A 144,179-nucleotide genomic window follows, 5' to 3' on the forward strand; every position below is an offset into this window, starting at 1 on the left:
ATCGAAATTCGTCAATTGCGGACATTTTTCTCTGTCACTCTGATTACGTCTTACGAAGAGTAAAAGAGAAAGATCCCCGCAATTTGCGAATTTCGGTTTTCGCGGTAGGTCCCCAGTATCTATGTGTGCGCTGCTCGAGCGCACTTTGTATGTAGATTGATTTCTGTACCTATGTTTTGTGGAGGAGCGCCGAGCGAGCCAATCCTTTATTTCTTTTTTATGTCCTTTATGTGGCCATACCATACCATGTGAAAAACTATAGCCTGGGTAACAGAACCGTGTGTGCTAGGTTTAACCGCAATGAATGTATGTATACAACCTAATAACATCTACTTGTTTGGGAACGTAAACACTGATGACATGTGTCAATCGTTTCTGTCAGTCTAGTCAGCGTCAGCGAGGCACACCATACAATCACACATCATCTTATTGTGTACGAATAGTATATTGCGCTACCGCCTCATATTGAGTGAGAACTGTAGTTGTAGCTTCTCTGTTAAAAATGTTTAAAGTTAATAAATCAATATTAACATGTGTTCTATTAGCATTTGCCACAGTTGTAGTATTGGGCCATTCACACTCGCACGCACATTCTCATGATGAGCCGCCGTCATTCAAGTATTCGAAAGCTGCAAACGAACAACACGAAACAAAGTCAGAACAAAAAAAGATAACAGAACCAGACTACGACCTGTACGTGAACGCCCTGAGTTCTACTATTTTTATAAGCATAGTGCCATTCTTTATTCTCTTCTTCATACCTATAGATGGAACTGTTGAGAAACAACCACTGTTAAAGGTTTTGTTATCGTTCGCTTCGGGCGGACTTCTTGGAGATGCTTTTCTGCACTTGATACCGCACGCGCTGGCGGCGAGTGGCAGTGAAGGCGGCGGGCATAGCCACAGCCACTCGCACGGTGGCGAGCAGCACGCGCCGCACGACACCAGCGTCGGGCTCGGCGTGCTCGGCGGCATCATCGCCTTCCTTGTCGTCGAGAAATCCGTGCGGCTGTTTAGTGGAGAACATGGCCACTCCCATGGAGCTGACAAGAAAAAAAATGACGACAAATTGAAAAAGAAGGGAAAGGACAAAAAAGAGCCCGAGATCAAAATAGCCGGATACCTCAACCTTGCTGCAGACTTCACCCACAATTTCACTGACGGTTTAGCTATTGGAGCATCATTCATTGCTGGAAAAAATATTGGCTACATCACTACTGTCACTATTTTGCTCCATGAAATTCCTCATGAGATTGGAGACTTTGCTATTCTGGTGCAGTCCGGCTGCTCACGGAAAAAGGCCATGATGTTACAACTCCTGACTGCCTTTGGAGCAATCTCAGGGACTCTTATCTCAATTTATCTACAAGGGTATGAGGATAGTGTTGTATCTAAATTAGTACTTCCTTTTACAGCAGGTGGCTTTATTTATATTGCCACTGTTTCAGTTATTCCAGAACTATTGGAAGGTGCCAACAAATTGTCACAATCTATCAAAGAAATTATTGCACTACTAGCTGGAGTGTACATGATGGTACTTATAGCACAATATGAATAAATGTAAGTTCAGTGTAAATATTCCAATTTTATGTTGTACACTTATTAAACTATCAAAACATCACAATTATGATTTTTATTTTACAACAAATTTCCTTGAAAGCTACATATTTTGTAAGCTTCTATAAGGATAAATAATATTTAATTAAAGGGGCAGTAAAACGATTTTAAGAATACATCTAGTGATATATTCTTTTCTATATGATGATTAGTATGATTCCCACAGAATGGGCGGAGTTGGAGTACATTTTGCATTTGTATGGCCTCAAGCTGGATGGCTCTGAATTGCTTCTGCCATATATGATTTATTCAAAATGTGCTCTGGCATGGCCGACTCCAGCAGGTCAGTGGGAAGCATACAATAGAGTAATTCAAGTTTCAAAGTAACAAATAATTTGAATAACAACCAGTGAAAATGTATAAGCAGTAGTTTTTTTTTGGCCTTTTTATAGCTAGACAGGAATGCATAACTAATTGGTTGACAAACAATTGGAAAACTCAAATCAATTTATTAGACCTGTCCAATATATAGATTTACAAAAATCGGACAGACAGACGGACATGACGAATCTATAAGGGTTCCGTTTTTTGCCATTTGTCTACGGAACCCTAAAAATGAATGAGTAAGTACATCTTTACACACACAATACAATTCATCATATAACAAGAGGCTAAACTGTAGTCTGTACCATTTTTTGTATACTATAAACAGTATAAACTATAATGTATGCTAACTAGCATTTAGTAAATAAATAAAACACATATTGTGCATTTGTGCATATATAATTCTTTGTGTTATTGGGTGTGAATCATAGTTGCAGTTATTTCATGGACATGATAATAGTGCTACTACATGTAGTTGCAACGTCAATAAGATTGCTGCCAAGTAAGATTAGACATGTTTTGAACTTGGTACTCCTTATGAGTAAGGATGAAGAATCAGGAATACACTGTAAATGTTATTTGAAGTCATTAGCCGGGTCCACACTGAGCGAGCATACACGCGAGGCAATTTTTTCACGCACAATATTGCCAGTGAAGATGTGCCTCGGCCGAGGTGGCCCGCCCGGGTGAGGAAAACGGGCGCGTAGCCTCGGCCGAGGCACTCACTCAGCAGTTATTAGGCGGGTCTACACAGAGCGAGCATACACGCGACGCAATTTCGTCACGCACAAACCGGCCAGTGTAGACATGCCTCGATCGAGGCGGTGTGCTCAGGCGAGGAAAACGCACTCGGCTGAGGAACGTCTACACTGGCCGGTTTGTGCGTGAGGAAATTGCCTCGCGCGTATGATCGCTCTATGTGGACGCGCCTAATGATATATGGAAAATATGTATGTTTATTGCACAAAGAAAAATGTACAGATGGCGGACACAATGCCAAAACGCATTCTCTACCAGTCAACCATTGGGTCAGACTTACATGTTGGTGCAGAAGAGATTTACAAATTATTTAACCGAAAAACAAAATATTATATGTATATAAATAGCCGGGTCCGCACAGAGCGAGCATACGCACAAACCGGCCAGTGTAGACGTGCCTCGGCCGAGGCGGCGCGCTCGGGCGAGGAAAACGCGCACACGCTGCCTCGGCCGAGCCACGTCTACGCTGGCCGGTTTGTGCGTGAGGAAATTGCCTCGCACGCTGTGTGGACCCGCCTAATAAACCTACAAAACTATGATAATAGTTATGATTTTATACAAAGCTATTATTCAACTAGGGAACAAATCAATTTTTTCTTAGCCTCATAAGCTGATTTTAGTCGTGCCTTGGCCACAGTGGATTTGGTCACTTTTTCTTTGAATGATATTGATATCTACTTCTGTTTAGAATGCTAATCTAATATTATTTTATTTGCTACTATATCATATAGATAGGTCGCCTAGCTAACCCTGTCAAAAAACTATTGTGGGGGCATTTGACTTTTGCTAGCATGAATATGTTATGTTATGAGGATTATTTGGCATCTTTTTCTACACTCATACTGACATAGTTAACTGGATAAATTAATTCTTCAGTAAAAATGCAATGTTGGAGAAATATTATATTTATTTTACAGTTTACTTCTTCTTAGATACACCAACAGTACGTCCTCTCCTGCCAGTGGTCTTGGTGTGCTGACCGCGCACACGCAGGCCCCAGTAGTGGCGCATGCCCCTGTGGGCACGGATCTTCTTCAGCCTCTCCAAGTCTTCACGGAGCTTTGAGTCCAAGTTGGAGGAGGTTAGCTGGCTGTACTTGCCGTCAACAATGTCCTTTTGTCTGTTCAAGAACCAGTCGGGGATTTTGTACTGCCTTGGGTTGGACATGATAGTGATGATTTTTTCTACCTGAAAGTGAATTCGATTTTAGTCCAAGAAAACTTATGAAAAATTAAAGGTAAGTGGGGAGCTACTGGGGGCTGGGGGTACCGGGAGTTGCCGAGTGATAGTAGATCAAGAAGCCTGCACAAAAACGATGCAAGAATCGGTACCTCTTCCTCAGTGCATTCTCCAGCACGCTTGTCCAGGTCAATGTCAGCCTTCTTCAGGACGATGTTCGAATATCTGCGGCCAACTCCCTTGATAGCCGTCATGGCAAACATAACTTTACGTTTGCCATCGATGTTCGTATTCATAATACGAAGAATATGTTGAAACTTGTCCGGAATTACGAGCGACTGCAACAATAAATGTTTTTGAATAATCGGGAAAATATGCATACACACACATCATAACACTGTCTAAGAGTCTCTAAAAATTAAATGGAAAAATTTTCACTTCACGATTAATTAGTAATTGAAGGATTATATACCATTTCGGCGAATTTATTATGGCCAAACGTCCGTAAGCACTCTACAACAACATGAAAAGAACGTCAAAAACGTCAAAAATGGATTGTCAAAGTTGTCAAAAAATATTGCCAGTAAAAATCAGTGTCTATGGATGTACAACTTCTGCTCACTGTCCAACATTCCATTTTCTATTCGACCACATAACAGAAAACAATGAAATGGAGTTCTCCATTTTTTAATCCATGCAGGAAGCGACCAAATATTGTATTCTTTGGACCAAATCCACTGAGTTATGGTTACCTATATACTTACTTTACTCTTTGGTTATGGTGCACACTTCCCGATTTGGGACCCGCAATATCAGGCCTGATAAAGTGTGTCACTTTGACAAAAATAAATTTTCATGCTGTTCTAGCTGATAAGAAGTATCTTTACTTTGTTATCCAAATTACTTCAAACACTGACATATATCTAAGGAGGACCTTACGGGCAATAAGAATGGGACCAGCCCGCGTAGCCAACGTGCATATCGTTCACGCTCCGTGGCGAACGAAACGCAACAGTCACTGTCGAACTAATATGAAAGAGTGATAGAGAGACACAAAGCCTTTCGTTGTCGAAGCGATAGCGATTATCACCTTGGCTAGGCCGGAAGTGCAGCGGTGTCAGTGCTCCTCTACATGATGGCCCAGCGTAGGCCACTCCTACGGACGCATTTATGCGTTAGAGGGAGCAAGTGATATTTCTATCTCATTTCACCGCATAGCTGCGTCCCTTGGACTGGCCTACGCTGAGCCATCGTGTAGAGGAGCCCTCACGCACACGAATTCGAGCCAATCGTGCAGTATAACGCCACAACGCCATTGGTTGGTGAGTTCGCATCACGCGCGCGATTGGTCACAACTAGTTACGTTCATGGAGATATAAAGTGGAGCACACTCTAACTTTTTTGTTATTGAAAGTTGAAAGGTGTTTTTACCAGACTAGAGAAACGGTCGACTTGAGATAGCAAAAGTGGGGTGCGGTGTCTCACTCGCTCATGTTGCCAATGTTAAAAACATACCATTGTGGTAGTATTTTTATCAATATACCACTGAAATTAAATACTTTCTTATACTATTTTAATGCTATATACAGAGTGCGGTTCTCAAATCTTTTAAGTAATTTGGAAATAATTATGATGTCAATATTATTAACTGATTAAACCAAGCATGTGCACAACAAAAAAAAAACATTAATTTTAATATGGTAGACATTGTAGAAACTTTGAATATTAATTGGTATCCCCAACTTGATGACATATTTGCGAGATATTTCCAAAATACGCGAATGGTGGGACTCGGCAAAATATTTAAAAATGGGTAAAAAATGTTGTGTGACATGTAAGGATACTGTTTAGTTTATATAGATATTTTGTCATTATAATACATTTTTCTAGATTAAATAAGCTAACTATACTATTAAAAGTATTTGTAACGATCGATCACGTGAAGAGTCACGTGATCGATCCCTCCATCTTAAATATTGAACGAGCATTCGGGAGGTGACATTCGAACGATGACAGTCGAACGATGACAGTCGATGAAAATTACAAGTGGTTACGTTGATTGTATTATTAGCAGGTCAGTACGTTTTGTTTTGTTAGAACTCGATACAATATAATTGCTTGTCTAAGTGACAAGCGTACTACTGTCGTGTGGTTAGTTAGATTGGAAGAGGTTATATTCATTGTGCCAAATAAATGTATTTTGATCACACCTACCGTTCTTTTAATATTATGGTTAGACCCCTTATATCTCAGAAGTGAGGATAGGCGAGTATTTTAACAAATCACTCGTTTATCCCGCCTGCAAAAGTTAATTAATCGGCCCTGGCACAATGAATACAATTACTGACGCATAACGACTGATGATATTGTTTGTCTATGTTTGACCACTTATTTTGACTAATATTTTTTTTATGTGAGGTTAGTGCTCACACTTAAATAATGTTAGCTTATAAGACAACTAAATAAATAAAAATAGTAAACGAAATAATAAAATATTGTAATGTAATAACATCATAAAACTGAATTAGCTTACGTGAGTAATATTAAACGAGTACATACGTTAAAACGTATGCTTGTCAGGACAAGGTCAGGACAGGTCCTGAGTTGTTAGGACAAAAATAACAGTTACATATTTTACACTAGATAATTATAATTTCTTCCTCCTACTTGCATCGGTTTCCTCATCACTGAAGGTAGTTGCCACTTCGAGGGAACAGTTTCTCTTTGACAATTTACCGCCACCTCCATCTGTCGCCAAATGTAGGGCACCGTGGAGCCCGGATTGGTGGCGTGGAGCGTGGATTAATTTCCAATAAATCCAATAAGTAAAATATAAATCCTAAGGTTGATTGTTGCATTTTAATTAGAATATTTTCATTTTTACTTCATTATACAATTAATTTCAATTACAACGGTCTGATTTAATAATGTTTTGATTGGTTCGCAATCAGCGACGGAATATATATATATAGACAACGCTCTCCATAGAAAATACCAGCTATACTGACACTGACAGCTACCCCTTCACCGTGAATATATTCTTGCAGCTTCGAATTATATTCAATAAACTAATTCCTGCTATTAAACAAAAAGTTGTGATTGATCAATAAAAGTTTTGATTGCCTATAATAAAATTCTATGCGTCGAACCGTTGTTGCGTTACAATATTTTGGCGTTGTCAAATCTTACAATAATTATACTAAGATGGAACCAATTCATATAAATTATTGTTTGACGCGTATTTATTGTCAAGATTAGGCATGTTTATACTTTATAAGTGTATGTCGGTACATATGTATTATGTATTTTGGAACAATGAAAGTACATACAAAATTCTATAAAATGCCAGTGTTGAATGTTGCCCAAGTTTAATATACGTTTTTAGTTATGTATCAATAAAATGTAAATAATACAAAACAACAACGCAATATGGAAAGAAACCTGAAGTTAAAATATTATAAGTGAGACGACGTTTTATTTTAATATTTTGAAATTTAATAAAGTATTTATCATACGACCTTTTGTTGGAATGTTACTAGATTCAATTGAACTCTCCGAGATATTTTCAGTACGTGCCATCTGAAATATTATTCTTGACTGAATATATTGTTTTGTTTTAAATATAATACATATGAAATAACCAAAAATATAAGTAAGAGTAAGAACAACCTTATCTTCAAGTCCCACTTATCCATTTTCTCACTGATAGTAATAAATTTCTTTGAAATGTACGCTACAAATTCGCGTGTTTGGGCTAGGGAACCAAGTGAATCAACCTGGTGGCTGCCTGTTTAAAGTAACAGCATTTTTGTCCAAAGAATTTTCTGTTCCGGTCAGGGATTGTGCAACCGGTTTTACTTAATACCTGTAAATAAATTCTCAAACTAATACCGCTATAAAAAGAATAGCTATATTTCTATTAGAGGTATTGTTTTTGTTTTACCGCTATATATAGACTATTTACAATATTAAATACCTTTATTCAATACCGCTATTCATTGTACTTGAAAGGTAAGATGTCAATCAGACACTACTACTAAATCACAACAAATAGGTCTAATACTGTAACGTCACGTGATAATATTTTGCATAGCTGGCTGAAGTGTAGTAGTAGTACCTAGATTAATATTATTTGCTGCTGAAAGTAAATTATTTAAGTAACGATGTCCTTCATTTTTATTCGCAAAGGAAAAGCCTTGCCAAAGTACTAAGTCTGAAATATTCTGACAATTTAGCAATACGCAAAGCGCAACATCTTCGAAGTCACAAATAAAGGAGTGTATTGACATTGACATGTATAACCGGTAATGGTTTTTAAGGGTAAAATGTCAAATACAGATATTGTTGTCTAATGGCAAAATCACTAATAGACATGAGTACGGTTATTGATTATACCGGTAATCAAAGCTTTAGTGATAAAAATTGCGAAATACAACTATAACCGGTTATACCTAATTTAAAACCGGTAGTCAGAATACCGGTAACGATCCTTGGTTCCGGTCCTTTGTGAAACTTGAATAAATAAAACAGGAAGTTTATCGGCAAGAAATTTGCACCGTACTTGATATTTTACATAAGAACAAGTAATTGGAGTTCCTTTAAAGTAAAATATTGCATAACGCCATCTCATTCTGTCACCCCGTATCAAAGTATGCCCAAAAGGGCATGAGTTATTATGAAACTGATACATATAGTTACGACATTTGGTTTAGCGTATTAGTCTACAACAGTCTGTTAATTTAAATAATTATTTATCATGTTTAAGAATTAAACTTACACAAACCAATTAATCCCATTCTTCTTCTTGTGTTGTATTGAATTGTTGGTACCAATAAACGCACAATAAGGCATTTGATATAGGTTTCTGAATTAATAATTTTGTATGGGCTGACATGTTATGCCACAGAAGGCTGCTGTCGTACTAAAGCTGTCTAATTCCGCCTAGTACAGTCAATTCACTGATTTAAACCTTCACGATTTTTACACATCTTTAACTTATACAAATGGGACTTAATCGCTTAAGTTTTAAATTTACCTCCGACGTTTCAAGGACGGTGTTGTCGGAGAAGACTGGCTAAAGTTGACATCAACATTTACATTAGAAAATCGCGCGAGTTTTTCGAACTACCCGCACAGTCGATTCGTTTTCGGCACAGTAGCCGAGGGGTCATTTTTGAGCCCAAGTCAGTCTTTTATAGTTATTCTAGTTCGATGTTCGCAATAAAATGGTTTTTTTATTATTGTACTTTTATTGAAAATATATATTTTTACGTTATGCTTAAAGCTAGATGCGTGATGGTGTGGCAATGATGCAAACTTGCCTATTCTTTTTATTAGTTTTTATTGTTCGAATTCCCTAGGTGAGCTTGAGTTTGCTCGTCTTACATTTATATGAACAAATTGAATAGTTGTTTATTCAAATAGTGATCAAATTATTGGTATAAAGAAAATAAACGATATGATAAATAAATCAATAATTAATCTATATAATAGATTCATATACATAAATACCTTGTGATGCTAGGATAATTTTAATGTAACATGACGAGGGGAATTAAGATGATTTTTATAAGAAAAATAATGAAACCGTTTTGATGCGGCCTGAGACGTTATTTCAGGCTGCGAAAAACACTACTAATTGATGCAAATTTAGAGTTTTGATATAGTGTATCAAATATATCAAATATCAAATATTTATTCAGCAAATAGGCCACAGGGGCACTTTTACATGTCCATTTTTACAAACAATAAATTAAAAAAAAAACAATTACAAATATCGAATCTATGAAATAATAAATACTTTATTAGAGATGTATACTGTCTCTAAATGTCAAATTACACAAAAAAAAAACTATGATAAAAAAATAAAACCATAAAATACTAAAATTCTTTAGAGATGTATAAGTCTCTAAGTGTCAGAGATAAAATATAAAAATATATATTAAATTATCCTTAGAGATGTAGAGGGTCGCCAAGGCTTGAATTCTTATATAAATAATTAAAAGACAAAAAAATTAAAACAGACAAGAACCGAATGAAGTGGCTCACGTTAATGTCACTCAAAAGTAAAGTTACATACTTTAACATAACCTGTACCCCGTGTAAGCTTAAACAGACCGGTCTCCACAAACAGTAGTTATTTCATGCTGCTGAAAATAACTAAAACTTGTTAAAATTTTAAATCTCATATATTGTGTAGAGATTCATTCATAACGGCCTGAAACGATATTTAAGGCTGCTGATGGCGACTGAAACTCGTGATAATTTCCAATGTTTTGACATTGCGTAAGGTATCATTAGAAATGGCTTGAAACGATATTTCAGGCTACTAAAAACGACTAAAACTTGATTTAAAATTAATATATTTTTATATAGTGTAGAGTTTTATCAGAAAGGACCTGACATGTCGCTTCCTGAAAACTCTCAGGACTTGATGAAATTTAATAAATTGGCAGGGGTGATATTTCGGGCTGTTACAGCTTGTTGGAAATGCTAATATTATAGTTTTAATGGTATTAAAAATTAATAATAAAACTTAACTGAAATCAAGGTATCCTGTCGGCTGATAGAGCTCTTTTAAAAGAACAACGTGTTTTCTACCTAATCATATTTTAAGCATATGTTGCAAAATGCCGCAACGATACTCGTAATGTTTTTGTAAGGACGATTAATATTTTGAATGAACAATGATATTATCCGTACAAATCTAAGTTTCAGTGATGGACGCAAATGACGATAAGGTCAGCAATAATGGGCGCAGAGAGAAGCGCAGCTCCGATCATAATGTCGCGGAAGTGGACGTTAACGAATGTGAGATTCGAGAACGTCCAACGCCTAAAACATCTGCCATGCCAAGTGAGGGAGCGGAAGGGAGCCTGAAAGGTAGGCAAAGCCGCAAACACTTGCTGCATGATGAAGAGTATGATTGCGAGTTACGGTGTGAGAGAGTGCCACGTTCACGAACACCAAATTTGGGTCCAGACATGTTCCGTGCAGTTGAAGCATGTCGCCATAGACGCACGGGCGCGCAAGAAATTGCGGATGGTCGTGGAGTTCCTCTTATGAAGACATCTAGCATAATTATAAGCATCCGCGACATCATGTAAGTCCAATACGGTATGGACGCATGGAGAGAAAGAGGCACTATGTTTGTAGTAGTAGTTCTGATGACGACTATCAGATTAAGAGATTAAGATATTTATTAATAAAATTATAAATAATTTTACATGTCACACAGTAGTATATACATAAGTATCACAACATATTATTATTACTAGCTGTTATTATCGTGTAACCTCTAAACATAAAAGGTTGTACTCTCACTCTCCATGCGTCGATCGTGTCGTAGATAGTAAGTAGACTACCTGAATGAATCTGGTGAAAATACTATAAGTAAATTTCTAATCATCATAAAGATATTGAAGAGATGAAGATTCTCGAGTTCGATCCAATATCGAAAGATCAAACCATTCCTACATGGCTTACAAAAGTAGAGGAGTGGGCTGAGACTTACGGGTGGGCAGAGAAAGAGATTATACATTTCACGCTTCTGAAACTTACAGGTCTTGCTAAATGTTGGTACCAGGGTCTCAGCACTAACCTATACACGTGGTCAGAGTGGAAAAGGAAGCTTGTAGAATTATTTCAAAGTCGTGATGATTACACGGAAGTTTTAATAACTATGCTGTCCAAGAAAGCTCGATATGGAGATTCACTTGAGCACTATTACTATGATAAACTTAATTAATTATTATTTTATTATTATCTTTATTTGTCTTGGGTGTTAAGTTAGTAAAAGTAAAAAAAAAAAAAAAAAAACATACGGTGATATTGGGACGACGACATTGAAAGTCCAAATGGAATGGGTCTGAGTAATCATCATGGCTAGTTAGCATGGCTAATAGTCTAGGATATAGGTAATTTAGATTAATTGATATTTTTTGTGAATATTGCACTATTGTTATAAAATAAATGCTTTCGATTAGGCTTTGTAGACGTTAATAAATTAAATTATAATTCAAATTAAGTTATGTGTGCTGTATACTTTATGAAACTGCTAGCTTAACAGTCTAGGCGTGATTTATTTATTTAGTATAGATTTCATGTTGACACTTGGAGAGACTGTACATCTCCAAATCTTATTAGTATTAGTACTCTGATATTGGGGACCTTTTACATCTCCAGATTTAATGTATTATTTACCATAGAGACAATATGTCTCTGTTTTACTGTAGTCATTATTTATTTTAAGATAATTATAATGTAATGTTTACCTAGGTATTGGCCGTTGTATTTGTAAATGTTGTTATATTTTTTTCATGTCACTACATGATGTTACTATAAATGTTGTATTGACTTGTAAAAGAGTCCTTGAGGTCTACTTGCAGATTTACTTTTAGAATTTTGAAATTCGTATTGCTTAGTTAAAATACTTTATTTTGTAATATACTGATATGAAACGAGTAAATCTAAAATGTAACCTAATGGTAAATGTAGGTGAGCAAAGGGACTTGCTCTAGCAGGATGGCCGAGCTGTAAGGATACTGTTTAGTTTATATAGATATTTTGTCATTATAATACATTTTTCTAGATTAAATAAGCTAACTATACTATTAAAAGTATTTGTAACGATCGATCACGTGAAGAGTCACGTGATCGATCCCTCCATCTTAAATATTGAACGAGCATTCGGGAGGTGACATTCGAACGATGACAGTCGAACGATGACAGTCGATGCAAATTACAAGTGGTTACGTTGATTGTATTATTAGCAGGTCAGTACGTTTTGTTTTGTTAGAACTCGATACAATATAATTGCTTGTCTAAGTGACAAGCGTACTACTGTCGTGTGGTTAGTTAGATTGGAAGAGGTTATATTCATTGTGCCAAATAAATGTATTTTGATCACACCTACCGTTCTTTTAATATTATGGTTAGACCCCTTATAGACAGGTTGTAGAAGTGAAAGTTTTGCTGATTGTGGTATATATTTTCACAGGTGATCACAGGTCAGGTCACAATCATTCAGTTTTACAATAAAAATACAAGACGATCAAATTCATTAGGGTGACCATTATGTCCGCACGATGTGAATTAGTTTTACACAATTCTTATAAAGTACTTAAGTAAGTTTATCTAATTCGGTATATCTATATTTCGGCATGGTTAAATTGGTGGAGTGATAGCTATTACAGAATAATTAAGTAATTGCCAAAATTGAAATCCAAAGTCCTTAAACATTCCAGACTTACGTTTTTACATAATATTTTAATACTGAAACGGTTTTATTAACTATTTATATATGCGTAATCGATTCGATATAGGTTGGACACACATTTCCGTCAGTAGAAAAAGGCGGCAAATTTGAAAACTAGTTGCAATCACAGATCTACGATGAGTAGATGACCCTTAAAGAATTAAAGATAGTTAACGTGTGCAAAAGTAAGCCATCACGCATATGCTATACGTTTATACGTTTATTTCATTACTGTTTACATCAGTTCATAGGTACAAATATTAGGTAGGTAAGTAGTCCATCTTAGGTACAAAGTGTGGGTAAGTATTTATCTCAACAATGTGCAACAATTTGATTGTGTAAGTAATGAAAAAGGTGCGGGTACAGCTTGCTGGATTTAATTAAACCCGCCCTTGGTCAGCCAGCTTGGTTAGCTTGGTTGGGTTGGTTGGTTGGTTGGTTTAAGACGACTAAATAAAGTAAGATTTTGTCAAGCATTTTACAGAAAAGAATAAATTATATCCATCCCTTTTCAAGGGCCATAATACTAGCACAACAAAATGACAGTAAGATTCTCTCTGACTATGCACGAATGAGAAAAGATCTTAGCCAAACTATATATTCCACGTTATCCTTATATCCCTTGAATATTTTGACCATATTCCGCATAATTCTTAAATTTAGTATAATGTAGTATACATTAGATTAATTTTATTTATGAATATAAGATTTGTATGCCCGTTAGCTGGCTGAATACACTGTTCTTTGAAATGTATTTGATAACATCCACTTGACTGTATTCTAACTATTGCACTCTGGGTGCCAAAGAGGATGCCGTGGATTCTTACCAACTGGCAGGGATGCGTTATGTAGGCGGAGAAATGAAAAAGTCGAGTCCTCGTGATTTACGTAGCTTTATATATCATATATAAAGTACATACAAATCTCTCGTCGTAAGATTAAAATACACTTATGATTACAAAGATAAACTTCGATAATTATTGTATACGAGGACAACACAAAACTTAAGATTAAGATTAAGAATGGCTTCTGTTTGAGAGCAAAGCAAAGGTCGGAATGAACCAGTACAAATATGTGACAGCTAGGCATAGACAGAACTAGGTACAGACAACTAAGCCAATATAGAGTGTAAAGCTGTGCATACAAGTTACAGTTTTTATAACTTTTATAAGGCATAATCTCTAATACTAACAAATAAATGATTTGATTGATTGATTGATCCCAGATACATGTAACTCATGGTCACCCTAATTAGAAAGAGATGCAACGGCCCACCTTGACTTCTCATGTGGACACACTTTTTGGCCAATCCGGATAATCTTATAAGTCCGTGGTTACTGGTTACGTTAGACTGCACGATTGGCTAGAACCGTGAGTGACACCGCTGAACTAGCACCATTCTTAGTGCCCGTAAGGCCCGTCCTGAGATATATGTCAATGGTTATAACTGTGTCCTTAACGTACATACGGCCGACCCCCTTACTCACGATCAAGCAGGCCTTGAACCGGACCAAAGACAGCCATTTTACAAATAAACAAATAAAATAAATATTTTTGCTATAGCGAAAATTTTAGCCTATGGAAAGCTTAATCAAGTTTGACAATGAACAGAGAATTTATTATCGCATAAAGTTTCTTTAGTTACAGTTACATGTTGCAATTTTGAATTTTATTTTAGTGTAGCAACATTAAAAAGTGAGTGTTCTTTCGTCGTGTGCCGGTTTCCTCAGATTTTCGGCTCCCATATTTATCTTTACCTCGAATTTAAGTTAGAACACTAATACAAGATGACTACCGAACCGATGTTACAACTTATACAAATATTGGAAAAGACAATATCTCCCGGTAAGTAATAATATTTCTTACAATGAGCATGGCGTTTCATAGTATAAATGTCAACCGACTGTTATCGCCTAATTTTGTCTTGCACATAATGAACACTATCTTTTCAATTATCCTGTTCGATATTGTTCAAAATGCCGACTTACGATGACGGATGCACGTTACATTTCTTTCAAAATGTAAACATTATTATCTCTAGGATAGAATCTTCTAGTTTGTAAAAATGTTTCGTTGCAAACGAAACATGCTGTTAGTTTCCAACTGTTGGAAAGTTGATGCTTTGTGCGCGTTAGCACGTTGAACTCGAATCATAAACTTCCTTAGGAATACGGACATAGATTATCACGTAATTGATAACCTCACTTGATAAGGCTGATGTTTTACTACCAAGAAAATCAGACATTAACCTTTCTTAATTCTCATTTCAAAATAATTACATCAGAAATATTGTGAATTCCAGATCGAAATGAGTTGGAAGCAGCAGAAAAATACCTTGACCATGCAGCTGCCACAAACTTCACAGCATTCATCAAGATGCTGTCAGATGTACTGGCACAGGGTGGCAACAGTCAGGTGGCGCGCATGGCAGCGGGGCTGCAGCTCAAGAACCACCTCACATCTAAAGATGCCTCACTCAAGCAACAATACCAGCAGAGGTGGCTTGCCCTACCAGAAGAAACTAGGCAATATATTAAGAAAAATGTAAGACGGCATAAGGGAGTAGACATATTATTCTTAGTCTATTTATGCTTTGTTAGAGATGTTGACACAAATGTGAGGCAAATCAGCTTCTTTTGAATTGTCAAAACAAAATCCATTATGGAGTTTTATATGAAATACTAAGTAACTCATATGTAAACTCAAGTGACCTACAGATTTGTTACAATGTATTGTTTACTGCAATTATGCCGAAAAATGACTTCGTCTATAGTTTTCCAATAATTTACTAGATTATGTCATGCTTGGTGGCAGTTAAGGTACAAAAAAAATGGCAATTGAATTTAAAATGAATGCTGTAGGAAATATGGTTAAATTAATTTTGTTTTCTTATCAAAAGAATCAATAGAAATGCATTTCAATAGATAATTGAAAATACATTGTTTAAATTACTTTGCTATCGGGCCATTCCATCTAATGGGAAAGGAGAGATAAGCAACCACCATTTTTTTTTTTATCTTTTAATTTCAGAACAGTGTCCATTCGAAGGGATAAGTTGGGTCAAATCCCTGCTTGTACATATTGTGCTCTAACTTTTGATTTAGAATAGGTAACCAAATAAATCTTTCTTTATTTACTATATATTGAACTGAACTGAACTAATAAATAAATATTATAGGACATTATTACATAAACTAACTAAGTCCCACAGTAAGCTCAATAAGGCTTGTGTTGAGGGTACTTGGACAACAATATATATAATATATAAATATTTTTAAATACATATTAAACACCCATCACTCAGGAACAAATATCCATGCTCATCACACAAATAAATGCCCTTACCAGGATTTGAACCCAGGACCATCAGCTTTGTAGGCAGGATCACTACCCACTAGGCCAAACCGGTCGGTTGGCAGTCGGTCAGGTTTATTTGCCACAGAAAATAGTTGAAAAACCAAAAGTGTGAACATTTTAGATGGCCACCATTTTGTTTGTAGTTGATTTAGCTAACATTTGTAATACAATATAAAATACTCATTTCATACCTAATCATATAAAGTAAGATTTATTTGATTAACTATTCCAAATCAAAAGTTTAGAGCACATTATGTACAAGCAAGAATTTGACCCGATTTTTTCCTTTGAATGGGCATTGCTCGGAAATAAAAAGAAGAAAAAAATAAACAGTGGTGGTCTACACTTACACTTCTGGTATCATAAAGGTTGTCCTCATTATTTTTCAATTAAATCAAAATTCATGGCACTCTTTTTATTTCAAATTTGTTGAAATCAGATGGAATGGCCCTATCCAGCGACCAGATGGCATACCAACAGTTGTGCTCAAGCAGTGTGCGCCTGAGCTGTGTCCTGTGTTAGTGTGTCTTTTGACACTTTCTAGCAACGTACGGCAAGTTCCATCTTGGAAGATGGCCCTTGTGCACCCTGTGCCTAAGAAGGGTGATAGATTGGACCCATCAAAATACAGGCTTATCGCTATTACCTCCCTTCTCTCTAAGGTCATGGAGCATATAATTAACTCAAAGCTCCTGAGATACCTAGAACACAATCTGATCAGACCACAAGTATGGCTTCCTCCACAGGGAACAACTGGTGATCTCCTAGTGTATTTCACACACTGCTGGGTTTTAGCCATTGAGAGTCGAGGTGATACATCGGCAGTTAGCCTGGATATAGGGAAGGTGTTCAATCGGGTCTGGAATGTCAAAGTTGCTTGTGCAAATGGATTGCTAGCTTTTTGTCCAGCAGCCGCATACATGCCGTAGTAGACAGTAGCTGCTCTGATAGCATGGACATAAATGCTATTGTTCCACAAGGCTCTGTGCTATCCCCAATGCTGTTTTAGCTGCACATCAATGTCATGGTGTCTATCGACGATTGTTATGCGACGACAGTACTGGGGATGCCTATTACACAGACTGTGCCAACATCCCTCGTCCTGAGGTGCTGGAGAGCCGTGACTAGCTTGTGTCCGATATTCAGAGCACTATTCAGAGTTTCGGTTTTGGGTTGGGACAATTTAGTCGGATTCAACCCCACCAAGAGACAAGTTAAGCTAAGAAAACCCCATTTACTGTTGTTCCACAGTTCCAAGGCACAGCCTTATCATGTCAGGGAGTATTGGGATCCTTGGTGTCGATATTTCCAGTGACGTACAATTCCGTAACCACCTGGAAGGGAACGCTACGCTGCACCCTTCGACTCAGTTCAAAGACACTGTACGAATGGTTGACGATCTCACAAGCGGTATTGAGCCTTAGGCTATTAGAGACTGCCTTCTTCTGTGTGTTCTACCGCAGTGAAGAACTGTGGTCTGAAGAATTGTGTGACATGATTAGGGAATGCAAAAACCGGAGGTTTTTCAAAACCGGTTTTTTCTTCGGTTTTACAAAAAAAAATTCATCGCCATGAAATAAAGAAAAGATTGCTTCACGTGTAAAAACGAATGCTAGTATATAGTATATACACGATTTTATCACGAAATTAAAGACAGAAAATCTGACTATTTTATTGTATTGTATGGGAATTGTCAAATAACTTAATGTTATTTGTAACTAGGAATAGGAACAAACCAATTTTAATAAATTATTTTTTTGGTTTATTGGTTAGACACCGATGGGATAGGTCATTTTTTCTTAAATATATGACAATATCAATTTATAATTTAATGTTATTTGTCTTAAATCAAATGGCCCAATCCGAAATCTTGCTCTAAGTTTTTCGCTGTGTTCTAGTATATATTCAAGTAGTTAATTCGTTTACTGTTACTACCTTCCTTTATAAAATATTTGATAAGTTATTATGGATTTGTAGTCATCATCATCATCATCATCGTCTCCTAGCCGTTTTCGGCCACAGCAACTGCTTTCTACCGCTGAGAGTGTCGCTTGTGCGCTCTCAGGTGACTGACGTAGCCAATCTTAGCAGCGAATGTGCGGCCACATTCGCTGCAGGTCAGCACCCCTCCGACGTAATTATATGTTATGGCCATAGGTGGTCTGGCCTTTAGCTCGTCACGCTTATCGTCAAGTTCTGTGCGTCGCCTGGCTTCGAATTCACGCACCTGCGTCTGCACAATATGCCTCCACTGTGGACGGTCACCAGCTAGACTCTCCCATGTCGTTGGCTCTATATGAGCTCTCTTCATATGCCGCTTCAACACATCTTTGAACCGCAGAAACTGGCCGCCTCGCTATCGCTTACCATTTTGCATTTGTAAAGTAGGAAATAAATGAAACAAGCGAATACTAGGGTTATTTCCAATTTTATGAAACGCTTGTATTACGTTCTAAATTAACTAAAAGTTGCCCTAAAATTCAACTTTTATACTAAAAACGGATTTAAATATGTCAAATTAACAAAATATATTTTGACAGATGCTTTCGCGCCCATAACGCTCTTTGAAATTTGTGTGACGTTACAGTTTACGGTTTGACACATAACTTCATACACACGTAGAAGATACGAACTGTCAACTGACATTTGTCATTTGTTGTTTATCGCCTAACTGTCAACAGTGTCAATCCGAGATTTGTGACGTCATCAGAATCTTCAAAGACGTTTCGAGTTTGGTCACGTGACGTGTGCCAAAAGATATTTTAAATTCAATATTCACAAAAATATGGTCATTACTGGTCCCCTAATAGTAGTTTAACATGTTCTTATAATCCAAAATAATTTATTGGGATACAATTCTGCTCTAAGATTTGTAGATGGAAACAACCCTATTCACGTCACGTGTTTCTTCTCGAAATGTCAATTAGAAACTGATGGTGTTAGCTTAAACTGGGCAAACACAGGTAGTCAAGTAATTCCATTCTTTAGGGTTTGAACTACCCTTTCCTATTAGTGCGAAAGAGACAAAAAAGGTTGTCGGTAAGTCGTTATCACCGAACCAACAAAAGACTCTAAAGCTGCCATTGATATAATTGATTACGTGGAATTTTTCTACAGCGCATCGCATAATAAAATTATAAGTAAGACCTTTTATACCTATTTTTATTAAAAAGTACTACTATACAATTCGTACACCAGCACGGATGTCCTGCCACTGCCAGTGCTTTATATTATTTAAATCCGTATTTTTGTATTTTGTACTGTAAAAATTCATTTAGCGTTACAAATGATCAAACTAACACAACACCCCATTATTTGATTTGATGTCGATTCAACCGGTCTAGGACCGATTTATACCCTTATAATGAATAAAACATGCAACTTAGGTAAATAAATAAAAAACCGAATAAAACCGAAACCGGTTTTTTTCAAATTCTAAAAAGCCGGTTTTGGGTTTCCGTCAAAAAACCGGTTTTAACCGGTTTTTTCTGTTTCGGTTAAAACCGGTTTGCATTCCCTAGACATGATGCCAATGCACTTCTATCACCGCACCACTCGCTGTTGGCAGGGTGTTCATCCTCATACTCTTTAAGAGGAATTTGCTCCGGCGGACGCTCCGGCTGTGGAATGAGCTCCCTGCCGAGGTTTTTCCGACGGTCTACAGGATGGGGTTCTTCAAAAAATACAGTTTTATAAAAGATTGGCAACGCGTTTGTAACACCTCTAGAGTTGCAGGCGTAGGCTACAGCAACTGCATACCATCAGGCGGCCGTATTTGTTTTGCCACCGACCACCTCGAGTGCCACCAACGTGGTATTAAAAAAAAAAGTGGGTTGGTCTGTGGGCCTTAAGAGGATAAATTTTATTTAATTTTTTTCTTTCTAGATCTTATTAGCAACTGGCACTGAAGACACGCGGCCCAGTTCAGCGGCGCAGTGTCTTGCATATGTAGCGGTGGCTGAACTCCCAGTGGGCCAGTGGAATGACCTCATTCCCAACTTGGTGGAAAATGTTGTTAATGTTCAATCTACTGAACTGAAGAAGGAAGCCACATTAGAAGCCATTGGTAAGTAAATTTGTTATATATCAATAAATCAGGATATTCGTGTGACGTAATTTATGGCACCAAACCATTAAAAAAAACCTTATACCTGTATAGGAGAAAGAGATGTATGTTTGATCTAGTAGTGGTTCTTTACTAGTAATCCACAAACCACGGGTTCCTGAGAGCACCTGAAATGATCAGCAAATTTTATAAAAACTTAAAAAAAATTAAACCGACTTCAAAAAGGATAAAATAAAATATTATCCTTTTTTAAGTAAATGCTTTACCAACTGATATGTTTGAAGTCACTAAATTCCGTTAACTTTAATAAATAATCAGGATTTTCCTCAAGTCCGTCTAGGAAGTCATCCCGACTCCGCTCCGCCACTGACACAATCCCTCAACCCTCCGATCACTCAACCTCACAGCATATCAACCCCTGATCACTGAAACCCTTGACCCTGAACCACCAAACCTTCAACCACCATTTCCCGACTCCTCCATCCATCCCCAGACCATTTAACTCTTTTCCTAACCCCTAATTCCTCAACTTCCAACCCCCGACCACTCATCTCCTCCCCTCGATTCCTCAACTCCCAACCCCTCAGTCCCCGACCCAACAACTCACCGCCCCCTTAACCTTTTTTTTTTTTTTTTTTTTTTTTTTTTTTTTTTTTTTTTTTTTTTTTTTTTTTTCTAGGGGGGGAAATGCATTCCGCATACCACCCGGGTGCGGGGGGTGACCCGAGTGGTTATGTGGGACTCCCGTCTAGGCTAATGAGGCCCACGGTATACCCACTAAAAACCCCCCATATGCCGCCTCGCCGCCTTATTGGTGGGGTTACAGGAACGCTTTCGTACTCATCCGCGACCCCACCGGCGGCAGCCGCCCGCGAGCGGCTCCTTCGCGAATGCCCGAAGGCCCTTCACGCTAGGCGCGCCAGATGTTATCGACGCGCCTTCCTCCTCGGCCTCCGTCCTGCAGTGTAGCGGACCCCCCCCCGAGCCCGCCACAAGGAGGCCACGGGCGCCAGAAAACTCCCCAGCGCCCGGCGGCAGATGAGGTCCATGGTTCTGCCGCAAACCACAACTCGGCTGCAGAGGACAGGGAGAACGGCACACCGTAACACCGACACTCCTCTTCCTCTGCAGCCCCACCAACGCCGCTACAGCGGAACGGCCCCGCCAAGGTCGCAGGGGATAGGGAGAGTGGCGCATCGTGATACCATCACGCCTCTTCCCCTGCGATCCCACCTCGGCCGTCGAGGATAGGGAGAACGGCTCACCGCAATACCGACACTCCTCTTCCTCGACGGTCCACCTCCAACGCGTCACAAGCGGGCTTACCAAGCCCACTTGGAGCGTCCTCCTCGGGCCAGCCCGCATCTCAAACAGGCCGGCCCTGGTTGCCTCTTCGCTTCACCGTGGGTGACCAAGCCACGGTTACTAAGCCCCTCCACCACGACAAGGTGGGCAACCCGCGGGGGGACCGCCCCCTCAACCCTGACTCAAGCCCCAACCCCTCAACCACCAACCTCGGACCCCCGTCTACCTTCACCACCACCGTCTATCTCACAAAACTCTCACACCGACCCCTCACCTCAATATTTCCATACTACCTACATCAAAAATCACAATACACCCAATTATAAGAGGGAAGTTCCACATTTCGCCCATGGTCTTCATAATCAGTAAGTAGCCTTACCACGAGTTTTCATCTCGTCTCGGTCGTACTGGCATCCTATTAGTGCGAGCGAGACGTAGAGTAACTTAGAAAGTAAGTTATGATCACGTCAGCTAATATGTAGAGTCAAACTCGGTTACAGTTGCACCACATCAAACTGGTAGTTTTCGAGACTCTCCTATGAAATTGAAGTCGATCAAAAACAGAACAACCCTTTGTTCATAGTTTTGTTATAGATATTTACTTCCACTTATCCCATGATCACCAATCAGGGATCGGAAACCGGTATTTTTTCTATGGGAACGAAAACGGTATTTTTTCGTTCTTTGTTAATTATTTCGTTTCTAATTGGGCAATCTAATAATACGAAGTCGTTATCTAAAAACACAACCGAGTCCTATATTTGGAGTATAAAATAAACCGAAATATATGTTTATTTCAAAGTTTTTCCATAAAACCGGTTCCGATCCCTGTCACCAATTATAGTTAGTGCTGGGCAAAAATAAATTTCCCTTGTCACCAAAAAGTTAACAACAAATATGCCCGAAAAATTCGAATAGAGTGAGAGCAAGATAAATTGGCAGCGATTTTGATAGCCCAGCCTGTGCAAGTGGTAAGGCGCTCTTATAGACGGATTTTTGTATTTTAAGGGGGTGAAGCAGACGAAGTGCGCCGCGCCCGCAGCACGCCTACGTCTTTTTCTGACACCATCCGTATTCTGGTTTGATAGTTCTGGGATCTTCTCCGAAAATTTATATTGATTATGATTTATACTCAATGAAATAAAATAAAAAATAATTTTATACAATACTAGAGTATACCGCGGCAAACTGAGAACCCAATAAAATGATCAGTGCCGGATTAACCATTAAGCAAAATAAGCACTTGCTTAGGGCACCACGTCTAGGGGGGCACCAAAATCGTAGGAAAAAAAAACGCACAGGCTGCATCAGCATCGCAGTCGTAGTGTAGTATTTATGTACACGAAACTTTTTGGTATGTGTCTACCCATCTAATAACGAAGAGTCGTAAGAGAGTGAGGACACGTAAGCACATCTCCAACCTTACGCGGAGGCCCTCAAAGCTCATGGTCAAAAAATCTTACCGTCGGGCTTGTGGCCAACTGATTTTCTCGACGTTGATCACCGATTTTGTAGCGAATTTTGCTCTCTTGCACACCAGATGTGTCGGCCAGACCGAGTTTCTGCAGAGCCGCGATCCTGCGACCTAATTGTCAAAGTGTTATAAAGGGCCCCGCGAAGGCCGAAAACCAAAAGTATCTTATCAAGTTGCGCTTTCGAGGTAAGCCAAAGGCTGAGCAGTAGGAGAACCGTGATTAGGTACATAGGTTCGATTTCAAGCCACTCTTTTGCAGTTCGGCGTTAAGTCTTATGCGACGCTATGCCTTCTACTTTATGCAAACTGCCTCACTTTCACTTGGCTATGGATCCAAATCCAAGTCCTCTCTCGCAGCTGGGCCTTCTGCTTTGCTCACACCTCGCCGTTGGTTGTATTGTATGATAACGCGCCGCGATCGGACGCTCCGGACGTCCAGCCATTCTTACCTCGTCATTGGTCAAATTCAAGCCTGGCTTTCTTCCAGCTCGACCTTTGGCCTATCCGTAAGCGCCGATCGAACGCTCCGCGCGTTTAGCCTTATGTAAAGCTCAGCCTTTGCTTTTAAAAACACTGATTTAAAGTTTCATGATTCAGGCCAATCAAATTAGATCGAAAAATAATAATAAATACTAATTAATTCCCAGCAAGCTGGAAATTGTTTTAATACTTTCATTTGGTCTTAAATGCGTGTAATCCGAGTTTGCTCCAGCCCAAGAGGTGTGCAGCATACCTTTTGGGATCCTTAGGAGATATTTTTTCCTTTGCATTGACAAACCATAGCACTTGGTGGATCAGACACTGGTAAAGCGTTTTCGGATTATTACATGATTTTACCAAAAATAAAAAATGTCGATCTTTTTTTTTACAATTGACTACGAATACATATCAAGGTATCTTCAATCAATCAATAAATTTTATTGCAAGAAGAAGAACATAGTTAAATTATAACAAGAACATAGTTATTTCGGATCCTCAGATATCAATTTTAGTCATAATTAGAACAATTTTTCCAACGGAAGTACCGTTTTCGATTTACAAGAAAAAAAACTGAAAAAGAGGAAACATTTACCAGCACACCTCCTGGGATGGAGCAAGCTCGGATTACACGCATTTTTAGGACCAAATTTGAAAAAATCTAATTTTTTGGTCTAGGTAATTGTGACACATTATTATTTAAGAAAACGGGACTTAATCGCGTTTGATTAAGTTCCAAAATTACCTCCAACGTCAAGATAATGATGTCGACTTTACCCAGTCTTCTCCGAGACCATGGGGATAACGCCGTTCTTGAAACGTCAGGTCAGGTCAATAATTGGCCCAGGCCCCTACTGAAGGCCTTTGCCCTCACATGAATGAGCTTCGCAGGAAAGCTCTAGAGGTTGCAAAACCCTGTGCGGAGTACGGCCTGTCCTACGTCTTCGCATACACTTTGATATTGGTTGGCTCGGCCTCCTGCCTTATGCGAAACACGGTCTTCGAATTTGCTTACACTTGACCTTACCTACTGTTACATTACTGCTGCAGTACTGTCAATTTCCGTGATAAAATGATGTGACGGATTGAAAGTCTATTCTCAGCAGTAATGCGGCAATAAACGTCACTCAATTTACTAAGAAAATTCAATGTAATCTTGATGAGGGGGCACCATGGTCTAGAAATGCTTAGGGCATCAAAATATCTTAATCCGGCACTGAAAATGATACCAAATAATTTTGTGACGAAAAGATAGTACTTAGTAATTCACACAAAAGCTTCAACTGTCTGCTTTAAATCATATATTAGATCCCTATTAAAAACTTAGTTGACCTTAAAAATGCAATAGAAGTCAATTTCGGGCAAGTAGTGAAAGAAAAGGAAGAATACTAGTAAAGCTAAAGTAATTTGTGGGAGTGAACGTGGAAAGGTAGCATTTTTTTTTGCAGTTATTGAGATAACTCAAAACAAGCATAAGGTATGCATAAGCACATGTAGCTCCAAAAAGTAGATAAAATTTACTATCTTCACAAAAAAGAATCATGACTCTAACTGTAACGACTATTTTTATATTATTTTTTGAATTGACGACGATTATAAACTTTAAATGCAAAAGTCGAGAAAATTGCTATTATTATATATTATTTAAAATTTATAATGGCAAAAAGTACACTTCTAATTCGAAGGTATATAGTGAAGAGTATAATTGACTGACTTTAATTAATGTCTAATACAGAAGCAGTCTGTTGTCTATCTTCTCTGTCTCTAATCAAATCTTGCAAGTATATTTGACTCACTGAGGTTTCCGATGAAGTTGAAAATCTGCATACATATGTAAGTAGGGTGACAATGGAATATTATGGTACCATCGAGCTGATCTGATGATTGAAACAGGAGGTGGCCATAGGAACTCTGTGTAAAAAAAAAAGCGGCCAAGTGTGAGTCGGACTCGCGCATGAAGGGTTCCGTACCATTTAAGACGTATTAAAAAAAATGTACTCTAGATCTTGTTCAACATTTTACCACTTTGGACACACATTTTACCACTTTGGAAGTGTCTCTCGCGCAAACTATTCAGTTTAATAAAAAATGGTATTTGAAACCTAAATATCATTTTTGAAGACCTATCCATAGATACCCCACACGTATGGGTTTGATGAAAAAAAATTTTTTTTTTTTAATTTTATTACGTATTAAAAAAAAACTACTTACTAGATCTCGTTCAAACCAATTTTCGGTGGAAGTTTGCATGACACTGTATATCATATATTTTTTTTAGTTTTTTCATTCTGTTATTTTAGAAGTTAGGGGGGGGGGGGGGGGGACACACATTTTACCACTTTGGAAGTGTCTCTCGCGCAAACTATTCATTTTAGAAAAAAATGATATTAGAAACCTCAATATCATTTTTGAAGACCTATCCATAGATACACCCACCCACACGTATGGGTTTGATGAAAAAAGATTTTTTGAGTTTCAGTTCTAAGTATGGGGAACCCCCAAAATTTATTGTTTTTTTTTTTTTTGTGAACATCTTAATGCGGTTCATAGAATACATCCACTTACTAAGTTTGAACAATATAGCTCTTATAGTTTCGGAAAAAAGTGGCTGTGACAGAATCGGACAGACAGACGGACATGACGAATCTATAAGGGTTCCGTTTTTTGCCATTTGGCTACGGAACCCTAACAATGCAACTTAATTGCGTTTGAAGTTGTTAGAATTGTCTCGATGAGTATTATTTGCATGTGGAAAGAAGTACAGTCAGTGATAAAAGCTTGTACCAAAAATGTTTTTTTTTTTTGCCAAATTTCATTTCTAAGGCTCGTTTGACGTTTAAAATAACCCTTGCACTGTCGGGGCTGTCAAAATCGCTGCCGCGTTAGCTTGGTCTGATTGTATGCATAGCTATCTTAGGTTCAAAATTGGAAAAATTACGTCACACAAAAGAAGACGATCGGCGTATCGTGATTTCGTGACAGGAAATATCAGATGGTACCCGGCCGTAAAACTATAAACCAAAACAACTGCTCCTAATTATGAAAGTCGGAGAAAGAAATCCACGTGTTAAGGCGTCCCCCTTACCCTTTAGTGGCGAGACGAGAGAGAGACGTCCCTTACAAGACGTATACTACGATAGAAGATACAAGGGGACCTCATTAGTAGTAGACCGCAAGAGGTCTGGTCGTCGACGTTCAGCAAGAACGCATAGGGTCGTGAAAATCGCGACAGAGCGTGTCAGCCGAAATAAAGCACCGTTCGATCCGAAACTTAGCTGCAGACTTAAAGATTTTAAGAGGATTACACGTACACAACATCTTGAGAGCAGACCTCAGATGTCACACTTACAAGAAAAGTACACTGTATTTCCGAAGCGACAAAGAAAAAAATACTATAGACCGCGGGCCAGGAGCATATATAGTCAGTCATCGCCTTCCGCAAAGTTTCATGATTTTGTTATACTATGATAAAAAGGTAAAGCGCTTATTACTTTATTATTTCCTTTATTTATCTTTTTTCTTAGGTTAGGCTTTTTACTATTTCTATTTGTATATACAAGTATAATATAAAAACACAAAACAATACAATAGTTCATTATGATACAAGTGTGCTAAGTTGGTCATTACACACGAGGCGATATTGTAAGCGAGCGCGCAATAAGAAAGCCGATGTGGGTAATGACCAATGCACACGCGTTTCATACGACGTTTTTCAACACACTTGCAAGGGAAAACAAAGCATATAAATTAGATTTTTTTTTCGTCAAAACAGTAAAAGTACAATTTTCAAATGGTGGCTTACAGTTTTAACATCGAATAATTGCACCAAAGCGTGCTGGGCTTGTAGGCAGTTATTCGCCAGTTCATTGAAGTACTACCTACCCGATTTTGATGGTAAAAGGCTATCGTTCTAGGCTCTTGCCTCTATTAGTATTCTGGCAGCGTCAATTTTATGTGTTCTTCATTTTCATTGCTTGAAAAAGACATTTACAGTACATATGGGGCTACTTTATAGCACTAGTGCGAGAAGTAGCATATTACGTTACTGTGTCGAACATTTAAAGGGCCATATGTACTGTAAAACGTTGTACGATACATGTGCGAATAGGTAATTCGCAACTCGTGTCGATTTAAAACACTCCCTTCGGTCGTGTTTTAATTTATCGCCACTCGTTTCGAATTTCCTATTTTTCGCACTTGTATCGTAATGTACTATTTCGTCAATATATAAATTAAAAACATACAAAACTATTACAATTTTATGACAAATACTGAAAATGGCTAACGCGTTATTTTTTTTAAGCACGATTCCAATGCACGCGCAGGGCAAAGGCGCGAACGAAATCGACAAACAGACAATAAAAAAAATGTAAAAAGCTAATATTTTCGTATTTCTATTCGACGGATGGAGATCAAATCGATAAAATGTTATGTTTATTCATTAATGTAATTTACGAGATAATTACATCTATAAATTATTATTTATTAATTATGATAAAACCTCTTTGCACTAACATTTCAAACCTAATAGTTGGTTTAAAAAACAAATATTACTCGACCAAATTAAGAAGGCTCCGTTTCCATGCATATTATTAGCAATCAGTTAGGAAAGGAGGAAATGATGCAGCGGATGAACTGGCCAGAAAAGGTTCAGAAACACCGGCACATGGACCCGAACCCATCATACCCCTACCAGTATCCTACATACAAAACCAGCTAAACCACCATCACAAACAACTGCACAATAAGTGCTGAAATGAACACGTGTAAGCAGACCAAAGAAATTCTACCAGAACAAAACCAGAAGCTCACCAAAACACTACTGAAAACACCCAGACACAAACTACTGTAAATAGTAGGATTAATTACAGGACATAACACATTAAACAAACACCTACATAATATGGGTAAAACGGACAGCCCCATGTGCAGAGCGTGCATGGAAGCAGAGGAAACAGCGAAACATATTCTCCTAGACTAGTAAACAGGTAGAAGTATACAGGAACAAATACCTAGGGACTCCGTACACACTAAAGGAGGCAGTTAGCAACCTGAAGACACTGCTAGGTTTGGTGGAATTGCTGGGGTGGCTAGAGTAGTGCTACCTTGTTTTCACGCAAAATAGGCACAATGGTTGTCGATTTGTAGCCCAGCATAACTAACTAGCAATCAGTTACCTTCTTAACTCAGTCGGATAATATAATGAAAAAGCACGAGTGTTATATTATAATATACTGAAAAAGCACGCGTGTTTAATATCTAGGATTATGAGCCATAAATCGGTGGAATAAAAACATCGTTTTGAACAAGTGTGTTGAAAAGATATAAGCACATTATAAAAAACCTAACCTATGGTGCCGCCAGCAGCGGGAGCTGCCGGTGGTCAGGGCCGCAGAGAGAGGAACCGCTGAACTATCCGCGCCGTTTCCAAATCACCGCCTTCGGCATCTGTCCCTTGATCCAACCACCTATCGAGAGTCTCTCAAGGTGTTGATCGAGACTCTTCGCTATGAGACCGTTCGCTGAAACGACTATCGGGTCAATGATCGTCGAATCAACATCCCACATGGCGGTTATCTCGTGAGCCAAGTCTAGGTACTTACTAAACTTGTCCTTCTCGGCTTTCACGAGATTCTCGGTGATGTCGACGAGCGCGGCCCGGCGTTGCGATCGATCTATTATCACGATGTCAGGCTTATTGGCTACAATAGTCCTGTCAGTGATAATAGAGCGATCCCAATAGAGCGTGGCACGGCCATTTATTATTATTATTATTTTTTTTTACATATTCATGCGACCATCGACGTCCTTACCACCATGATACAACCGGCTGACTATTTTTTAAACTAATAATAGCATCTGAACTATCATCTGTCAACGTATCAAACGGGACGCGATGACTAAATTTTTTAACGTGTTTCGGTGGCTGCCATTCCTCAACCCACCAACGAAGCAGCAGCTGACGTCCACGAAGGTTCATCATACATAGCCGTTAACCACTATACGAGTTTTCACCCGGGAGGCGATTGGTCATTGAAATCTGTTCCTGGTTCGCGGTGTACTAGAACACACACTATACTTTCTTAGCATGCGGGTAGGGGTCACAAAACCGCTAGTATTTTTGAAAACCGGTTTTTCGGTTTTTGTACATTACAAAACCGGGTTTTTCGGTTTTACATATAAAAAGTGAAAAAAACTGCATTTTATGAATTTATACTTTAATATTCAGTCATTTAACAATGGATATAAAACCTTTTTTATATCTTAAAATTATTAGGAACAAAAATTAAAAACAAAATAACTAAAATAATAACCTCCATGCACTTCTGGAACGCAAAATTAACTACAAATTGTTATCATTATAACACAAAACATCGTATATTCCTTTTACGAAAGTAAATACTTATTAAATACACTTAACATTTGAGATCAATATTAATTTCTTTCATAGGTTAAGTTACTAAATTGGAGATCAGTGAAAAAAATAATGTAATTATAATCCCTCTTCTCGTCTTCTTTCAGCCAGGCAATTAAGAATAAATCATTATAATAACCCACATATAGAGATATTCGTTGCAGGGATAAGTTCACATTTGTTTGCACACATATAATTTTCAATTTTTCATAGTTTGCATTTACCTTGTGGTTCGTACAAAAAAAAGTTCGACTGCTAGTATTAGACTATTGCTTTACTAATTGGTAGGCTAAATCAACTATCAAGGCAAGCGATTATTTTTGGTTTTTCTTTACGAATTGATAATGGGATCTTAGGATAGAGAGAATGTCTAATGTATCATCACTATACGTAGGGTAGGGCAATTAGCTAATTTTTATTAATTCAATTAGATGTTCTATATTTACTGATAAACTAAAAAGTAGAAATTACAAATAGAAGAAGAAGTTATAAGTAGTAATAAACTGATAATCAAAGTAATACTTACAACTATCAAGTATTTAAGTGTAAAACCGAAAAACTCGAAAAACCGGTTTTTTTTTTCAAATTTGAAAGCCGGTTTTCTCAATCGACGAAAAACCCGGTTTTTCCGGTTTTTTCGGTTTCGGTGAAACCGGTTTTGTGACCCCTACATGCGGGGGATGAATTGGTTTTTCGGACGAAAACCTGTTCGTATTAGGGCAACTTCACAATGCCCAAAATTATCGTTTGTGGGCAGCAAACATAATAACATAAACATTCCAGATAATCAGAGGAATGTACCTACCTAGATTCCAAAGTGCATCAGTGATGAATGATGATTTGGGGAGCAGTTTGTAAACGGGGTAAACATCCTTTGGTATTTATTGAAAAAGGGATAAAATTCAATACCTTGGAAAAAAAATGTTGCTCCAAATTTAAGAATGATGTTTGGGAATGACTACTATTGACAAGATGGAGACAAGATCCATCCCGAACGGCCAACTAAGTTCAAGCGTCGCGTTGTCAGAAGAATTATCCGGATTTAAATGTACTGGACTCTTTATATGGTCATACATTCTTTCAAAACTTAATAGCTCTTAAGATCACGAATTTGCAACTTGTACAAAAGTTATCATGTACATTTGAGACGAAATGCCCATGAAGGCAGTACGTTTCAAGCTGGTGATGAAGGTTAAGGGTGGTGTCATCGTCATCCTATATCTTTCATAATTTTTTTTTTTTCATTTGTTTTAGTACTTTGTTTTTGAGTACTTTTATGAGAATTTGAAACTGTGTGCGAACTCATTGGACACGGTATAGGTACTTTCATAATGAATAAGTGCCTTCATATCTTGTTACAATATTCCAGTGATAATAATGTAATGTCTCGAATTTTTTTAATTAATAAAAATATATCCATCATTCTACAGTCAGGCAAAAAGAAGAGGAGAGGCCATGTATCAACTTTCATTCAACAGTGGTTCATATTCATAACCACTAACTGTATGGAAGTTAATACTTATGTACCTGTCAAATAAACTCAGCAAAGCATCGTTCTGTCACTAAGAGCCACTGCTATACAAGAAAAATATGAGAATGTGTAGTCAACTCAGATATAATGAAGTACTGATTATCTGACTAGAGTAGGATAATATATATATGTATATATTTTTATATTTCAGGTTACATTTGCCAAGACATCGATGCTGAAGTGTTGACAGAGCAGAGTAACCACATCCTTACAGCCATTATCCATGGCATGCGGTCCACCGAGCCCAGCAACCATGTGCGCCTGGCAGCCACACAGGCTCTGCTCAACTCACTCGAGTTCACTAAAGCTAACTTTGATAAGGAAAATGAAAGGAACTTCATTATGGAGGTTGTATGTGAGGCTACACAGTCACCTGATATGAGGATAAGTGTAGCAGCACTACAGTGCTTAGTAAGTATAGCTTTCTATACATACACATGTATCATGTCTGTCTAAATGTTTAAAACAAGAAGAGCGTAGTAAACTTACAATTTTAGGATATCCTTAGAACCATGCATGGTGTATATATTTTCTTATCAGGGAATTTATATTACTGTACAGTCACGCCTGAAAATATCGATACGAACAAAGTCCCAAAAATATGTATACGCGACCTTATTGCCGAAATATTAAAGTGTATAAATATTTTTGGCACTTTATCGTCCGTATGTATATTATCAGACGTGACCGTACGTTATGTATGGGAATTTGAAATAGTATCATATGGGCCACTAGAGTAAACTTTTCGCATGCTCCTGTCAAAATCATGATAAATTCATGTTTAAGTTGAATATATATGGAGCATATTTGCTACTAAGCATACCAAAGGCTAAATTTAACCCTTTGAACGCCATACCTGTTATATATTAACTAATTTATACGGGTTAAACAGTATTGTAGTAAGTGATATATATAATTTCCAAAACCGTTATATTATTTCGTTCATTAAAAAGTGGTTAATTATTGAAGGCGAACTAAAAAAAATCGTTTTCACTCCTTACCGGCAAGAAGAGGGAACGAAATTTTATGGTTCGCGGAGAACGATATATTATCATTTACTCTCGGCTCTCAGAGAAGCTCGGGTCGGGTAAACTCGTCTTCATACGTGAAATTCTCATTCTATTTTGCTTCAATATTTTCAATATAAACAGTTTTTCTGTTATATAACCAGTAACCGCAAACGGAAACGAAATCCTTTTCGTTAAGCTCTAGGTTTATAAATTTATCCTGAATATGTATAACCGTGTATTGTAATCTCAACAAAAGAAAAATATTTTAATTCATACCTAGCAAGCAAAAATAATTTTAATTTTTTTTAGGTCAAAATTCTATCATTATACTACCAATACATGGAGCCATACATGGGCCAAGCATTGTTCCCCATCACCCTGGAGGCGATGAAGTCGGAAGTCGACGATATATCACTGCAAGGCATTGAGTTCTGGTCCAACGTCAGTGACGAAGAAATTGACCTCGCTATTGAAGAGGCTGAGGCTGCGGATGCTGGTAAATATCTGATGTAACTCGAAGAAAACAATACGCGTTTGTATAAATGCCGATAGGCAATACAATTTTTTCATTCATAACGGTTAATTTTCTTATAACTTCAAAACTAACTTTATTCTTTCATTATACAAAAATATTTTTACATGCCTTGGCCCTTTCGCTTGTTACTTGAATTGATATAGTTAGCAAAATTTCATGTTTTAAATACTTTTATTTACCTTACACATAACAAGCCTATGTTTAACACAATTGATCCAGCCGTTTTAGAGAAAATTGACTATGACAGACGGACAAACAGACACATTAGTGATATAAAGGTTCCGTTTTTTTTCTCCACAGTAATGGAAAAGAAACCGTTGTTTATACATGTTAAGAAAAGGGGTTTGGACTTTATTGATCCTTATATTATTTATCAGGTCGCCCTCCAGTACGAACGTCGAGGTTTTACGCGAGAGGTGCTCTGCAATACTTGGCGCCAGTCCTAATGCAAAAGCTCACCAAACAAGATGACACTGATGATGAATTAGATTGGAATCCTTCAAAGGCTGCCTCGGTCTGCCTAATGCTCCTTTCCAACTGCTGCGAAGACGAGATCGTTCCACACGTCCTCCCTTTCATAAATCTAAATATCAAACATGAAGATTGGCGGTTCAGGGAAGCCGCGCTAATGGCCTTCGGTTCAATATTAGGCGGCCTTGAGCCGAATACTCTCAAACCCCTCGTCGAGAAGGCCATGCCGACCCTCATCGAGGCCATGTACGACTCCAGCGTCGCCGTGCGGGACACGGCAGCGTGGACCTTCGGAAGGATTTGCGAAATCGTTCCAGAGGCAGCCATCAATGAAACTTATCTCAAACCCCTGCTAGAGAGTCTCGTCAACGGGCTAAAGGCGGAACCTCGTGTCGCGGCAAACGTTTGCTGGGCATTCACCGGATTGGCTGAAGCCGCGTACGAAGCCGCGGATTGTGGCGACTCCAACCAGCCTAAAACTTACTGTATGTCAAAATACTTTGACTTCATCATTGAACGTCTGTTGGAGACCACTGACCGCCAAGACGCCGCCCAACACAACTTGAGATCGGCCGCCTACGAGGCGCTCATGGAGATGGTCAAGAACTCTCCCTCGGATTGCTATATCACCGTACAAAAGACGACTATGGTTATTTTGGAGCGACTGCAACAAGTCTTACAGATGGAGAATCATATTTCCAGCCAAGCGGATCGCTCCCAATTCAACGACCTGCAAAGCCTCCTATGCGCGACTCTTCAATCTGTTTTACGTAAAGTTACCCCTGAAGATGCGCCACAAATATCTGACGCCATCATGACGGCGCTTCTCACTATGTTTGCGAGTAACGCTGGCAAGGCTGGAGGTGTTCAAGAGGATGCTCTGATGGCCGTCTCCACCCTAGTCGAGGTGCTAGGAGAAGGTTTCCTAAAATACATGGACGCCTTCAAAAGATATCTTTATGTTGGACTTAAGAATCATCAGGAATATCAAGTATGCATAGCTGCTGTTGGATTAACTGGAGATATTTGCAGAGTACTGAAAAATAAGGTGAGTTGAAGATTAGAAGTTAACATCTGATATATCTAAACTAAGCAAGAAGGATTAATAAAAATATAAATTTAATTATGCCTGATTCGGAGGTAGAGTTCTTGACATTGACATGCTGAAAAGCCAGAGAGATCATTTCTACCAGGAACTCAATTTTGTATTTGTGTTGATCTTAACTGCTTGTCTGTGTTGCAGGCACTTCCCTACTGTGACGAGATTATCCTGCTGCTGCTGGAGAACCTCGGCGACCCGACCATCCACCGCTCGGTGAAGCCGCAGATCCTGTCTGTGTTTGGAGACATTGCTTTGAGCATTGGACCTGATTTCGCCAAATACTTCGATGTCGTGATGCAAATGTTGCTGCAGGTAATTAATACAATATTATGTCACACTATAAGTACTGCACGTCGATTTTAATCTACTTAAAGACGCATAATTGTGATCGTTACGTACACCTTTATTCACGGAATCCATTTTTGGTGGGTATTCGGGCGAGGAGACCAGGTTCGTCGAAATAAATGTTGTTCCGAATAGCTTTTCAACGTATAATCAACTTCAGTATTAAATTACACTTGTAACACAGTATTTGATTAGATTAATTACTATTAGAATTAATATGGCGTTCCACCGTAGCACGTGAGGCGCGAGCGCAACATGGCGACGTTCAAATCACACCTGTCAGTCTCAATCAGCATGGCCGCCACCCCAGCGCTCGGTGTTACGTCACTTTGACAGTTCTAACGTTTCGTTCAGAAATCGAACAGACGACACTAGCGTCATCAAGCCAATTCTCTTGATGCGCCGTCATACTTGTAAAGTAGAACAACAAATGTTTATGTGTATGTTTGGTTACAGGCCAGCAACGCCCAAGTGGACCGTAACGACTTCGCCATGGTGGAGTACCTGGGCGAGCTGCGCGAGAGCGTGCTGGAAGCGTACACCGGCATCATTCAGGGCCTGAAAGGAACAGGCGGAGAGGTATGTCAACTGTCTACTTTTGTTCTCATAGGTTGTAGTGTTTTCTTTTTTTTTTTTGTTATCTAGTAATCAATAGGTATGTACGCAAACGATAGAAAGTATAAACGTGTTTGACTTTTAGTTTTAATACATAACCCTAATACAGGCTGTTTGACGGGTACCGGGTAACGATTCGCCGAACAACGTTTCGCAGAGTGATTCATTTGTAGATGTAACTTTTGGTCGACTAACGTTACGCAGACTTTTGATTCACATTAAGTTCAGTACCCCTAGTGTAACTAAATTCGATTTTGAAACGTGACGAACGCGTTTGCGTTAAGTCTCATTTTGTATAGGATTTTGAGTTTCCAAAACGTCCCGCTTGGCGCGCTCTTTCTAAATCCAATACAAAATGAGACTAAACGCAAACGCGTACGTCACGTTTCAAAATCGAATTTAGTTACACTAGGGGTACTGTTCGCTTCTGTGTAAATTAGCAGAACTATTATTGGACGATTTTCATTTGGCAGAGTAGTCTTTTCGTTTAAGGAATGTTAGTCGAATAACGTTTCACATTTTATACATCGTTATTTTCGAAATAAAAGTCTTTTTACAAAAAAACTGACTTCAGAAAGAAAGAAATAAAATATTATCGTTTTTTAAGTATATGCACTAAGCATAGTTTAGGTTTGAATTAATTTTTAACTTAAATATGAACAAAAGCATAGGTATTGTATAAACAGCAACACTCTTAACTGCCCACCGGTGGACCTTATGCTTTTTGTAATAAGGTCCACCGATGGACAGTTAACAGTGTGGGCCATCGTACCAATGCAATATAGGTTTTTAATATCTGGACGACCGAACCTTGCTCGGAAAATGTATAAAACTCAAAAATGCGTGTTTTCCCAGAGATACGACCTAGCTAGGTCGATTTTTCGCCCCCCGAAAACCCCCATATAGCAAATTTTATCGAAATCGTTAGAGCCGCTCCGAGATCCCCGAAATGTATAAATATATATATATATACAAGAAGTGCTCCTTTCAAAATTTTATGGTCATTTGTGTTAATGAAAATAAGTATATAATTAAATGTATCAACCATGTTTATCAGACTCAAACTAAAAGTTGTTGTGTAGGTTAGGAATGTCCTAGTCTAGCTATAAATAAGAGCGAAGTTTTGTTAATCAATATTAATGCCAAATGATTATTCGACCTATTTTGTTTCGACCAATAGTTTATCGGGTAATTGTGAGAGTTACTAAATGATTATTCTACGAAAAGTAAATATGCGTATCAATGCTCTGCGTATTGACTACTCGTGCAAACGACTATTATGCGTAATAACATTATTTATATTTATTTATTTATATTTATTTATTCCTTAAATTAACACTTACAGTCAAGCTACACATGTTAAAAGGAGTGACATTATATACGCATTGATACTAACAATTTACTTACTGCTAACTATACATTGATTGAGCTGGTCGTCGTTATTGACTCTAGATATCGGCTACTAACTGCCAAAAAACTAGCTTCAGTGCATTGGAATATATCTAGTTTGCTGTCGCTGTCCAATATATCATTCAAGAGAGACAATGCGCGGTGCAGCGGTGAGTGAGATAATGCCCGGGTCCGCGCCGCCGGGACTGCGAACAGTGCGCGGCGACGAGGGCGCAGTTGAATACTGCTGTGGACAGGTACTCGAAGCGGAACATCGAATTCTGCCAATCGTTACTCGGCCAAAGAATCCGTCTGCGAATAGTGCGAATCGTTGTCGGCGAATCGAAAATCGGCGTATTGTTTGTCGGAAAATCAATAGGGCACCCTGTTTGACACATGACCCGTATAAATTCTTTGGGGTGTTGCTGGTGTCATTTCCTTCCTTTCCGTGCTTGGAACCTTAGTCTTTGGAGCCATGATAAGAAATCATTCTTAAATGTTTTTCCTAAATTACCCAAAATTGGATATTCGAAGCCCCATAACTTCTTTTAGTGTATGGTTTTAACTAGTATTTGGAAGAAGACGTAGGGCAAACGCAGGGATTTTTTGATTATTGTAAAAATTAGGAGCGAAAACCAGTTTACATGCATTTTTTTATTTCTCCTAACTCTTATAATAATTAAAAATTCGAAAAAAAAACAAACGTAGGAGCATGGCCGTGGTCGATATAGAACAGATTGTGTCAAAATATTTATTTATAGTTATAGTTTTTTTTTTCACAATGTCTCAAAACTCCCGCGGGAACAATATAGGCCTTTTGCCTTTCAGTACACCTGCATGAAATAAGTTCTTTTTCGAGCAAGTGTGATGAAAAGTATTTTTTTGATGCCACCGGTATAAAATAAGGCATTTAGTATAGTTTTATGAGCTTTAGTTAATTAAAATAATTAGTAGGTGAACGCAAAGGTGTAATTTAGTATGGTATGTGACAGGTGCGCGCGGACGTGGCGCTGGTGGAGCCGCACGTGAACGCCATCGTGAACTTCATGATGGCGGTGGCGGTGGAGCCGGAGCGCACGGACGCGCACATGTCGGCCGTGGCGGGGCTGGCGGGCGACCTGTGCGCGGCGTTCGGCGCGCGCGTGCTGCCCGTGCTGGAGCAGCGCCCGCTGCTGGACCTGCTGGCGGCCGCGCGCCGCTCGCGCACGCCGCGCACCAAGACGCTCGCCAACTGGGCCACCAAGGAGATCCGCAAGCTCAAGCAGCAGGCGCCGCCCGCCAGCTGGTCAGTACCCGCCTCCGCCTTCGCGCCCTCCTAGCTGAGGCCGCTTCCTCCACTGGCGGCTCGGGGCCATTGCAGAACTTGTACATTATCCAAAAGTTTCATGGAATCATTTCAGAAATTTCTCAACATAATTTTATATGGAAAATGAAACTTTCTATTATAAAAATATCCACTTTTGTTTATTACTTGCTATTTTTTAAATAAAATACGAGAACTTTTCTAACGTTTTGGAAACTTTCCGCAACTTGCACATCTGTGTGTTGGCTTGATTGCGAAGCGCCCGGGGATAAGGAAGCGGTCTTGAGAAACACAAATATTTTACATGTATGTATATTGATTGAAATCTAACATAAGTAACATAACTTGTTCCGACAAGTTTGATAGTTTTTGACTAGATTTATTTCGTATAAAAAATATTTCTGATAATCTCTACTGCCAAGTTGTGCACCATATGCCATAAAAATACAATACGACTGACTGCAATTTGATTGAGCTTTACATTCAATTTAACACGTTCCCAGTTTGTCGACGTCGTATGCCTACGGTGAAGTCTCCGCGAGTCCAGTGCGCGTATAGTCGGTTAGTTGCTTCTTGTTTCATATTAAAATGGACTCGTATATATATTCTGATTCTTACGATTTGTCCTTAATTTGTTCCTTAATTAAATTTTGACTTCAACAAAAGGTCTAAAAACTATAGGTATATAATAAATAGCCCCCGGATAAATATCATTACAACAAACTTTACAGGCACAATATTACAGAAATCTATGCAATATAATGTTTTGTATAGCTTATGAAAAATGTATTAATGAAAACTTTCTGCTTGCAGATTTGAAAAAATGCTATGTAAAAGCGACGTAATGCAGTTTCAAACCACCTGCTGCTGGTAAACAACTCAAATGTATGTCAGGTTATGTATAGCGTCTTTGGTGTAATTATTCATAAGTCGTTAGGTGCATTCGATTCCGGGCTTTTTTCTTCCGGTATAATTTCACTAGACTGCATACTATTTTGTTTGGGGAATTAAGTGATTATGTGCGCTCTAATACCTAATAGTAAAGCAGTGCACTTTAATGGAGTTAAAAAGGCCAATTTCACAGTTTAGCGATCGCCTTCTAAGGTCCTCAAACCTAAACTACTGGTTCCTATGCTGTTTAATATGGTTGCCCTTGTAACAGCATATATTCGGAAAAATTACTTTACCGCCAATTTAATTTTATTTCAAGCAATTAATACAAGGAGATAAAAATAAATTGTGTGGGCGGTCCAAACAAGTGATTGATATTATGTTTAAGCACTGCACTCCTTTTTAACTCCATTGCTTAATATTAACATTTTAGTATTAATACAGAAGTTATTTCAGCGTCGATTGTTTTAATAACGTAGATTATATCACTAACTATTGTAATGAAAGAAACATGAGAAAAGTAGTTTATATTTGTTTATAAGCAATCATTTATTTATAAATGGTTACTGGTAGTGAATTTTTTTTAAACAGCATTGATAGTGTTTTAATGCGTAGTATTTTTTTTTGCGTTTATTAACACTGCTTTCTCTGTTTCTTATCTTGATTAGTTTTTCGGCTATGTACATAGTTAACGAGTAAACATAGGGAAGAGGCAATGGCAAGCCGGTTCACGTGAAATGCCGATTGGTATGGGTGAAGGATCATTCCTATGTTTATTTTTTCCTAGGTAGTGTATTTTCTATCATTATACTTAAGTAGCTCTATCAAGTTGTATACCCCTACAAAGTATGCAGATGAAATTATATTTGGATTTGAGTTTAAGTTGTAAATGATATCAAGTCGGTAAATGATCGACAAAATGCCTGCGAACAGTGCACCTGGCGCGGTCTACTATTCGGAGTAATTTAAGTACGCCTGGCTATAGTAATCTTTCCATGTTAATCTTTAAAGTAAAAGCATTTTTTCCTATTTGGTATTTTAAATACAGACAGTGGCTGTGGTATGTTTACTTATGTGAGAAAAAAGTGATAGTGAATTTAATTTGAAAGCGCGACAGTGTGAAAGATGACGAATGTTATTTTAGGCATGCACATGTGCAAGGGATTATGAACTTTATGAATTTATTACTAATTGTGTTTTGTAACAGTGCGAAAAGTCGTATGAATGATTGAGAATGCATGATAAAGAAGACGAGTGGATGATTATCACAGATCTTTTGTAAACTAAGGCATGTGTCGATCTTAATGGAGAGATGGATTATTGTATAAGGTTCCATCAACTTTAATTGAGACAGGAGGCCGCCATATTGGTGATAGCTGCTTGTTCATCACAGTACTTTGCTACCCAACAACAAAACCATATTTTGCTTTAAATAAAACTTTTATTTAAACAAAAAGCATATTATTTGTAATAAAACAAAACCATTTAAACTTACGGTTCTCTTCAATCCCTAACCAAGTATTTGTGATGAGTAAGTAGACGCTGCCTTCGGATCTCGAGCTTACATTATTTGTACATATGTAATTAATATCGTTTCCTTACGACATTGAGTGGCAATCTATTGTTGGCCATGCGACTGAAAACTACTGAACCGAAAATTTAAGAATAGGAATATCAAATACAATGAGTTTAATAAAATTATAAAATAAATTAAACCATGGATTTGAAGTCTGTGAAATCAGCTCAATTTGGTACTAAGCTAAATTATTTTGTTACATCAGCGACGTAACAAAATCACATATTTTAATTAAATATAAGATATTAAACTAGTTTGCCATCGGTGCGTGTCTATTTTTAAACAATTCTAATAACGCTGGTTTGGAATCGCTATTTCAATAATAATTTTTCATCAAATTTTTCATTTGTTATTAAGAAAAACATAGCAAAGTCATCATGTTCGTTTCCTTAATGCGTTGCTGGTTTTTAACCCTGCCTACTACCTGGCTACTACAGAACCGGATAATTTGAAAATCAGGAACTAACCTATCAATTGTCCGTGAATTTTGGTGCTACTTGTAAAGAGAGGAAATGATGAACAAAACTTTTTGAATTATACGTTCAAATACGCGTTTTTTTTTCAACAAATGTATGTCTCCAATTATAATGTGTGTTGCGGCAATTCCAGTCATCTCATTACTCAAAAGTACAGTCATGTGTTCGTCAGCTCATTTTACAGGCTAGTTACATCTAAGGATCTATCTCGCTCGTTACCTACATGATTGTCCATAAACTAGGTAGTTTACAAACTTCGTGTTACCTGTTTCTTAACATAGTCGATTCTTGGTTACCTAGTTTTATGAGTAACGTAGACTAATTAAGCGATGCTCATTTTTATTTTTATGTAGTTCATCGGTGCAGGTCGCTGTAAATCCAGGTGACTTTCAAAAACACATCGCAGTTTAATATTGTTGCCATAAACGTCGATTGACTTAAGTGCCTTTTACTCGTACGTACTCGTGACGCTTCCTGAAACAAAATATATACTCTTATCGGTCGTTGGTAAGGTCCGACCGAGATCTCGGTCTCGGCATTCTCGGCCAAAAATCGAGCCGAGCTCGGTCTCGGCTCTCGGCTAAAATGGGCCGAGATTCTAGCCGAGACCGAGACTAGGCAATGAGTTATCATTGGTGAATTTAATTTTTTCCGCGCACGAGCGCCGAGGTTTAAGCCTCCCGTTGGTTGCATCGCTCGGTTGATGTGACGTTTTTTGTGGTTTTGATTGGTTTCGTACCCACATTTTAAGCCAATTACTTATCAAATACTAAGTGTTGGAATCGGATAGGCGCGGTTGCAAGTAATGACTTGTTCATTTGGGTCTTTTCGTTTTGTAGTTGTGGTTATTGATGAATAGATGAGTGTATATTGTTATCGGGATGTAACTTAGATTAACTTGTTGTGAGTGAAAGATGACACTGGATATTTTGATACTAAATATATCTGTGTTAACGGGAAAAAGCAAAGCAGTAGGTAAGTACAAAACGACACCTGTGGCGGATTTTTTGGGTTACAATATATAACTCCTTATTTTGATTATTGTTATTGTACCTCTTTTTGTGCACTGTACTGAAAAAAAAACCGGCCAAGTGCGTGTCGGACCACGCATAATGGAAGGTTCCGTACCTTCACACAATACAAAAAAGCCGTACAAGCAAAAGAGCGTATGTTAGTAGCACTTTCGTCGTTTTAATAAGAAGATCAGTTTTTTTTATAACTCTTTAATGGCTTAACCGACCATATTCAAAATAATTTCCCTGAAAGCTTTATTATTTAAATGGTTTTGATCTCCCGGTTCAAAAGTTAAAGGGGATTACACTATTTTTTTGGACCGATTATTTTCAAAAGTATTAGCTTAATCAAAAAACTTTTTTAGCAACCTTTATGTATTTTTAAAGACATATCTAATGATGAGCCACATGTTTTTTTTACTATTAGTTACATTTATATGGAGTATATATTTAAAAAAAAAATCTAAACTAAGAAGCGACTTACATAATACGTATACACCTACGTTCCAAATTTGGTTATAAAATATATCGTATAGTTTATGAGTAAAATGGCTGTGACACGCACAGACCGACATAAAGACATGACGAACCTATAAGGGCCTGCGCTAGCTGACGCGAGTGCACGGAGCGGACGAGCGGGTTAACGAAAAATAGTATGAGCGACGCTAACTGAACCGGACGCGTGCGGCGGATTTCACCTACAAATAGCACCCGCGTGCGTGCGCACGCGGCGGGCATCCGCGTCAGCTAGCGTAGGCCCTAAAGGTTCCATTTTTGCTATTTTGGCTACGGAACACTTAAAATACTATTTAATAGCGTTACAAATTAATTATGATAACTTTTTCTGATTAATCGTCGAATTTCGATTATAAAAACATTTTTAGTGCAAAATTCGACTTTTTTTTTCTATTTTATAAATTCTCGGTCTCGGCCGAGAATCCCATTGAATCTCGGTCTCGGCCGAGACAAAAATAGCGTTCTCGGTCGGACCTTAGTCGTTGGTGTTAGATTTAATACCATCACAAATGTGTACTGCTTATCAATTTGTATCTATAATTACCGCACCGTACAACTGTACCTATGAAACGTGTACCGAGCTGGATTTCGCGTTACTTTACAATAGGTAGCGGAAATGGTCAAGTTTTTGCGGGGCGGGCAGCGCGAGCTATGGCCGCTCGCCGGAGCCGCACGGACCGCCCTCAGTGTGGACCGAGCAGGTCGCCAAGTGAATGCCGATTGAGTTGGGAGTGTCTGCTAGTCTGTGAGCATCACTGACAGGGATGATGTTTGCGCGAATTATGCAAGATTTTTTTAGTGTGTCTTATTATTGATCTTCAGATTCAATTTGTATGGATCAAATGATGCGCCGTATTTAAAGTTTTAATTGAGTATGATAGGAGAATGTGTGAGGACTAGTGCCATGCCATGAAAGGTTCTGAATTAGAATCGAAGGCGTCGAGTCGACGAATACCACCCACTTTTCCTGCGCGAAAATCGATTAAAATTATTTTGTTACATCATTTATTTAATTACTTTATTTTGACTCTGAATACTATTCTGTAAACTGTTCTATAGTAAATAAAACATTTAGATGTTAACAATGTTTGTTTTAATATACTTTATATACTATTCAATTACTGATTCAATTCCGCAATAAAGTCAACTTTTCTTCATCTACAAGACGTTATCCACAACGTCCCCGTCAGTGATATGAATCTGCATCCGCTGCCTATGTTACCTGAGGGCCTACCGCCAACATCGAGAAATCGAAATCCAGCGATAGAGAGGCAGATAATACTTTCGATTTTTCAATTTTGGTGGCGGTAATCCCACAGGCACACCCACCGATATAATTATGTCGGCAACCGATCGTAAGATCAGGTAGATTGTCCTAGGCATATTGTGAAACATGAAAATTTTGTCTCGTATCCCGAGTCGACGGAGCCCCGACACGGGGCTGCTATTTTCCCAATTTTTCCTTCGAACATCTAAAGCAACCTATTCTACCTATCTGTGTTCGTTTCTGGCAAACCATGCCACCTGGTCGATATGGAGTTATTGGTACCCAGGTCCTAAAACTACATATTAATAAGCTATCTTTTAGTAAAAGAATGAAGTCTCTATGTCTAACTCTATAGTTATTTTTCATGTTTAAAGTTGCATGAGTAAAAAAGCGACAACTGAGAAAACGATAGTTGAAGTTTAGGACGAAAAAAACACATACTTGTACTTTGAACTCTTTGAAGTTATGGAGATATAAAGTAGAGCACACTCTTAATTTTTCTTGTCATAGTAAATTGAACCTTATCACTGAGTTAGGTGTTCTTACCAGAGTAGAGAAAACGGTCCACTTGAGATAGCAAAGGTGGGTCGCGGTGTTTCACTCGCACATGTTGCCAATGTTAAAAACATACCATTGTGGTATTATTTATATCAACATTAGTATATTAAATACCTTCTTATACAATTATACCCACACTTTATCAGGCCTGATATCAGACCCGATTATGGGCCCGAGAAAGACTATTTTTCCGTTTCACCAAACATCTGCACACCGTTTACAATATTTGAAATGTAAAAAAATATAAAACATTGAACATTTTTGGCAATGGGGAAGGCGGCTGCCAAACTTTGCTTTACTAGGTGGCGCCACTAAAGTTTGTGACATGTCATTAGTTTGGCCCCACCTTTTTTCTTTGAATAAATAAACTAGTAGCTTCCGTACTAGTAGCTCTGTGAGCTGTAGATCTCGCGACCATAACCTAAAAGTGAATAAATGTATGACTACTTTTTTTTATACTACGTCGGTGGCAAACAAGCATACGGCCCGCCTGATAGTAAGCAGTCTCCGTAGCCTATGTACGCCTGCAACTCCAGAGGAGTTACATGCGCGTTGCCGACCCAGACCCCCCCTCGCCCTCGTTGAGCTTTGGCAACCTTACTCACCGACAGGAACACAACACTATGAGTAGGGTCTAGTGTTATTTGGCTGCGGTCTTCTGTAAGGTGGAGGTACTTCCCCAGTTGGGCTCTGCTCTAGATCTGGAATGACATCCACTGGCTGTGCCCTACCACACAGCGAGATGATATTCACAATGCCCATACCTCTCTTTTGGACGTAGTTTAAGGACGTACCCGGGTACTGTTTAGAAGAATTTATAAAAACTAAATTGACAATAATACATAATTATCGAATAGGGTAGTCCAACTTTGTGAACTTTGTATATAGCAAATAACCGGCCAAGAGCATGTCGGGCCACGCTCAGTGTAGGGTTCCGTAGTTACTCTTCCGTCACAATAAGCTAAACTGGAGCTTAAAGTATAGTAAATTGTTAACCAAGGGATGAAACGGTACCTTTCACCTGAGTTAAACAAATAGGCAAATTTGCATAATCAGTACCTAATTAAAATAAGTCTTTTTACTATGAAGGGAAAACTTTTTGCGATAACTCAAAAACAGCTAAACTGATCATGTCCGCTATAGTTTTCATTTAATGTCTTTCTTAAGCTCTACTTCCACGATTTTTTTCATATTTTTTGGACCTATGGTTCAAAAGTTAGAGGGGGGGGGACACATTTTTTTTTCTTTCGGAGCGATTATCTCGGAATATATTCACTTTATCAAAAAATGTTTCTTGAAAACCCCTATTAGTTTTGAAAGACCTTTCCAACGATACCCCACACTCTAGGGTTGAAGCGAAAAAAAATTTCACCCCCACTTTACGTGTAGGGGAGGTACCCTAAAAAAAATGAAATTTTTAGATTTTATTGTACGACTTTGTCGGCTTTATTGATTTATATATCCATGCCAAATTTCAGCTTTCTAGCATTAACGACCACGGAGCAAAGCCTCGGACAGACAGACAGACAGACAGACAGACGGACATGGCGAAACTATAAGGGTTCCGTTTTATGCCATTTGGCTACGGAACCCTAAAAAGTGGAATAGATTTTATCTTCACAAGACTCCCTTTATTATATTATGGAATAGTGATCTATGTGCCAAATTTGAACTCATTTGCAAATAATTTAGTGATTTGCAATATTCTCATACAATAAAAAAATGCAAAGTAACCTAAAAGTAAAAAAAAAAAACGTATAAAGAGTCCTTAAAGACATTTCCAAATCAGAATTATTGATGGGTCAATTTATTTTCATACAATTTTGTATGGCAGAATCGTTTCATTTATAGCGACGACCTGCTCTAATTGCTCAAAATTTTGCTAGGGATACTTTTTACGTATATAAGAATAACCCGCTTGGAAAAGGAATTTTCATTACTTTATATTTTTGGACCACCTTATTATCAAACCTACCCAAATTTCACAGAAATCGGTTTAGTAATGCGACCTGTAGAGTGGACATACGGAACAATGTTTGCCTAACAGGCCAAGATGTCATTCGGTTATCGTGTATTTCGCTCCTACTCCGTACATGTATTGGCGCAAGCGAGACGCATGATAACTAAATAAATTGGTTCATACATATATCATTCATATATCATAGCGGTGGTGGCCGAGTGGATATGACGTTCGACTTTCAATCCGAAGGTCGCGGGTTCAAATCCTGGCTCGTACCAATGAGTTTTTCGGAACTTATGTACGAAATGTCATTTGATATTTACCACCAGCTTTTCGGTGAAGGAAAACATCGTGAGGAAACCTGCATACATCTGCGAAGAAATTCAAAGGTGTATGTGAAGTCCCCAATCCGCATTGGGCTAGCGTGGGGACTATAGCCCGAGCCCTCTCGCGCATGAGAGGAGGCCTGTGCCCAGCAGTGGAACGTATATAGGCTGAATTATTATTTATTATTATTATATCATTCGTGCATTCTGATGTCAGTGTACGTTCGAAATTGGACTGTAAGCTGTAACCGAGATTCTTTGTGCTCGTCGGTTTGTTTGGTTTGCCAGTCTTCTCAGTATTTTTTCCTCCTCGAAGTCCTCGAGTCGCAATAGAAGGAGATTCATAATCTTAATTTTAGCCAGGCGATCCAAATTAGAAGGCTCTAGGATAATGCTATTAAGACATTGAATCCGAGAAATAGCAACGTATAAACAACCTACAGCAAGATACCCAAGGTCGACCACTACTCTAAGCACTGTAAAGTAACGTTCGGATTCCCGACCGCAGCTGCACTACAGCCGCAGTATTTGTAGCGCGACATTACTGCCGACTGCATTACTGCCGCTGACTGCATAACAGTCAACTACTGTAGTAGTATTGCGACAATACTGCCAGCTGCGATAAATTTATAATGAAATATGGACGTTTTCTGCAGCCATGTAGAGCTGAAATACTGTGCAATCATCCGCAGCAGTATTGCAGTGCGACAATATTACCGACTGAATTACTGCCGCAAATCTCAAAATTGGTGCTGCTGCCTGCAATTTTGACATTTGCGTCAGCAGTAATGTCACTCTGCAATGCTGCGGCAGAAGTGCAGTGCAGATGGTGACCGCCTATACTAACGTAAGTGAAAACTGACTCCTAGAACATGTAAGTTCTTTAGGACGCCATGTTCATGTGACAGTGCAATTATCAAATCTGAATATTACAACCGAAAGGCGAGGAACGGGTAAAGCATGATCAGAAAGATACACCAAACAGTGCCAACGGACCTATTTTCAGTAAATGACCTCAAAATGCCGTCTTAACATGCAACAAAAACAAACATACAAAAACTCTGAGCATTTTAACTTTTTAAGCCAATCAGGACCTATATTGGTGCTCTAAATACCGCAGAGCAAAGTAGCAAACTGTTCAACTGATGTGGGTTTCTACACTTTCTACAAATTTTAGACTGGTAATCTACCTGCTGGTGACTAACAGCAAAGGGATGTGCAAAAAAGCCAAGTTGATAAATTCATCTAGGTGCAAAAACTGCTCCGAAAAATTCTGAATATCGCACCCGTTTTCACGACCTTCACAACTGTCAGTCTCCTTGAACTTTAACGGCTGAAAAAGAGTTCAGACAAAAAAGTGAATTGAATGCACTTAGCTAGCGCTTTGCACTCGCTTGATCAATCAACAATACGAGATTTAAGTGCAAAAAAGAAATACAAAATGTTACAATTCAGGGGATAGATCCAGGGACCTCTCTCTCCCTGCTACAAAGCTTAGTCAATCAGGAAATTAAAGAGCAAAAAAAAAAAAACAAAAAAGAATTCTATGTCCGGAATTGGCACCCAGGAGGCCTACCGCGAAAATCGAAGTTCGTCAATTGCGGGCATTTTTCTTTGTCACTCTAATTTGGTCCTAGTGAGAGTAAAAGGGAAAGATCCCCGCAATTTGCGAATTTTGGTTTTCGCAGTAGGCCCCCAGAACCTCGTCATTGCAAAGCGAGCGTATCCCAACTGAGCCACGAATGGATATACAGGACATGTTGGAATTAGGCTACTTATTCTCGGGTAAAATCTAAATATCTAAATACCCCCTAAACCAGCGTTCTAAAATATCTGAATTATTCGTAAATCACTCTGTAAACATATATGTCTCACAAGGAAGAAACTCTTACGATATTGATAAGGCTATTTGTTTAGTTAGGCCCGACGTACCATGAACCCGCCAATTTTGAAAAAATTTAAAAAACTGGATCGACAAAAAAAATCTATTTCATCATAGAATATGGTTCGATGGAAATCGGTTGAGAATTGCGACCTGTACGAGTAGAGGAGAACATCCGGACATACGAAAGCAAATTGCCCAAGTCAAAACGTAGACCTCGGTCAATTATCATAATAGTTAAGTTAATGGAAATGTGAGTTACCACAATCAAATAAGTTTTGTATTAATTTAATGAGATATTTATGTACCGGTCTAAATAGTTTTTAATATTAGACATCAGAGGTGGGAGCTTTGAATCTGCATTGATATCTCTGTAAGAATTTACATCACAGGCGAATTCTGTTGGTGCCTCATAATCGACATTTAATGCTGGATTCAATTGAAAATTATTATTTTGGTTGTAAAATATTAACTTGTTGATAATGTACATTTTCCTTGATATTTTAAGCATAATATTTTTGAGTGAAAACAGTACATAGCCTAATATACTTAACCTTTCTATGAGGCCTTTTTTCCCCCTTTTACGGATGCCTTGCGTTCCCGTAAGTGCTTTTAACTGTGTTACAGTCAGACGTCCATATTTTTCATGAGGATCCATTTTATTGCGTTAAACACGATTATTACGAACATGAAAATTTCCTACATGCTCCTGTCAAAACAAAACTTTTTATTTGAATGGCGTTGAAACTTTATCCGACAGTTTCTCGGCCTCAGATACAAAAGTTTAATACTTATACAGAGAGTTTAATTATGAAGTTTTATTAAACATTGGTTTATTAAAGTTATAAATTTCATCCAACGAGTTGGTAGAGTTGTCTCAAACTCTAGTGGCGCCATCTACAATTAGCTTTCAGCCGCCTTCCCCATTAGAGACAAATTATTTTTTACATTTCAAATATTTGTTAACGATGTGCTGATATTCCGTGAAACGAAAATAATTATCAGGCCCGAAATCGGGACTGACTGGGCCCGAAATCGGGAAGTGCGGATGTAATTGGCGCTTATTACAGAATAAATAATTGGCAAAATTGAAATCCAAAGAAATCAGATTATTTTCCAAGTCCGTGGTTAAATGTTGCCAAGACGAAACTATAAGATTCGTACGATCAAAAAGTTATCAGGGGGCCTACCACGAAATTCGCAAATTGCGGAGATCTTTCTCTTTTACTTTCACTAAAACGTTATTAGAATGACATGGAAAAATGCCCGCAATCGACGAACTTAGATTATCGCGGTTATAGCCTAATCTAATGTAGATCGAAGCTTCTAACTCTACAAACCCTAACTTCACAAAGTGTGTACCTGGGCGACCGAGCTTTGCTCGGTTATAACTATTAATTGTAATATGGTGGTGTATAGGTGATAATCTACATAAACTTAAAAAGTAAAATGTGAACTGACAATTATTATTTACAATCGATTTTAACCTTACAGCACTCGTCACAGAGTAACGCCATCTATTGTCAATTTCTCTTATTACATAGGTCATTTTTTTACTAAATTAAACTTGTCTAAAACAATAAAAATTAAAAAATTACATATAAACTTGAACATATAAAAAAAAAACACAAGTTAGTCACCGGGCGAGATTCGAACCCGTAACACTCGTTTAGCAGTCCGCGTCTTAACCCGCTGGACCAGACGGACAGTGGTTGGCAACATGAAATTAGCGACCATATTCTGCGTCGTAAGAAAAACGCATGAAAACTCGAAAACACGCGTTTTCCCAAACATAAGACTAATCTAGATCGATTGTTTACCCCCAAAAACCCCCATATACCAAATTTCAGCAAAATCGTTAGAGCCGTTTCCGAGATCCCGGAAATATATCTTATACCTTTAAACGAGCAATTCTTGTATATATATATATATATCGCCCAGGTACTATATATATATATATATATACAAGAATTGCTCGTTTAAAGGTATAAGATATGTGGCTTGGCCGTTTCGTTACATAAACTATTAGAACCTATAACAAACAAGTAATGAATAGTGAATACATTTTTCACCATACGCCCACGTACTCGATTGAAGAGCTCTCCATTGTATCACGATTTTTTAAAATACTATTGTATGAGACGTTTCAATTATGGTGTTCAAAGTGCGGTAGCGATCTCTTAAACGTAACTTCTTAAAATTCTGAAAAATCTACATGACTACATTAAGGGAGTGTGACGTAGAAAATCTTAACATTGACAAAATAAGCAACACCCTGATGCATGTGAAGAAATTAAAGGCTGATTAAATATTTAAAACAGGCTCGAACTAAGTCTAAAATGTAGAAACTTCAATTAATAATTTGATTGTTATTTAGGTTTATTAATTAGAGTGACGGAGAAAAATGCCCGCAATTGACAAACTTCGATTTTCGCGGTTACAGCCAAGGAGTAAAGTAAGTTATATGTACAATCAGTACAATGTCAGTGTATGTACAGGAAGGTATAGCTCAGGCCTGGGCTATAACCGCGAAAATCGAAGTTCGTCCATTGCGGGCAATTTTCTCTGTCACTCTAATTACGTCTTTATAAGACTAAAAGAGAAAGATACCCGTAATTTGCGAATTTCGGTTTTCGCGGTAAGCTCCCTGATAAAGTGTAGATGTAATTGGCACTGAAAAACAACCGTCACTGAACTCAATGAGTTAAACCGTGATCGTAAACACTCTGATCGTACATAAGTAATCTAGCGCAAGTGTATTCGCAGCTTTATTCTTTCTATGTGCTAAGTTGGCTATTGGATGCTGAGAAGGGTGAGGGGAAAGCGGGAAGCAGATCTGTCAAGCGAAGTGATCCATGCTTGTCGGTTTCGCAGCGATTCCACATTTAGCGTTTCTTTTATAATCGCATTTTACGCGCGCAGCACGTATTTCATCAGATTTTTTTAATAAATTTAAAACGGTCGAAAGCCGCAAATTTGTTTAAAAGTTTGTTATTAAGACAACTACAATGAAACCCCCGTACAAAATTGGTAAGTACAGTGTATTTAAAAGGTTTATTTCGTACAAATAATTTACATTTGAAGACTATAAATATCCGTAGGTGCTTGATATCTACAAGACATTTCGAATTAATTTGTTCCAGTATTTGAAATGCACCATATGCAACCTAAACTTTATTATGCTTGTTATGCATATAGGTTATGTTAATAACATGCTTCTATTTTGGTATAATAGTATTTTAACATCAGTAGCCACACAAGCTGCGGTAAAACACATCTTCATTTTGAGATGGCTTCTTATCTACTTGTACTGGACACTAATCCCCAATGTAATAATGTGATAATGATAACATAGTAATATTAGTAATCCTTAAGATTTAATTGTGAATGTTGATCCTTATCTTGATAAATAGATAATTTCTTAGATTTTTATTACTGTATCTTCACAATTCCCATAGTATTTAATTATAAACCAGAGAATGCCGTAATTCAATAAAAGCTAAGACTACACTTGCACTATATAACACATTTCGGTTTTAGGGTTCCATAATGCTCAGGCATGTATATTGAAATGAATGAAATACAATATTAAAAATAGCAGACTAGAATCCGTAGAAATCTGGAACATTTTAGATTTGATATTTATTAACATTACATAGTTTTCTGCAAATCGACAACCATTGTGCCTATTTTGCGTGAAAACGAGGTAGCACTACTTTAGCCACCCCAGCCCTATTTTATTTACATTAAAAATTAATGTTATTCACATGTTTAAGCTGATGAGAAGCTTGCTGAGCTGGGCCGCAATGAAATCATGCTGGCGGAGAAAGAGATGCCGGGTCTAATGGCTTGCCGTCGCAAGTATGCGCCTGCACAGATCCTGAAGGGCGCCAGGATCGCTGGCAGCCTTCACATGACTGTCCAGACTGCAGTACTCATTGAAACTCTTATTGAACTTGGTGCTGAGGTGAGTCTATTATTATCAATTACAATCTTTAAGGTATATTTATAACCAGTCTATTATTGCATACTTAACATAAAAAAGCAGAAATTGAAAGTTTCAGTTGAGTCATGTTGAACTTGGTGTGTAAATTCAACATGAGATATATATATTATCTTCTTCTTTTCATCCTGTTACCCCCTGCTGGGGTGTAGGGCTCGAACCATTTTCTTTCACTGACTCCGGTCCTGGGCAGCTTGGGTAATCCCCAATACACCCAACTCTTGCTCCACGGAACGGCGCCAAGTAGATTTCGGGTGACCATGTTTCCTTTTTCCGGGCATCTTCCAGGTCAGGGCCATCTTAGGCCCCATACGCACTATGCGGCCAGCCGCGTGCGGTTGCGGCGGACCGCTTAGTGCGTAGGCTACGTACGCACTAAGCGGCTAGCCGCGTGCGGACAGCCGCATGACGGTTAAGAATGTATGAAACCGCAACCATAAATACTGAACGCACTAAGCGGTCCGCCGCAACCGCACGCGGCTGGCCGCATAGTGCGTATGGGGCCTGAGTTTCATACATTCTTAACCGTCATGCGGCTGTCCGCACGCGGCTAGCCGCTTAGTGCGTACGTAGCCTTAGATAGGTGGGTGTCATTCTTCCTGAGGATATGCCCAATCCAATGCAATTTGCGCGTTTGGATCTCCTTATGTACGGGTGCTTGTCCGGTTATTCTCCATAAGTGAGCATTTGTGATCCAGTTAGGCCAAAAGATGTGCAGAATTTGCCTTAAGCATTTATATATATATAAATATAAATAAAACTTTCCAAAACAAGTATATACAATACATTGTAAAAACCTCATCTTAAATAGTAGTTCAGTATTGTAATAAATAAATAATAGATTTTGAGCAGAAATAAGTTTTATATCTAATCAGTTATCCTATCTTGAGTGTGAGTTTGACTGACAATTGCTTATCATTTTCCATCACAACATATCAATGCTATCTGTTATCTTTCACCATACTTAAAAGTCATTAATGACAAAGAGCTCAAAAATAATGTCTCCTCATATCACATAGACTATAATTTTGCCATTCTGGAGAACATTCTCAATTTACTATGGGGAAAATTCTGGAGGGAGAAAATTTCCCATACAAACAGGAGAACATTCTCGAGAATGGCACAACTCTACTGATATCACACCTAAAATCTATAATTAAAAACATATAGGTACCCTGAAAATATTACATTCATTTTGTGATTACATGTATGTTATCCTCATCCATAATTCATTAAACAGCAAGTCATGTTCGAAAATCATATCTATACATAATATAGATAGAATAGAAAGATAATACCTACCTTCCTACAGTTCCTATCTATGTTACGGTTTACATATTTATGTACGGTGGTTTTACAAGTTGGATAGAGAGCTGCACACCACACTGGTGTGCGAGTTGGACATTGCTGTATAATATGTCAACAGCACTGCCTGACACAGAACTGCACTCCAACACAGAAGCAGCATATGAGTCCGTAACCTCGTATCTCATATATTTTTTTAGTTATTGTGTTATTTCATTATCAATTTATCATAGCAATGAATTAAATAACAGTGTGTATCATTAATATCATCATCATATTTTGTCATCTTTATCTTCCACCTTTGATCTGTGTAGTTCATGTTTATGTAAACATAACAATATCTTATTATTACTGTCTTTGCTGAAGTAACATGTTATTAATTTTACACAATATATTTTTTTATACTTAACAGTAAAGTTTTGAATGATTCACGGTTAGTTTCACTAGACTTAATCCAGGGACTGATTTCGGTTACGGTATAACGGTATGGTAGCGGTATAAAATTACGATACCGATACATTATACCGGTAGGCCGCGCGGTTCCGATATAAAGGTATTGCTACCGTTTTAAAATAACGGTACCGGTATTTTTTCCGGTATATACCTTTACCGTTATTATAGCCAAACTGATAGTATTAAATAAAATCAAAAGGGCTTACGGGCTTACACTTACATAGACAGCTTCATCCAATAGGAACCAAGTTGGCGCAAGGCGCGAGGGGCTTGGCAACGATGCCTAAGGTGAAAGGGTACCTTTATGAAACCGGTTAAGGTACCAGAAAAAATAACGGTACCGTTATTTTTTCCGTTTTTAGGGTTCCGTAGCCAAATGGCAAAAAACGGAACCCTTATAGATTCGTCATGTCCGTCTGTCTGTCCGATTCTGTCACAGCCACTTTTTTCCGAAACTATAAGAGCTGTTTTATGCTTCGCAAAACTACTAACTTCAGTACAGCACTAACCGCCTACTATGCCTTTGCTAATTCATGGTTGCGGTATGGTATTTTAATGTGGGGCAACAGTACCGATGCGCATGACATGTTTGTCATGCAAAAAAAAATGTATTCGTGTGTTAGTCGGAATACAAAATCGAGATACCTGCAAACCCCATTTCATTAAACACGGCATACTCACTCTACCAAGTCTTTACATTTTAGAATTAGGCATGTATATCAGGAAAAATATTCATTTGTTCAGAGAGCTGCCAAATAAAAGACAAAAATACAAACTTGAACTACCCGCGCCAAAATTAGAAATATACCGTAAAAGCCCTCATTATGCAGCCGTAAAATTTTATAATCATTTTCCGAATTATATAAAAGCAGAGGAAAGGGACACAACATACGCGAATAAGTTGAAATCGTTCCTTGCAGAAAAAGCTTATTATTCAGTTACAGATTTTCTCAATGATAAATTTGTTAATTAACTTATTATTGATCTGATAGAATTATAGCTAATAAGTATATTCCATACTGTGTTTAATAATACTTAGTTTAAGAAAATATCTGCTATGCCCTTCTGGGGTCCATGAGAGACTGAATTATTTTGTAACAACGTTTGTATTTTTACCATGGTGCAATAAACGATGATTGATTGATTGATTGATTACTGTTGAAACTTAGTAAGTGGATGTATTCTATGAACCGCATTAAGATTTTCATACAAAAATAGAAAAAAAAAAACAATAAATTTTGGGGGTTCCCCATACTTAGAACTGAAACTCAAAAAAAACTTGTTTCATCACACCCATACGTGTGGGGTATCTATAGATAGGTCTTCAAAAACTATAGTGAGGTTTCTAATATCATTTTTTTCTAAAATGAATAGTTTGCGCGAGCCCTTAACTTCTAAAATAACAGAATGAAAAATCTAAAACAATTATATGATATACATTGCCATGTAAACTTCCACCGAAAATTGGTTTGAACGAGATCTAGTAAGTAGTTTTTTTTTAATACGTCATAAAATTTAAAAAAAAAAATTTTTTTCAGCAAACCCATACGTGTGGGGTATCTATGGATAGGTCTTCAAAAATGATATTTAGGTTTCTAATATCATTTTTTTCTAAACTGAATAGTTTGCGCGAGAGACACTACCAAAGTGGTAAAATGTGTGTCCAAAGTGGTAAAATGTTGAACGAGATCTAGTAAGTAGTTTTTTTTAATACGTCATAAATGGTGCGGAACCCTTCATGGGCGAGTCCGACTCGCACTTGGCCGCTTTTTATTAGATTAAACCGGTATGACGTCATACCGTTATATAAAGGTATCGTTATTTTTCGGTTATGCAGTCCCTGCTTAAATCGACCAGGATATAAACCGTGATTACCTTTTATACACCGTGTCCAATAAGTTCGAATACAGTTATGATCCTTAATAAAATAAATTTACGCGTAGTTTATGTTATGAAAATTATATTAAATGAAAGCCACATTTATATACAATATTTACAACAAATGTTTTGGAATAACTCCACCTTTAACTTTTTTTACAAGTTTCAAACGTTTCTCAAAAGAGTCACAAGCGGCACGCACCGCATCCATCGGCATATCGTCCCATATTTGCATGATAACCTTTTTAAAATGGCTCAGGTTTGCGACTTTATAATTATTTAGTTTCGAGAGCATGTATGACTATACGAAATAATCTAGTACGTTTAAATCTGGAGAACTTGGTGGCCATTCAGTTTTCGGCAAAAAATCGGTCAAATTAGCCTTGCACCAAGCTTGAACAGCGTTTGCCGTATGCGACGGAGCTCCGTCTTGTTGGAAAACATAATAATCGTCTGCAAACATATTTTTTAAATTTGGGGCAACATTTTTCTCCAAAACCTCCGATTTATAGTATGCCGCATTGATTTTGACGCCTTTATCAATAAAAACTAGAGGCAGTTTGCCCCTCTTACAAAGAGCACCCCAAACCATCACTGATGGTGAGCTCTGGAACCTAGGCACATTCTTTTCATACTCTGGAATGTCTTCTATCCGTGCTGCCCACAACCGGTCGTTCTGGGCGTTATGAGGCTGCTCTAACACAAAGAGTTTCTCGTCTGAGAAAACAAATTCGTCACCTGCGTGCCAAGAAAGTATGGTGCTACATCTTTCTACTCTCTTTTTCTTGGTTGCATCTGAAATGCCATGTACTTTTCGTTTTTTATAAGCATGACATCCAAGATCTTTTTTCAATATATTATGTACAGATCCCCTGGAAATTTTCAGATCAGCAGCTAATTTTCTAATAGATCGGTGTTTTTTCCGCCGAATTCGCTCTCTTATAGCCTTTACCACTTTTTCAGTTCTAGCTGAGCGGGGCCGACCGGATCTTTTCCTGTCCTCTGTAGAAGAGATCTCTTTATACCTTTTTATAGTAGTATAAACCAGATTCCGTTTAATTCCATGCGGTTGTAACGCCTTGAATATAGCACATGGCCTGTCGCCTTTAAGGAATTTTCTAATAATTTCTTCACGAACGTACTTCATCGTGTATTCAAGCCAAACTAAAAATACGTGACTCATGAAATTATAGTACTATGTTTATGTCAATATACTTTTTAAATTAAAATAAGAATTTTATATCCAGCGATCCGTATGTCTATACAGCAAGTGCTAAAAGTTTGTATTCGAACTTATTGGACACGGTGTATATTTCGACGCAACGCAATTACCTCGGGGGTTTATATCCCGGTCGATTTAAGTTTTTGAATATCTTCGTCACGAACAAATAACACAGCTTGTAGTGTGTTTGGATACAAAAACAACAAAACTAATAAAAAATATCGTTTTTGCTCTTCCGATAGATAGGAAAAGTAAGTAGAAATTCTCAATATAAGTTCATCTATTGTTATTATTTTTAATTACGATATACGATGACATGAATGTCTATCAAGTTTTAAACTTTAAACGAACGAAGTTTTACAATTAATTTTTGTTGGGTTCATTGTGCGGTTTATAAAACGGCGTAAACACTGCGGTTACTTCACGGAGATATCGCATTTTAGCTATAAGACCGCCTGTTTTTAGGTAAGATTATGTAGTCTTAAGCTTGTTTTTCACTTTCGGTGTATTTTTTAACTGTATAGTGCACAATAAAGAATATTTACTTACCTACTTACTTACTTATCTTGCTCATAGTTATTTTACGCTACCCTTTCATACAGCTAATGGCAAGTTCTAATGCTACTTTGACCATTAAAACTCTTATTTGTACCTACTTAAGTAGGTACATATCTTAAATAAGGCTATAGTTAAATAAGGTACTTATTTGTAAAATTATTTCTAAGCGTCGGCAACCCTAGCGTTGCGCCGGTGCGCGCGGTGTGGGGAGCGGCGCATTGAAGGTCACTCCATTGTATTTTTGTGTAGAGGTATTAAAACGGTGCGTTTTATTTGAAAGATAAGTATCTGTTCGTAAGAACCATTATATAATCTGTGCCTCTGCTCAGGAGTAATCATAAAGTTCCATTTCGAGCCATTTAACTTGTATGAAATGTTAAAGACGTTAGTGTCTATTTTTACCACCTTATGCGCTGCGATCGCTTTACTTAGCCCCACCATGGACTTCGCACAATGCCAATAGGATCCTACCATCTATGAAATGGATTGCTTTGAAAAGCAAAATATAAGATACAAGGCCACGGCAGTGAATATGTGCAGTATCATTTTGAACAGTTAACTGCGGGTCGCCAATGTCGCCATCTTGCCGAGCAAATTGGCTTAGGCGAGGCAAAGGTACTCACTAAAAATTTATACGAGCTCGCTGCCGCGCGAGGACGGGCGTTTGCTTCGCGAGAATATCTCCTTGCGAGGCGGCTTGCTATGTGTGAACCCGCCTATAACGCTAATTAAAAATGCCTACTACAGAGCACACAGCCGCTGTGGCCGAAATCGATCAGGACTATACATATCTACCTGCCACTAAACATTGGCACAATTTTTTGTACGAAAGTCGCCAGATGCCATCAATATTGTGAGGGTACCACCAATAAGGTAGTTTATCCAAATTCAATTTAAAAAGTAGCATTTGTGACTGAGAATTATTGAACATTAGTCAAATGCCATGCATGCCAAGATTTTTTTATTGTGTCTAGTAGTATACATTTTGGCATATTCGCGCGGCGACGCGGCGTGCGTACGTGAGCACGTGTGCCAAGTGCCAACCAACTGGCTTGCTTTTGTACTGTGAACGGGACGAGATTCGTAGGTATAAATCCGAGCTCGCGCGGAGAGTTCCATAGGCCTGGCAGAGGCCGGAATTCTCGTTGCATTTTTGAACTGTCATATCCACTCACATGATTCCGATTTTAACGAAAGGTGCCCTGAATTGCTCTGCCATTTCGCAGATACGACGGCACAGTGTCGTGATATCTTCAAAAATCGATAACTTTGCTTCTGCTTAAGCATTTGGAATAATTCTTTCGGTTTTATAATGGTAAAGAAACAAAGAAATTTATTTTCTTACTTTAGCTATTTGCTGTTATAATAAAAATAATTATTAAAAATTCACGAAGTTTACCCAAAGGAATAATTTCCGAGTTATAGTAGAAAACTATTTTTAATAAAAAATCTAAATCGATAACATATCTTTTTTTTGTATTCAATTTAAAGAAGGCTTAATAAGCTTTTAATTGATACTAAATACCTTGATAGCTCACCTATAAAATTGCAGAGTAAAACTGATTCAAATTCTGATAAGGAACTTTCGAATTGCTCCACCTGGCGTGTAGCTATGTGCTATGTTCGTGATTTTTTTGTGGCCAATTTAGACACTGAAGTACAAAAATATAGTAAAAAACCGTTTAAGACACTAATTACCTTGAAATAAAATACATAATTTATGTAATTATCACAATGATAGTGGCTTTATAACTTAAAATAACAAAAGAGTATTTACATACCTACTAAACTTTGGTGTTTTTAAAACGGCCGATCACCAACAACCGAACTAACTTATAACTACACTAACACGTATAATATATACACCATAACATACACTTTACAACAAATTAAGCACAATAAGCAAATAGTAACTATTAACACATGAAATTATACTGATTACAAACGTAAATAAACAAACAAACTGACCTGCGCCATGTCAAAACAAAGATGGCTACCTATTTAGGTCGGAGACACAACAGTCGCGCGGTGCAGATGTTCAACAGAAATAGGAACTTTTAACACATTCACTGCCAGACGAAAAATGGCAAGCTACCCCAGGATCCGGGCAATATAGCAAAGAAATATTAGTAAATAGAAATTATAAGTAAGTAGTAACAAACACCCCAAAACGCGTATGCAACGTCTAGTGTACCACATGCCTTACGATGTACAGAAATGATTTAAGCAACCACAGTTGCTGTGTTTTTACTTACAATTTTCCGTCACATGGTTTGTTCGCTAATCCTGGATAATACACAGTGATTTAATGCATTTTATTGTTTATTAATGTAATTTAATAATCGAACTATTTAATGACTATAGGTTGCTCAAGATATATTTGGTAATCATAGAAATCTAGGGCATTAAAATAGGAAACACGCCAAAAATCTACAGAGTTATTGGTTTGAAGTGAGATTTTATGGTCATCAATATTAAGTAGGTCTAAAATATAGTTTTAATCTAATAGACCAATAAACGCGGAGTAATTTAATATATAATACTAACAGAAATATGTAAATTTGAATACTTACGGCATTTTAAAACACGCAGCAACTTTTAACACACGCACTTTTCCGAACAACTTGCAAGGTGACATAGATAAAAAATACTGTGGTTATGTCTATGTGGTTGAAACATTTTTTAAATATTGTCACGTTGGTATTCTGTGTTTTAATAATTGTTTACACCATATCTGTGCAGCCCTTCACAGATAAGAAATAAAAAACCGCATACACTCCGTTCGCAACTCGAGTTGCAACGATCATTTTAGAGGTGCGAAATGTTGAAACCTTAGTTGCTGGAATCATGTGAGTGGATAGGGACTTCTCATTTATCGACTTCTGATATACATATGTCGATACAATTTACGAACACAAAATTTTAAAAAGTTAAGAGTTAATGGATATTTGACCGTAAAAGAAATCATTTAACACGATATTATGGAAAAAATATGACTATTTCTTTTATAAAGAAACTAATGGAACCACTTGTTAGCACGAAAACAAGATTTTGAATATGCAGTTGAAAAACAAACACAGAACTGAAGTAATGAAATGAGAAATAATGAATTATTCAGTTTTCATTGTTTTTATTGCATATCTCTACGTATATATCACATTTTCAACTAATTACTCAAAAGTTTTCTGGAAGAAATCGCTCTTTATTGATAACAACAACAACAACATAATTTAGTTGCTTGAGATACGCAGTTACAGCAATTTTACAGCCTCTGATGGTATACTTCTGCAGATTAATATGTTTTGCTAAATGGTTGTACAGGAAGGGCCCTAAGAAGAATTCAAAGTTATGAGCGAATTTTGTTTTACAGAGTGGTATGCTAAAGACTCGATCTCGTGGTCTTTGTAAAGGTCTTACACCAGAAGTATCCTTGTGTTGTCTGGAAACCAGGGCCACAATGAATAGCTGTCTAACAGTCAGGGCATCAAACTCCTTATAGATGAGAGCAGTGGGAATATTGGGATAGCTTATCTTTTAGAAGTGGCGACCTTGATTATCGCACGCTGGTGCATAAGACCGCCTGTTGTTTACCTCTAATCTAAATCTTCTTTAATATAATATCGGTAGTCGATAAAAAAACGGGGGATCGCTCTGCTGACATCTGCGTACAAAATCTGGTCTAATGTGCTGTTAAAAAGACTGGAGCCGCATGCTGAAAAAATCCTTGGCGATTACCAATGTGGGTTTCGCAAAAACCGCAGCACAGTGGACCAGATTTTTCTGCTTAAGCAGATAATGGAGAAGAAATGGGAGTACGCGCAGAGCGTCCACTGTTTGTTTGTGGACTTCGCGAAAGCCTACGACAGTGTGGATCGGGGGGCCCTATATTCCATCCTCATTAATTTTGGCATCCCAAAAAAACTAGTTTCCTTAATCGCCACGGCAACCAAGAAGAGCAGGATGAGAGTCAGAGTTGGGGGAGAACTGACGGACGAATTCGCGGTAATAACCGGCCTAAAGCAGGGTGATGCCCTGTCGCCTGTATTCTTCAACCTGGCTCGAGAGCATGTCGTCCGTAAGGTGATAACCCTTGACATAGGAGTAGAACTGGGTGGGAGGCACAAGGTGATTGGGTATGCGGATGACCTTGCTTTGTTAGGGGAACGCCGTGAAGAGGTGGTTGAGGCGGTAAAGGTCCTCGAGCAGGAAGCAACCAAGATAGGTCTCAGGATCAATGAAGCAAAAACCGTATACCTTCACATGAAACGGTACAAAAACACACCGTCTATCAGGGTGTTGACAAGTTCCGCTACCTCGGATGTACAGTCACCGATACAAAAACCCGGGAGGAGGAGATTGCACTGCGCATTCAAAACGCACTATGATGTAGTGTTGGTGTCCAGGAGCCCTCCATAAAGTGTTGGTGTCCAGGCTTCTCAGTAAGAGTACAAAACTAAGAATCTATAAAACCGTCATCCGGCCTATTCTCATGTTCGACTGTGAGGCCTGGACACTAACTCAAAAAGAGGAAAGTCAGCTCCTGATAGCGGAAAGAAAAGTGCTCAGGAAGATCCTGGGACCTATCCGAAGTGACGACCGCTCCTGGAGGATCCGGAAGCCGAGATCGAAGAGTTGCGTGGTGGCTGAGCCCAATATCATCGGCGTAACTAAATCCCACAGACTCAGAATGGGGTAGGATCGCGTAGTCAAGGAAGCGTACTTGGGGCGACCAACCGGCCGTCGACCGATCGGCCGCCCCAGGTACCGCTGGTGTGATGTCGTGGAGGCGGACCTGCGTCGGCTGAATGCCAATTCATGGCAGGAAACCGCGCTGGATCGGGACAGGTGGCGTTCTCTCGTTTCGGAGAACAAAATTCTTTTTGGATCGCTGAGCCAAAGCAGTCAGGTAGTCGATAAATGAGAAGCCCCTAAGAAAATTCCGGCCTCTGCTCCTGAGATATTCATTTTAAGTGTATGGTGGGACCATTATACTCTGTATGAAAGGTTTAATATAACTAACGTATTTAGTTCCGTTTCCGTTTAGTGACTACACCAGCCAGCAGTTACTGGTGCAAGGACGCAGAGGCGTTGGTCACAAAGGGGAGGGAGGAACGGAGAGGCTTATCGAGCTTGCTCAAATGCACGTACTGGTACGATACAGGCCGTCAGTCAGAGGCGTATGCTACGGGACGCTAACAACCTCCGTCCAGACAAACCCGTTCCGAGCTAGGACGTTTATCTGGGCCTACTCGTGTACCTTCCATCATCTGCCGCCCCGGCATGCTCAACTGGTCCTCCTGCCCGAGACACCGGTGAGCCAATAATACAGGTGGGGAGTGTGGGGCTCGTGCAGTCGAGGATAGAAGTTGACGGGAGTAGAAGAACCAGACCGAATACTAGCATCGTGCCCAGTGTAAGGAAGATAGATAAATACTAGTGTAAATAGATACGAAGGGATGTTGACTGCGAGTTGAGTTGCGTTCATTGCTCTGAGGTTTATAGAATAGTTGGTTGTAATTCTTCTTCTGATTGTTCAATCACTAGTCCCTCGTTCTCGTCCGACTTGGAGTTAGCGTTAATCGGTGCCCTTTCATAGTTTTCGTACGTGCCTGTTCGGATTAAACAAGTCCAGTTGTTTATAAATACTTAATAGAGCGCTATCACGCCGCTATAAAGAGTCATTTGAGGGTAGATTTAGTTTACATTTATTTAAATACCTAAAGATGCAGAGTATATGTAAGTGCCTGTTTTGTTACCGATAGTTTGAGGGTTCTTACATTTAGGTAATAGGTATTAAGATACTATAATAGGTAGTAAGGTAGATACTTAAACCATTTTTAAAGTGAGCGCCTACACACCCGCATCTAGAGTAATCTTATGTACCTACATAACGCACAAAGACTTCAGAAGCACTGACCTTCGTTTTGTTTGTTTACGATGCGTCATAATTGTCATAAAATTATCTTGAATGCAAGTGAGTCAAAATTCTTTTTATTGTCTTGTCTCTGGCCACTCTATCACGCTTCTATTTTTGTCTTGATCAAATATGTAAATAAATAAAGTTGAGTGCTATTGCACGTCTTTCTAGCTGTAGATAATAATTTTATAATTCACTTGAGAAAAATAACTAAATTTCACCCCATACAAAAAGCTCCAGTCTGTCACATTTTTTGGGGACAAAAAATAAGACAACGAAAAGAATTTTGACCCAAATATTGCAGGTACCAAGATTGACCTAGACACGAACTATTTTTAAAATTACGTAGGTACTACACTACACCATTCCAAGCTCCACTATCCTTAAGTTTTAGGTACTTGTTTTTTTTTTCATATCTGTCAATCAAACCCATCTATAATGTATTTTGCTCACCCACAGGTCCAGTGGTCCAGCAGCAACATCTACAGCACACAGGACGAGGCGGCGGCGGCTCTGGTTGCCCGCGGCATTCCTATCTACGCGTGGAAGGGTGAAACAGAAGAAGAATACATCTGGTGCATAGAACAAACACTTGTATTTGCGGATGGAAAGGTGAACATACCATTATCAGTGGCGTGCCTAGAGTTTTGGAGTAGGGCAAGCCGAAAGATATGTTTTCGTAATAACATGTCCAATCTTCACTTTTCGCACTCAAATGCATTTGCTAGCCAGTCGAAGCGACCTAATCAGAGCGCAGCGCACTGAGTTACCTACTATACTACTAAATAGAATTTTATAAACATACCGGCAATTATAAACTTATCTTTATCGCGCCAGATAAATTATATAAGTCGTCATAGCCAGAAGCATTCCAAACCTTAATGTCGTTCGAAAAAATGGGCAACACCAGCAATACCTACGAGGGTGGATTGAAAAATTCGCGGCCTGAATATTAAAAACAAAACAGAGGTTTTTTAATTTATTTTTATTTTTCTACATAGTCCCCGCCGAGTTGAATGCACTTGTTCCATCTGGATTCCAGAGCCATTACACCACTTTTGAAGAAGCTTTCCTCGAGACCTTCAAAATAGGCATCCACCTCAGCTTGGACCTCGGCGTTGCTTGAAAATTTCATACCACCCATATGTTTTTTTTTAAATTGGGGAACAGATGAAAGTCCGATGGTGCTAAATCGGGTGAATAGGGTGGGTGGGGCAATCATTCAAACCCACATTTGGCAATCTCCGCCATCGATTTTAGTGACGTGTGAACACGTGCATTGTCCTGGTGGAACATAACTTTCTTTGTCAACATTCCAGGTCTTTTTATCTTCAGAGCCTTGCGTAATCTGCGTAATAACTCGCAATAATAGTCGGAATTTATAGTTTTACCTCTCTGGAGATAGTCAACCATTATTATTCCCTTTGCGTCCCAGAAAACAGATGCCATGACTTTATTGGCCGACAAAATTGCTTTGGCTTTTTTGGGAGGCGGAGATCCAGGACGAACCCACTGCTTCGATTGCTGTTTGGTCTCTGGTGTATAGTGGTGACCCACGTCTCGTCCATAGTTACAAATCTGTCCAAAAAGTCTTGAGTATCGGCTTCATACAGGTCTAGACATTCACGTGAATTAGTACGGCGAGCGATTTTTTGTTCCACTGAAAGAAGCTTCGGGACCCATCTCGCCGACACCTTGGAAAAACCTAATTCGTTGACTATAATATTTTGAGTTCTTTCATAAGAGATGCCTACGATGTCAGCTATTTCCCGGACCTTTAATCGCCGGTCTTTCATTATCATTTCGCAAATAATTACCACGTTGTCCGTGTTAGTCACCGTTGTTGGCCTCCCGGGACGAGGGTCATCTGCGATACTATCTCGTCCACGCTTGAATTCAGCTGCCCATTTTTTCACCATCGTATATGATGTACAGGATTGCCCTAATGTACTTTGCATATCATCATAAATTTGCTTCGGTGTCAATTTTTTTTTATGCCGGTATTTAATCACAGCACGCTTCTCTAATTTCTCCATTTTCACGATATCTACCGACACGTTACTTTAAATATGCCGTAAAATTGCTTTTAAACATAGACGCCAATTGAAATTTCGCGGAACAGTTGAATAATGACAGTTCAAAATGGCGGCAGAAAAAAGAAAAAAGTTTTTTTTTTAATTGGCCAGGCCGCGAATTTTTCAACCAACCTTCGTACATCTTATTTGTATGGGATCAACTAACAATCCAATGTGTTTTGTTTTGTAACCGGCCGTTGCTCTACATAATTTTTCTTGTCTGAAAAATACACAAGTCAGGTGTTGGTTTTGGCGCGGAAATGATATCCCGTTTTTCTACGAAGTTTAACAACTTGCCTTCATTGAGTAATACGTGGACGCATCTCATCACACAAGGAACAACTTCACATATTGTTATTAAATTAGACACTTAAACAACAAACAAACAAGTCCACACTCACTGATTCACTTAAAATAAATTAAACTTTCGACACAGAATAATAATATTTCTTCGATTAGTCAAATAATCATACACCTGAAGTTGGTTAGTAAACGCGTGCTCGTGCACTATTATGCAGCTAACTTCATACTAAAAGCCCAGCTTATTTCGCCGTATAAGATTGCTATACATACCAACAAATAGTTACATTCGTTATATGGCAGTTTCTAGGCTAGATTGCCTAGAGCGCAGTGCCGGATTAACCATTAAGCAAAATAAGCACTTGCTTATGGCACCACGTCTGGGGGGGCACCAAAATCGCTGGCAAAAAAAACGGGTAGTTTGTACATGAACCTTTGTGCATCGTGTACAGGGCACGTAAGCACGTCTCCAACGCAGGCCTTTGCCCCTACGAGGAGACCCATTCCATCAGGCTTGCAATATCCTGATTTTTTCCTCATACTTTACCCATTTGTTCGTGGTTGATTTTTGATTGCCAGCATTCTGCAAGTCTGTCAGCCTTTGGGTCAAAGGGCCTTACACCCAACGTAGAGCTCAGTTTTAGAAAGCTATTTGTCTTCAACCCTACGTGGAGCTTGTTCTTCAGCCTTCTCGGGGTGTCGAATTTAATAGTAGATCTACACTTTTGTCTTAATTTATAATTGTGTCGTGTCCGAATTTCTGCAACTCGGCCTTCGGCTTCCCACCGAAGTTTTAACAGGTTTTCGAGGATCGGAATTTGTCACTCATGCTGCCCGATCTCTTGCACCCAGGTTGGTTTGCGACGTATTGCACACGGCCAAGCTGCAGAGCCGCGATCGTGCGAACTAATTATCAATGTTTTATGATAAAAAAACTGATGACGGAATCAAAGGCTAAAGTGCAGGTTCGGGGCCCCACGAAAGTCGAAAACCAAAAGCTTTTATTTTGAGGTTTTATTTGAACCAAAGGTTTTTAGCAGAATTAATCTTTGTTTTCCTAAGATGTAATTAAGAAGTGATGCCACCCAGATTTTTGATTCTGGTTTATTTCAGCTTCGGCGAAGTCGGTCAGTCTGAGGTCAATAATTGTTCAAGTTTAGGTTCTAAGTTACGTTTGGTATCATTTTCGACAAAATCTAAAATGTAGATCATACCAAATTTCATTCAAATAGGTGCAGCGGTTATTGATTCCCCACATAAACTTCCACCCTCCTTTACACATCCTAAGCGATGATTTTTTAGATTAAAACTATCCTATGTCCTTTCTCGGGACTAAACTAATTATCTCTATACCAAATTTCAACTAAATTGGTTCAGCGGTTGAAGCGTGAAGAGGAATATTAAAAAAAAATTAAAAATTTACATGTTTCCACTTCGGAATGGTGTCAATGTGATACCATACTCGTAAATGAGTTCGGCATTCCCCATTTTTACGAAAACGATACCAAACATAGCCTACTAGCTTAACTGATGTAGATATCAAGATAAAGTTGAAAGCCCACACCCTCCTCTAAAAATATACACTACAAAACTTGGTGGCTCCACTTCTTAACTAAATCAACCCTTGGGCTTGGGTCCTAACTCCTAGGGGCCAATCCTGCCAAAGGAAATCTTCGGTTCGAAACGCCTATTTCATCGGCTGCAACTAACTCTAATCACGTGCCCTTTTGAGCGAGGCCAAATGCCGAGCAGCAGGAGAGCCCTGATCACATTGGTTCGATTTCGTTAGGTCTTACTCATACTCGGCTTTTTACGTTATGCAAAAGTTGACCTTAAGCCTCACATAAACTTGGCCATGTGTCCAAATCCAGGCTTTCGTCTCTCGCGGCTGGGCATTATGCTTTGTTTACAATTCGCCATTGTTTTTTTTTTATAGCGCGCCGCCATCAGACTCTCCGGGCGTCTAACCTAACCTTATGAGGACCTCAGCCTTCGGCCTCATTCACACAATTTGTCAATTCCAAGTTCTACTTTCTTGCAGCGTGGGCTTTGGCCTCATACGTAAAAGCGCCGATCTGACCGCGCTTTCAGCCTAATGAAGAGCTCAGCTTTCGACTTAGTTTTTTAAGACACTTGGCCATAGATTCTTGCCTGAGCTCAGCCCTGCTGAAGCTCGACCTTTGGCCTCACTCATGTGCGCTTCATATCATTCATATGCGCTTCTCAGAAAAGCTCTCTTTTCAACCCTGCGTGGAGCTCCGCCTTAGTCCTCGCTTACACTGGGTATTTTTTTCAGTCAGTTATAAAACCCAGCCCTCTCGCAACTTCGCCTTTAGGTCTTGCTCGGAAGCGCCAAGTGGGCACTTCGGATCTTCAACCTTATGAAGAGCATGGCCGTTGGATTTGTTTTTTGACTATTGCCACCATTGGTTCAATTCCAAGCACTGCTGTCCTGCAATTTGGCCTTCGGCCTCGCACGATTTCCCGCCACGGTTGAAAAAACTGAGGGTCAACCGCGAACCACGTTCGACGTGTTGTCTCCCTGTCGCACGTACGAATTACAATTGCCTCTGGGCCTCAGTCCTTAATGTAACTTTCGGGTTACTTTTGGTCATGTTACTTCTAGGGTTTATTTGTGAAGTGAACCAAAGCGGGTTTTAATCACATAGTTAGCGGAAAGGCAAGTACACAATCATAGATATAGGTAATTTCAGTCATTTAGTTCACGCATGCTTTGATAAAGGTGACATTAGGATGGCGACTGCACCAGCATTACTGTTGCAACGTTTCTGCTGCAGCAGATTGAAAATACAAATTGCAGCAGTAATGCGACCATGAACGTAACTTAGTTTACCAAAAAAAAACAATGTTGTCAACGTAATCTGGATGGGCCTAGGCAGAGGGGGCACCAAGATCTAGAAATGCTTAGGGCATCAAAATTTCTTAATCCGGCACTGCTAGAGCGGGACGAAAAAGCAAGCCCGGTTGCAAGCCGACGAGTGCGAGCAGGATAGATCAAGATAGATCCTACGACTGATTTCTTTCGCGCGGACGAGGCGCCACGGCAAAAATTTGCAATACGCTCGCGCTGCGATGCTTGAATTTAATAATACGAGCTCTTTTGGCGCGCGGTTTAAAAATAATCTATATTAATCTTATCACTACGTAATTTCGGTAAGGCAACTAAGGCAAGCCCGGCTTTTGGGCTTGTATGGAAGTACCGACACTGACCATTATTAAAATAGTTCTCTACTTTCTTCACTCACTCGTCACTTGCAATAATATCTTTATACATAATGAAGTCACAGTATCACAGGAACTGCACGATATGATCCCACCTTCCCCTTTCCATCATCGGACATCCAGGCGTGGGGAGTGAATGCATCGTGGTAAACATTCCATTTGTTCGCACTAAACGGTTTGCCTCCTCTTTTTTGTTACGGACGGCTAAAGAATGGAATGCGCTCCCGCCATCTGTATTCCCTGATAAATATGACCTCGGTCTCTTTAAAGCAAGAGTGAATAGGCTACTACTGAACCGGTGAGCTCCATCTTAGGCCCTGTCTTCACTTTCCATCAGGTGTGACTAGAGCCAATCGCCGATCAGTTTTTAATAAAAATAAAAAAGTGTGCAAAAATAAAGGAAAACTCGAGAATAGAGACAATAGCCCTAATCAGGCGGGTCCACACAAAGCGAGTATACGCACAAAGCGACCAGTGTAGACGTACCTCGGCCGAGGCGGCGCGCGCGTTTTCGTTCGGTCTGTGTGGACCTGCCTATTGACTAATTATATGTTTTAATGGATTAACTAAATCTAACGCTTACATTTTTTTTGTTCCAGCCTTTAAACATGATTTTGGATGATGGTGGTGACTTGACCAACTTGGTGCACAAGAAATATCCCCAGTACTTGGAAGGTATTAAAGGCATTTCAGAAGAAACTACCACAGGAGTTCACAATCTGTACAAGATGTTCAGAGAAGGAACACTAAAGGTACCTGCTATCAATGTAAATGACTCTGTCACAAAGAGCAAGTTTGACAACTTATATGGATGCAGGGAGTCTCTGCTGGATGGAATCAAAAGGGCGACCGACATCATGGTTGCAGGGAAAGTCTGTGTTGTAGCTGGATATGGAGATGTCGGCAAAGGTTGCGCCCAAGCCTTCAAAGGATTTGGAGGCAGGGTTATTGTTACCGAGATTGACCCTATCAATGCCCTTCAAGCTGCAATGGAAGGCTTCCAAGTCACAACAATGGAAGAAGCATCAGAGGTTGGACAAATCTTTGTCACCACCACTGGCAACCTTGACATCATCACCAAAGATCACTTCTTAAGAATGAAAGATGATGCAATTGTTTGCAACATTGGTCACTTTGATTGCGAGGTAGATGTTGCTTGGCTAGAAAACAATGCCAAGAAAGTGAACATCAAGCCTCAGGTTGACCGTTACGAACTTGAGAATGGCAATCACATTATTGTGTTGGCAGCTGGGCGTCTGGTTAACTTGGGCTGTGCTACTGGCCATTCTTCATTTGTCATGTCTAATTCTTTCACTAATCAAGTATTGGCCCAAATTGAATTGTGGACGGCTCATCAGAAATATCCTATTGGTGTCCACACTCTACCCAAGAAGCTTGATGAGGAAGTAGCTGCTCTACATCTGGACCACCTGGGAGTCAAACTCACCAAGTTGACGCCCAAGCAAGCCAAATATATTGGTGTTCCTGTTGAAGGTCCATACAAGCCAGATCACTACCGATACTAAATTTAAGATCTTAGGACTGGTAATAATAATTAAACTTGAGTATGGCTATTTACTTAATACTTTACAAAAAAAAACAGTGTATGTTACCAACATTTAATTGGCGATAACACATTATGAATTGAAATATGTAGGTATACATATAAGTGCAAGTGTTATATTATATAAATCTTTTATAAAATGCAATACACTAATAAATGAATTTGTTTTCTAACATTATACATTGTTTTATAATACCTTACTTATATTATATTGTATGTGTTATAATTATAAATGTTATAATCCATATACTACAATGTGAAAGGCATACAGGGGAACTTTTTTTAATTTCATCACTAGTTGTTCGTATATGTACGTGAAGATGTATATGTTATTGATTAATACTGTTAATCCGTTAACGCGTAACTAAAATTGCATTTTTATATTGTTGCTATAGAATACACTGACTACTTATATGAATTGTTAGTTTGGGTTCTGGAAGTTAACAGTTTATAAAAAAACCCGACCCAGAGCTTGTCGGGCCACGCTCAGTGTAGGGGTAGGGGGCGGTTAGGGTTTTGCCCGTCCGTCACAGTATATAGGAGGAGATTTATTGACAGATCTAACGCCATGAGGTTCACATGATGGGATATTATAACGGACGGGCAAATACGGAACCTTAAACTTCACTAACACATACGAATATAAGATGTGTGACTCCGGGACAATACGGAGAGTCTCCTCTCTCAAATACGTCGCCCTAGATGAGGGGCTGACATTTTGTGACCACACACACACTACACTGCAAAGAGAGTTAGGAAGCTTCACTGACATAAATGTACTGGAAGCTTATAATGGTCATGATAAAACTGAGGGAGGTGGCTGATCTTAAACACTACGGTCCATCTACACTTCTATATGCCAATCTATCACCTATTCCTATTGTATAACCGCCTGAGGAGCTGCCGGTACCACAGTTCTCATCACGCTTGAAAGAACGCAACACTCATTACTAAGTTATGCTTAAGAAGCCTGGGCAGTTCTCAATCAATCTGTTGTACAAAGAGGCCGAAGTTTTCAGTGTCAGTGTCAAGCTTTACATCTTGGAAACCACTGTCTTCTTCCTCGCGTATTTCCCGGCATTTTTCCACGGCTCATGGGAACCTGGGGTCCACTTGACACCTAATCCCAAGATTAGGCGATTTCACCGAAAAGCGACTGGTAAATATCAAATGATATTTCGAAAGTTCCGAAGAACTCATCGGAGCCGGGGTTTGAACCCGCGACCTCCGGATTGCAAGTCGCACGCTCTTACCGCTAAGGCCACTAGCGCTTCCTTGGAAACCACTTGTAAAGTACTTAAGAAAATGGCTAAGGCTAGGTACTTGACATTGAACAAAAAGAAGCTGAAAGTATCGTGCACATAATTTCGTAGCTCAAAACAACTCGCTGATCCCAATTATTTATAGCGAATCAAATTAATAATAATAATATATGAGATGACTAATAAATAATGAAACTTTGTATAATGCATGACCGATTCCTAAAATAATAATAATAATAATGATTACTCTGTTAATAAAAAAATTATACCTCTAATTTTGAACCTACGAAAGTCTGACATCTTATTTTCATATTTATAAGCGATTTTTGTTAACTAATTGTACTCTATATTAAGTTTGTGTTAAATGTATTAATACATTGTATTACTATATATAAAGTTGACGTTGAGTTGATGTAAAAGTCGCTTCTAACAGATTGCGCAAACGTGGAGTCACGGGAAAGTATCGCATTAATACAAAAAATGCATATTTAGTTGCGAGTTATAGGATTAATGGTGCCCAGCTATGGTTATTAATACATAGCAAATATTTGTATATAATAATATATATACACCGTGTTTTTATTGAATTCCGTTAACTTCGGGGTATCGGCCAGTACGCTTAAGGAAACTAAATGGCATAGTTAATTTAAAAAAAAATGTTATTTTTTTAACTATTTTTATAAAAAGTAATTAAATGTTGCATATAGCGTTGTTGTAACACGGGCATTACATTTAACACAACCAAACAATTGTGACATATCAATGTCATTTCGAACATCGATCGTCCGAGATAGTACTTACGTTTAGTAGAAAATGTATGAACTCGCACTAAACACTAATCAGTCTAATCACTATGTAAACAGGCCTTAAGGCAAGAGCACACGCTCGTAAGGGCCTAATAAGATAAAAATGAATGATTGATTATCTCCGAAATGGAGTTAATTAGAATACCGGTGTCTTTGAGAAAGATATTTAAGCTCAGGGATGCATCCTCGAAATTAAAGGAAATCAAAAAAGCGGCCAAGTGCGAGTCGGACTCGCCCATAAAGGGTTCCGTACCATTTGTGACGTATTAAAAAAAGCGGCCAAGTGCGAGTCGGACTCTCCCATGAAGGGTTCCGTACCATTTATGACGTATTAAAAAAAACTACTTACTAGATCTCGTTCAAACCAATTTTCGGTGGAAGTTTGCATGGTAATGTATATCATATATTTGTTTTAGTTTCATTCTGTTATTTTAGAAGTTACAGGGGGGGGGGGGGACACATTTTTTCACTTTGGAAGTGTCTCTCGCGCAAACTATCCAGTTTAGAAAAAAATGATATTAGAAACCTAAATATCATTTTTGAAGACCCATCCATAGATACCCCACACGTATGGGTTTGATGAAAAGATTTTTTTTTTCAAAATTTTATGACGTATTAAAAAAAACTACTTACTAGATCTCGTTATTCTCGTTCAAACAAATTTTCGGTGGAAGTTTGCATGGCATGGGACAAACAATTCTAATAGGTATGCAGAATGAGTTGAATGTCTATACTTAATTTTAGCATTAGCATAAGAAAAAGGGTCTTCTTGTGTATCTTATTGTGTATTATTATTGAAAAACACTTGAAAAAATAAGTCATAGCAAAAATGGAACATATGTGGTCATTTACATTCTTTTGGTTTCATAAGTAGTAGCAAAGAGCATATAATCACTATGTTAGTAGTAGTAACAATTTCTTCAAGTGTTTTCAATAAAAAGTAACGACAATATTGTTTACCCTTTTTCTAATGCTAAAAAAAACGTAATATAGACCCTTACTAAATGGGCTACAAGGACAAAATTTGTGAAACCCTCTTTAGTTCTGTTTCTATTTATTAGCCTTTGTATATCTTACAATATACTAATTCTTATAATAAATTATATTAAGAAGCATAAAACTGAAGTAACTCTTCAACTTTGGGCTTAAGAATACACTTGTCCTTCAAATTGATGACCCATCCAGGTTCTAGACCATAGAAAATTTGTCTGGGGTCTTTCCTAATACTTAACATTGTATATTTAGGGTCCTTTTCCAATTGAGGTAATTGATATCCATATTTTTGAGCTAGTTTCAATCTTTCTTGTGAAATCTTTTCTGGATCAGCTAAATATCCTCTTGATTCTGCACTTGTATAATACTCAATAGCGTCAGATGGAGGAATCATACGCCGAGGGATGGCCTGACCTGATTCAAAGAACTTCTTAGGATTCTTAAGAAGCAAAAGGCTGTGTGGGTCATAATATGCAGTAGTAATCACTCCACCATTTTTCTCAATGGCTGCAATAACTTGCTCACTGGCCCATTGTACCTCTATGTTTATTTTGGCAGAAAATATATCTGCTCCTTCATCAGTCAAATTTATACCAAAATGCTTTTGATCTGGGTGAAAAGTGTACAAGCCTGATTTTATAACAGTTGCAATATCAATCGGCTTTGATATGTCCACTCTATCTCTATCTATTAAGCTTTGTAACTTTTGTAGAGACAATGGAGGATATTGTCGTCTGAAGCTGCAACAATAAAAGTAAAATTAGAAAAAAAAACACTAAAAATTATTTCACAAATTAGGATACTTAACTCATACTTTATTTATAACAAGACTTCACAGTAGCAAAAAGATAAGCATATTAAATTAACAATATTAATTATTATTATATAGGTCTAACATTTAAATGGGGCAGTTGGTAAGAAGTTATTAAGGTCAGCAATAGACTGATTGAAGGCTAGACTGCATGAAGCTCATTTAAGTATTATATTAATTAAATAAAAGTGTAATATATATAAAATACAATACAATACAAATATACTTTATTGCACACCTCAATACAGAAACAGTACAAATAATACAACACATAAAGAAGAGGTAAACAACAGGCGGTCTTATCGCTAAAAAGCGATCTCTTCCAGACAACCACACAACTACTACTACTACACTACTTTTAGTCTCAAAACTCAGCTACCTTCCAATAGAAAATCACCACGCAACTTTGCCAACCTTAGAGCATTTAACAACAGGAGTTGCTTTTAAGAACTTACCCCTCTGTTAAAACCTAGCCCAATGGCCATACTCCTTATATGGACTGGCATTTATCTGAGACGGCTTTTTGTATGTTACACACAAATAGCCATACATTTGACGTGCCTCTTTCCCGCAAAAATCGGAAGACTGTTTGTACAGAAAATTACAGACGAGGTGTCTCCAGTTGTTAAATGCTCTAAGTTACTAAAAGCCAGAGGTAATTGATACGACTACAAATAAATGTGAAAATGTATCGCATCTAAAACCTGCAACTCCAGAAACAACAGAAACTGACTTATACATTGTTAGTCACTTACTGGTGTCCTTTATAGTAATGTTCCTGGGGGACTCTTAGGTAAAAAGGATTGTTGCCAGTTTCATAGCCCAGCCGCATGTAGTTTTGTCTCTGCCCTGATCCCTTGTTTCCAGCGCCATGTTTATCGCCACCATGCTGCCCACGACCTCTTTTTTGCTGAAAACAACAAACGAAAATAATCATGTAAAGTGCAACATAAGTACCTTATGTGTGTTGTTGTAGTTCTCAAACTATTAAGTGTCTTTTATTTGAGTAATCCAAACTGATCATATAAGAAAACAATAAATTATAGAATTGAATGGTGCGGTTTTATAATATATCATAATATATATATAATCTTACTGTAACTTTGGCGCCTGGGTTATCACGTATATTTCCAAGTGATATTCGGGGTAGCGATCTAATCATAGACAGGGATTTCTCCGTTATTTGGCGAGACCCCATGATTTTTCTAACAACTTATTTGTAAGCGTGTTTAATTCACTACTCATTAAATATTTCCCAGTGTTCAATTTAGTCAATTTACGTTAGATAATTTTTAGGTTATATGTAAACGTCAAAATAAACGTAGTTGCAGGAGGCTGATTCGAAGTTATTTGTCCGCAATTTGCGAACTTCGGTATTATAGTGTTATACTTTGAGCAACACCGGCTTCCGACACGTCGTTTATATGTTTGCGGTAAGCCCTTTGGTACGCCCGTCTATTATCGCTTCGTACTTTAAGCTATAACAGATGGGCGTACTGGAAAAACACAGGAAAAGCTTACAGTTAGGTCTCATCGTAGCCGATTCACTTTTATGTAAGTATATATCGTAAGATTAAAAGTGCCCAATGATGCTTATGAGTGTGTATGCCGCCTAAAATCCAGTTCATAGAGGTAAAATAAGTATAGAGATGAAATGGTAGAGCTAGTAGATGTCCGAATGAGATGATCTTATAGAACTTTCAGTAGTAGCAGAGAAAGCGCTATGATTGTCTGTCATTGTCACAGTTTACTACTTACTTACTTACTTACTCCGTTGGCTCAGCGACCCAAAATGAGACTTGGCCTCCGACACAAGACAGCGCCACTTTTCTCGGTCCTGTGCGACCTCTCGCCAATTGTCGACTCGCAGCTCGCGCAGATCCGCCTCCACCATGTCGCTCCATTGTCACAGTTTAATTTTTTTAATTCCCTACTTTAAATTTTAGTATGGCTTATGGTGGGCAACAAGTAACCCGACCAAATCACGTAGGTTACTTTTGGTATGTTGTCAGGAATGTCAAAATGCATTCCTAATTTGGCGCATTGCGTATGTTCTGGGCTATAACCGTGAAAATCGAAGTTCGTCAATTGCGGGCATTTTTCTCTGTCACTCTAATTTCGTCTTAGTGAGAGTAAAAGAGAAAGATGCCCGCAATTTGCGAATTTCGGTTTTCGCGGTAGGCCCCCTGTAATCAAGTAAATACCATAGATGATAGCTTCACATAGATGTGCTATACGCATGCTGCGTGCGCCTGTGAGGGACAGACCATACGCAATGCGCAAAATTAAAAACATGTTTTAACATTCCTGACAACATACCAAAACCAACCTACGTAATTTATTCGGTTTATTTGTTGCCCACTATAAAGCATACTATAATTTACGGTGGGGAATAAAAAAAATGAGACTGTGACGAGGATAAACAATCATAGCGTTTTTTCTGCTACTCCTACTGAAAGTCTATAAGAAACATCTCAACAATCTTGTTTTTGAACACTGCCCCAAAATACACGTCAACTGTCACTGTCAATTCGCAAAATAAACTCGATTTTGATTCTCTGTGAGTAGCTACGTGTATCCGTGATAATTTATAAATTATTTAATCACTGCTGGATAAATTCAAACAAAACTAGCCACCGGTAACATGGAGCCAATTTATATGAATCCTGTAAGGAAAAGAATCAATAAAATTTTTGATAGTCACATACTGACTGATAACAGTGAGGCTCTTAATACAATATCTGGACTGTGTACAACGAATTCCTCCAACACTAGACGGATGCTTGTAAATGAAATAGAAAAACGGGACATGTTAGTAAATAAAACTATTTCCATCGAGTACAATAAAGTAAGTGAAAAGTTGCAGGTACTACTAAATTCTTTAAGCGCTTTGGATTCATCAGTTAGAGATATGTCGAAAAAGTTAAATGATTCAAAAACCAAAACACACCATTTGATTTCACAAACTACCAAATTAAGAGATGAAAGAAAGAAGACTGAAAAGAAACTAGTATGGGTAAATGCATTTGTCAAAAACTTTAATATCTCTTCAGAACAAAATGAGTATATTTATAATGTATCAGTAAAAACACCACTTACTTCAGATTTTTTTGGAACTTTGGCACAAATCGAAAAGCTTCATGATAATTGCAAAACATTGGTCAAATGTTGGTATCAAACTTCAGCTTTTGATATCATGGAAATAACAGGGATCCAACAAGAGGTGGCTATTGAAAAACTTTATCATTGGACCATTGGAGCTTGCCGCAGTATTGACACGCCCAACAATGCTCTAGTGCCAAGAGCCTTGGCCAAGCTCCAAAACCGACAGGTCCTTTTCTCTAATATCATAGATGAATATTGCACAGCCAGGAAAGCCACCATTGTGCAATTGTTTATAGATGCTCTCACCAAGGGTGCAAACAGTGGTTCCAAGCCTATAGAATTTTATGCTAATGATGCAAAGAGATATATTGGAGACATATTAACTTGGGTCTATCAAATTATACCCATAGAAAAAGAAAATCTTGCAATATTGCTTAAAGATTGTGATCTGCCAGATAAAAATGATCAAATAACCCAGGCATTAACAACCATCACAGAAGCATTATGTCCCTTATTGAAAGTAAGAGCAGAGCTGATACTGAAACCTGATAAGGATCCGTTGGTGCTGTGGTCTATATCTAACTTAATTAACTACTACAAAGATGTCATTCAGGCAGTGATGCCTAAAGGCCACTTAATTGATACCTTTACAGAATTGCTGCACAAGAGTGAGGAGGTATTTGTAATAACCCTTGACAGCAAGATTCAGAGAGAATTAAGCCATGGTGTTAAAGCTCCACCATCAGACCTGAATCCTTCTGTAGTTGTCACAAACTTAGTGGGTTTCTTAAGGGATTTACTGGCTATAATGAATTCCACTCATAATATTAATAATTTAGATAAAAAAATTATAACAACTCATATCCTGGATCCCTTGCTGCATGCTATCAATGAAACTGCCTGTCATCTCAGCTCTACTGACATGTCTGTGTACACCTTGAATTGCATTTACCACATACAGTGTACCTTATCACTTCATACCATCATGGATAATTACAATGAAAGGCTTCAAGCCCAGTCAGAAGCTCAAATAGACACATTAACTTCGGAACAGGCAAGCTTCCTTGTGGCAAACTTAAATTTGGGCCCTATTTATACTATTCTACAGGAAAAAACAAGTGGGCCTATTTCTGCTATTCCAGGAATGGACACAGCAACTCTGAAAATGTTCTTGAGTAAATTTGATATGTTTATTGTATCTCCAGAAGTGTACACTCTGCCACAACTTAATTTACTCCTGAGTCACAATCATAAGTTGTTTGTTAAGAAGCGATCCTTTGAAGTAATATTGGCTATTTATGGGCAGTTGTATCAAGCCGTTTTCGACCCTATGAATGGTTATGTGAACCCACAAGATATTGTTAAAAGAACACCAGAGGAGGTCAATAAACTTCTTATGTAGATGATATGAATTCATATAAAATATAACTTGCAAATATCTTATATATAAAGATGACATAGTAAACATCTAAGTATTTAATTTGGAAAAGTTTATTAATATATAATGTATAAATATCCTCATAAATAAAGATAATTTTAAAACTATATATATTTCCTGTTTTAGGATACCTAGTAGACTACATATTATTGTATTGTATTATATACGGGCGATTTTCCGCAACTCGACGACTTGCGTCTATTTTGCGTGACATGTTGTGGGTGGGCTAGTCCTGCCAGCCCAGCTCCTCGAGGAATCCTATCAAACCTTTAATGTTGAGTAGGACCTCGGGGAGGTCTCTCGGGGATCCGAGATGTTTAGCCCTGTATGGAGTCACTCCGCTGCATTCCAGCACCACGTGAAAGGCTGTTTCTTCTGTCTCCATGCATCCTCGGCATAGGGGACTGTCTGTGACACCTGTTGTGAAAATATGTTTGTTAAATAGTCCTGTTACCTACCTACACCTGTACCTGTTATGACACTGGTTACCATACTCAGTCGGACCTTCCCTAGTTGCAGAAGCGACCTTGTGAGCTTTCCCTTGATGCCAGGCATGGCTTCTTTTGCCTGTCTGCATCCAGTCTGGTTCAGCTAGTGTTCTGTGTGTAGTTTCCCTGTACGTGCCAGCAGCATTGAGCGTACCTTGCTAAACGGTATCGGAAGAATCGATTCCGGACCAATCGCCCCCGCACTCGATCCTTGCCTGTCAAGCTTATCCGCAGCATCGTTACCCTGGGATCCACTGTGTCCCTTGATCCATTGTAGGGTGCTCTTGTTATTGTTTATGATGCCCATGCACTCAGCTTGGAATACCGAGTTATGGGCTCCTAGCGGAGTGGTGATTGACATGTTCAGGTCTTCTGAGAAGGTTCCAGAGCCCGATCCGCTGTCTGTTTTGGACCCATTAGTGAAGATTCTCAGCTCCCGGTGATTGAGTCCTTCATAATTGTCGTCCTCATATAACAGTATTTTGTACCTTTTGTCGAAGATAGCTTATTTGTGAATCCGATCCGTGCCTGACTTAAGCACTGGAAATTCGTCATACACCTTTTCCAGGCATTTTGTGTGAAGAGCTCCTGTGATGTTAGACCATATCTTAAGGGTTCGTAACCTTACCGCTGAGAGACTGGCCTCTTGCTGTAAGTGTAGTTGCAGCGGTGGAAGGTTTAGCATGACCTCCATGGCTGCAGTCGGAGTAGACCTCGTGCAGCCAGTGGTGGCCGCGCATGCGAGCCTTTGAAGTCTTTGTAGCTTGTCTCGTACGTTGCCTAGGTTTGTTCTTGGCCACCAAACCAGAGCACCGTAACAGACTACATTTTTTTTTTAATACTACGTCGGTGGCAAACAAGCATACGGCCTGCCTGATGGTAAGCAGTCTCCGTAGCCTATGTACACCTGCAACTCCAGAGGAGTTACATGCGCGTTGCCGACCCTAACCCCACCCCCCTCGTTGAGCTCTGGCAACCTTACTCACCGGCACATATTATGTAAAACGACTTAAAAAAAACATTCTGGTTAAAGTTTTCCTATCATTTAGCTTTTTGGCCTATAATCTTGTTGTTGTTGTTGCCTAAGCTTGTAATCGCCTTTATAATTATAATTTAAAACGTAAATTTTAAAACTCACGGCAAAAAAGTTACTAAGAGGAGGTGTAATGTCTAAAAATAATATGCATTCAAGTTTGACAGCCGAACTAGATGGCGCATATGATTTGTAATTAACAAAGACATACTCTATGTATATCTATGAGAGGCTTTACCGTTAACCACGTCGTTCTTTTCGTTAAGTATCTACCTCTCCATTGCATTTGCATATTCGAGCGATAAAGAGCAGTGGCGTAGCGTGAACTAATCTAGCCTTGGGCGAAATCACATCTGCCAGGCCCTTTTCAATATGTATTCGGTCCCACCTAGATGTAGTGTGATAAAGATAGGAAATGGTGGGTAGAAAACGAAATCTATGTGCTTAGCGTCCTTTCTGGGCTATAGCCGCGAAAATCGAAGTTCGTCAATTGCGGGCATTTTTCTCTATCACTCTTATTATGTCTAAGTGAGAGTAAAAGAGAAAAATGGGCTTTAACAACGTACGTGTACAAATAAGGCAGTATGGCTTAGAGCTTTAGCCTGTCAAGGTGGACGAAAAAAAAGTACGCGTTCAAAAAGCTTTCCATTCCACATTACTTTTTAGAAAAAAGTGGATGTACAAAATATAACGATTAGGATCCAGAATACATTGCGATGCAGTGCAGCCCTTCACAAGGTGTTAGTGTCCAAGCTTCTAAGCAGACGCACCAAGATCCGAATCTATAAGACCGTGATTCGCCCAATCCTAACCTACGGATGCGAAGCATGGACACTAACACTCAAGGAAGAAAACATGCTGCTAGTTGCCGAGATGAAAATCCTCCGTAAAATACTGGGCCCCAAACGAAGACCGGATGGAAGTTGGACAGTCCTTAAGAACCGTGAGATTGAAGACCTAGTGGCTGAACCTAACACCATGGGAGAAAGTAAAGTATCTCTTGCGACTATAGTGGCGAAAGTTCTTGACAGTGTTCTTAATGCGCAGTTGAATAGGTATGTGTGTATTCATCATAACCAGTTTGGTTTTAGACCCGGTTTATCCACTGAAAGCGCTATACTGTGCCTTAAGCACACTGTCAAGTACTATGTAGATAGAGGAACCCCGGTTTGCGCTTGCTTCTTAGATTTATCTAAGGCTTTTGACCTGGTTTCCTACAATATCTTGTGGGAAAAATTAGGAGCCACTAACATACCACCGGAAACAGTGCGTATTCTAAGGTATTGGTATGTATGGAAACCAGGTCAACTGCGTAAGGTGGTCAGGTACTCTCTCGAGTCCATACAGGTTGGAGTGTGGTGTGAGGCAGGGAGGGTTATCCTCGCCCACACTCTTTAACATGTATATAAATGGGTTTCTCGAGGCGCTGTGCGGAATGCATGTGGCTGCCATATTGACTCAGTGTGTATTAATAATATAAGCTATGCAGACGACATGGTTCTGCTCAGCGCGTCGGCCTGTGGACTACGCAAATTACTTCTCGTATGTGAGAAGTATGCGACTGAGCATGGCCTGAGGTATAATATCACAAAAACTCAATACATGGTGTTTGAGCCGAGAGGATACAGGATAGGGGAGGTACCTCCAATACAATTAAATGGCTCATCACTGGAGAGGGTGAATAGTTTTAAATACTTAGGCCATATTGTGACATCTGATATGAAGGATAATATGGATATAGAGCGGGAACGGAGGGCCCTATCTGTGAGGGCTAACATGATCGCCCGTAAGTTCGCTAGATGTACAAAAGAAGTAAAAGTCACATTGTTTAGAGCCTTTTGTACATCTTTATACTCATGCAGCTTATGGAGGTATTATACGCAGAGAGCCTATGGAGCCCTCCGAATACAATATAATAATGCGTTTCGGGTGTTGGTGGGGCTGCCCCGCTTCTGTAGCGCATCTGGGATGTTTGCGGAGGCGCGTATGGATTGCTTTCATGCGACCATACGCAAGCGATGCTCATCCCTGGTGCGCCGGGTGCGGGACAGCCCCAACCCCATCCTGCGCTCAATTGCGGACAGGTTCGACTGTCCATACTTGAGGCGTTGCTGTGAGATGCATGTGTCTTGCAGCCCTTATTATGTTTAATTTATTAATTATATACTAACATTAGATATAAGAATTAATATTGTATTGTATACTAACAAATTGTATGAGTCATGTTACTTGATAAATAAAAATGAATTGAAAAAAAAAATGAATTGAATTGAAAAAGCCCACAGACTCCGTTGGTTGGGCCACCTTGAGAGAATGGACGACGATCGGAACGTAAAAAGAGCGTACCTGGGTCGCCTAGCAGGAGGACGTCCTATCGGACGTCTTAGGTATCGCTGGAGCGACATGGTGGAGGCGGATCTGCGAGAGGTCGCACAGGACCGAGAAAAGTGGCGCTGTCTTGTGTCGGAGGCCAAGTCTCATTTTGGGTCGCTGAGCCAACGGAGTAAGTAAGTAAGTACAAAATATATCTATTGTATGTTAGGAATAAGTTCTTATATTCACTTAATTTTATTAGATATTAAAAAACTTGTAATGTAGGAATTTTGATATTTCATTATGAAAAGGTTTTTTTTTATAAAGGTAATGGGTTTTATAACTACGAACGGTACAAGTCGAAGTTTACGAACGTGTATTTGAATGAGCTGTGTTAATCTCAACCAGGAGGGCGACACTTAGAAATGTAGTTAACATTAGTAAAGATGGCGGCGGTTTCTATTAATGGGATCCGATTCCGATAACCTACTTTTGCGTAAAGTTGACTACCGATTGTGCAAACACTACATCACCAGATGTTACTATAAAATCGGTACAATTTAAAGGCATGAATACAACATTAAGAAGGTTTATTATAAAGGAAGATTGATATGAACTTATTATTTCTCTATAAATTTTATAATTTTTAAACTGCAGAGCAAAGCAGAGTAAAATCGGAGCAAGCATTACACGAGTCAAATTCAAATAGGAAAATTAGAATCCCAATAGTTCCAATGTTACAAAACCTGGAGGCTTAAAATTTTAACAGTGTTCAAGGCAATGCGAAGTTCAGATATTATCGAAGGTAAGAAGAAAATACCATCCTCCTTAGCGCTCAAGCAGCGATGAAAACAGCCGATGATTATTTTAATTTTGCTTACGACAAACATTTCCGCGGACACTCTGCCTAGATTTGTGCAATTTGATTCCGGCCGCTAAGTTAGACGAGATAGAGTGCATCTATGGAGGTATGTGCGTAGACATTAGACAAGACATACGTCCTATGCCTGAAGTTCATTAGTACAAGAAGGACCCGAACCATGACATCATTACTCATATGTTTATTTTAAAGAATATCTGGAGCGAATTGTTTACGGAACTAGAGAGCGAGACGAAATTACTAATGTGCACTTTACCTCCGGAATATCTTGAATTCAAGTCCAGTTGGATGTAAAGGTCAAAGAAGAAATGCTCAGTTGAGAACTAGGCAAGTCAGTAATCTGTTATGCGCATCACATGAAAGAGTTCTAAGTCAGACTGAGAAACAAGTCACAGAAGACGAAGCTAATGCAACTTTGTACACAAAGATGAATAATTCAAGTACTTACAACACCTAGTCTATTACTCTACCTTGTATACCAAATTGAAAACAATAAACATATACTTGCTTTACTATAAAGTATGTCTTTATTTTGGTTTCCATTCTTTTGAAACTTTTCTACATAGGTAATATTAGGTCTACTTGGGTGGCTCACAAGTTAATATTTTGTTTGATATCTTGTAAACAAAAAAACTATCAAAGTTACAAGAAATCAAACAAAAAATTAACTTGTAAACCGCCCAAGTATACCTAATATTATGTAGTACGAAAGTACCTACACATACGGATGCATATGTAGATGTGCACGCACACATACATAGCTAGTTTCGGATGCAAATTAGAGATAGCGCTTCGAAATTAGTTTCCTTAAAATGCTTCAAGAGGGCTCTCTTTTCCTTTATGCTTACTTTACTCTTTGATCTCAATTCTTTCATTCACTGTCACTTCACTGTCAACTGTCATTGGTGTGGTGCAAAAACTGTAGCGAGACCTACGTGTTGGCACATCGTGAGATGCTTTTTATATTAGAAAGGTTGACAAAATCATTACTTAAACCCAGGCGTAATTTTATTATTAAAACAATGGCTAAAAGTTCTTTTGAATATGTTAAAAAGTTCGAACTAGATGACACATTACTACCAAATTGCTGGATTGTCGTGAGGCTAGACGGCAAGTGTTTTCACAAGTTTTCAGATGATCACAAGTTTGAAAAACCTAATGATCTAAGAGCACTTAAGCTTATGAATTATGTGGCATTTCGAGTAATGAAAGACTTTAACGAGATATTGATGGCATTTGGCCAAAGTGATGAATACTCGTTTGTTTTTAAAAAACAAGCAAACCTTTACAAACGTCGTGCGGCTAAACTTTTGACTGTGGTAAACAGCAAGTTTTCTTCTTCATACGTTTATTACTGGAACAAGTTTTTTGGAAACGAACAGTTGCAATATCCGCCGACTTTCGATGGCCGTGTGGTTTTATATCCATCTGATCAAAATTTAATAGACTACATGAAGTGGAGACAAGCAGATGTGCACATAAACAACCTTTACAACACAACATTCTGGAATTTAGTTTTAAAAGCAAATTTGACTCCAAGTGAGGTAATAAATTGAATTACAGCACTTCTAGTAATATTTCACCTTTTGACTACCTATTTTATTTTAAGGTGTTTTGAGGTGGTTCCAAATGTCGAAAACTGTCAAATAATTTCGAAAACGGAATCTTATTATGATAAAATGTTGGGTAATTTTCATCTTATTTTCAGAATTCTCTGATATATATAATATAGTTAAAAAGTGTGTACCTACTAACATTAGTTGTAAGATTAAATTTATCACTAACACTCCTTAGTTGGTCTTAAATAAATGCAATTTAATTTAATTTATAATGATCCCAATACATCCTACTTGCAATATTAAATCTAATTAATTAAAATGTATTTAGGTTCATTTTATACTGTAATATTTGCCGCCTATGGCTGACTGGCAGTCAAAGGGTTAATTAGGGATTATATTTGGTACATTTGTCCTTTATTGTTTCAGGCTGAGAAGCGTTTGTGTGGCACAGTCTCAGCTGATAAAAATGAAATACTGTTTAAAGAATTCAATATAAACTATAACAATGAACCAGAGATATCTAAGAGAGGCACTGTATTGCTAAGGAAAACTGTGAAAATGAATGATGAAGAGAGCTTACAAAAGTTGGTGATTGTTGATGTCCATGATGATATGCTTAAAGACAACTTCTGGAAAGCACATGCCAGTTTATTATTAGAGAGGCCAAAAGAAACTTTAGTACACAAAGGGCCTGCAACAGATATAATTAATGAACAAATAAATATAGTTAATAAAGATCTATAATATAACATTTTATATATGTTTTACAAAAATCCCTTCCTTATTCTCCTAGGGCTAGGGTTCACCTATACGGGATCATATAAGAATGATTAGTAGTTACATTTGAAATCAAAAGTGTAGGAATAATGATATTAATGATGAATATCTGTTGTTTTGTCTTCAAACAAAACAAAAGAAATGGATTTCTGCAGTGCAAAAAACTGTTTGTAGTTGGGGTGGGGAACTGTAATTAATTAGTCTTTAGATAACTAATTCCATTGTGTTAAGATAATTAAGCAATTTCTATGTTAAGTATGATCCCCACTGACAGGCTGGAGTTGGGCAATTGGCGATCAGCTTGCGTACGGCTGCAGTTTCGTCAATTTTCAAATGTGAAATGCACGCCAACTCCACCTGTTCGGTGGAAATCGTACTTTACATGCATGAAATTGTGTTGGTGTATGCTATTTACTTATATGGGTATATTGGGAATGAATCAAATATAATCAGTGCAATTTACAGTTTTCGTAACACGATAGATATTATTAACCCTTATTCATAAACGTGTACTAAAGTTACGATGCCGCTAATAATCGTTTGTCCCTTTCCATCATATCAATACGTTCGGAAAGGGACAAACGATTATAAGCGGCATCGTAACTTTAGTACACGTTTATGAATGAGGGGGTAAGTACCTAACTTAGGATTAATATTTTTTGCTATACACCCTATAGACCGCGAGCCAGGAACAATTTCTATGACCAATTCCTTTCGGCTGAATACTCGTGTAGTGGTTAACGGCTAGGTATGATGAACCCTCGTGGACGTCAGCTGCCGCTCCGTTGGCGGGTTGAGGAATGGCAGCCACCGAAACACGTAAAACAAAAAAAAATTGTCATCGCCTCCCGTTTGATTTTGATACTTTGTCAAATGATAGTTAAGATGCTGTTGTTAATTTAAAAAATCGTCAGCCGGTTATGTCGCGGTGGTAAGAACATCAGCTGGTCGCATGAACATGTAAAAAATAAGCGCTATACCTTTTATGATAGCAAAAACAAATAATGAAACGTTGCATGTAGCATTTCATCAGGCGTAATCGCCTAAAAAGGCATCAACGGATTACGCCGCATATTTTTTACATGTTCATTTTACAGCTGACGGTCATTCCACCGCGATAGAACGACGCAGACGGTTTTTTAAGTTTAAAACAACATCTAAACTATCATCTCACAAAGTATCAGCCGGGAGGCGATGACTGACGAAATATGCTCCTGGCCCGCGGTCTACTAATATATAAAATTAGACGTGTAATGCATTGAAGAGTATTAATTTATGCTAATGTCTCATAAAGAAGAGTAATATTCGTAAATTGGTTCACGAAAACATCTATCGATTATCATTTAATTTCCAATATAGAAAACGGACGGATTTTCGCGGACTTTAATTTACGTAATATAGTAAAAACAAAGCGGTTCATCCTTATATCACCTTTAGTAATAACGTAAGATTGAAATAAAAACACTTTTAACAGTTATACAGTTTAATAATCGATCTAATACAATTAATATTCATACTTATAATGTTAGGCAACTCTCCAGTACAACATTTTAGAAATCATCAAGGCTGTGCTGCCATCTCAGAATCTGCTTGGTTTGTAATGGAGCCAATGTTCAGCTAAATGCTCCTCCATTGATAGAACTAATTTTATAACTTACAAGGATCTCAGGTTATAATTTCATCAACATTTTTAAATTACAAATATGGGTTGCCCATTAATTACAGCGATTTGTAACATTAAACTTACATTTTTGAGTTTAATAGTTTCATTGATAATACTATAAAATCTGCGAAATAAATATTTATTTAACATACAAGAAATAATTAAAATATTAGCCTACTTTAATAATTGTCTTACACGAAAACAACAATGGTTAAACATTTATTATTATTTCCTGTTTCATGAAGTAAATGTCTGACCTCGCTTTAGTTGAAAACAATATTCATATTTACATAATGTACGCAATTCTGGATGTAACTTGAAAATCAAACATACATAAAACTTTTAGAAAATAGGAATGTAGTTATCAATCTTTGCTCTGTGTTTCTGCGCCACGCATTCGCTGATCCAGACGATGTTGCGGCACTCCTGCTCCTTCAGCTTCAGGTACGAGTAGAACACGCCGTAGTGGAACTGTTGCAGGAAGGCGTGGACGTTGAGGCTCACCTGTAAATGTGACAAGTTCTGTTAATATTCTCAAATTTTATATGATGAGAAGATTATATTGCATGAATACTATTACCTATTTAAAATGTAGTTAATAGACATATTTTGAGTCATGGAGTTGGAACTCTATTACTCAAGTTATCTCAGCATTATTTTTTTATACTACGTTGATGGCAAACAAGCATACGGCCCGCCTGATGGTAAGCAGCCTCCGTAGCCTATGGACACCTGCAACTCTAGACGAGTTACAACCCTAACACTCTGCACCCTCGTTGAGCTCTGACAACCTTACTCACCAGCAGGAACACAACACTATGAGTCTCTAGTGTTATTTGGCTGCAGTTTTCTGTAAGGTGGAGGTCCTTCCCCAGTTGGGCTCTGCTCTAGATCTGAAATGACATCCGCTGTACTGTGCTCTACCACACAAAGCGAGATGACATTCACAATGCCCATACCTCCCTTTTGGACGTAGTTTAAGGATGTACCCGGGTCCAATTCTATTTTACATGTCACCATTGCGAACTCTATAACAACTTCATATAAGACTTTGGTATAGAGTTCGTCCACGCTAACTTTGCGCCAATTTCGACAGAATTTGTGTGTAGTGTCATTATAAACATCATATTCTCATAGAAATTTGACATTGCCATACTTAGTAATTTAAAAATTAATACTTACGCTAAATTAAGGTTACCTTACCTCATGTTCAAAGAACTTGTCTTCAAGAGTCTTGTCACCAACATTGTTGCCAGCACCCTCGAACAGCGCCTGGTACTCGGCGTAGTACTCGGCGACGGCCTTCACTTGCTCGTAGTCGTCGGCGCGCGCCAGCGCCGCCAGCCCGTCGGGGTTCAGCTTGCCGCAGCGCGGGTACAGCTTGGCGCGGTCGTCCTTGGACAGCTCCGTGCCGAAAGAGTTGATGGTGATGATGATAGCGCGGCGGTCAGCCTCAAACTACAATTTAATTAAGTCAAATAACGATTGGATCAAAAAACGAAAATTATATATAATATATATTAACGACAATAAATAATCTTTGGACCTTCTTATAATCATGTAAGATTATAATATTAAGTAATTCAATCATTTTCAACCGTTAATAAATAAATAACGATTCCTTAGTTTCCTTTATGTATGTTCTTAAGGCCTGTAGCGAAAAAAATCGGACAAGTGCGAGTCGGACTCGCCCACTGAGGGTTCCGTACTTTTTAATATTTGCTGTTATAGCGGCAACAGAAATACATCTTCTGTGAAAATTTCAACTGTCTAGCTATCACGGTTCATGAGATACAGCCTGGTGACAGACGGACGGACGGACGGACAGCGGAGTCTTAGTAATAGGGTCCCGTTTAACCCTTTGAGTACGGAACCCTAAAAAGCTGTAAATTAAAACAGCTGTAAGTAATTTAGTTTCTATGTACGATGACTACGATTTTCTTACCGCCATAATAAGTCTTATTATTATATTATATATTCCAATATAAATAACTCTGGTTCCACGCTCTGCGACGTTACAACGATAAATAGAAGAGATCACTGAAAATTGGTCTTTTCCAAATAGAAAGCAAATTTGTAACATCCTATCTATATGCATGGTTTCAAAACACTTAAAATTGACTCGAACTTTCATGCATTTTATAATAACTAACTAATTTAGTATGTAGTCTCTTGAACAAAAGCCTCGAAGCAGCAGACCTCTAGGTACAAGATTGCTAATAGAATTTGCGAAAATGAAGCATGCCAGTCATATTATCATACAAACTGGGGTACATATGTGACTAAAGTGTAACGAACTACGACGAAAGTCAGTTCAGTTCTTCATACAAAGGTTGCAATGCTTCAAAAATTGCAATAATGCTATTTAATTCTAGGCCAAGTCAAAAATCACCATTTTAGAAAAATCGTATTTGGTAATAAGGCGAGTATAGACATGCCTCGGCTGAAGCAGCGCGCGCGTTTTCCTCGCCTAAGCACGCCGCTTCAGCCGAGGCATGTCTACACTGGCCAGTTTGTGCGCGAGAAATTTGCCTCGCGCATGTGCTCGCTCTGTGAGGACCCGCCTAATGATGAAGCAAACCCTTAACAATATTATCATGTTTTAAGAATGAGACTAATAAATCAAGTTAGAATGACTAGCAGACTCAGACTTATGCGAGGTTTAATTAGACCCACTACCAAATTTTTAATATTTATGAGGATGATGAAAAACATTACCTCCAAAATCTCACACATGACATCAGCAGTAGTTCCACCAATCTGTTTGCAGAAATCAAAGAAGGCTTCCAAGTACGCCTTGTACAGGGTGTTACGGATGATCTCAATGTTCATCTCATCCAAATCTTGTTCGCTGATGCAGTCAACGAAGAAGGGAGCCAAAGGTGTGTCCACCAGGACAGCATTGTACAGCTCAGCTGGGGTAGCAGCCACATGAATGGCTTCCATCTGCTCAAAGGAGCCCAGAGGGTGGCATTTGGGGATCAGCTCAGAGATTGGGCGCTGGTGCAGGGTGCCAGTGATCAGCAGGATGATATTATCAATCATGTAGCTGTATGTAATAAAATCTAGGAAGGTGGATAGTGGCTCCACAGAGTGATTCCTTAGATGTGTGAACTCGATAACAAGTTTTTCACGCAGCTTGTCATCAATGGTGGATACTGCCAGGGGGCTGGGCTCATTGGACAAGAAAGTGCCATAGTCTGTTCCTTGCAAGTGGAGCTTCAAATCTAAAATAATAAGAAATAAGGCTTAAACATGTAAATTAGAGTCTGTTGCATTTTAAGTTGTATTGATAAGCTTAACGGTATGTGAGACAGACATATCTGGCTTAGATAGAGTTGACATAAATAAAATGAAGCCAGACATATCAACCCATTTGATAACATATTCTATCCATTTAACCTGAAAATCTGAATTAAACATACAAATAGCACCATTATAACATTTCAGGGCAAAGAAATTGAGAATTATCTTGCATATTGTTAAAAAAAATCAGCTATAATTGTTTATGACAGACCACATGACCACAGCAGAGAACCTTGAAATTTTGGATATTAAATTAGCCTACCGATATGGGTAAAGTATAGATTATTCAACAGGAATTACCAAACCCCTTAAGGAGAAACTTTACATGCATGAAATACCTATAAAGAATGATTATCCCTATTAGTGTGTCGCAAATCTGTTATTTATTAAAGATTGGAGACCATTAACAGCGTTCTGCGAGAGCACGCAAATTGATTGAGCTGTGATCATCAGGAAGAAGGTCCCTGATGGTAGACAAGTTTACAAACATTAAGTTCGACAAGGTGTGTCACCTTCGTCGAAATTTGTACATTTATTTACTTACCCCAATGGCAAGATAATTATTTCAAGACAATTTCTACAATTAGAAAATGTAAAAATCCTGTAGTAGTAGTAGTGAGAACAAACATACCTTCTAATGTTTCGCATTGCACCAAGTTCAAGTAGTCCGCTTGCTTGAGGATTCCACACTTGAAACCACGGCACAATCCCTCCAAATATCCAGAATCGATGTTGAAGATGGCTCCCTTCATTGTGATGGGAATAATTGGGAGTTTTGGCTTTTCCTGCGGTTCGCAAATCCTCCTACCCAGAGATAGAAGAATGAAACAGTCAGTCGATCATTGATCATATGATATGTCCATAGACAAAAGAAAACTTGTTATTAAAAATGGTAAACTTGTTTATTAGTTTATAAAATCTGTGAATAATTTATAAAAATTAAAATATGAAGCATTTTTTAATTTTCTCGTATTTATATCTTGTATATTCTTTTGCTCTTACATAGCGTTTGTTATTTGCTTCGCCCATCTCGCCACTTACATCAGTGTGTACCAGCCGTAGTACACTTTATTTTTTAATTTGACTTATTTGACGTTTAGAGTTTGACTTATTTTCTGATTTCAAAAATATTGTGATCACTAGACTGAAATCAATAATTTCTATTTATATACAATCAATATGTTACGTCGCACTACCAGTATTTTTAATAAAATCTCTCCAAGAGGTAAATCGCTGGTTATTAATTTGTTTCTTATCTTGTATTTTTCATGTTATTCATGGCATGGTCCTTTGCAGGCTGTGGTATTTTAATTTTCAAAAACCATTCTCATACTGCAAGCACTGAAGCTAGTAATCAAGCTGAAGAACCCAAAAAGACAGAATCGAAACGGTTGGCTGAATTTAGGAAAAAATTAAGAGAAACTACTCCAATAAATGACCTCGGCGAGCAACCTGAATTTGCAGCTAATGAAAAAGAAGATCCACTTCCAGCTTGGCCAGATAATACCAATCCACATACAGGGGAGGTCGGAGGGCCAAAAGGCCCAGAACCAACTAGATATGGGGACTGGGAAAGGAAAGGACGGGTAACAGATTTTTAAACTGTGATCTAGATTATAAATTTATTGGCTATTAGCAGATTTTCCAACAGTTTTAGGCATTTTTTTGTTAGTAGAGTCTTCTAATTCTTTTGATTTGTAATAGTGGGGTGCAACCTCCAATAACCACTTGCTTTCTATTTCTGTAACTTGCCTCATGAACTCTTTAGATGTGAACACAAGCTCATGATAGATGACCCAGCGGGGCAGCTCTTCAAATAATGCACTGTTGGGATGAATCATAACTGTCTGAAAAAATACAAAGCAAATTTTTAGTATTATATAGATTGGAATCATTAGGATCTTAAGTTTAGCCCATTAAAAAAAGTTTATGGTTGAAATTCACAACTATCTTTACAAGTGGATGTTCCTAAAATAAACATATTTATACAACCTTCATATTGTCAGTGTCTATACTCTGTATCTTTACGTATTAAAATAAAAGTAAACAAACAATTTCTACATTTTCGGGTAGTTATAACATTTATTGGTTAATCAAAGTTAAAATACTTTACTGCGGAAGAGTGGTGTCTCTTATCACAAGTATCTCTGAATACTTAAAAAGAGACATCTACCCTGTTATTGTAAAAAAACATGTATGCTAATGAATAAATAAATTTTTATTTATTTACCAACCAAATACAAAACTGCCTGGATCTGTCACTGAATGACCTGATTTTGATCTACATTATTTGATCATGTAATGTTTTCATCTACCTTCAACTGGCTTAAGGGCCCATTTGGGGTTGATTTTGTTTACTTTTATTTAAATACCTAAAGATTAAAGATACAGAGTATAAGAGGCATGTAAATATATTTAAGGAATGTTGGCTTTAAAATGTTTGGATGTTTGTGTACTCGACTGTACTCATTGGTTGAATTACTGAGTCAAAAGGTTTATTTGTTTGAATTCATTTTAAGGTCATAGAAGAAGGAGGAAGCATATGGGTTCAAAAATATATTTAATGCCTAAACTGTGTTACTTGTAAATAACTTATAATTATTGCACTTCAAAATGATTTTTTAGTTATTATTTGTGAAATTATAAAACTTACTTGATTGTGTTTGACTGTTTTATAATGTCCACCCTTTGAAAATTTTGCTATGTGGTAAAAATAACCAGCAGTTATTGCTTTTCGAATATTGGAGTCTTCAGAAATGCTGGAAACCATTTCAATCTCAACTCTTTCCATTAGTCCTGCTAACTGCTCCCTCACATCGCGGGCTCTCTTCATGGATCGGTATTGAATAAAATTCTCATAACACCACTGCACTGAGTAGTCTGACTCGACCCACTGGTTGTATACATTCATCAGTGTTAGGTGATCACCAGATGGATGGAAGAAGTTCTTTCTGGCAGTGTCTGCATGAATTATCTTATCTTTAGGCCTATAGAACACTGAACTGTTGACTGATAACATGGCAGCTATTGTAACCAACTCTTCGGAACATTTGTATCTGAAAACAAAAACAAATTAGTACTTATATCTTTTTAATTACTTGTATGCATATCCATTCAGCCACCTATATGTATTTCTAATAAAACTGAATTTACTTACTTTTCACTTGCCAGCAACATTTTTGCAAGCATGGGATCAGTAGGAAATTCTGCCATTCGCCTTCCAGCTTTAGTCAATTCTCCATGATGGTTAAGTGCTCCAAGGGCATAAAGTTGCTCCAATGCCAATACCAGTGTCTCATGTGGTGGAGGATCTAGGAAATCAAAGTGTATTAAATCATTGATTCCAAGGGCTTTCAGTGTTAGGACAGCATTGCCTAAGTTTATCCTCTGGATTTCAGGGACTGTATTATCTTCAAGCTCGTATTTGTAGGCCCAAGCTGTGTAGAGTCTGAAACATTTGCCAGGAGCAACTCTTCCTGCTCTACCAGCTCTCTGGTTAGCAGATGCCTTAGAAATTGGCACCACTATCAAACTCTCCATACCAGTCTTTGAGTTGAAGTTGTTTTGCTTAGCAAACCCTGGGTCTATAACATAAATAATGTTATCAATTGTAAGTGATGTCTCAGCAATGTTAGTGGCCAAAACCACTTTGCGAGCACCTTCAGGTGTCTGATCAAAAATCTTAGCCTGCATATCACTTGGTAGATTAGCATAGACTGGTAAAATTAGCAGTTCTCTGATTTTCTTGCCAAGTCGTTTAGTTCTCTCTTGTAACATTTCCACACAGGTTTCAATTTCCTCTTGTCCAGTAAGAAACACCAGAATATCACCAAGAGGTTGAGTGGCATGAATTTGTAAAACTGACACTACACAAGCATCAATGTAATCAGCCTCAGGAGCCTTTGTATAGTAAATATCAACAGGAAATCTTCTTCCTGGTATTCTGAAAATAGGTGCTTCATCAAAGAAGTTTGAAAATTTTTCTGCATCTAATGTTGCACTTGATATAAGTAACTTTAAATCAGGTCTGAATCTAGTAATATCTTTGACAAGTCCGAACAATATATCTGTGTGCAATGTACGCTCATGGGCTTCATCAATAATCATTACACTGTATGAGGCCAGATCTGGTTCTGATAAGAATTCTCTGTGAAGTGTTCCATCTGTCATGTATTTAATAACAGTTCTATCTGATGTACAGTCTTCAAATCGAATACTGTATCCAACCTCATTACCAAGTTTAACATTCATTTCCTGTGCAACTCTTGCTGCTACAGACATGGCCGCCACTCTTCTCGGTTGAGTACATCCAATTTTTTTTCCATCATCTGTAAATCCAGCTTCATAAAGATATTGTGGAATCTGTGTTGTTTTTCCTGAGCCTGTTTCTCCTTCCACAATCAATATTTGATAATTTCTTATGGCTTCTATCAATGACTCTTTGAATGGGTAGACAGGTAGTGATTTTTTAGTCTCCTCTATTGTCAAGCGCATTTTCTGGTATTCAGATTTTTCTTTCTCTTCTTTTTTATCTTTAGTGCCTTCCAGCTGCAGGGCCTGTATGAAGTCAATCTGCTCATCAAGTAAGAGGTCATATTCATTTTGAGTTTTGGCATCTTTGGCACCAAACTTGAAGAATGCTGACTTGATCTGTTCCTGTTCCCACTTGCGCTGCTCCGAGTGTGGCAGCTTCTCATTTTCATCTACTTCAACATATTCGCCTGAAAACAATATTTCGTATTTTGACAAACACTTTAGAACAATGTGTAGGAGTAGTGAGATTTAAAAAGTATTTTAACTAGTCTGAGGATAAAGCCTTAAATCTATGCAACAGTAATCATGTTTAGTCTTTCTAGAGTTGTATATGCTCTGGAACTACAGATTATATGAGCTGAACATTGAATCACCTCTCTCTACCATCTGCAACTAGGTTATATGAGCAGGTCCTGGCAAGGAAGAGGAGGAAAGGACATAATGTGTTTGCTAACATAATTGCTAAAAGGACAATGTGTGGCAGACAAATAACATTGGTAACTGTAGACAAAGAAAAGAAGATACCTAATTAAATGAGCTATAGATTATTGTGCAAAGAAAGATATGGCCAGTGTAAAAGAATTGGCCAGAAACTACCTTTTTCTCCTTTCCCCAGATCCCGCGGCATGTGATATCTCTGGACATTTTCCAGTTCTCTAGCCTTCTCATGTTCCTTAGCCAATTGTAGTATTGTCTTTTTATGTTCCCTTTCCCTCTTTTCTCTTTCTGTTAATCTGCAATCAAGTACAATTATAGATTAAATGTATTCAACATATTTATTAGAATAATTAGAAAAAAAGCCAAACAATAGACCAGTAACATATTGTATTATTACCCCATTGGACAACAGGTATGCATTAAGATAAAACACTACAAAAATATCGAATTTTGCCTCATCTGGCTAGCATAGAAAAATCATCGAAAGGAATTAGGTTACATTTCAGACAAATAATTAGTGATGAGTGTAATTGAACTAAATGAAATATACGTACGTGCTTTCTTCGAAGAGGTACTCATCATCCGCTATATCAGCCTCTAGCTCGACCACCTTATCATCTTTCCTCTTCTCTAAATACTTGCGGCGGGACTGGACACGCAGCTTTGGTAGCAACTTGTCCCGGTCTTCAGCTTCCAACTTCAGACGCTTTGCAGCTTCTTCATATGACCTTTTACTAGAAGATTCGGCCACCTTTTTAACTCTTTCTTCATCACGTTTTTTCAGTCGTGTTGCAAATTCATCTCGTTCCTTAAGGTCCTTTTTTCGACTTTCTTCAGCGCTATCGCTTCCAGAGGATGAATATCTGCGCTTGCTGGTACTCATTTTAATAAATTCGTAATATTATTATTAAATCAAAAGCACTAAACTTATTTTATGGGGTTTTGAATTCAACCATTCATAAATCTACTATTCATGACGTTGAACAATTATGAATTCTATATAGATTATTTTTTTTTGTATAATCCACGTCAGATTAAATAGGAAATCTTTGTACTTTTTATCTTAGCTTTTTATTATTGTTTTGAGCAAAATAATGTATATGTACAAGTCTACAAGATCTCAATCAATTTTTCGTGTTATGGCTCCATCAACAAGATCTATGAAATATAAAAAGATCTAAACGAGATGACATTGACAGCTGTCATTACTGCTTCAAGTGTCAATTACATCCACACTTTATCAGGCCTGAAATCAGACCCGATTTCGGGCGCGAGAAATAATATTTTTCCGTTTCACCAAATATCAGCACATCGTTTACAATATTTGAAATCGGGAAGGGTGAATATAATTGGCGCTCCAACCCTAGTCTACTACACAACCCTAGGGGTCTACCGCGAAAATCGAAATTCGCAAATTGCGGGGATCTTTCTCTTTTACTCTCACTAAGACGCAATTAGGGTGACAGAGAAGAATGTCATGTTATAGCCCTTCTCCGGTCCGAGGCCTGGGGGCCTACCTGGGCCTACCGCGATAACCAAAATTCGCTAATTGAGGGGATCTTTCTCTTTTACTCTCACTAAGACGTAATTAGAGTGTCCTAGTAAAATGCCCGCAATTGACGAACTTCGATTTTCACGGTTATAGCCCTGTTCGATCGACTGTTAGGGCTCCTCTACACGATGGCCCAGCGTAGGCCAGTCTAAGGGACGTAGCCTAGTGAGTATTATATTCTTTGGACGTAGCTATCAAAGAGCATATAATTATAATCATGACTGGCACAAGGACCTTGTCAGTAGTAAAAGGCGGCAAAATTAAAAAAAGTGGGCGCGAAGAGTTGGCTTTCTTAGAAAATATGAATTTAGCGCCTTTTTCTACTGACAAGTTTGGTGTGTTTCAGTATATATATTTATAATTTTATTTTTTTCCTATATTTAGAGGTTGTATCACGGTAATCAATTCATTATATTTTTCTTTTGTTTTTTGTTGACAGCGTGTTGACATAAATATCAAGTATACGGCATGTTCCCACGGTTATTTTATTAAATGAAAAATAAGTAATACGTGTAGTAGTTTAGGAATCTGATTATAAAGTAAACGATGCTGGTTTCGAATTGTTTTCGTGGAATACGGTTAGTAATTATGGGTTACAATCAAGTCATAAAGCAATTGCCGTAGTCGTATAAATCAGTGTCGGGACTGTCGGGAAACAAGTGTGAAACACATTTACTTAGGGTGAAGCTTGCGGCATCAGCTACCACTAATAAAATATAGCTTTGCGGGAGCCCCTTGTGGGTTGTGGGTCTCACGGCCTTTTGGCTATTAATAAATAATTCTTTAATAGCGTAGCTTTTATATATTTTTTCATTGGCTCTCATTATACCACAAATTGCAGTTGCTCTGATTACCTACCTACTTTACTTTGTATACACATTGATAAGTGATTCAGTAAGAATACTGCATTTGAGAGAACAAAGATGGCTTTACTGCGAGTGCTGAATCCCGAGCAACAGAAAGAGTCAATATACAACATAATAGAATATCTCCCTACACTCGTGATTCTAACTTTGCATTTTGATGTTGGACCAAGCTAATTCTGCACCGATTTTGAAGAGACAAAGTGTGGAATGCCATAATAAACGTATTTTTTAAAATAGAAATTTGGCGTATGTGGAGGCTTCTACACTTTTTCATTTCACCGTTTGTGTGCAGTTATTACCTACTTTTTAGGTATATTACATACAGTTATCTTGTGTACTTATTTGCGCAAAGCCAGCAAACCTCTGCTCACTGTTTTCTTGCGGCAAAGACCATGCTTGTTTAAGCGTACGGAATACCAGTTTGTACTTTAGGTATTTTCCTGTTTCGGAAATCCATCACCTCAAGTGAATTATCTACCTACTATTATGTGCGAGCAATCTAATTCTGGTTTATTAATTTGTTTTAGGCTTACTAAGCACATTAACTGTCGTCAATTAAGAACATTAGTGCCTCAAGCGTATGCGTTGATTGAGAATTCTGCTAAGGCCCTTATAAACAAAGCTGAACGCAAACTTTTTGGGCCAACATCGGAGGAGGTAAACTGTGTATACTTATTGTAGACATATGAAGTGTTAGCGTCGCTCGCAGGGGGGGGGGGGGGGGGTGCAGTTCATATGGCCGCCGAAGGCCAAGGGAAGGGGGGGGGGGCGTTCATATGGCCGATGGCCAAGGGAAGGGGGAGGGGCATACATACAGTTAGACATTTTATTCTCCAGGGGCCTATGTATAATATGTGACGTTCCACGGGTAAAGGTACCTTTTGCGGTTGGCGCTTACGTCGCGTAGGACTGCATTAGTATTGGAGCGTCGTTAATATGTAATAGCGTAAACGCCGACCGCCATAAGGTACCTATATCCGTGGAACGACACGTATAGTGCAAAGTTAATAGTGTACCATTAAAAATATATCCTGTTGTACTGCGTAAAACAATGTATCAAATGTATGGTCATTAGATTATCAGCCCACGTAGCCAACATGCCAATCGTTAACGCTCCGTAGCGAACGAAACGCAACTGTCACTGTCGCATTAATGACTACGATACGCTACGGAGCGTAAACGATTGGCATGTTGGCTACGCGGGCTAATGTAAAATGGGTGTGCGGCAAACTCATCGCATTTAACGCTGTGTTTATCGCACAAAACAACCGAGCGCTTTAAAGCTTAATAGTATATATTTTGTTCTTAGATTGTTCGGGATGTTGACTTGGGAGATAAATATTGTCTGATCACTGGTGCCAACGGCGGCCTCGGACTTGAGATGACGAGGTGCCTCAACGCGCGTGATGCCCATGTTCTCATGGCTTGTAGAAACACATACGCGGCCAATATCGCCAGTAAGAAAGTCTGCAAGAACTTGGATCGTTTGAGTATAGGAGAAGTAAACTTCGCCTCACTTCGATCTGTGAAGAATTTCACGGACCGGCTCGCGGCAGAAGACAAGTAAGCCTTGAGTTTTCTTTTCACCCCTCACAGACCGTGAAACCGATTCATACACCCGTTACGCTCTAAATAGTAGTACTTCCCTACGACGTTTTATGGCTGAAATGGCCGGGTGGTTCATCAATGTATTTTAAATAGTCTAATGATGATGGAGCTAATTAACTTCGGGTGTTATTATCGGAATTTGCACAAACAGGTTTGCATATCATGCCTTAATATGGCAACGTGATGCAACCACCCTACACATAATAATAATAATAATAACCCCCCAGGGCAGCTTGTGGCGAGCTGAATGGGAAGTGACGTCCCTTGGGTCCCATACCCCCGAGAGTCGGACAGGCCTCTCTCTCCGGCTTGCCTTGATTGGCCGGCTGGAGTGAACACTGAGCAGGGGCCGCAGGACTCTCACCTCTGGCTTGCCTTTACCGGCCGTCCAGAGTGGGGTGTCAGAGCTATATGCTCGCAGGGTGGAAGTGAAATATGCATAAGACGCGAGTTGGCACAGTCACTAGGTAGAAAGCGGCGCACACCTATCCACACCCTGAGCCGCTCACGCAATGTTGTCCCCTTGTCGCTCTGTGCGAGCGGCCGTTTTCGGGGACCCATATTGTGAGTTGGCGAGTCACCACCTGTCCATTTTTTCGTGTTTTTTAACATATGATCAAGGCAGGTGCCATAGTCACCTCCATAGTCTCGGTTACCAGTCCACTAGCAACTCAACCCAATAGCCCGGTTTCTTTTTGTACCTTTTTCTTACAATAGTCCTACACTAACCCGGGCTTGTCCTTGGGTGCACTGCTATACTGTCCCGAGAATTTGTAAGAGACATACAAATAATAATAAAATGCTTTATTGCACACTACAAAAAAAAAAATGGTACAAAGTATGTAAAGGTATAAATATGTAGGTAACAACAGGCCACGAACCACGAAATGAATTATAGTCCGTAGTGTATTAGACGGCAAATGATGATAGTAGAAATTCCTTTTGAAGAGTTGTTCTTTTGATTTAAGAAGAGGAGCGAATCAAATTTTTGATGCAAAATGTTGACTTAAGGAGGAGTGCCCCCCAAAATTTCTGAAAAAAATGCTAAGTTTGTCAAGTTTGGTATCATTTTCGTGTAGGTAAATCAAGGATCATAAATTAATGTTTTCTATTTGATTTATATGTTTTTGTTTCTCCCACTCAATTCTAAGTTTATTTCCTATAATATAATATAGATATATAGATAAAGCACGACTAGAAATATATGATCATTGTCAAGAGGGCGCTGTTGTCTCATGTATAGGGTGACAGTTCAGTTTAGTATGAAAAAAATAGTTCCAATGAAATTCCGCAATATGGCCCGTGATCACAATTACTGGTCAGGCTATAAATAGATATTTTTTTTTAGGATAAGGTAAGCATTTGACCACGATCTCAGATAGATAGAATACTCTTTATTGGCACACCTCAGTAAAATATACAGCTTAAAGAAAAACAATTGATGAATGATAGAGGCAGACAACAGGCGGTCTATTCAATATTAAACATTTAATTATGCTACTAAATATTTATCCGAATTTCGATTAAGTGTCATGTATTGCATCAATAACGCTTATTCAGTATCATCATCGCTCGTCTCATTCATTTTTTTCTTATTTTATATCTTTCTGTATTCGTCACTTGTTCTTTATAAATTCGACTTGTTCATTTTTCGTCCTTAATATATTCTTTGGTCAAAGTCTGTAACTCGTCTATCTTTTAATATGTCTTATTCGTTTTTCGTGACGGTCTTCCATGGTCTCATTAGTTGCAAGGCAGCAACTTCCTCGTTTTCGTATCATTCGCATTTCGTAACAGGAACACAGGTTATCTTTGTAAGTTACAGACTTTGAACATAATAGGAACCTAATAATGACAAAAAAACCGGTCAAGTGCGAGTTCGTTTTACTCGCGTACCGAGGGTTCCAGCGATAAAGGCGAATAAGACTTTTGATCAGATGTACCTATACTAAGCATAATTGTGTACAGCGCCATTTATCGGCAAATTGTGTAACTAATTTGCGCGATGTAATACACATATGTTGGTTTTTCGAGGATAATTCTCTATCATGTGAACCGATTTTGAAAATTTTGCTTTCATATGGATAAAGGTGTCTAATGTAATCTCATAGATATTTCAAGTTTAATAAACACACGTAAAGTTGGTTAAATTGCATACTCAATTAGGAAATGTTTTTTGTTAATTAAAAATAAGTTACGGAAATAGAGGTCTGATAATATTTAAAATTTATAGTAATGTTAATATTATGTAAAACAATCATATTTTTTCATCAGTAAACTTCAGAGATAAGGGGGGAGGGAAATGGTATTTTTTTCACATTTTCCTCCGTCAGAATTTTTGTTTTGAAATGTAAAATTTGAGCTCTTTCAAATGACAGCCCACTTGACACTTGAATTTTGCAGCCTCTTCATTTTGGGCATTTTCCGTGGTTAATAATAAATAATAATAACGGGACCCGACGTGGACCTGCTCGCGTCGGTGAACTGGTTACGATTTGGGGACCTCTTCGAAGAAACCGAGGGTTTTATCTGTGCAATTGCGGACGAAGTTATGATGACGAACAATTACCGGAAATATATCCTGAAGGATGGTACGGTCGACATTTGTCGGGCATGCCACCGTCCCGGAGAGTCACTCTATTATATCCGGTTGTTCTCATCTTGCTAACGGTGAGTACTTGCACAGATATAAGCTCGTAGCCAGAATTATTCACCAGCAACTTGCTCTCCTATACGGTCTTGTGGACCGCGAAGTGCCGTACTACAAGTACTCACCTGCGCCAGTTCTAGAAGATGGTCGTGCCACGCTCTATTGGGATCTATCTATCATCACTGACAGGACTATTGTAGCCAATAAGCCTGACATCGTGCTGATAGACCGATCGCAGCGTCGGACCGTGCTCGTCGACGTCAGCATTCCCCATGATGACAATCTCGTGAAAGCCGAGAAGGACAAGTCCAGCAAGTAGGTACCTAGACTTGGCTCACGAGATAACCGCCATGTGGGATGTTGACTCGACAATCATTGTTCCGATAGTCGTGTCAGCGAACGGCCTCATAGCGAAGAGTCTCGACCAACACCTAGAGAGACTCTCGCTGAGTGGCTGGATCAAGGGTCAGATGCAGAAGGCGGTAATCTTGGACACGGCGCGTATAGTACGTCGGTTCCTCTCTCTGCGGCCCCGTCCAGCTTGGGCCCTGCCCCGCTGCTGGCGGCACCCTATCCTAGGTTAGGTTTCTTATAATGTGTTTATATGTATTTTGTATTGTTTTGTCTAACATCAAACATTTATTCAGCAAATAGGCCACAGGGGCACTTTTACATGTCCATTTTTACAAACAATAAAAATTACAAAAATTTGTGTTTTTATATTTTACTTACATATTCATATTATAAATAATCTAACCTAAGATTTTAAACGAATAAAGAAAATAATAATACTTTCGAATTGTCCGGGTTAGCGTTGTTCATAACTATTCCAAATTTCAAATCGATAGCTTAAGTGGTTCTCAAGATATTTAGCGATGTGACAGACGGACGGACGGACGGACGGATAAAGTCGCACCATAAGGGTACCTTCTTGGTACGACATCCTAAAAACGAACAAGACGAATAAAGAACGAGGGACGAATACGGAATGATACGAAATAAGAAATAAACGAAAAACGAACGATACGAGCGTTGCTGATACAGACACGGTATCTAGTAAAGTTCATATTTGCTAGCCAATGGCGGTTGCGCGTGCACATTCTTTTTGCATGAGAAACAAGTTTTTGAGGGATTTTTTATTTAGAGTGATATTCTATGTATTATTTGATTAAAGACAAACACAGGTATCCCAGGTTCCCATGCCGTCAACACCGGGCATCCATTAATCATATCCTGCATTTTTTCAGAAAATTCGACATTGTAATTTTAAATGCTGGAGTTTTTGGTATTCCACGGACTATAACGGAAGACGGATTAGAAACAATATTTCAAGTCAATTATTTAAGTCAAATATACATGCTCATGAACATTGAAAAACTATTAGCTTCTAATGCCCGTGTAGTGTTTCTTACCTCGGAGTCTCACAGGTTGGTTGGAAAAATGTACATACAGAACTACTACATACAGTACTTACAGAAGTATTCTATTGGTCTTAGTAGATATGTTACAAGAAATATTCACCGTGTTTTTTTTGATTTCCGTTAATTTCAAGGGTACATTCCTGAGCTTAAATTAAGTAACTTTCTCAAAAACACCGCTATTCTAATAACTTTATTTTTATCTTATAAGGCCCCTACGAGCGTGTACACTTGCCTTAAGGCCTGTTTACATATTGATTAGTGTTTAGTACGAGTTAATACATTTGCTACTAAACTTAAGTACTATCTTAGACGATCGATGTTTGAAATATGTATCATAATTCATAGATATGTAATAGTTTTCAATTGTTTGGTTGATTTAAATGTAAATGTGGCCTTATTCTTATTACAATAACGCTATATGTAACATTTAATTACTTTGTATAAAATAAAATATATATTTTCTTTTTGAAAATTACCCATGCCATTTAGTTTCCTTAAACGTACTAACTCATGCCCCGAAGTTAACGGAATTCAATAAAAACACGGTGTTCAAATCTGTTATTTATTTGTGATAAGAAATAAATGATAGATAATATTTACATTGATAAATTGCATATAGGTTAAATTTTGTACGGACAGTAAAAGTTTTTTCCTTTTTTTTATTTATTTAATCGCATTAACCGTTTTCTAATTTACCTATTTTTATCTAAAATTTAGCAACCATGGTCTTTTGGACGAGCCAACTTTTAAATAAAGCAACTTATTACAGTGTGGATTATATAATGTAATGGAAAAATTTCGGGCATACACTGGAAGGATAGTAGGGTCACGAACGAGACGGTGCTTGAGCTTGCTCAGCTGCCCAGCTTCTTTGCGCTGCTAAAGCAGAGACGCTTACGTTGGCTAGGGCATGTGCATCGAATTCAACCTTCTCGTTTGCCGCGGCGTGTTTTGCTTGGGGCCATAGCTGATGCGCCAAGCAAGACATGCATGCCGTCAACATCCCGGTTCACAAATGGGAAGAGCTTGTCGAGGACAGAGTCAAGTAGCGCAAACTGGTATTCGACGACCTAAAATTCACGACGACGCTAGCCAAGCGTCATCAGCCCGACACCTGGGGGCCGGGCAAAAATGTTTTACTGTCCGTACGCAATTTAACTAATCAACCTATTTTCGACGTGTCTATGTGAATATTATCTATCATTTCATTTATTTCTTACCACAAATAAATAATAGATGAGGTAGGTATATATTTCTTATAACGTATCTCCTACTATATAGGGATGTCCCATTGTTTAACGAGACATTGTACCTATAATTATAACCATTGAGAAATGAGTAATACTCCTCGATAATCAACTAATCAGGCATAGTTAGTCAGATTGCCGACTGCCTATATATTATTAGGCATCTTTTTTATCAGCTTTAAAAAAGTTTTCACTGAACATTCAGCGATATATACACATCTATCTATCAGTTTTACTGTTTTGAGATAGCGTTTTATAACGGAATTTTCTTTTTAATTCCGCAAGAACCCGTACCTTAATGAGATGGATGTTGATCAAAATAAATATATTTTACAAAAAAGTCTACTTACTTAAACCACATTATCGCAAATAATCCCATGTTCTTTTAAAGGTACGTCAATTGGCCTTTAGAGAAAAGGCTACTGCCTACCGAGGAGATGTTTTCTCTGCCGGCAAATGAATATACTTCAATCAAGGCTTTCAACGTATCTAAGTTATGCTGCATTTTCGCGATGCACTACCTGGGCTACCGGTGGATGAACACGGGCAGGGGTGTGCTCAGCGCGACTCCTGGTTCATTCATTAGAACAAAGCTGTGCAGCAATTGGTGGGCCTACGAATTGCTTTACATGAGCATGCAACCGTTTAATAAGTCTATTGTGAGTATTTTTTTGAGTTTTATTTAATTATTAGGGGTAGTAGTCTGATTTCGCTAGTTTAATTACATTGTCACTATTAGTTTTATTGAGGACTAAATAGTAGAAAACATTTCAAAGTAGTCCTCGAGCAGCTAACAGGTACCTAGTTAATTGAAGTATTGTTTTATAGCTACAGCTAGTATTGTCATACACAGCCCAAAGCGCGCAAGCTATGGGCCACCGTTTACTAGTTATTTACGAAAAATTAAAAAAGCGGCCAAGTGCGAGTCGGACTCGCCCATGAAGGGTTCCGTACCATTTATGACGTATTTAAAAAAATTACTTACTAGATCTCGTTCAAACCAATTTTCGGTGGAAATTTGCATGGTAATGTATATCATATATTTTTTTTAGATTTTTCATTCTGTTATTTTAGAAGTTACAGGGGGGGGGGGGACACATTTTACCACTTTGGAAGTGTCTCTCGCGCAAACTATTCAGTTTAGAAAAAAATGATATTAGAAACCTCAATATCATTTTTGAAGACCTATCCACAGATATCCCACACGTATGGGTCTGATGAAATAAGATTTTTTGAGTTTCAGTTCTAAGTATGGGGAACCCCCAAAATTTATTGTTTTTTTTTTCTATTTTTGCAAGAAAATCTGAATGCGGTTCATAAAATACATCTACTTACCAAGTTTGAACAGTACAGCTCTTATAGTTTCGGAAAAAAGTGGCTGTGACATAATCGGACAGACAGGCGGACATGACGAATCTATAAGGGTTCCGTTTTTTACCATTTGGCTACGGAACCCTAAAAAGCCTTTAACCCTTTATCAGGCTAAGGGAGATATACACCGTGGGCTGATAAAACCCGACAAATTTAAAGGTGTATTCTTGACCGCATTTAGAGACTAAAATGTGGTGAAAGTTTCCTGAAATCGGTCTTGTTTTAGAGATAATGACAATTTTTGTAAAAAATTGTTTCTGTAATAACTTAGTGAAAAACGCATTTACAGTACATATGGGGCTACTTTATAGCACTAGTGCGAGAAGTAGCATATTACGTTACTGTGTCGAACATTTAAAGGGCCATATGTACTGTAAAACGTTGTACGATACATGTGCGAATAGGTAATTCGCAACTCGTGTCGATTTAAAACACTCCCTTCGGTCGTGTTTTAATTTATCGCCACTCGTTTCGAATTTCCTATTTTTCGCACTTGTATCGTAATGTACTATTTTGGCTGCGACGCTGCCACTATGTGACTTGGATATACCTGTTGGCAGACATAAAAGTTTTATAAGAAACTCGCAATTTTTAGTGTAAATAAAAAAACTAGTTATTCGTTGTAACTAATTTGTTTTTTTTTTTTCGACAAGATGTAAGACGAAATAACGTGTCGTATGAAGAAAAAGCAAAAAAAAAAAATTGTTTGTTGATAAAAACATTTTTTTGCCGAATTTTCCCAAATCTTATATAACATTTTTTGCTCCTCATGACCTCAGAAATGCGTGGTTAAAATCTGTCGGGTTTTACCAGCCCACGGTGTATTTCCCACATACGGCACTTCAAACTTGTGTTCTATTTTCGATGAGTAAGACTGACATTCGATTTTCATTTTTGAACTGTCAGCCTGATAAAGGGTTAAATTTCTTAAAAAAAAACAAAATATATAAGTATATTAACTTTTTGAACGCTTTATGTCATAAACACAAACATTACTCAAACACCAAGCTCCCGGCGCGAGCGAACTACTGTAAACCTTACCTGAAAGTGTGAAGACGGTGACTGCTTACCATCCGGCGGGCCGTATGCTTGTTTGCCACCGTCGTGGTAAAAAAAAGGGTTTCTTTGACAGCTTACGCCATGACACCTATACGCAACCCTAACTGGGTTGCCATATGTCCCGTATATACGGGACTGTCACCGTATTGAAGGATCGCGTCCCGTATTTGTACCTGTCCCGTTTTTGTCTCGTATATCGATACCGATGTAGAATACCTAGAGAAATGGTCACAATCATCTTTGTGTAACCAGTCTGTTTACGTATGTAATTAAACAAAGGGACATAACAGAGCAAATATATTTATATAGCTCACTAACGTCTTACCGTGCGATAAAAACTCTGATACCTAGAAATAACCAAAAACGAATGAGAATGCGATGCTGTAGTACGGTCACGTTTGAAAATATTTTTGGTACTTTTTTCGTATCTGTATTTTTAGACGTGACTGTAACTAGTAACTCATAAACATGAATGTCACTGCTATAGTCGCAAGCCGCTGCCACGCCGTTGTACTGCGCAACTTCGCCCGAGCTGGAGGGGATGACAGCCATTCACTTCAAAAACTGCAAGCGCTGCGAGGAGAGCGAGCTGGCGCTCGACTCCCACCTGTCGTTCCGGCTGTTCGACATGACGCTGCGCATGATCGACGAGCGCGTGCGACACTTCGAGAGCCCGCTGCTCGAGGCCAAGGAAAAACCTGAGCCTGAACAAACTGAAAAAGTTCCTAAGGAGCCCATCGAGGACGACCTTATCACCAGCTATTCAGGTTAATAAACTCACTTCACTAACTAGAAGCAGGGCTGACTGTATGGGTCTGATACAGCCGTAAGGCGAGCACCGGCTTTTTGTTCTTGTTCGATATCAGACATCTCATAGATTAGTTGTATGTGTTTAAACGTAGGTAACTTTTAAAACGGATTCTAGCAATAAATTAATACGTGACTTTTAATTTTTCTTTTATTTAACAATAGTTAATAAAGAAATACAATGAAGTCTTATAAATATTTTTGTATACTTACATAGATGGTTTAACATCACTCTTAACAATTTAAATGAAAAAGATTATTATATAGTAATACTTAATGGAATTCATCGAAAGATAATAAATGCATTTTATAACGATGAAAGTAACATAACATGGAAAAGGCACAATAGAGTTATATTTGCAAACTTAAGGATAATAAGACATCTTTAATGACAAATTATTTGCAGTTGCTTAGAAAAAAGACATTTCCAATGTCAAAATAATGTGAGCTGAATATGCACACCTTCGATTTTCTACCTCATGAAAATAACGATATCAATTTTTTTGTATTCCGTGACATAATTTATGTAACTGAATTCTACGGTTGCTGTAACGATTGCTGAATTTCTTGGGTTTATGGACATCACATTTTCGGGAATTTCACAATACTTCTTGTCCACTGTTTTCACGTTCTTATTGTAATGGTGCAGTCTAATTTTGTAAATTCGGAAATGAGTGCAAACGTCAGAAGAGATTTCCATTTAAATGTTGCCCAGAATTGGCCATGTAAAAAAATCGCTGTCGCAACTTGTGATACAAAGTCGATCTGTTAAATATAAGACCACATAATATAAAGTCGTAACGTAACACTGGCTCGTTCGCCGAAGGAAAACAATGTCGATTGCCTCGCAATCTCATACCTTGCATTCGGCAGCCGATTTAGTGAACGACCCAGCAGGCGACACTGCATACAATTGGACAGCTAGGCCATTACCGAATACTTTGCACAAAACTGTCCTGAGGATGCTACCATTTTTCATGACATGTCTGTTTTACAAGCTTTTATTTAACTTGCCCTGTTAGTTAGTGTGGGTCAAATCTTGGAAGCTAAATTTGACCCATTACCCGATTTCCGATTGAGCTGACACTTTGCAATGTAAATCGGATGACAATGCAATATTATGATGACATGGAGCTGATCTGATGATGGATCCTGTGATAAAACAACGCAAACTTATTACGTTTGGGGTCGTTAGAATTGTTTCGATGAGTATTAGTTGTCTGTAAAAAGAAAAGTACAATCAGCGATAAAAGCTTTTACCAAAAATGACATTTTTGCCAAAGATTTATTCTATACTTATACATATAGAAATTCGACATAAAAAACTACGACGTTTTATAGCAAGTATTTAACCGCAACAATGAGTTTATTTTTTTAATTTTATTATCTAGGTAACTCAATATGCATTACAATTTTATCAGTCCTATAGTACGAGTTGAGCTCATAGGATGGCCTTTTTCTTACGAATCTATTATTTACTTGATATAATATATAATGCTTATGTCTAATCGGTTAACATATGAGAATATTGCCTTTGAATATTTTAAGACAACGTATACTCCGAATAACAAGATCGAAGACAACAATTGATTGAAGTGTAAATAGTAATGCTAATTTAAGAGCAGGAACGCACCTGCTTTTATACAACAAATTATATCAAAATATTTTCAATAATGTTAATATCCAGAGGAAAATGACTACGTTTGTATGAAAAGGTGATTTCGCGCGGGTCCTCCACTTTCTTAAGGTACCTAAATAAAACACGTAGAGCGCAGAGCGACAGATTTAACATCAGTAAAGGTACCGTAGGTTCATAGAGCGGAGTTTTGGAAAAATCGTACCGCTTTTTTAGACCACAATACGGTTGTCAAAAAATTAATAAGCAATCTTGTGGATTTTCTCTAGGGACATCACCGATACGAATCCTGGTTTTTTGACTTTCACTCGATAGAAAGAAATCACGATACTTAAAATTACGTACTGGCTAGTAAGATATTTTTATTTGAAAAAACAGGAGCGTTCGTGTTAAGTAAACATAATATAAATAAAATAAAATAATATAAGTACTTAAATAATATGTATCCTCATGATCTGGAGAAGGCAGACGACGACCATATTTTATTTATTTTTTTATAAAATAACATCTAAACGACCAGCGCAGTTTGTAGACTTGTAAATCGTATTGAAATAAAACTTTATAATTATGATTTTATGCTTTAAAAGTATTTTTTACAAATTCGTACAAGGTACCTAATTAGTTGTTGTTCGCCAGGCAATGAATATAAACTGAAGGTTCTGACAAATATCACTGTTAGCCTCTCCAGATAATGGAACAAAATTTGCCAGTCACTTATCTCGTTGTCCTAAGAGGAAAGGGGACGGCCGCTTCTCCATACAAACGTAGTCCCCCATTTTCCTCTCTGGATATTGACATCATGGAAAATATTTTTACATAATTTGATGTATATTAACAATAGCTATGCTCCTACGTTTGACTTTTTTAGTTTTTATGATTATTGTAAAAAATAGGAGCAAAAACAATTTTCATACAAATTTTGAAATGCTCCTAACTCCTATAATAACCAAAAATTCGAAAAAAAAAAACAAACGTAGTGGCATAGCTGTGATCAATATACAACAAATGTATAAAAATATTTTCTATATTGTTAATATCCAGAGAGGGAAATGAGGACTGCGTTTGTATGAATCGGCGATTTCGTGCGGGTCCTCCACTTTCGTCTTAAGATTCATGAAGGGCGCCAACGACGTCACGCCGTTATTTTGCCTGAGGCTATACTTGGTAAATGCCATCCTGTCAGCAGACAAAACGCGGAAAATTTGAAAAATGTAGACGCGAATAGTTGATCGCTCATAGAAAATTTCGAGCCTTTTTCTACTGACAAGTTGGGGTTGACCAAGTATATTTTACTAACGATTCAAATCGCTTTATGTCAATTAAAACGATTTTGTATTATAGAGTTATTAACGGGACAATATTCTGGGATAAATCCACCTCCTTCATTTAGTTATTAGATTTTTTACCTGTCTTGTATTTAACCGCGTATTTTTGTAAAACTAATCCCGTGACTGCTGTTAATCAATATGCTGCCAAACTCTGCTATATCCTATAGCTTAATAGGTTTTTTACAATTAGATATTGTATAAAAAACCGTACAGTTATGCCAGGTAGGGTCAAGGTGGGAACATTGGCTTGGTAGAAAAAAGCCAGGTACAGTGGCTCACTTAACTTAATTTCAACACGAGAGGGGCGATATTTGGGCGACTTGTGAGCCACTGTTTCCGCCTTGACCCTACGGAGTTATTGCGGGATCATGAGATTATGACACCGAATATGAAAAAGTGATACTCACGATGAACTTAACAACTTTTCCCATAACATTAATATTAAAATCACGAATCAATCATCAAAAAATATTCAATAAGTTGTTGAGTTCCTATACCTTAATCAATTTTTGTTATTTGTAACCATACCATACAATACGTGGACTGTACAGTGTCGATAAATATGCGTTCTTAGACTTGTTTACGGCAGACAGGGTAGAGGTGCTGCTTCTGCACCACGACTGACGCATACCGTGCCAGCACAGGTTAGGTTTACCATTTGGCACACTAGCCACGTTAATAACTGTTCCGGATAATATAACAGGCAAAGTCAACCTTAACTTAATGTAACAAGGTGTAATTCACTATCTTCGATGTTACGGTGTCCTAGTACAGGAGGATGCGTTTCTCGACTTGCTTGCGGCAGATGGGGCAGACGGTGATGCGGTCGCCGCACATCTGGCACATGCCGTGGCCGCACAGGAAGATCATGTTCTTCAGCCGGTCCAGGCAGATCGGGCACATTGTCTGCAACAAATAAACGGATTGGTTATTATTATTAATATGTTGTTCTAGAATGAATATTTTAGATAGCTTTTGTTATTCTTCACAATGCTTACCTAACCTACGTCACATAGGTTGGTATTCCACCTGTACAATTTTTCGGTCCAATGTGTATTTTGCGTCTCACATTTTTTTTAATGAGAGAGTGAGACGCAATGACATTGGACCAAGAAATTGGGCAGGTGGAATACCACCCTTAGCGTTGCCCTGGCTTTTGATAGTTTTGATACGACACTGGAGTCTGTTCGGCAACAACTCTCAACTCTCTCAAGTATTGGAGCTGGCACTAGTGTTTATCTACGGTCACGTCTGAAAATATTGATACGAAAAAAGTTCCATAAATATGTATACACGACTTTATTGCCCATATATTAAGGTAGGGTATACATATTTTTGGCATATTTTTGGTATCGATATTTTCAGACGTGACTGTACCTAAGTAGATGATTCGTACATTTCGTACGACATTCTTACAATGTTTTTCTTGAGCTTTCGGGAGATTCGCACAAACGTTCCGAGATACGAGAAAAAGGAAACCAGGATGCCAAGCGTAGGTAGACGAAGGGTAATTTATCTTTTGACTATCATACCTGCTCCTTGATGTCCTGCAACTGCTGCTGTAGCTTCTGCACGTCGGCGGGCGGCGGCGAGGTGACGAGCGCGGGCGCGGGAGCGGGAGCGGGAGCGGGCGCGGCGGCGGCGGCGGGGGCGGGGGCGGGGGCGGAGGCGGCGGCGGGCGGCGCGGGCCGCGAGCCGTTGTTCATGTGGTGCGGCGCCGCCGGAGCGGGGGCCGGCTGACCCTTGTTCACTTGAATTTGTGCCAGGTTGCTGCTGCCCTCCTTTTCTACTGTTAACAAAAATCGTCAAGTCTAAAATATAAAGTGCGCTTGCTGTGAAAATTACTAGCTCCAAAAAGACACGCTTTACTGTAGTGTATTAAGCCATAACCCGAAACAGAGGGCCTAGCTGCGTCTTTAGGTGTCTGCCTCTCTATCACTCGAATATGTAAGCGGAGCGTGCGGGGCGAAATCCATGTACAAAAATCCTCGGAATCTCAACGCCACGCTCCGCCAAAAACGGCGCTGGGTGCTCACCCCCGAGGCCGTAGCCGTATACTTACGGTCGATGTTGTGCGGAGCCACGACGCCGTGCTGCAGCGGCGTGCGGCACTCGACGCACTTGCGCATGAGCGGCGCGCACGCCGCGCACGCGCACACGTCCCCGCACGGCCGGAACACCACCGTGGCCGGCGCCTCCGAGCACACCACGCACTCGCCCACGCGCTGCCGGGACGTCACGCATGCGCGGCAGATCAGGCACTTTTTCACCTGAAATAAAAATATATCTCATCATCATCAATCACTTACAACTTGTATTTTCAATAAGAAGAAAAAAGTGTAATAGGCATTTAAGACACGATGCTGTTTAGGTATCATTAGTGATTTTTGAGAAGTGATCTTGAAAAAAAAAATTAATGGACACCTTAAGGGCCCGAAGTAGACGAAACGTACGTAAATGGTGGCATATGTATTCACGATGTTCATATCAGTGAGGACGAAAGTGCAAGCCTTCAAAAAGCAGAGGCGAGTGGAGCTCGATGCGAAACGTGACGAGTTAAAGGCCTGACCACCGCGGTCATCAATTACAATTTTGTCGGAGGGGAGCTGACCTGCAGTGAATGTGGCCGTATATTTGCTGCTAAAATCGGTTATGTCAGCCACCGGAGAGCTCATGAAGTTCGTTCTCATTAACCAGTAAACAGTTGCCATGGTCGAAGCTGGCCAGGACAGGATATCGGTCTCACCTTGTTTAGTATGACTATCTTAATACATTTTCGACATTCGGGATCACGAATCACCCAGTATGTCAGTGTGTCAGTTTCTTAGTACTACATTTCATACAACTTCCATTGAAGAAAATCCAGGAATCTGGAAATGAACTTTGCTGTAGGATAAGGATAGCAACGGACTACAATTTCGATTGATACGATTACTCGACGTCAACTCCACCGTCATTCTTGAGTCGTACAGTCAGCGTCAAATACTTTGTAGCAACCAAAGTAGCCAAATAGTTCGGTACACCATATATTTAGTATGGTGTACCGAACTATTTGGCCACTTTGACTGCTACGAAGTATTTGACGCTGACTGTACATTCTAATGTCATCACCACCAGTTTTCAGTGGAGGGAACTGCGAACTGTCCCTATTTACAGCGAGAACTTGTATTAGGTGCGAAGTGTAGGTAGATAAAGATTAGCACTCTTCTTCTCTGGATAGGATCCACGTGAGCAAACTCTTGTAAATCAGTGTGCTATCAAATATCTTACGCATCATAATAATTCGAACATTAGTGCCCGTACAGGCGGTAGAGGGTGTCACTTAACTTAAAAGCAAACAAGATACTTGTCCGCCGCGAGCCCTGTGAGCTAGATCCTAGAGACCAGCGCTGCCGCTTCGCTGTCAAGAGTTATGTTGCTGTGCTTTCTTTACATTATAACAACAGCACTCACCCTTGCAGCACACACGTTGCAGCAGCATATGTGCCCACACGGCCGGAAGAGAGTGTCTCTCTTCGCATCAGAGCAGACGAGGCACTCGTCCGCGGTAGGGTCGGTGTGAACTGTCTCCTCAGGGACCGGCGCTGCCGCCGCCGCGCCTGCTTCGCTGTCGGGAGTCATGTCGTTGCCGCCTGTGCCTTCCTTGCGGCATGTTGTCAGCGTCTTGCATAGGTTCGGGTCCGGGCACAGGTCGAGTGGGGTTTGACCTAGAATTTGATACAATAAGTTTTTATTTGGTACTCACTCAAACGCAATTAGGTATGTAACGATATTCTTATTTTTACACGATTGTTGATTTTTTGTAGTATCGTCTTCATATTCCGGTGGAAATAGTTTTTTACAAGTACTGTCCTATGAACATTCTAGAATAAAAATGTGTATCCCAACTTTGCGTAAGTTTAGGTATTAGGTATATGAGTTTTTCCGCGTCATTTTCTTTCACCAGTTATCTTGCCACAGTATAACCACCTTTCTTATTCTTAACGGTGAGGTCGGCGCCGTGTGCGGCGAGGAAGCACGCGATGGACGCGGAAGACTTCTTGTCGTGCGCGTGCGCCAGGCCCGATAGCAGCGCCGCGTCGCGCGCGTCCTGCAGCCGCCGCAGTTGTTGCAGCGTGTGGTGGCGCAGCGCCTCGTGCAGCGGCGTGTCGCCGTCCTGAAAAAGAGTTGTTTATTGTATCCATTTACAATGTATGGATATTACGTTCTGAATAGGGTATCCTTTTGTCTATTTTGAATTGATTCTAAACACATTTTTGAGGATCTACGATTTATTTTTACGTTCGAGATTCCACCAGTTTTGGAACACACACACATACGAACAAAATTAGATGTTTTTTTTTTATAAACGATAATAATCGCCCTTAAGCTGAATTTATTAGAAACTACGAAGATAATAACGAGAATATGAACGAGATAGGCAGTCAAAACTTACTTCGGGCTTATTGTGCTGAGACTGTTAAGGAACACGTCCTGGCCAGGCAGTTGAAGTAGGTATGTACTTATAAAAAAAAGATATTTCAATGTCGAAATTCTGGATAAATCCAAAAAAATCTGGTCGTCCTTTATGAGGCTGGCATCTCGGCCGTATCTAACATAATTACATAGCGTGTATGGAAGAATGTGTGTGGTATGACCTCACACTTGATTCTTCACCAAATAATAAAAAATATGTAATTACCAAAGACACGTGCCTAATGCGAGGAAGAGGGATTTATCGGTGTAATTTCAGGACGTCTACCTAGTTATATACTTTGTAAGTAGTTAAAGTCATAGTCTACCGGCTTGTTTTTTTTAAATAATCAATACTCATACGCATTTATTAATAATATCATTACATATTACACGTCAAAATTGAAATTAAATAAGAAAGATTAAGTTACAATTACATTATATATATATATATATTTTTACAATGGTGAGGATAATGTTAATTAGATTTGCTTCATAAAATTATTATTTGGAATGTCAATTAAATTGTAAATTATAAAAGTCATTCCGGCTGAAAAGGCATGGGAGAGGATCCATTTCCTAAATTCTCGCGTAAGAGAGTTGATCGATTCTGTCATGGTGATGTCCATCCATAGTCAATTTGTTATACTTGAAACTTTGGGGCCCCGTACCTGCATAGCTTTGGAGGACTTAGTCAGTCGGTGGCTGACTAATATGCGGTGTGCTAGCTAGTAACTCCGTAAAAGGACGCAATACAATTAGAGACCATAAATTCTCTATAAACAATGTCACTAAGTAGAAAGTTTAGCTTTCGAGTGGGTACCATCTCCTTCCACGAGATGCTTTGATGACCCCTAATCGTAGTTGCTGGGGAGTTGAGCCGGAGCGGTTTGTGTTGCCTAGAGCAGATAATATCGCGCATAGCTGTGCTAGTTTTGTTTAGTATGCGGCACAGTGTCAAACGTTCTTACCAAGCTTTTGTTTTTGCTTACTTTTTATCAAGAGCTGTAAGTTTTGAGATAAAGATTTTAGTAGTCTCTATGCTACTAATAGCTATCTATTTGCCGCCGAGGTATGTATAGTGCTTTTCTCAAACATGCCATGAAATAAACAACAAAAAAATCAAAGTTTTATTTTTAAAGAAATTATAAATAAACAAGACAAAAACTAAAACTAACGTGTGTATTTCGCTATATTTTGACTCGGTTTTAATAGAAAACAGATACTTCATAAGTTTATATTTGTATTATGTTTATATTATCATTTATATTTATATTATGCTTCACCTGCATAGTGGCCTTAAGCATGGAGTACAATGCCCACAATGTTGAAGACTTTTTAGTTTCTGCCATTTCTTTAAAATATGCCAAAAACACGTGTTCTGAGAAACTGTGGCCATTTATTTTTTTGGTTTTCCAATTTATAAAATTGTCATTAGTAACAATATATTTCACCTTTGATTTTTCCGGCAGCAAGTTCTGTATAGCCAATTCTGCTTCGGCTCTTAATTCAGGTGGGGTGTAATCAATAATCATTTCTTCGCCGGTAGTTTAGTCCGAACTCATATTGAATTATTTATAACAAAACAAGATTACAAACAACAAAATTAAATTCGATAAAACAGAATTACAGCGAAAAATTATCAAGTTTCCCGCCAAACCTTTTTTTCTATACGGTTAGAGGCACGTTTGAGTAGACATTTTTACCGCTACCTAATATTTAGATGAAATATTAATATTTCAATGTATCTATGTATAGTTAAGAAAAAAAAAATTATAATAATGTGTTATTTGTTATGTTCATGTGGATTTATTATGTAAATAAAACTGCACTAAGTATATACCAAATCGTTTATTGTTTTTTTTTTATCCGCATAGTGGCAGAATGTCATGATGCCTGTGCCACAAATTTATGTGGAATGGAAATTAAAAAAGAGGACTTTGCCGGCTTAGGCCTGCAAGATTTGTATGAAATTCCATTAACGACCTCTTGTCCTAGCCGCAACTGAAACGTCATACTTCGCAGCCTATTATAAGGAACATAACATCAATATTTCAATGCATGTTTGAGAAAATACCTTGTCGCAGATGTTGAGGTCAGCCCCGTGCGAGACGAGCAGCCGCACTATCTGCGTGTGTTGTCGCTCGACCGCCAGGTGCAGCGCGGTCTGCAGGTTCGCGTTCTGTAGATCAGGCCGCGCGCCGCCACGCACCAGCAGCTCGGCCACCTCGGCGTGGTTGTTGAGCGCCGCTAGGTGGAGCGCGGTGTAGCCGTCGTCCTTCGCGTCGTCCACTATCCACGGGCGCGGGAGTTTACCCAGCATTATCTTCATGGCACTGAAACAATAACAGAAAGATGTTGTAACTCAGAAAATTGTTCTGAAATTGCAGTAGAATCGTGTTGACAAACGATAAATGACGCAACACGAGTACTCCGCCATGAATATCATATAATGTATTAATAATGACATATATTTTTATTATCAAATTTATATTTTCGCCTCTTAATCAGTTGTATGAACATCGTTCGAATATGAAATAAGAATTCGCATAACAACGGGGCTCTCGTTTCATATTTATTAATCATACACAAATACTCAATGAATTTTACGTGATTTCAGTTGATTATACTATTATAATTTTATATTGTGCTCCATGCTGACAAACAAGGCTATTAAGCCGCCTATAACAAAGTTCCGCGCATAAAAGTTCGACACAAAAATAGCCACTTATAGTTATGCAGCTATTACATAGTATATATTTCTTTAGTCAGATCATAAGTCACAAAGATTTTTTACTCGTAAAAAAGTTATAAGTAGGTACAGAACTCTTATTATTCATATATATATGGGTTGAACTCTTATTTAATGCTAAGTTGCTTCTAATATACTTAGTAAGGGCATAAGTTCAGTCACAAAGATTTTAATTGATAAAATGTAATACAAAGCTTGTAATCTAAAAAGTTTGCCATGATTTGAAAGCTTATTTTATACTGATCAAAACGTAATATAATTTTATTAAAAGTTAGATTGCATCTTTATTTACTACTTATTTACTTTGGGATTGTCGTTAGACGCGAATACGCGGGTGGGTTGTGAAAAATTATACTTTATAAAAGGTAGTAAAAATCAGTGTCACACTAATAAAATAGGTACAATTGTTTATTTGTATAAATCTACTTTATTAGAACGTTATTTCATCACCAGCATTTAGTTTTCCGACAAGTCTGTACGTCAGCTAATACCCTTTAAACTTAAGGTACTTTTCAGTGACACGGTAATTGTAACTGTTCATGTTTTACCAAACCTACTCGTTGGATGGCAGTCAAAAATAAACGTGTTAATGAAAAGTACCTTAAGTTTGAAGGGTATTAGTTGAAGTACCGACTTGTCGGGGAATCAAATGCTGGTATTTAATTAAATAACGTTTTATGGTTCTAATAAAGTAGGTTCATACAAATAAAAAATTATTCTTATATTATTAATGTGACAATGATTTTTACTCCTTCCTGCATCTAACGACAATCCCAAAGTAAACAAGTAGTAAATAAAGTTGCGATCTAAATTTTAAACTAATTATATAACGTTTTGATCACTATACAAAAAACTTTCAAATCAAGCTAGTTTTTTTATTAAAAGCTTTGTTTATATTTTATCAGTCAACACTTTTTGTGACAGAACTTATGACCTGACTAAGTAAATAGTAGCTCGCTAGAGTAAATTTATTTGTACACCCTACCTACTTGAATAAACTACTAAGTACTTAACGGATTAATTGACATAAATATAAAATTTTCTATTTGACGGGTCTACTATAAACGGCACGTGGTACGCTATAACTGTCAAAAAACATAATCCATTCTCATAAACTCAGATATTTTGGTATATATATGTATATCACTAGAGTAAATTGGTATGTATATAATCTTAATCTTGATAAATGTGCTAAGCGTGCGTGAGAAGTTATTTAACTTGGGTTCTGTCTTGTTGTCGCATGAACAAGATTTTGGCATTTGGAAAAATGGTAGAGATTGTTGAAAAACGTTCAATATGCTTTACGCCGCAAATATATACACTCTGATTTAAATCTCCAGGCAGAACCGATATGTCGAGTTGGTTGAACCGAAACAGAAATAACTCAAGAGATCGTAGCATCACTTACAAGTTTCAGATCCAAACACGACTAACTGTGGAAAGATAGATCTTAGATAGTAACGTTATAAAACTTGAATAAGTACCTACTATTTTATTTGGACGTTACATCACGTAAAAGAAGTTGAGGTGGTAATAATAAACCAATTTCTTCAGGGTTTGGCATTCATTTGTCGGAACACGTGATTATATTTGATTAATTTTTAAAATATGATTATGGAATACTTATCGTAAAAATATGTGGGCTTTCTATTCTATTGTTGCTACCTACGCCTACTAAAACGAAATTCGACTTTATATATTTAAATGTAGAGCCAGAATCGGTGACGATGTCGGCAAGGTCGATAAACTCAAAAAGTCGGATTTGAAACTACCAACGGACAATTGAATGGATGGAAACAATAAATTAAGTGGTACACATTTTAATATGCTACGTTACGTTCAAAGAGTAAAAACGAACGAACTAATTAAATAAGGTCAAACGAGGCCGAGCGGCGGTGCCGGGTCTACTCACTGCGCGTGCAGCGGCAGGCCGGCGCGCCCGGCCGCTCGTCTCCTCGAGTTCGGCGCGACCACGCGCGTGGCCCGTGCACACCCATGCAATCGGATTTATCGCATCCAACACCCGACCCATCAAATATACAATCTCATTTCTAACCGTTACATTTTGTTTTCCAAGGAAATCCGTGCATCTCATATGAATTACAATGTGATACGGACCGCGTTTTTCATAAATATACATGTAGACGATTCAATGCATTTACTTGGTGAAATTTTTGAAACAGAATCAAGTGCATATTGTAAGTGATTGGATGACAACAATGGATATATTACACAACATCACAGTATGGTGAGTTGAATGGTGTTTCCAGAAGTATACTCAGGCTACGTTTAGTATCAGAGCATCTCTCCTCAGTATTGAAGAAACTATACAATTTAAATACGATGCTAATCAACATCGAGCAAGCTAGTTGTCTGAAAAAAAAAAAAAACTAAACGAACGAGAAAACATACTGCTTCCGGTCCGGTTACCAACAAAAATAATTTGATTGTATTCTTTCTCTACATAATTCTGTGGCCAAACTGTTCTGAATAAACAACAGGGAAAACAAAATAATAACTTTTTCCGCAAGCTGCAATTAAGGACGCGAATACTTTTGTTTATTTTGAATGTCTGATTTATAGTGTTACGAATTTTATCTTGTTTGGGGATGGCGTCCGGTAGTTTCCGGGGAGTTTTACGTCGTGTGAGCGGCATAAATCGGTATCGGTATAATAGTAAAATGGTATTGGAGTGGCGAGTGCCGAACACAAATTATACGATATTGACACAGTGCGGGCGTGGGGCCGGCGGCGCGGGGCGGCAGGGCGCGGGCGCGACCGCTGCACGCCGGAGACAAGAGTTATTATAATTGTAAAGCAGACCTACATATTCACCTAATGGTAGGCACACCATTACAGGATTGTCTTTTACAAGGACAATAAAATCTCTGCATTATCATGATAACGCGCTGAAATTCTGCTCCCTGTCATATACAGCGCTTCTGTTTATACGTGCGTTTATTTCACTTCCGGGGCTTCTTTCAGTATAATTCAAACGCAGAGTGTGAAATGGCCATCTGATCAATTATAACAGATCTGTGTACGTACAAATATTTCGTTAAAAAAATCAGGGGCCCATCTGGCAAAAAGTTTAATTTCCACTTGCAATGCTCGTAAAACTGACATTTAAGTTGCATGTAAGCGGCATAAAATTGCTTATTACACCCTTATTAACTTAAATATAAAGTTCAAAATCTGCCATACAAACTGCCCCCACCTGCGCGCCCCCCACCGCCGTGCTCCTGACCGGCGCGTCCTCGAACAGCCTGACTAGGATTTTGAAAAAATACAGCAAAATATCTTAAAATATTGGATATTTTTGTATAATTTCCTCGCAATCGAAGAGAAAAGCAGAGTGTATAACTCAGGCATAAACGTCCATTTTCATCTCCGACTATATAGTCCTGAGGAGATATCTTTTTTTCGTTATACGTTAGATTTTAAGCTCGAACCATGAATGGCGATACAAATCTCGCGCGAAAAATCTGAATCGAGATTGGGTCTTTAGAGATCTCTACCGTGAGACTATTGAGATCCAGATTTGACAAAATAGTTAAAAATAAGTTATTTCAATCAAAAATCCCTAAGGATTCAATATACACATACTACCTGTTTAGGGTACTTGCTAATAGATTGAATATCGAGAAATCGCTCGAGATCTCGCAGTTTCGAGTCCTCACGAAATCGAGATTGCATAGTACAAGCAGTACGAGCGACGTGGGAAGCATCATCGGCCTAGCAAACATAATGATTACATTTTATTTATTATTAAAATATTCACTTTCGTCTTACCTTGCTATGAAAACTGCGTGGCTTAGATACTGAATTGTAATTAAAAATTAAAAACGGTCAATGAAAACTAAATAATTTGATGAACCCCACTTGACACAATATGCCGATTTGATTTTTTTTTTACACCAGCCAGTGGCGGGTTTTTCTTTTTCACAATATGGCGTCTGATACCTTCATGTCTTAAGTGACACTTAGACAATGAAGACTACTCGATTGACGCTAGAAATATTAGAAACATCAGAATCGGACCACGCGTTGGTCTTTATGGTGCCAAAAGTAATAAACATAGGTTCATATATATGTACACACATATATACACGTATACACACATATTGAAAAACACTTTACCCTCCTTTGCGTTGCCCTGTACCTAGGGTAAAATTGCACTTGCATCAACAAGTGCAAGTTAGATGACAACGAAATATTATTTTCATTCAGTTCTCCTGATGAATGATGGTGAAGGTGGCTACGGAAATTCAGAAGCTCGCAAAATATTTGTCCTTCATATTCGTGCAAATACGACCCTATCACTTTCGATTCCGATATTAAGTTAGGGAAAGTGATGGCACACTTGGGTAAATATGGCCGAGTGTATTGTCAGTGTAAAAAAAAAACACTCTCAATTAAAGCGCGTTATGGCTCCTCTTCACGATGGCCCAGCGCTGGCCCAGCGAGATGGCCATGCAATGGCTGACACGCCACTACACGATGGCGACATTCAGTTGCGATCTATTCGTCTTCCAAGATGGACGTGGGAGCATTAGCCGCTGCAGCAATTTATTTATACGCCACGTACCAACCTTTTCTTAATCTGCACAATAATAAAGTAATTAAAAAGAAATGACGTAGAAGATTATGGTGGATGTTATCTATCCATCGCAATGAATAAATAAACTACTTATTATAGTTATTATGGGACAGTATTACACAAATTGACTAAGTCCCACGGAAAGCGCAATAAGGCTTGTGTTGTGGGTACTTAGACAACGATATACATATAACATATACATTTTTATTTTATTTTATTTTTTATACTACGTCGGTGGCAAACAAGCATACGGCCTGCCTGATGGTAAGCAGTCTCCGTAGCCTATGTACACCTGCAACTCCAGAGGAGTTATATGCGCGTTGCCGACCCTAACCCCACCCCCCCTCGTTGAGCTCTAAACACATAGAACTAAAAAAAATACTTAAATACATATAAATACTTAAATACATAGAAGACATCCATGACTCCGGAACGAATATCCATGCTCATCACACGAATAAATGTCCTTACCAGGATTTGAACCCGGGACCATCGGCTTCATAGGCAGGGTCACTACCCACTAGGCCACACAGGTTGTCACCTAAGTCAATTTAAATTTGTGCAATAAACTCTTCAAAGCTTTGAAACCTTACTAAAAATCATTACTTGTCTCTTCCTTAATGTGCCGCTGTGTTGGTATATATTGTGCATATATATATAATTTATGTATGTATATTTAGATATGTAGGTATCTAATATTAATTTCTTTTATTATTGGTATATTTATTTATTTAAATTGTGAATGTACTGTATATACAGATGTCTGCGTAATGTATAAGTAATTTTCCTAATCCTCTAACTAATTCGTGCACTATTTGTTATAAAAACTTGTTTTTTTAATATCCTGCTACCTTATTTCTATAGTTTTGGTCTTTATGTTTGGGGTTCCATGTTACGCTTTCTCCCCGATATAACTCTAAAAACTTTATTCTTTCGTGATGCGGCCACATACTCGTCATTTTTAATCAAAATAATACACAGCACGAACGTCCTCACTCGACCGCGTTCGAGCACGCACTGAGGGATGGGCCACGTGTAGATGCGGACAGCCATCGCTGGTCCACTGCCTTTGATGTGCGGACGAAAAACCGACACCGCGGCCATCCCACCGCCATCCCGCGCGCCATAAGCCATCCGACACCACTACCCTCTCTACACGCTGGCCCAGCTTAGTGGACCACTATGATGGTCCATCGTGTAGAGGAGCCATTAGATGAGTAGGTTGAACAGGTACAGTCGGCAACATTAACATGTCCTAAGCCACATCCCTTAGCATGGATGCATTGCGAACGCACCACCGCAATATACATTACATCCACTATGATTACTCTGCTGCCGTCTATTACAATGAATTATATGTATACAAGGCTGACTGAATGCAAACATGATCTATGTATACGCACATTATGTATGTACTTTTATATCGAAGTGATATGAATATCATATTGTACCTTGGTTTTATAACGACAATTTTAAATTAAAAATTAAAGTCCTATGTCATATATTTGTTCCTGAGTCATGGGTAATGAGTATTTATAAATATTGATATATTATATATATCATTGTCTAAGTACCCACAACACAAGCCTTATTGAGCTTACTGTGGGACTTAGTCAATTTGTGTAAGAATGTCCTATAATGTTTGTTTATTTAAATGTTGTACAGTTATGTAGCTCCCATAAAGCATTGAAACTTTCGAAAAAGATAAATTTTAATGGTACAGAAGAAAACTGACTATTTTTTTAGCCATTGACGTGTTACTTTACAAACAATATGCAAATGTACGCACTTAGTACAAATTTTAATTCGTAAGGATCATTTTTCGTTGAATCATTAATAAAGTTCAGTAAGCACTCCTACCCTCAGCTCACCCAATCATAACTCATAAAAAAATTAAAAATTTACATATAAATCTGAAGTCTGATTACGGCGAACCGTAGCCCCATTGCTATTCTTCCACAATTCCCATGTTGAAAAACATTGGGACAAAAACGGTACTTACGTTCTTTTACCTCGTGAATATTTTCGTAAAATTGCCTGTGACTGTTTGTGTCGGTTTTGGAACCGCGACCGTAGCTTTTCAGTACCGAACCTTTTCGCCCTTTAGGCATTTTATTCGCAACACTTCCAGCACGAGCGGTATATTCGAAATACCAAGCTTAAAATTTGTAGCGGGGAAAGGTGAGGACTTCTGGGTTAGTGAAAGCAGGAGTAGTGTAGGTAAGAATTTGAGTCTAATGAGTCTAAATTCAAAGAACTCAGTTTTCAAGCTGTGAGTCGAACGTCTGTAAAGCGTGTGTGCAGTAGGTTCAGAAAAAGTAGTTTTATAAAGTCGTAGCGCTTTTTGGATCACTATTGATTCGAATTCTGAGTTTTCGCTAGATAGAAAAACATCACGAACAAAAGTCAAAAATTGTGCACAAAAGCAAAAAATATGAAAAGGCTTCTAAAATCGGCATTATCATGTTTGAGGGAACGTATCGATTACTTTATTTTTACTTAAACTAACAAAAAATTCAAATAAAAAAACATGATATCCGTGCTCCCGGGCACGCACTTCCATCTCGCTCACGTTTACGCTCAGTGAGAGAGAGAGAGAGAAGAACTTGAACTTACCGGGCCTTAAAATGACTTTGAGACTAATAAATCAAAGTAAATAAAATTATCAGCTATAACTCGTTTTGTGTATGTAAACTATTACTGTTAAGTTAAACAACGCGTCTTTAAATTGTCTAAAAAGGCGCGAGAGCCTATAGAAGGCTCAAGTTTAAAAGTAATCAACATTCGACATAATATATGGAGTTTACATTAGAATTACTCCAAACCAAAGACTCGATTCTATGCCAACACTAGGTAAGGTAGGAGACATTGTTCATTGTTAAAGCGCCCTTTATAAAACACTTAAATTACCAAACGGCAAAAAAAGCGTTTTTAATACAATTGCTCAAAAAGTGCAACTTTACGTTGCTGTTTAGCGTGCAGAAAGTTGGTTTTCGCGAACTAGTGCTTTTCACTTTTCAATTTTTTTTAAATTACACTTGTTCCAATTCAATGTTAGTTTCCTTTAAATTTAAAAGTCGTAATGAACATAAAAACCTACTGTTAATGTAAGAATAATAAAAATATACATATTTTATATTTTATTAATTATCTCTCCATCATTACCTATAACACGTTTATTTTTAGGGTTCCGTAGTCAACTAGGAACCCTTATAGTTTCGCCATGTCCGTCTGTCTGTCTGTCTGTCTATCCGACGCTTTGCTCCGTGGTCGTTAGTGCTAGAAAGCTGAAATTTGGCATGAATATATAAATCAATAAAGCCGACCAAGTCGTACAATAAAATCAAAAAAATTAATTTTTTTAGGGTACCTCTCCTACACGTAAAGTGGGGGTGAACATTTTTTTTTGCTTCAACCCTACAGTGTGGGATATCGTTGGAAAGGTCTTTCAAAACTAATAGGGGTCTTCAACAAACATTTCTTGATAAAGTGAATATATATATACGGCGATAATTGCTCCGAAAGAAAAAAAAATGTGTCCAACTTTACTCTAACAGGCTCTAACTTTTGAACCATAGGTCCAAAAAATATGAAAAAAATCTTAGAAGTAGAACTTAAAAAAGACATTAAATGAAAACTATAGCGGATATGATCAGTTTAGCTGTTTTTGAGTTATCGCAAAAGTTTCCCCTTCATAGTAAAAAGACGTACACCCACAGTTCATCCGTTGGTTAACAATCTACCATACTTTAAGCTCCAGTTTAGCTTATTGTGACGGAAGAGTAACTACGGAACCCTACTCTGAGCATGGCCCGACATGCTCTTGGCCGGTTTTTATATTTAATATTGGATATTGATAAACCGTTCTTAATAAGTTGTCTGAATGGAACGGCATAGCTGCTGAAACGCCTGTTAGAGAAGAGGCGTTTTTAGGGTTCCGTACCCAAAGGGTCAAACGGGACCCTATTACTGAGACTCCGCTGTCCGTCCGTCTGTCCGTCCGTCTGTCACCAGGCTGTATCTCATGAACCGTGATAGTCAGCCAGTTGAAATATTCACAGATGATGTATTTCTGCTGCCTCTATAACAACAAATACTAAAAAGTACGGAACCCTCGGTGGGCGAGTCCGACTCGCACTTGTCCGGTTTTTTTAAGATATGAAGCTACTGCTAACTTAGTTTTGCAAAATCTAGTCATACCTTATCAAATAACTCTTCATGGGCAATCTCACGCAATTACCTATGTACTAGTGTTGATCGTAATACGAAAAAGCAATTAAAGCAACCAGCACTTAGTATTTGTACCTGATGGACGTTGTTGTACGGTAGCAATATTCACAATCATTACTAACACATGATTACTTACTGGAAAATTGTAAAACATTGGAAGTAAGTAAGCATATTATAATAGGAGACGCTTTTATAACGAAATCAATACCATAGTTAACTGTGGTTCCTAATATTTTCTATATTTTACCACTGTGACCTTTTAGGGAGACTGATTTTACCCCTATTTTAAAATGATGCAATCAATGCAAGCACCTATAAATTAATTTTAGTAACAACTCTGTTACTCCCATGGAATGAGTTTTTAACTTCAGTGGGGGTAATTACCCCCAGGTTCGGAACCGAGCTATTGTTCGTTTACATGACACAGTTGGAGATTATGTAGATAAGAAGCAGAGTTTTGAGATAAAACTGAATTTACTGGTTAGATATTAGTGGTCCAAGTGATCATATTCCTACAGTGAGCTGATTCCCAACGGATCGGGAATAGTAAGTTATGGAAATGTGCGATTGGGGCAGCAGCGGGCACTAGTGGCCAATAACAATGTCGCATTAATATTCAACAGACGCTCTTTGGACGTTCAGTTGCTTCGCTCTGCGGCCAGCTTCGCTGCGATTCTTTACTTTTCTCGCTAAACCATCATCGTCCACTGAAAACTTGAAAAACGTACTTTATTGCGACAGCTGGCCACTTTCTATAGAAAAGTCAAAGTATCCCGTCTCCATTAGTCTTGAGTGTAAATAATTATATAACTTAAATATAATTAAAACTTGTTGGTTGGTTCCTGTTGAGAAATATGTATGATATACATATATTTAATATTAGGAAACAATCGTAAGTAGAATATACAGTCTACAAAGTCATACAATGCATACTACTAATATTATTAATATAAAAGTCATAAGATATGACAAATTGCTTTTTATGACATTATTTTAAATTGTCACACACCAGTTCGAGAAATAACAGACAAGTGTTTTGCTCATATTTAAATCGTAATGGCATAAGTTTAACAGTCTGTGATATTTATGCATAAATTGCATTTTTCACCCACTTTCATCAGTCCTGCAGAATGTAAACCACACCAAAGGCGAATTTAGGTAAGTTTTTGGTAGTACCCTTGTAGATAACTGTAATAAATATGGCCGAATTAACATTCACTAAATCGAATTAAGACGAAAGTGGAGGACCCGTTCGAAATCGCCTTTTCATACAAACGTAGTCCGCATTTTCCTCTCTGGATATTAACATTATTGAAAATATTTTGTAAAAATTTGATGTATATCAACCACAGCTATCTCCCTACGTGTTTTTTTTGAATTTATAATTATTTTGAGAGTTAGGACCATTTAAAAATTTGTATGATCCGTAAACAAATCTAGTGAAATGAAAAAGCGTGTCGCGTTTATTGGCCGATTTTGTCTTTTCGCTAAACAGAGTCAGGGAAATGATGATATGGATTCGCCATTTTAACATCCTGCGTGATTTGATCATATCCCTTGGTGATTTGTTCAAATCTCTGTTTTCATCATTTCCCTGCGATATATCAAATTATGTAAAAATATTTTCTATAATGTCAATATCCAGAGAGGAAAATGGGGACTATGTTTGTATGGAGAAGCAGCCGTCCCCGTTACTCTTAAATGAAACTGGATCGTCGAATCGAGTACATGAGTATATTTCTTCATACTAAGTAAATTCTATTGATCATAACTGTATACAAGTCCTGTTATATATTTAATAGTCAAATAACTAAATTACCTTAAATACGTTAATTATTGCAACTTCATTAATATATTTAATATATCATTGTCATTCACTGTTGACCACTGTGGTATTATTTAACGGTTATGATACATTGTTATTAAAATAATAATTCTTAAAAGATGTATTTTAACTAAAAATTCTTTGATACACGAATCATCTCCTTAAAGAAATTTTACATAGAACGTTTTGTAGAACTACTGACAACAACAAAATATCCACATATGTATACACATTGTTACAATTTGTAATTTATGATATGATACATAGATATACATTTGCAAATCACATAATAGGTAATCTGTTTTCATTTATAACAGAAAATACCTACCAAACTACTCATATCTAAGTCGCTACACGGTCTGTAATATGATGAGAATTTCCTGCTTACTATTTTGTTCCCTTCAAGCAGACAAAAGATGAGTTGGCCGGAGTCCCACAAGCTTGTCTGTGAAAGTTTGCCAAAATTCTTTTATTGACTGAGCGAGTGAACGAGTGCCGAGGTTTACAGGCTGCGGTGGATTCGGGCACTCGCCGCCCGAGTACGCGGCTCGACCTGTGTCGCACACTAGCTGACGAACAATAAAAAGTATTCACATTATGTAGGCAATTTTTATCCTGAGGGAACATACTATATATCTACTAAAAAGACCAAAAAGATAATTAAAGAATTTCTCATTCAACTAAGTAATGGATTCAAAGAACTTATTTTTAATTAAATTCGTTTAATATTAAACTGGACATTAACAATGTATTAGCTGAATTTATGAGTTCGGTGTTGTTTCAGAAGTTCAGTGAACGCTGAGGATTGCCAGATCTCATGATCGGAACTATGTATAGCCTGGCTACCCCGCGGGAGGTGACAGTGGTGGATGGTGTATAACTAATAATAGCCTCCCCTCCAGCGCGCGAGTATCGGAACGTTGACGGGCGCGCACATGTGGCGCCCGCGCCCGTCGACGTCGCACTCGGCCTGCAGACGTTTATTTTCGAAGCGGTCGTCACGCGGCGCGGTAACGCGGGCCACGGTGTTCCTTACATAAGAGCCTCCGAGGAGCGCGCCCGCAACCACCCTCCGCTCGTGCACCTCGTCCAGTTACCGCATGTTGCAAGTCGGTGCACATTCGGGAAACCGATCCGACGGACGCCCGCCGCCGGGTCTATTTCGGGAAAATACAAATTTGGAATGGATGGTACTCGCCAGTCGCGAGCGAAAGCCGGCGGTTGACTCCATTTTTAGAGCTGGTCTGCGCGTGCGCAGCGCGCGCGCCGCCAGTGCTCTGCGAGCTGCCACCACGCTGCGTCGCGACCCACCCTTCCGCCACCACTGGGTGGGATCTCGCGAGCGGCTGCCATAACTTTTACCCGGGGATGGCGTCACGTGTAAAACGTTAGTGTGCCGGTATAACTATTGTCATCGAGGATTGAAGCTACAAGTTGTCAAGAGTGAAGACATCTCAAGAAACAAGATAGAAAAGAAGCTTTGCGCGAGTTCCGTGCTTCCTTACTTCCCATAGTGCTTATTATCGTATGGAATGTAAAGAAGTATGGAGCTGCGCGGGCGTGACCGCGGGTCCGGAAATCGCATCATCGCGGCTAACATGTGTCGCAGAAGCTTCTCAAAGGACTTTATATTCTTTCCTGGTTGTGTTTCTAAGTGTATTAATTACCCATCTTGTATTTGCTTTTAATAGCTGAAATTTTCGAGAAAGTGAAAATTTACGGGATAGGAATATGTTCACTTTTTTATTCAAAGTTTGATTTGAATCTTGGTTCACTATGCCTTAATGATTATGTGATTTAACATATTATGTGTCTGTGTAGTCATATATTGTCTGAGGAGTTTTTTTTTAAAAGGCTTGGTGAATTAAATCGGTTATAAAAATTGATTACTTGTTCGGTGGCGACTTGTCGTAAACGCACATGTGGTGTAGGTAGCAGTGTTGAGTAAAGCAACATAAATAAACGCGACCAACCACCGGAGCGAGCTGGGCTCCGCATCACATTCCAATTTATATTTAGATGTACCTAAATAAAAAGAGCGACTGAAATATTCATAAATGAGGATTTAATGATTCTTACAAGTTACACTACTAATTTATTGTATATTCAAATTATACTAAATGTTTCTTGCATACTGGAGAAATTACTTGAAATCTGAATCTCGAAAGAACTTTTTGGAGCGCTCTATATTAAGTTAATTAGGATAATAATTTCACGGCATAAAATTTGAGTTCGAAACACATTTCTACATGACAGATTGAAGAGTTAACTTCAATTGCTAATGTAATTTAACGTATTTTATTCGGATCGTTTATATATATCTCAACATATAAAACACGTCACGTATCTGTTAAATAAGTATGCACGCAGAAAGTGAAAAATGAGCTTAATTATTGATTAACGTACATGTTGATTAAAATTCAACATGTAAAGTAATAAAATATTTAAACTAGTGTAAGTAACTGAAGAAATGTGACCTCTACCTAGACTATGGACACTTCTTACATTTTTGAGCAATAATATAATTGTTAGTAAAGAGAGTTATCCCACGCTACTACAATAACTCAATAACTAATACTACGGTTTCGTGTTCTAAGTACTTTATTGTGAGAGCAATAATTTATGCTATCAATAATAGTTGTTAGCGTCCGTCTGTAAAGAAAAGGAATGGCAAAAAAAGGGGGTTTGAAACAAAAAGCGGGTGTGTTGGGCCGCGCCTGCGCCACATCTGGAGGGAGCACTGCATCTCATTATGACGGCGCGGTCGCGGCTGAATGGACCCATGCCCGTGCCGCGACGTGCCCATGACAATGCCGAACAATTAGGGAGTGCACTGATTCGTTGCACTAACACAATTTCTATATTGTCTAAGATTGATCATGTTCCTTGGGGTTTGTTTATTTTCAACCAAGATGGATTTTTGATGGTATGAAATACGAGTTAACACTCAGGAATATTTATCGGACATGTTTTATGCACGCAAAATTATTATTTAAGCAGTTATTTTCCTAAATATGTAAAAGCATATAATATTTGTAATATTTATGATTATGATTTTATTACTTTTGCTCATCTCACATTAAGCCAGTAGTCATTATGGGATTAAACATAACATATCAATGCCAAGTTTTTTGTATACAATAAATAATATAAATATCGGTTACTTTACCGTATCAGATTTATAGTAATCATGTATTTCAAACTTTGCATATACATTTTGCAGGAATAATCTTTTAGAATTGGAATCAAAGATGATGAAAAGCATGTTCCAGAACTATTTATTCAACTTATACCTATTAATGTTAACAAGACTACTTAGTTTATCAATTTCTCCAATAAGCCCCTTGCCTATTAATTGTATAGGATAGAATCTTTATGTTAACATTCAAAGCTCTCGATTCAATTAATAAAATGAATCATTTCTCAGTTACTGTGCCTGAGGTTCTGATGAAATATTATTTTTTCCTTTCAGTGTTTATTTGGTAAATTTATATTATTTTAAAACACCGGTATTGTAAATGTAACCTACAGTTTACACAAAAGACTAATCGCCATGAATATTAAAGCTATACGAGTGCCTGTTAAAACCGTAAGGGCACGAAAGAGCAAATGATTAGGTACTCGTCCATTGTTTTAAATGGCAGTGAATACGGAGCTGGAGTAGCGCAGGAGCAGCCAACCGAATTCACAATACATTTCGTCTTGTTCGTAAGCTCGTTCCTATTATAATATGCCCTACGCCCGTAATGAAGAACTGTAATCAGAGATCACAATATAGTGGTTCAGTTAGGGCGATGTGGTCAGTAAGTGTTGTGAGTAAGGCGCAGCGGCGGCGGGCGATGACAGTGCGCACGCACTCCCATTACTCGCCGACAACAAATAAAGACGCGAGGCGTGACCGTGCCGCCGATAAACTGATTTGTTTCTACATGCTCTTAACCTATAGGTAGAATACTTTGAACCTATCAGGCAACGTTCTTTTATTTTTCCCTATATCCTGGTCTGTTTTATAATACTATTATTAAAAAAAAACAACGGGTTGCACTCCGGGAGTGCCGGCATAAGTGAAAACTTGAATATTAACTTTGTGCATTTTTGATATTTTGGAGAAATTGATTAGCAGTTTTATAAAAAGAGATAATTCTCTATTATACCTACATAAATAAATTTGAGTGTGGAAGATATTATGAAATGCGAATTTTAGTGTTAAGTAATATATAACATATACAGAGTAATTCATGTGACGTGAGCAGGATTACAGCCTACACAATCAGTAAATGTTAATGAATCGTTCACCATCATATTAAGTAAAACAATCACGCTTCTTTTCTGTTATTTAACTTTTTGGTAAGGAGAAATTTGAGTATCTACAATCATGGACACCCAACAACACAAAGATACAATACAACACAATTAACAAAGATTAAACCTCTTTAACCGTTATGACAGCACTTTGATTATGAAGAAAATAAAATGTCACACTTGAATGAGATACGATTTTTCAAAAGTAACCAGGCTTCGATGACATTCAATTTGCACGTCACCAAGATGTCACATGTCCGTCTTACCAATTTTCAATCTGACGGTCACGTGACACCTGACGCCCTGACGCGAGTTAAACATTTTTTCCCCATCCCAAAAAGTGCACAGCGCCGCTAAAGAAGTTTTCACTTCAAAAAATATAGAGACACATTTAGCAGAATCATATACATATGTACGTTTATTTAATATTTTATTTTATCGTTTTACTCAATATGTTCTTCAGATAGGATATGATATGATACCTGAAGTCTTTAGATTTAAAACGCAATATATTGTTAAGAAATAGTCAACATTCCACATGTGCGGTATGATCTGTGTAATAGTAAGTTGCCCTTGACTGGTTTCTATTGAGAAGTTTATGACAGAGCTGGGGTCGCGGAGCGGGTAAAGTTAAAATCATTTAGAACGAACATAATTTACAAAATCTATCATTAAAACTTGTGTTTTCTTGCCCAGATAACAAGGTCGATATTTGAGCGAACTATTTTGTTCAAGAAGGAGAACTTGGATGATGTCAGCCATATCGAACCATCGCCCACTGCACCGGCTACTGTACACTATCACATACGACAGACCTGATTCGCGCCCTTTAATAGTCCACCTTTTACTATAACTAATACAAAAGGTTTTCTATGAGAAAGGGATCTCGACCTACCAGTTTTTTACCACTCTCAAATCAGAAACAATTTATTCATGCATCCATGCAACGACCATTGCCAACAAAAGAATTGGAAACTAGACAGGGGTATAATGAATGCTAGACAGACCATTTTAATAAAGTTGCTTACGTGCGATTTTGTTCAATACATGAATGGTTCTCATTCTTTTCTGCCGTGTCCATAGCGTGTACTTTTTGATTGAGTTTTGCTTTAAATAAAAGGAAATCAGACCGTCAGCTATACGACGTCTTGTAAGCACTGCATTATATAATTAACGGCCTGCTAGCCTAGTCTGTAGTGACCCTGCTCACGAAGCAGGAGGTCCCTTGTTCAAATCCTGGTATGGGCATTTATTTGTGTGTTCATCACGAATATTGTTCCTGAGTTATGGATGTTTTCTATGACGATATGTATTTATATATAACTAAATATTATATATACCATCGTATAGTACCCACAACACAAGCATGACTGAGTTTACTGTGGGACTAGGTTGATCTGTGTAAAATTGTCTTAACTATAATATTTATTTATAGAATAAATCGGCCAAGAGCATATCGGGCCATGCTCGGTGTAGGGTGCCGTAGTTACCATTTTGTGAGAATAGGCTAAACAGGGGCTATTAGTAAGTATCACGTACATTACAGTGCTGAGCACGCGAAGCACGGCCGTCGTGAACGCTGCTCGCACTGTTAGTGCTGGAGGAAGGAGACCTAGGCTCTCCGAAACATGTCACGCGAGTGACTAAACATACCTGAGTGTCAACCGTTAATTTTTGTTAGTATGTCTCACGGCAATTTAAATTTGATTAAACACTTCATCCTTCACTAAGTCTCGCTAGACATAAGACACATACATAAGACATTAGATAAAATTATTTATCATTGAAGATGATTGTCATAAATCATAGGTAAGTGTGCAAGTAGACATCGGCTCGTTTCGGGCCACGTCCATTTCTTGGCACACGTCAAATGCATCGAATTACGGACAGAGTCAGTCCAAGCTAAGTTGGCAGCGGTTTTAATAGCCCAGCCTGTGCAAATGTTAAGTAAACGTCATAATTTAAAATAACACTTGCACTGTCTGGGTTGTCAAAATCGCTGCCAACTTATGTTGGTCTTACTCTACCTACTTGGCCGGCTTACAAGGCAAAACGACTAATAAGCAAGCAGGAGACGTTGATAAACGATATTCGAAATTTGATAAATGACAGATTTAAAAAGTATACGTTCATGAAACTTTAATAAAGACGCAATGTTGATGCTTGCTTGACGAATTGGTGAGAATATAGAAAAGGTTTCACTTTTTAGGGTTCCGTAGCCAAAATGGCAAACACGGAACCCCTATAGTTTCGTCATATCAGTCTGTCCCTCCGTCCGTCTGTCTGTCAATCCATATGTCACAAACATGTTACTGGGAAACTTACGGTAATACACATACACATAATATAATTAGTGAAATTTGTGCAATTAGAAGTACTATACTCGTATATCTTACTGTTATTAACTACCCGCCGTTCCCAGTTCCCCCACTCTTCCTTACATAGAATAGATATGCAATGATATGTAAATATCGTCATATACCAAGGCTTCCCCGGCAGTTTTCGGTAAATAGGTAGGTATTTTATGATCACTATTAAACTCACATAAAATTCCCTAACCTAATATCATAAAAAAAATATGGTTATTTTTTTGCGCGTTATGAAAGTAAAATATGCAGTAGGTACATTAGGTAAGCAGAGAAGAAGCTGACACAAGCGTTACTCAAAACTTCATAAGTCAATAATATTACTTTTTGAATGGATGTTCATCACCAATGACGAAATACGTAATAAATGAAGTGTTTTTAAAAACTATGACTTACGAAACCAAATTTTATTTATTTATTTCCTTTTAGTACATTTTTAACTTTACAGTATATAATTCGTAAGAGTAGGAAATGATTCCTCCGTACTAGTAAGAACTGTATGACGGCAGGATGCACCACCTCTCCCAGAACACACTTAATCTATCTATGTAAGTCTAGACCACACAATATACACAGTCAGTATCTCCGCAGTACTAGTTATATATATTTATATAAAGATAAAGAGAATATAGTATATATACATATACAGGTTGCAAATTCAACAAATGGTATGGGAAATTCAAATAAGTGTTTATATATGCGCGCGCGTGCGCGTGCGCGTGTGCGTGTGCGTGTGCGTATGCGTGTGCGTGTGTGTGTGTGTGTGTGTGTGTGTGTGTGTGTGTGTGTGTGTGTGTGTGTGTGTGTGTGTGTGTGTGTGTGTGTGTGTGTGTGTGTGTGTGTGTGTGTGTGTGTGTGTGCTTGTATGTAGTTGTCATCACATCATGTGAGATTCTAAATACCACGAGAAGCATGTATGGATGGATTTGTATATATGTAAGGCCAACGTATATAAGAAACTTATGCAATAATTTTTTGGGTTAGGTTAACATTTTTAGACAGTAGTTTTTAGAAGTTTTTCGGTCTCATCATAATCATATAATTTCAAAAAAAGATGTAACTTCCGCTTTACACCGATTCACTGTAAGCTGGGTTAAATTAATACTTGTGGAGATCTTGTTGTACAGAAATGGACCAAGGAAAAAAGCAAAGTCATGGGCAAAACTAGTTCTACTGGGTGGATTGATAAAAATTCGGTTTCTTCTTCTCTCAGAAACTCTTGAATATGGCGCTTTCTTGTGTTGTTATAAGATGGTTGCTTTTATAAATAACTGTCTTACTGATAGAACGTTAAATTCTTTATATAAAGCAGTTGTTGAGTATCTGAAGTTTTTGAATGTAGCTACCTTAATAACTGCTCTTTGAGCTCGTTCTATTGCAATCATGTGAGACTTTTTGGCACCTCCCCAAACTTCAATGCCGTATGATATGATGGACTGGCAGAGTGCAAAATATACATTCTTGACAATACCAGGATCTTTTAAATGTCTAATGTTTTTAAATATATACATTAGTTTCCTAACTCGAGAGCATAAGGAATTAATGTGGTAGTTCCATTTTAAATTTTGATCTATATTTACACCAAGATATTTTACGACACTAGTTGATTCAAGTGTGTAGCAGTTGCAGGGAGCTGTGTAAGTGTCCGGACAAGTGTGTGCTTGAATACAAAAATTAGAAGGTTGCATGGAGTTCTTTATGCTAAACGTAACATATTTTGTTTTGCTTAGATTGAGCGATAAAGAATTATTATTGAGCCAATTCATAACATGACATAGGCCTTTTTCTGCAGTGAATTTAACATCATGCCATGATGGTCCGTCAAACATAAGCACAGTATCATCAGCAAAGGTCACAATAGCAGCATTTTGGAGTTTAAGTCGACATAGACCATCTATATATATTAAAAATAAAGTAGGGCCAAGTACGCTACCCTGCGGTACCCCGAATTTTACTAGCGTCTCATGACTATTATGTTCACCTATTTTAACAATTTGAGTTCTATCAGTAAGATAGTCAGTGAAAAGTTGGTGAGGAGTTCCTCTTATACCTAGCTTCTGTAGTTTATCAAGAAGGATTGGGATACAGACAGTGTCAAAGGCCTTGGCTAGATCGAGAAATACTCCTATGCATTTGGATTTGGAATCGAGTTTATTGACAATATGTCCGACAACGTGATTAATTGCATCTGTAGTTGAGATATTATTTCGAAAGCCATATTGATTACTGGACAGTAGGTTAAAATTTTGCAGGAAATGTTTAAGACGTTTATTTATAACCTTTTCAAGAACTTTAGATACAACAGGAAGTAGTGAGATTGGCCGGTAATTAGTGACACTGTCTTTATCCCCCGCCTTAGAAATTATAACCAAAAGATAGGTATTTGGTTAGATAGATAGATACTTACGACTAAAAAGACTACGACGTACTAACGACGGACGGACCGGACATACTGGTTAGACTTACGAGTAAAAAGTCCTAAGTAATTTTTGTTTAATTGAAGAATGTGGAATAGTGATGATGGCACGACACGTTCTTTCACATTATCAAGCCGAATAAGCCCTTGGACATGTTTCTTTAAAACTTAGCACATTTGTTATTCCTATATAAAATAAAAACATTGAATTCCAAACGAATACTAGTTTGAAACCCAATGTTTCAATTGATCAAAATGTAAAACCATAGGTTAACAAATAATCCCTATCTTGGTTGACGTAGGTATATAATTATAAGTTCGTATGTTATGAGTTCATTTTGCGAAAGCAAAGAATACATTGTTGAAACGCGGGTGCACTACTCAGCACGGTGACTCATTACAGTAACGCGGTCGCCTACTGCTTTCAATTAAGCAAATAAAAACTGTAATCACTCAATATGGGTCTTTACATGCCCTCGAGTCATAACATGGAATGAGGAACGTTATAATAACTTACATACACATATTACCAGGGGTCGGACAAAAAGTGCGGATGACGTCAAACCACTTATAGGATGATTTCAAATAGTATTTTTGATTTTCATAAACAATTATCACTTATCATTTATCAACCTCTTTATTAAACGATATCGCCACTTGAAATGAGTAACGTTTTTGACTGACACATTTTCAATCAGATGAACAATAAATTGACTTCGTTATTGTTTAGCTATTGTATCTTCACGATTATATTTAGCTAAAATTTATATTTACTAATGTATAAGAAAACGCTCTAAAATGTCATCTTTACTCGAATATTGTGTCAATTTTCCGTTTTTGGAGGTAAGTGACAAACACGTATACTGCTCTTGCTGTAATCAAGATATACCAACGAAGGTAAACAATATTAAAAGACATTTGGAGACAACCAAACATCGGAAACGTAGAAAAAAAAAGGGCAAAGTGAATTTAATATGAACCTTACAAATTTTATGATTGCAGCAAACATACCCTGGGTGCAACTACAAAATGAAAACTTCCGTAATTTCATAAAAAAATGCATAAATGTATTATTAATTCCATGGATTTATTTACGACTTTCTTAATTTTTTTTTTATATTATAGGACATTATTACACAAATTGACTAAGTCCCACAGTAAGCTCAATAAGGCTTGTGTTGAGGGTACTTAGACAACGATATATATAATATAGAAATATTTATAATACTTAAATACATAAAAAACACCCATGACTCAGGAACAAATATCCATGCTCATCACACGAATAAATGCCCTTACCAGGATTTGAACCCGGGACCATCAGCTTCGTAGGCAGGGTCACTACCCACTAGGCCAACCGGTCGTCGTATTAATATAATATAAATATAACGATTATTTTGTTACTTCATTAATACTACTTTGTTACTACATGTCACACGGAAGTTTAAATACAAACTCAAACATCACCTGTGTGCAAGATTACGTCATTTTTACGTCATCCGCACTTTTTGTCCGACCCCTGCATATTACCTATTCATATGTACATTTATTGAATGTAAGGTAATAATAAATTTTATTTTGTAATTGGGTTCTGGAAAGGCCATTGATAATAAAACTCAATAATCAAATAGGAGAGGATTCTGATTCTACCACCATTTGATCACCTGATATTGGACCAAAAATGTCACTGTTGACCGCTGAAAAATCAAACCCATAATAGTTTCAGAGCATGAAATTAGAGAATCCAAGTCTATAGGAGCAAAATAAGTCAACCTACGTTCTAGTGAATTTTTATATGGTTTTTTTCGCATCCACAAAAAAAAAATTGTGTAGCAGCTTTCTTATACCTACACCTATTTAAACTTCCGAACCAGATTTTAGTAATAAGATTTTTTTTAAATTTAATCTGGTTCATAAGCTTAGTTACCTATAATAAATACACAGTAGCTTATTCTACGTTGATAGCTTGAAATAAGAGAATAACGGGCAAAAATAACCACCAGACAAATCTTTGGCAGGGTTCCAAAGAGAGCCCACGGAGTCTCTCCAGAGTTTAGCCTAGCCGCACTTTAGCCATCTATGCCGACGTTAATAAATATGGAGTTGAATTAACTTGCAACTCGCAACAAATAAATATAAATATTATACGACAAATAAATATTATACGACATTATTACACAAATTGACTAAGTCCCACAGTAAGCTCAATAAGGCTTGTGTTGAGGGTACTTAGACAACGATATATATAATATATAAATATTTATAAATACTTAAATACATAGAAAACACCCATGACTCAGGAACAAATATCCATGCTCATCACACGAATTTGATTCACGATCACCAGGATTTGAACCCGGGACCATCAGCTTCGTAGGCAGGGTCACTACCCACTAGGCCAAACCGGTCGACAAATGTAGGCTGATGTACGGTTACGAATAAAAGGCGAAAGGTATATGTTCTATTAAACCAGAAGAAATATCTGAAACGTAATAGTATGTGTAGTGCCGATGTGTGTAGTGTGTAATGAGTAATGCAGACGCGTTTCATACGACGTTTTTCAACACACTTGCGAGGAAAAAAACAAAACCGATATATGTATTTATTAATCATCGATCACTTAGAACATCGAATAATTGCACCAAAGCTTTTTCACCAATTCATTGAAGTCCGAAGAAAAACATGTTTTCCGAGAAAGACTAGGTTTTTTGCTGGTTTTCCATTGTACAAAACTTTCATATGCCGTTAAGTATTTTTCACTCGATTTTAATGGTACTTAAAAGGCTAAAATTCGCGGTGTTTCCCTCTATTAGTATTTCTCGCAACGTCGAACTTAAGTGTTATTCATTTTCAATACTTTGAAATGGCCATTTTTGTCAATATTCAAACTAAAAACTTGCGAGACTAGACTAATGTCATAACAAAAACGGAAAACAGAGCGTTTTTTTTTCTGTGCGCGATCTCACTGCGCGCGCATAGCAAAGGCACGAACGACAAACAGCCAATATTAAAAATATAAAAAAGTGAACTTTGCATTTATACCTTATAACCGATGGATTGAGACCAAATCGATTTTTTATATGTTTATTCAATAATGTAATTTACGAAAGAAATTAATCTATAAATTATATTTGGCAAGATAATAATTAATAACTTTCATCTCGTATAGCACACAAGACTTCTCACCTCAGCAGTGAGAACATATTTGGAAGGTAAAAATACAACCTGAAAAATATGTACCTAATCCTTCCTTATCACTCTAAAAATCTAATCCTTCTTCAATACTATTTCATTCATGTTTTCTTAAGAAATTCTAACAATTAAGTTTAATTAAACAATAAAACAAAACGTAAGTAATTTCAATTAAATAATACCTATGGAAATAACAAACATTAATTGACAGTTTAATCGACAACTTTTTTTGTAAAGAATAAAACTTTGTAAGATACGGTCCAAATTGCGGATACTATTACTAATTGTCAACTATAGAGATGAACTGTCACTTGAGGTTCGTTATTTCCGTATTATCTTATTGAAATTTCTTTCGTTGTGTTTTATAGTTTTATTGCGGTAATTAAACTTAATTTTTAGAATCCCTTAAGACAAAATTAGTGAAATAGTAATGAAGAAGGATTCGATTTTTTCTGGGTGTATTTTTACCTTTGTTTTCATTGCTGAGGTGAAAAGTCTTGTGTACTATACGAGATCAAAGTTATTTACGCTTTTGAGTCCCTTACTACGCTCAAGATTCTAAATGAGATGTGATTTCGCTTATAGAATCTTTCGCTTTCTATTATACATAGAATCACTCGAAAAAATATCAAACTTTGCTCTCTTGTTTTACAAACTAATGCACTTTTCAAACCGTTGAGTTGGTGTAAAAAAATGTATTTTCTCGTCAGCAGCTCGAACAAGGGTAATTTGCTGCTTAAAAACAGCGAGAAAAATCGTATTTTGCTTACTGAGTGAGACAAAATAACATTCAAGTGACCTTTATATTCGAATGTCATTTCAACGTGCGGGGCCTAATACAAGTTCGAAGTATTTGGATTCTATTGTCTTTGTCCCTTTCACGTCATTAGCAAAAAGAAAGAGACAAAAAAGTACATACGTAATTCAACGGTATATTGACGGTTTATAATACACCCCCGAAATAAGTCAGACCGCATCGGTCAAAAACACCCTATGATTTGATTATACAATCAAAACAATGACCTTGTACAAATTTACGCAATTGTTACGCAGTAAATAATTCTACTTAACTACTCTTAACGATCTCTACTATAGTTGACAAATAGTAGTATCCGCAATTCGGACCGTAACTAACAGTTTTTTTTTTACAAAAAAAAGTTGTCGATTGAACTGTCAATTGATGTTCGTTAATTCATTATTTTCGTATTATTTTATTGAAATTTCTTTCGTTTTGTTTTATTGCCGTAATTAAAGTTAATTGTTAGAATACCTTTAGAAAACATGAGTGAAATAGTGATCCGTCCGTCTGGATTACATTTTTTTAGGTTGTATTTTTTGATGGCTGACTGACGTGAAAAATTTTGTGTACTACACAAAGTTATTTACATCTCGTGCGCTTTTGAGTCCCTTACTACGCTCAAGATTCTAAATCTTTCGCTTGCACAGGACTCAAAATAAGCACTCGAAGAAATATCAAACTTTGCTTTCTTGTTGTACAAATAACTATAGCCGACTAATTAAGAGGGCTCCGTTTTTCATACATATTATTAGCAATTCGTTACCTTCTTAACTCAGTCGGAT

General features: G+C 38.1%; 12 protein-coding genes across 13 annotated transcripts in view; 7 read left to right on the forward strand and 5 right to left on the reverse strand.

The window, feature by feature from the left end:
- Positions 1–268: 268 nt before the first annotated feature.
- On the forward strand, positions 269–1,624 carry LOC133517809 (zinc transporter zipt-7.2). The gene has a single exon (XM_061851239.1). The coding sequence runs from the start codon at positions 503–505 to the stop codon at positions 1,556–1,558; it is 1,056 nt and encodes a 351-aa protein (XP_061707223.1). The 5' UTR covers positions 269–502; the 3' UTR covers positions 1,559–1,624.
- A 1,965-nt stretch (positions 1,625–3,589) lies between these two features.
- LOC133517810 (small ribosomal subunit protein uS13) lies at positions 3,590–4,479 on the reverse strand. Its single transcript, XM_061851240.1, has 3 exons — positions 4,352–4,479; positions 4,032–4,217; positions 3,590–3,888 (listed from the first exon to the last, which is right to left on the reverse strand). The coding sequence occupies exons 1-3, from the start codon at positions 4,352–4,354 to the stop codon at positions 3,619–3,621; spliced, it is 459 nt and encodes a 152-aa protein (XP_061707224.1). The 5' UTR covers positions 4,355–4,479; the 3' UTR covers positions 3,590–3,618.
- A 10,294-nt stretch (positions 4,480–14,773) lies between these two features.
- LOC133517827 (importin subunit beta-1) lies at positions 14,774–44,087 on the forward strand. Of its 2 annotated transcripts, XM_061851272.1 has the most exons (11): positions 14,774–14,980; positions 15,438–15,679; positions 20,378–20,558; positions 31,912–32,171; positions 33,080–33,266; positions 33,683–34,824; positions 35,020–35,190; positions 35,680–35,802; positions 38,220–38,512; positions 39,034–39,091; positions 39,344–44,087. In XM_061851272.1, the coding sequence occupies exons 1-10, from the start codon at positions 14,923–14,925 to the stop codon at positions 39,086–39,088; spliced, it is 2,712 nt and encodes a 903-aa protein (XP_061707256.1). In that variant the 5' UTR covers positions 14,774–14,922; the 3' UTR covers positions 39,089–39,091; positions 39,344–44,087. The 2 variants fall into 2 exon arrangements, with proteins under 2 accessions (XP_061707256.1, XP_061707257.1); XM_061851273.1 differs by lacking the exon at positions 39,034–39,091 and having other exon boundaries at positions 14,775–14,980.
- A 7,717-nt stretch (positions 44,088–51,804) lies between these two features.
- On the forward strand, positions 51,805–71,691 carry LOC133517841 (adenosylhomocysteinase). Its single transcript, XM_061851289.1, has 4 exons — positions 51,805–52,025; positions 52,772–52,962; positions 64,791–64,943; positions 70,549–71,691. The coding sequence occupies exons 1-4, from the start codon at positions 52,004–52,006 to the stop codon at positions 71,473–71,475; spliced, it is 1,293 nt and encodes a 430-aa protein (XP_061707273.1). The 5' UTR covers positions 51,805–52,003; the 3' UTR covers positions 71,476–71,691.
- Positions 71,692–74,618: 2,927 nt separating this feature from the next.
- Positions 74,619–76,732, reverse strand: LOC133517844 (large ribosomal subunit protein uL15m). Its single transcript, XM_061851293.1, has 3 exons — positions 76,482–76,732; positions 76,141–76,295; positions 74,619–75,314 (listed from the first exon to the last, which is right to left on the reverse strand). Exons 1-3 carry the CDS (start codon positions 76,581–76,583, stop codon positions 74,687–74,689), a joined length of 885 nt encoding a protein of 294 aa, XP_061707277.1. The 5' UTR covers positions 76,584–76,732; the 3' UTR covers positions 74,619–74,686.
- A 1,091-nt stretch (positions 76,733–77,823) lies between these two features.
- Positions 77,824–80,035, forward strand: LOC133517834 (conserved oligomeric Golgi complex subunit 6). The gene has a single exon (XM_061851280.1). The coding sequence runs from the start codon at positions 78,030–78,032 to the stop codon at positions 79,890–79,892; it is 1,863 nt and encodes a 620-aa protein (XP_061707264.1). The 5' UTR covers positions 77,824–78,029; the 3' UTR covers positions 79,893–80,035.
- A 5,502-nt stretch (positions 80,036–85,537) lies between these two features.
- On the forward strand, positions 85,538–86,955 carry LOC133517813 (probable tRNA(His) guanylyltransferase). The gene is made up of 2 exons (XM_061851244.1): positions 85,538–86,186; positions 86,628–86,955. The coding sequence occupies exons 1-2, from the start codon at positions 85,596–85,598 to the stop codon at positions 86,943–86,945; spliced, it is 909 nt and encodes a 302-aa protein (XP_061707228.1). The 5' UTR covers positions 85,538–85,595; the 3' UTR covers positions 86,946–86,955.
- Positions 86,956–88,443: 1,488 nt separating this feature from the next.
- On the reverse strand, positions 88,444–92,782 carry LOC133517812 (V-type proton ATPase subunit d). The gene is made up of 4 exons (XM_061851243.1): positions 92,579–92,782; positions 91,360–91,868; positions 89,845–90,099; positions 88,444–89,145 (listed from the first exon to the last, which is right to left on the reverse strand). Exons 1-4 carry the CDS (start codon positions 92,697–92,699, stop codon positions 88,984–88,986), a joined length of 1,047 nt encoding a protein of 348 aa, XP_061707227.1. The 5' UTR covers positions 92,700–92,782; the 3' UTR covers positions 88,444–88,983.
- Positions 92,783–93,014: 232 nt separating this feature from the next.
- Positions 93,015–94,590, forward strand: LOC133517814 (succinate dehydrogenase assembly factor 4, mitochondrial-like). Its single transcript, XM_061851245.1, has 2 exons — positions 93,015–93,172; positions 93,244–94,590. The coding sequence occupies exons 1-2, from the start codon at positions 93,127–93,129 to the stop codon at positions 93,546–93,548; spliced, it is 351 nt and encodes a 116-aa protein (XP_061707229.1). The 5' UTR covers positions 93,015–93,126; the 3' UTR covers positions 93,549–94,590.
- LOC133517811 (pre-mRNA-splicing factor ATP-dependent RNA helicase DHX16) lies at positions 93,556–98,046 on the reverse strand. The gene is made up of 5 exons (XM_061851242.1): positions 97,473–98,046; positions 97,078–97,214; positions 95,105–96,668; positions 94,601–95,003; positions 93,556–93,794 (listed from the first exon to the last, which is right to left on the reverse strand). Exons 1-5 carry the CDS (start codon positions 97,799–97,801, stop codon positions 93,570–93,572), a joined length of 2,658 nt encoding a protein of 885 aa, XP_061707226.1. The 5' UTR covers positions 97,802–98,046; the 3' UTR covers positions 93,556–93,569.
- A 640-nt stretch (positions 98,047–98,686) lies between these two features.
- On the forward strand, positions 98,687–109,642 carry LOC133517842 (WW domain-containing oxidoreductase-like). The gene is made up of 6 exons (XM_061851290.1): positions 98,687–99,048; positions 99,864–99,993; positions 100,646–100,899; positions 104,842–105,021; positions 106,654–106,921; positions 109,180–109,642. The coding sequence occupies exons 1-6, from the start codon at positions 99,017–99,019 to the stop codon at positions 109,462–109,464; spliced, it is 1,149 nt and encodes a 382-aa protein (XP_061707274.1). The 5' UTR covers positions 98,687–99,016; the 3' UTR covers positions 109,465–109,642.
- Positions 109,633–144,179, reverse strand: part of LOC133517825 (E3 ubiquitin-protein ligase MIB1) — a 346,372-nt gene continuing 311,825 nt past the window's right edge. Inside the window, exons 12-17 of the mRNA XM_061851267.1 lie at positions 118,993–119,251; positions 116,433–116,619; positions 115,917–116,170; positions 114,526–114,733; positions 113,996–114,252; positions 109,633–113,369 (exon numbers count right to left, since the gene is read on the reverse strand). Coding sequence (XP_061707251.1) covers positions 113,229–113,369; positions 113,996–114,252; positions 114,526–114,733; positions 115,917–116,170; positions 116,433–116,619; positions 118,993–119,251 — 1,306 coding nt within the window. The 3' untranslated portion in view covers positions 109,633–113,228. The remainder of the gene's footprint in view (positions 113,370–113,995; positions 114,253–114,525; positions 114,734–115,916; positions 116,171–116,432; positions 116,620–118,992; positions 119,252–144,179) is intronic.

This window comes from Cydia pomonella, chromosome 5, assembly GCF_033807575.1.
Source record: "Cydia pomonella isolate Wapato2018A chromosome 5, ilCydPomo1, whole genome shotgun sequence".
NCBI lineage: Eukaryota > Metazoa > Arthropoda > Insecta > Lepidoptera > Tortricidae > Cydia > Cydia pomonella.

Excerpts from the sequence above, each read along its gene's own strand:
- LOC133517812 (XM_061851243.1), bottom strand. The coding sequence starts at position 92,699 with ATGAAGGGAGCCATCTTCAACATCGATTCTGGATATTTGGAGGGATTG. Across the intron at positions 91,869-92,578 it reads GCAATGCGAAACATTAGAAG|ATTTGAAGCTCCACTTGCAA; the intron begins GTATGTTTGTTC and ends TTATTATTTTAG. Across the intron at positions 90,100-91,359 it reads TCATGTGTGAGATTTTGGAG|TTTGAGGCTGACCGCCGCGC; the intron begins GTAATGTTTTTC and ends ATTAAATTGTAG.
- LOC133517844 (XM_061851293.1), bottom strand. The coding sequence starts at position 76,583 with ATGGGGTCTCGCCAAATAACGGAGAAATCCCTGTCTATGATTAGATCG. Across the intron at positions 76,296-76,481 it reads ACCCAGGCGCCAAAGTTACA|CAAAAAAGAGGTCGTGGGCA; the intron begins GTAAGATTATAT and ends TGTTGTTTTCAG. Across the intron at positions 75,315-76,140 it reads CATTACTATAAAGGACACCA|CTTCAGACGACAATATCCTC; the intron begins GTAAGTGACTAA and ends TTATTGTTGCAG.
- LOC133517827 (XM_061851272.1), top strand. The coding sequence starts at position 14,923 with ATGACTACCGAACCGATGTTACAACTTATACAAATATTGGAAAAGACA. Across the intron at positions 33,267-33,682 it reads GGCTGAGGCTGCGGATGCTG|GTCGCCCTCCAGTACGAACG; the intron begins GTAAATATCTGA and ends ATTATTTATCAG. Across the intron at positions 35,803-38,219 it reads TGAAAGGAACAGGCGGAGAG|GTGCGCGCGGACGTGGCGCT; the intron begins GTATGTCAACTG and ends GGTATGTGACAG.
- LOC133517814 (XM_061851245.1), top strand. The coding sequence starts at position 93,127 with ATGTTACGTCGCACTACCAGTATTTTTAATAAAATCTCTCCAAGAG. Across the intron at positions 93,173-93,243 it reads TAATAAAATCTCTCCAAGAG|GCTGTGGTATTTTAATTTTC; the intron begins GTAAATCGCTGG and ends GGTCCTTTGCAG.
- LOC133517813 (XM_061851244.1), top strand. The coding sequence starts at position 85,596 with ATGCTTTTTATATTAGAAAGGTTGACAAAATCATTACTTAAACCCAGG. Across the intron at positions 86,187-86,627 it reads CAAATTTGACTCCAAGTGAG|GCTGAGAAGCGTTTGTGTGG; the intron begins GTAATAAATTGA and ends TTATTGTTTCAG.
- LOC133517834 (XM_061851280.1), top strand. The coding sequence starts at position 78,030 with ATGGAGCCAATTTATATGAATCCTGTAAGGAAAAGAATCAATAAAATT.
- LOC133517810 (XM_061851240.1), bottom strand. Across the intron at positions 3,889-4,031 it reads GAGAATGCACTGAGGAAGAG|GTAGAAAAAATCATCACTAT; the intron begins GTACCGATTCTT and ends ATTCACTTTCAG.
- LOC133517809 (XM_061851239.1), top strand. The coding sequence starts at position 503 with ATGTTTAAAGTTAATAAATCAATATTAACATGTGTTCTATTAGCATTT.
- LOC133517811 (XM_061851242.1), bottom strand. The coding sequence starts at position 97,801 with ATGAGTACCAGCAAGCGCAGATATTCATCCTCTGGAAGCGATAGCGCT. Across the intron at positions 95,004-95,104 it reads ATGTTGCTGGCAAGTGAAAA|ATACAAATGTTCCGAAGAGT; the intron begins GTAAGTAAATTC and ends TTTTGTTTTCAG. Across the intron at positions 93,795-94,600 it reads AAACAGTCAAACACAATCAA|ACAGTTATGATTCATCCCAA; the intron begins GTAAGTTTTATA and ends GTATTTTTTCAG.
- LOC133517842 (XM_061851290.1), top strand. The coding sequence starts at position 99,017 with ATGCTGGTTTCGAATTGTTTTCGTGGAATACG. Across the intron at positions 105,022-106,653 it reads CTTACCTCGGAGTCTCACAG|GTACGTCAATTGGCCTTTAG; the intron begins GTTGGTTGGAAA and ends GTTCTTTTAAAG. Across the intron at positions 106,922-109,179 it reads AACCGTTTAATAAGTCTATT|TCGCAAGCCGCTGCCACGCC; the intron begins GTGAGTATTTTT and ends TCACTGCTATAG.
- LOC133517841 (XM_061851289.1), top strand. The coding sequence starts at position 52,004 with ATGAAACCCCCGTACAAAATTG. Across the intron at positions 52,026-52,771 it reads GAAACCCCCGTACAAAATTG|CTGATGAGAAGCTTGCTGAG; the intron begins GTAAGTACAGTG and ends CACATGTTTAAG. Across the intron at positions 52,963-64,790 it reads TTATTGAACTTGGTGCTGAG|GTCCAGTGGTCCAGCAGCAA; the intron begins GTGAGTCTATTA and ends GCTCACCCACAG.